Source organism: Podarcis tiliguerta (assembly GCF_965153285.1).
Source record: "Podarcis tiliguerta genome assembly, chromosome: 10".
NCBI classification, from domain to species: Eukaryota; Metazoa; Chordata; class Lepidosauria; order Squamata; family Lacertidae; genus Podarcis; species Podarcis tiliguerta.
Window position 1 is genome coordinate 49,352,020 of NC_139543.1, and position 122,019 is coordinate 49,474,038.

The 122,019-nt window shown below is 42.4% G+C and overlaps 4 protein-coding genes across 8 annotated transcripts in view; 1 reads left to right on the forward strand and 3 right to left on the reverse strand.

The window, feature by feature from the left end:
- ABTB3 (ankyrin repeat and BTB domain containing 3) overlaps nucleotides 1–28,852 on the reverse strand; it is a 221,929-nt gene extending 193,077 nt beyond the window's left edge. Inside the window, exon 1 of the mRNA XM_083401216.1 lies at nucleotides 25,044–28,852. Within this exon, the coding sequence (XP_083257342.1) occupies nucleotides 25,044–26,280 (1,237 nt within the window). The 5' untranslated portion in view covers nucleotides 26,281–28,852. The remainder of the gene's footprint in view (nucleotides 1–25,043) is intronic.
- Nucleotides 28,853–61,579: 32,727 nt separating this feature from the next.
- CRY1 (cryptochrome circadian regulator 1) lies at nucleotides 61,580–93,606 on the reverse strand. Of its 4 annotated transcripts, none has more exons than XM_083400209.1 (14): nucleotides 92,390–93,606; nucleotides 76,458–76,566; nucleotides 75,121–75,263; nucleotides 73,971–74,155; nucleotides 71,869–71,957; nucleotides 71,042–71,182; nucleotides 70,631–70,942; nucleotides 69,315–69,466; nucleotides 69,009–69,211; nucleotides 68,128–68,229; nucleotides 66,866–66,961; nucleotides 65,599–65,670; nucleotides 65,410–65,517; nucleotides 61,580–62,252 (listed from the first exon to the last, which is right to left on the reverse strand). In XM_083400209.1, exons 1-13 carry the CDS (start codon nucleotides 92,545–92,547, stop codon nucleotides 65,414–65,416), a joined length of 1,866 nt encoding a protein of 621 aa, XP_083256335.1. In that variant the 5' UTR covers nucleotides 92,548–93,606; the 3' UTR covers nucleotides 61,580–62,252; nucleotides 65,410–65,413. The 4 variants fall into 4 exon arrangements, with proteins under 4 accessions (XP_083256335.1, XP_083256334.1, XP_083256337.1 ...); XM_083400208.1 differs by having other exon boundaries at nucleotides 65,599–65,673; nucleotides 92,390–93,442; XM_083400211.1 differs by lacking the exon at nucleotides 65,410–65,517 and having other exon boundaries at nucleotides 92,390–93,390.
- A 6,125-nt stretch (nucleotides 93,607–99,731) lies between these two features.
- MTERF2 (mitochondrial transcription termination factor 2) lies at nucleotides 99,732–103,829 on the forward strand. Its single transcript, XM_083400237.1, has 2 exons — nucleotides 99,732–100,014; nucleotides 102,277–103,829. The coding sequence occupies exon 2, from the start codon at nucleotides 102,312–102,314 to the stop codon at nucleotides 103,476–103,478; it is 1,167 nt and encodes a 388-aa protein (XP_083256363.1). The 5' UTR covers nucleotides 99,732–100,014; nucleotides 102,277–102,311; the 3' UTR covers nucleotides 103,479–103,829.
- Nucleotides 103,830–104,920: 1,091 nt separating this feature from the next.
- On the reverse strand, nucleotides 104,921–117,517 carry TMEM263 (transmembrane protein 263). 2 transcript variants are annotated; one of them, XM_083400239.1, is made up of 5 exons: nucleotides 117,020–117,517; nucleotides 114,752–114,800; nucleotides 112,945–113,039; nucleotides 109,560–109,629; nucleotides 104,921–106,946 (listed from the first exon to the last, which is right to left on the reverse strand). In XM_083400239.1, the coding sequence occupies exons 4-5, from the start codon at nucleotides 109,621–109,623 to the stop codon at nucleotides 106,660–106,662; spliced, it is 351 nt and encodes a 116-aa protein (XP_083256365.1). In that variant the 5' UTR covers nucleotides 109,624–109,629; nucleotides 112,945–113,039; nucleotides 114,752–114,800; nucleotides 117,020–117,517; the 3' UTR covers nucleotides 104,921–106,659. The 2 variants fall into 2 exon arrangements, with proteins under 2 accessions (XP_083256365.1, XP_083256364.1); XM_083400238.1 differs by having other exon boundaries at nucleotides 112,945–113,024; nucleotides 117,020–117,516.
- Between the last annotated feature and the right edge of the window lie 4,502 nt (nucleotides 117,518–122,019).

The window sequence follows — 122,019 nt, forward strand, 5'->3', positions numbered from 1 at the left end:
TATCTTGATTGCCCTCCTCTGCACACATCCCAGCTTGTCAACATCCTTCTTAAATTGTGGCACCCAGAACTGGACACAATATTCCAGGTGAAGTCTGACCAAAGAATAGAGTGGTACTATGACTTCCCTTGATCTGGACACTATACGTCTATTGATGGATCTAGAATAGCATTAGCTTTTTTGCTGCTGCTGCTGCTGCTGCTGCTGAATCATGCTGAACTTGTGGTCCACTAAGATCCCTAGATCCTTTTCACATGTACTACTAGTAGGCCAGGTATCCCCCATCTTATATGTGTGCAGACCTGGTCTAAATAGTACCATGTTCAGAAGGCATTTGAAAGAAGGCAGGGCTGGTTCCTGCTGAACCTCTAGCAGTGAGTTCTACAGGGCAGGACCTGCCACCCTAAAAGTTTGGTCCCTTGTTTAGGACAACTGAACCTCATGGCCATGGTGGAACCACCAGAGGTGCCCCATCAGAGAATCTCAGTAATCAAGATGGAGTATAAGCTACATTGAACCCAAGGTGCTTAAGTCTTTGTGAATTAACTAAAGAACCTTGAACCTGGCCTGGTAGAAGAAACAGGTACAGAGAAACCCAGAATCTAGAGGCAGCAGGTATTCTAATTAATGGCAAGCAGAAAGCAGAATGTGTGCAGTAGGAATGTTTGTTGTTTATGTGGAATAATTCATAATGCTGCATACGTTATTCTATGAAGGCTGCATAATGCAAAGCAGCAGCTTTCAGTCCACAGCAGTCAGGTTAGTCTGCATATCTTTGAATATGCTTTAGGAAATCTCAGTGACAACAAGATTGATAGAAATAGAGGCTAAGGGTGCAAAATGATTTTAATGAAGCAGTAATATAGCCAAAATTGCAAAGCATGATGGGGATCAACCTTAAAACTGGGTCATGGTTCCCACTTACAATGGAAGCGTTGCCAACTCTGCTTCTTGTTCACTGTAGAAGCCATCACGAAATATAAGCTCTCATTTGAGGGTCAGGGAAATTTCTGGATTGTGGTTGCCCAAAGCCTGGATCATTGTTTAACTGCTAGGATTTAAGAACATAAAAAAAGCCCTCCTGTGTCAGAGCAAAGGCCGATCTAGTCCAACATTCTGTTCTTGTAGTGGGCAGCCTGATGCTTATGGGAAGCCCATGAGCAGGATATAAGTTCAACTGCACCATTTCTATTTGTGATTCCCAGCAAATGGTATTCAAAGACATTCTGCCTCTAGCCATCATGCCTAGTAGTGAGCGATGCCTTTTTATCCTCCATGAATTTGCCTAAAGCCACCCAAGTGCTAACGAGCTCCATAGTTTAACTAACAAGTTTCCATAGCATTGAATCACAGCAAAGTTAATACTGATTAAAACTGGAATAATATACCTGTTTAGAACGTACAAACACCCAATAAGAGACACCTGTTTCAGCATGCCAGAAAAGTTGCTTGCATAACTGCATCAAGATAAATCTTTCTTCGCTAGGGAGACTGGCCCTACAGTATGTTGAAAAAAATTGTAGTCCCCACCCCCATACATCATATGTTCAGGATTTTCTGGATGTGGCCAATTGTCTTGGCAAGATTCTGATAAAGTCCCTGAAGGTATTATGGGATTTTATTTTTCCCTGGTCTGGCTTCCTGTGTTACCTTTCTGACTATGCTAGAAACATATCTTCAGAAGGAGAAGAAACATATTTAAAAAGGAGCCTCTGCCTGACCTCCAATTCCCAAACAGGCCAGCTGGACAGGGTATTGTCCAGCAATTTCATAGGACTGGAAAGAACATGTTCTTTCCTCCTACAGTTTCTGCATGCATAAAGCAGCTAGAGCAAGCACAGTTTAATTTCCATTTGGTTTCCATTATCTGCTCTGCTCCAAGGCACAGAAATCTGGCTTCTCTCGAGCAGTAAAACAATACAGTAAATTGCTACTATTAAGTAAACTGGCCCAAGGTTGCCCAGTACCAAGGGAGATGGGATACATGACAACACCATCCATTTGCTGTGGATGTAACCCAAATTTACATTTAAATAAAATTATTCAGCAGGAGCATCTCTAGAGCCTAAACTGCACTGGAGGCTGTAGACACAACCTGAGCCAGCTACTCCTCATTTCAGCAACCTGCTGTTGTGTTAGGTCTGTCTATGCTAAGATGAAGGCAAAGACTGCACCAACTCCACAGTCAGTTCCCAAAAGCAGATTCAGGAACCATTCCCTTTTACATACAAAAGGTAGGGCGGGGAGCTCCTTAAAGGGATGTAAAAGAAAAAGCAGCACAATGAAATACAACCTTATCTGAGCAGGGTAGGCCAAAAACAAGGAAAGGAGAACTAAGTTGTTATTAAAGGGCTTGACAATGCACTTTTTAGAGCAGGATGTAGACATCAGCCCTGCCTATCAAATGTGTTGCTAGATGGCTGAAACCATACATGCATTTTCAAACCCTTTCATAGCCACTTGGTAATATTTATCAGCGCCAGGTTTAATGCACACTACCTCCACTCAGGTTTTCTCACTTTAAAGGTCACCACATTCCCTCCAGCTAGTTGGGGGGAGAGGCCAGTCCCCTTTCCTCTTCTGCTTCCATGGCTGCAGCTAGCCTCCAATGCATGCCCATCATGATGTGGTAGGCTACAGTTGATGGTCTGTGCCCTCTTTCTGCACAGTCTGCCTCCCAGTTCCACTGTTGCTTCCCTCACCACTGCAGACTCCAGTGAAACTGACATGCCCGGGGAAAAGGTTTCTCAGTCCGTTCAATGCCAATTTCCTCCCTCCCTAACCCACTCCAGAGTCTAGTGAACCTGACACGTTTGAGGGAAAGCTTTGTCCGTCTGTTAACAGGGTGACCTGTCAGAAACTGCTGGATCTGTATGCAGCGGCCTTGTGTCACTGAACCGCAGCTGGCAGCCTTCACAGTGAAGAACCTTCTGGCCCTGGGCTGCCTGCTGAAGGTGGCCCTTGGATCCTTCTGAGCAGAAAGGAATATCAAAGACTTTCAGTTTCAGCTGAGCCATGCTTAAGCAAGAAGGCCATAGGGGGACATAGGAAGCCACCATATACGGAGTCAGACTGTTGGCCCAATTTAGGTCAGCATTGTATACACTCTGGGGAAGCCTTTTAACAAAAATGTCTTCAGTAGGTACCTAAACACTGGGTGCCTGTCTAATTCCTGCTGGTAATCTATTCCAGAGGGCTGGCACTGTGAAAGTAAAAAGCCAGTTTCTAGTACAAAGTAATTGCACCTTTGAGGCATGTGATACTCTGAGCAGTGCCCCATCTGAGTTCACTTGCTAGACAGGGATATACTGTATGTGACAAGGTAGATCCATTAATTCACCTTGCCCCAAGTTGTTGAGACTTGCATACTGCCTGAAAGTCCGAAATGTAAAATCATTGCACAGCTACAAAGTTCATGGAGGATGACCTCAACATTCACCCATGTTCAGTGTTGTGCTTCTCCATCCAACTAAGTCACCTCTGGACAAAACTGATGCCTAACTAGCTGGAGCTCTGGACATTGCCCTAAGGCAGCAAGCCCTTAAAAAAAAAGAGTACCTGGAGAGGAATTTTGCCAGCTATTTCTGACAGCAAGTACCAGGCAATCTGATAGCAACAGGTCATTGTGCCACTTGATGGGAATGGCAAATTTGCCAGGTGAGGGGAGCATCCGTCTCAGCATTGCTTGCTACAGATGAGTGAAACACTAAAGCTTTTGATATAATATGTATTTATATCTGGTGTCAGTTGTTCACTTTGTGGATGATTAAGTGCATAACACTCCAGAGCTCTCCTCCCTCAATAGTGGCATTCAGAATACAACAAAGAAGAAAGTAACTGAAGATCAACTAGGGGGGGGGGGGGGGAAACGATTTTCAAGCATCATTTTTTATGTCTGAAAGCATCACATTTGCAGAGTACACAACAGATTCAGGAACAATAAGTGATCATTCCAACTGTCAAAAGGAAACATGTGTTCCTTTACTAAGACAGGCACTTCCATGTGATTCAGCCATTTTTTCCTGGATTCTGCTCCTGATTCAACTATTTGTTGAGGGCAAGGATGGGAGAACCTGTCAATTTCAGTTTTTCTCAATTTGTTGTTTTTCTACTCAATTTGTTGTTTTTCTCCATATTTCCATACCAGTTTGCATTAAAAAAAAAAGGTTCTCATGAACATTCGTAGACATTTTAGTGTGAATTTTTTATCATACACACATTTTTGTATGCAACCTTGCCTAATATAGTCATTTTGCAAAGCATTTTCTAAAATAATCAATTATTGTCTATTATTTTCACTAAGACATGCATTTTTATGCACCTTCGTATATGTATTTTTGTATACATTTTAAGAGAACTGAATTGCGAAATTCAGAGAAGTACAAATTTCAAAAGATAGCTGGCTGCCTTTCAGTTTGTACATTGTTTCGGAAAGGGAAGATTAGGTAGGTTCATATTAAACATAAATTGAGTAGAATTTCTTCCCCATCCCTAGTTATGGTATAGAACTTTTCCCTTCAATTCCAATGGAGAAAGCAGTTTTACACAAATATTTATCTTAGCTTTGTGATAATCTCTGCAGTCTCTAGCGTCACCATTGATCTTTGAGAGTCAGTGTGGTATAGTAGTTACAAGTGTCAATCTAGGATCAGTGAGACCCACAGTCACAAACTTCATTGAGTGACCCTGGGCCAGTCACTAACTCTCAGATAAACTATCTTGCATGGTGCTTACGAGAATACATGGGGTGCTATGTATGCCATGCTACCTTAAGTTGCATTGCAAAAAGGGAGATATAAACGAAAGGAATGAAAATAAAATTATGCAATGTTAATATAATGTGTGGCCTCAGAATGATTACTTCTCTTCCAGTAACCAAGTTGAAACCATGGAAATGTAATAACAAGTTGGTCTGTCCACACTTGGGATAGTCTCATACTTTATGTTTTATGATACACCTTAGAAATGCAACATGTGATTCTTAAAGGTACATGTCTGATAACAAGCATTCACTGGCAATAGGCACCTATTCCTTATTCTCATGGCTCCTTTACTTATTGCTGAGACTTTTCTCTCTGCCAAACTACACACGATGTTAAATATGTGTACATATTTATCTATTGCTCTATCTATGTCATTTATATACCTTAGATAAGCGTTTCTAGGCAATGTACATAAAAACAGACCATAAATAGTAAAACAATAATCATTCACCATAAAGCCAAATATAAAACTGATCACTACTTTAAAAAGCCTGCTGGAATAAGAAAGTCGTTGCCATGCACCCGAAGTTCAACAAGGATGCCAGTCTGATCTCATTTTGGAAGGACCACAGCTACGGAAGCATGTTTTCTAATTGTTATGAGCTGTGTATCATAGCCCCAGGAGGAAAATTTCCACTGGCATCAATGGAAATTTTCCCTTCTGGCACTAATAGTAGGGGAAATAGCCATGTGTCACAATCTCTACCCCTCTCCCATGGCTGCTATTTAAAGATTAAAAAGTGTGCACATTAAATGCCTATAGGCCTTTGACTACTATGGCATCGTTTTCAGGTGCCTTCCCACTTGCCACGGTTCATGGCACACTTTTGTTTGCATGGGCTGTATGTCAAGCTACCTGTATCTGGAAATTTTGAGAGACATTTGTTCCATGAACCCACAGCTCAGGATAGAGTCTCTTCCATTGTGACATTTGCTTGTCCCTCTCTGTGATCATCTTGGCGTCTGGTGCCTTAAAGGGAGTGGGGACAACATCAGCTGCACCAGTGCAAAAGTTTTTCCTCACTCCTCTCATACATCAAGCAAAGCCAAACACCGTTTGCATTTATTGAACAGGTCAGTCCAGTACTTACTTGCACAGCAGTCTTGGCTGCTTTTCAGCACTGAACTCTTTTGCCCAGTTCCTTGAAAGTTTTGCTCGTTTATCGGTTTAAATGGGCTGCTTCCTTTGCTTTAATCCCTGGCACAAACTTTGTTTGAGCAGGTCTCAAACCCAGCCTTGTAGAAGGTCTTCATCTAGTTAAAGGGAGCCACATCTGTCTCACAGATGCATTTGTTAAAGGAGCCCGGGATTCAAGTGCTCACCATTGGTCCATATAGCTCAATATTGTCTACCAGACATTGAACCTGGGACCTTCCATAAGCAAATCAGATGCTCTACTACAGAGCTATGGCCCTTCCTGCAGGACGCCATGAGTGAAAAAGCTGGCAGAAGACAGATGAGGTGTTCTGGCCCTCCATTCCTCCACACCAATGCAAATAGCCATCAGGCTGTTGGAGAAGAGGCCAAGTTTTTATCCCACCTCTGTCAACCCCCAACAGGCTAATTTTAAAAAATGCAGGCTAGTAACTTTAGTAGACTTATTTACAAGGTTGTTTTAAAGAGCCCCAGACTTTGTAAACATTCCCTTGGAGGACTCTTTAGATATTATCTGCTTGATAGTCTCTGCTTGACAGTCCCAGATGCCTTCCAGATTTTCACATTGCGAGTGTTGAAGCAGAGCTGCTGTGAGCATTGACTAGGGTGCAGTTAAATTAATAGACTAAAAACCTTTTTAAAAAGACACAATTGTAAACACACTTTCTAGGCTAGAGACTAAATTTCACTGAACTCAATAGGATTGTCTCCTGAGTAAACATGTTTAGGGCTGCATTATAAAAAGGAATTCCTAATTAATCAGGAAGCAAGTTTTCAATTAAAATTTTGAATATTTTTGTGTTTATTTATTACCAAAAAAATCTATAATCTGAGCCTCAGAGACTCAGAAGGACTTCTCTCTAGACCACATTTCACAAGGGTAGGTTATTGCATTCTGGGTAAATTAAGATGGAAAGCATCCACTGCAGATGGGAGCCAGTATTAGATCCAATTCAAAAGCAGCACCTCCACCCAGCCATCAAAGAGAGATGCCCAGGGGTCTCTGGGGGTGGGTGGACAGTGATGATGACGCTTCAACCTGCACAGCAGCAGGAATGACAGAGGGGGGGAAATATTGCACAGCCACATGGAGGGGGTGTTGGGGGACTGGGAGCCAGTAGCAGCGCAGTGTTGAGGAGCCTCTCAAGTCTGGTACTAGCCCAGTAAATAACCAGTCCTGTTATACAGGACAGTTTTGCCCTGCCTGACAGATTGCTCACCATGTATTGAGAACACATCATCAAGCTAGTTTTATTTGGTTAGCTCAGAAACAGTAAAGTATTTGAGCTGTTCTGAGCATTCCCTTGCTTTCAGCAGATGGCAATCCTGGAAGTTATAGGAATATATATTAGAGCTACTGTTCGCCAATTTTGAAAAAAATAATAATCTTGGGTGAGATTATCTGCATACACTTGCATACGTCTAAAACAATGGTTTGGAAGGGGAAAGGCATAATTTTAAGATGATGTGCATATTTATTTAAAAAAAGTTAATTCTGTTAAATTTAGAACATTTCAAAGTGGTATAACAAGAATTTAACACATCTGTATATAATAAAAAAGCAGTTCTTACCATTCACATAAAATAACAGTATGCACAGCTGGGATCAATCCGCTAAGAAGGCTTGTCTAAATTTTTTAAAAGTCTTCAGTGGGCATCAAAAACCTAGTACAGCTGGTGCCTGCCAAATGTCCACCAGGTCAGATTTTCCACAGGTCTGGTTTTGCAGCGCCAAAGGCCCTGCTCTGAGATACTATGGGAGGGTTCCTAGAAAAGTTGCTCAATATGACAGCTTTTAAAATAGCTGAAGCAGCAAAATTCATGCAAAAACACCAAAACTATATTATAGTTACATAGTTGTAACTATGTACAAGTAAGCAGAGCAAAGGCTTTTTATCTTATTTTTCTTTATTGTATTAAAACATATATACCCCGCCTTATTTCCAAGGAAGTCAAGGGGGCATACAGCATTCTCTCTTCCCTATTTAATCCTCACAACAACCTGGTGATGTTGCTTAGGCTAAGATTCTGCCACTGGCTCAGGGTCACTCCAGGTGAGCTTCATGACAAAGTGGAAATTTAAACCCTGGTCTCCTAGGCCGTAGCCCAGTGTTTCTCAAATTTGGGTCTTCAGATGGTGTTGGGACTACAAAACTCCCACCAGCCCTAGCAAGCAGGACCAGTGGTCAGGGATAATGGGTGTTGTAGTCCAACAACAGCTAGAGTTCCAAGTTAGAGAAACACAGCTAGCCCAACACTCTAACCACTATACCACACTGGCTCTCCAGTGCTGGGCATACAAAAGGTTCAATCCCTGGCATCTCCAGTTAAAAGGACCTGGTAATTGAGGTAGGGAAGACATAATGCTGGTCAGGGTAGACAATACTGAGCTGGATAGATAGTCTGACCCTGGTACAAACCAATTTCCTATGCACAAATAAGAACAGTCCTGTTCCACTGATGTGAAGATGCATTCCACATCACTTGCATAACCCCATAAGCTGCCAAATGCAAAACACAGGTACTTTTTGTAACCTGTGCCCAAGCTGTTTTTCAGAACATTCTAGGTGTTTTATCTCATTCAGTCCCTTTTGAGTTTTGAGGAAAGAAGTAGCTTAAGCCAGAAAATTAACATCTGATTCTCAGAAAGTATCCAGGTTTTGTACTAGGTTGCCATCACCTACAAACAGAGTCAGAAGAATATTATGCCTTAGAAATATCTGTCCGCGATGCAGCTAAATGTGTCACAGTTGCTTTTAAACTTAAATTAAAAGCTAAAACTCAGCTATTATTTCAACATTAAAGGAAGAAAAAAGTTACCCTCCAGCAGATCTGTGCCACTTGGAATCCTTTCGAAAAGTGACTGATCAATTTTCAAAGTGCATTATGAAAGGACACTACAAAATACTGTTATAAATGTCTTCCTGTTATTTCTCTATTAAAGATAGGAAGGAGACAGACAAAGCCTACTGATGTGAAATCAGCAGGAGCTTTGCCCACTTAAAGTTGAAATCTGCTTCTTGATTCCATCCTGAGGTATAATGTCACATTAGAGTGGAAGGAGGGAACTTTTTGGCCCAGTGGGGTAAGATTCTTATCTCTTCCCATCCCGCAGGCCAACTTTGGCAGGTGGGCAGACCAAGCTACCTGTTAATTACCTGATAGCATATTGACATCAGGTTACTGACAGCTGTCAAAGTCCCTTGCACAGCGTCTCCCAAATGCCCTACAACCAGCTTGAAACTGCTGTGCAGGGCTTTTGCCAGCCCTACGCTTGGCATTTGGGAAGTGCCAAGCATAGGGCTTGCAAAACGCTTTCTTTCCCAAGCACCCAACAGCCTGCTGGTTGATTAGAGCTTTCTGATTCATGGTTAGAGGTTTCATAGTTAACCTTGTGCAAAACAGTTAAGTAAATTAACAACTTGGAAAACAGGCACCATGTGGCTCTGTAATGATAAACAGAACATAACTCTCAGTGGTGACCATCCTTATTTTTGGCAAGTGTGCTGCATCAAATCCAAAGCATGAAGGAGTGCACTTGATAATCATCACTGCTCATCCATTTCCTCCACTTCCTAAGGATAATTTTGCCCTAGTGCTGGAGAAGCTGCAGGTAAGTACCGTATATAAGCTTAATGGGGTGCCATCCCTCTGAGGGGCAACCTTGCTCCTGTCCAAATTGCCATAAACACCTGCTTTCTGTTTCATATGTGGTACCCATGCTTCATACTGAAGTCCGGACTGTTTTGTGGGACACTTCCTCTTCATCTCCCCACCAACGCTGAGGTTCCCTTTCACTCATGCTCTTTCTGCTCCCATCAAGATTGTCAGGATGTATACTTCCTGTTCTGAAGGGGAGGCTTACTTCACATAGCTCTGTAGTGATGCTTTGAGGACCAGTTCCCATTGCCCATTCTGTGTCTTTTACTAAGAAGGTAAGAACCCTGCTGGGTTAGGCTGGTGGCTCATCTAGTCCAGGATTCTGCTCTCATGGTGGCCAACCAGATGTCTATGCAAAAGCCTACAAGCAGAACCTGGATGCAACAGCACTTTCCCACATGTGAATATTTTCAGCCACTGATACTGAGAGCCATACTACTTCCAGTACCGAAGATTGCACACAGCCACCATGACTTGTGGCCATTGATAGCTTTGTGTGACACTGCTGGATGCTGTCCATTGAAAGTGCAAGGAAGGTTCCTCCCCAAAACAAATACGCAAAAAAACCCCGAATCTTAAAAACATACTCATTTTAAGATAATCTTTTGTCATCAGCATTTCCCATCAGTTTTAACAGCTACACTAGGAACTAGTCCAAACCCTCCTTTTAGAAGTTCAGAATGAGCTACCTGCCTTTTCTGCTAAGTTAAGAACAGTTGCATGTGGTCTGCTCCAAAGGCTGGGGCCTAGGATATGCCCACATATGTGCCACAACCATATACCATCTGCCAAGTTCATGGTTGCTCTGAGGGGACCAGAGACCTTCAATGCAGTCTAACAATTTCCGGTTCCTCCCCCCCTTCCCCCCAGAGAAGCTTGTGAGGTGAGTGCTACAGGTTCCCCAAATATAGAAAGGTCTAAGCTAGAAATAAAGAAAAGAGATAGTTGACAACGGAAAAGCAATTTGTAAGTGCAATCTTGTTTCTGCCCCATCTTTGTCATTCCAGCACAGGACCAAAACACACACAAGAGAGAAAGAAAAAGAATTTCAAATTAACACGGAAATGGCTTCTAAAAGGGAGGGCACACAAATCAAATCAAACAGGCTCTGTGATGACTGTCTTATAAGCATCCGGTCAGTCATAACTGGAACCCTGGGTGGGTCAGCCCTAAGCAGAAGTGAGTCCACCTGTGTTCAGTGGCTCTTACTCACAGGAAAACATGTGCAAGGTTTCATCTGCTCACTCTCTCTTCAGGCCATGTGCCAATTAGTCCATAAACATTCACCAGTTCTAGTAATTTATTCCCCCACCCACCAGGTATTGTGGCATTTGATGACATAAAATAGGTTCTAGAATAAGTTTTGAAAAATAAACCTTCTCCAGTTGTTTTCTGTATTTTATTTTATTTCAGATTCACATGCAGGCCTATCTTTCTTCTTTTTAGCTTTCTGATGCTGCTGAAAAACTTGGCATCCTCTCAGCAAAGGAAACATTGCTCAACTCTTCAAGGATTTGCCAATCGCCTCTGCAGTGCATTGCAAGTGGCTCAGCAGGTTTTTAATATATATTTTTGCTAATCATCCACCTTGTGTTTCTAGCTCTGTTAATAAAAAAAGATGGCACATGTGGCTGAGTGGGGATTTGAATTCAGCTTTAATAGATATCACTGCAATTCACAAACTTACTGCCATCATAGCTTACTGGAACATTTGCCAACCTGATACAAAAAAAATCAGGAGGTCACCAGATTATTTATTTACATACACACCCCACACACAGTTTAACATGAAACATTTCTATGCAGTTTACATAAAACACAGTAAAATGCTTAAAGAAGAAAATGAAATGTATGTACCACATTAGAACACAAAAAAGAAAAGAAATAACATCAACAAAAGCAGAGTATCCATCAGTAAAAAAAAAAATATCACTAAAACAGAGCAGTGCACTGAATTTTGTGAACCAGAGAAATCCTGCACAATTAGATGGATCTTCAGAAAACATTTGAAACTTGCCACTGTTTCCTCCTCATAAACACCATGTAGGAGAGCGTCCCAGAGAGGAGGTGTCACTACTGAAAAGGCCCACTTTCAAGTTATCATATGATGACATTCTGCCAATTACAGATATTATGAGCAAGGCCTCATTGGAATATCTGAGAGACTGGCCAGGGAGATAATGAGGAAGGTGAGGAAGGTGGTCTCTTAGGTTTCCAGATCCCAAGCTATTTAGAGCTTTACACATCAGTAATGAAAACTTGAACATGGCTTGATACCTAACAGGCAGCCAGCGCAGTTATTTCAGCACAGCTGTGGTGTGTATATAACTATGGGTCTCACTGAGCACCCTAGCTGCTGCATTCTGTACTAGCTACAGCTTCCAAACCAAGAACAACAGTAGCCCACATACAGTGCCTTACAGTAGTCTAACTGTGATATTGTCTGGACCACAGTAGCACTAACACAGTCACTGTCTGGAGAGCAACTGAGTGACAGTACAGGATTTGGGCGAAGAAGGTACAAAGACAAGAATCTAAAGAAATGGAGGAACAGAGGAAGTTGGACCAAAGGGGAAAGGTGGGCGAACTTAATTGGGAAGGGCAACTGGAGCTGGTACTCAACAACCCATTCAGACACTGCCCATCTTCACGCACAAATTTCTGGGAATGTAAATTTGAGATATTGAGCAATTAAAGGAACCTGCCTTATACCAGGCCAGATTATTTGTCCATCTAGACTAGAAGTTGCCAATGAGGTTCACTCCACATAATGTCAAGTTTCAGCTCCCATCAGCCCCAGACACCATGGCCAATGGCCAGATATGATGGCAGCCATAGTCAAACTGCCTATGCTGATCCAGTTACTACTGGATGCTTTTAAGTGGAGATGCCACAAACTGAATGGGGCACCTTGTCAATGTGACACATATTCTCTACCACTGAGCTACAGTCCTCACCAGCCATCAGACCTGTATTCAGTGCTTTTTTTCTGGGGGGACGTAGGGGTACGCATCCCTCTAAACATTTTGTGAATCTTTGTACTTTTGTCTATTTACTGTATTTATTTTTCCCGATTTGAACTATAAAATGGTGGTTTTCTTGAGTCAAAATGAGAGTACCCATTTTTTTAGAGGGGGGGGATATTCATGCTTTGTATTCATGCTTTGAACTTCTTTAGTATCAGACATGTATTCATGCTTTGAACTTCTTTAGTATCAGACATGCCACTTGTGGGGGTCACCAAGAAGACACTTCTGAGTTGTTTTACTACACCGGCTTGCTTGCACTTTTATTATGTTTTGTCTTCAGAGGGTTTCCTAGGTTTCTGCCCAGTAGCACTGAAACAGCTACACAGTCTGAGTGCCCAGGGCAAAATTAAATTACTTTTTTCTTCTTCCGCCATGGTGATTGTTTTTTTACGTCCCACCGCTCTCAATTTGCAGTAAGTGACTCCAGTTTCCCCCTTCTTAAATGCCCTACCAATGCAGGGCCACTGCTTGAAACATATTGGTGGTACCAGGACTAAAAGAGACAACACAAAATGGCACCCCCTTCCCAAAGTCACGATGCAAAGTTTCAAGGCACAGGAAAGGTTGCTTTGGCACCTCAGGCAAAAAAAATCCCACAGGCACATCTCCACCTCCCTGGCAGTAAAAATGCAAGAACAATACATTAAACAAGTCTCAGTTTGCTGCCCCTTCCTGTCACCCTATTTAGCTGCCTCTCTTTGCCTAACAAGGTCCTTATATAACATGTCATTTTTCGGAACTCCAAGCGCAACTGGACCAGGTCGCTTTAGGAAAGCAATGGAGGGCTATTTGGGGCCTCAGACCCTCTGGACAATGCGGATTATGTGTTATGAACAAAGCAGAGGATTTCTTTAAATGAGCTGTCTGCGCTGATATTTGTCTGAACAGCTTAGGAATTCCTTACCTCTGTGAAAATCAGTTTGGCTCGACCAAGCTGAAAAGACATGCAATCTATTACGTTTTTCATAGCAGACTGGCTCAATAGACAGGAAATCATTTGACAAGTAAAGCAGTAGGTACAATTTTTCAGATTTTGTGTTTGTACACACGAGTTCACATGCTTTGCTTGCATAATTCACTCTCTTACAAAGGACACTGGAAGGATATGAAAGATTTTCAGACCCTCTCATTTTGCAACTGCCAAATCCAACAATATACTGTTAAGTTTGCACTGCTATTAATCTCTCTGCTTGAACTTCTATCAAGCAGTGCTTTAAATATTAATTGATTTTTTAAACGTTAACTTAATTTTTGAACAAAGGTTTAAATAATACAATGGCTTGGATCCAGAGTTGCTGAAGAAGAATAAAGGCTGTAGAAGGGAACTTTCCCATCCTCTCTACTCCATTGCTGCCACCTGCGCGCACGCACACACACACACACCCTTAAAAAAGAAGAGCATCTCTGGAAGATTGCTGGGCTCTGTTGGACAGTGTGAGAGGCATGGCACGCCCCAATACATTTTGCTAGCTAAAGCAAAGAGCAAATTCCACATCCAGGAGCCAAACAGACTGGCCACTGCATCTTGCTTCAACACTGGCAATGAGAAAGCATCCTCCACCACACCTGAGGGCCGAAGGCTAGAAGGGGAGAGGAGGAGGCCATGGCAGGCCATGTGTCACATGTGCCTCTGTCCTCCAAATTCTTGCACCCACTCACTCGCAACTCCACCTGGCACCTGATCCCAGGCTGCTCAAACAAATGTTGTAACAGGCTGGCAACAGCATAAGAACACGTCACCAGAGAATGTGTACGCATTTGCAATGCCATTTTAAGTACCAGGCAGACACAATGCCTGCTCACTCGGGTCAAGGGGCCTTCTCCCCCCCCCCCCAGTGATGTCTCTGTCAGGAGCTCGTCCTACTCTTGAGTAGGACCCTGGCAGAGACACATGCCCAACTGGCATGTTCTCTCACTCCTGATAGTTGATTCGGGAGCTTCAAAAGCTTTCTTCTGCACGAACATCACAGCAAACGATGCCAAGAGACACCGGCACACTTAGGGATCTGCAGAGTCTTCGCAGTTCACGTGATAGACCTCAGCAACTCAGCATTTTGGCTAATCTACTTTATTTACATATAAACACACACGAAGCACTGCAGCATGGCTCCCTATATCTCTAGCATCAGACAGCAAAGAGAAAGAACAAAGGATAATAGTCCCACTTCACGGAACACAGTAACACAAACATCCTGTCTCTTCCCACTTTGTGGAGTCAAAACATACACCGTCATGTGATAGACAAAAATCCCATGACTGCAATCATGGAGCAGGAATTCTAACAGTCTGTGAGACATTAGGAGAAAATGAATAGGCAAGACAGGCAACCTAGCCCAAGTCAGCAATGAACAACCACCGCCAACTCCAGGGTGACGGCTCTGGAGGCAAGGAATAGCAGGGTGGTTAGGGAGACCAAGAACAGGGGCTCCAATCACCACCCAGCATCTGCAACCACATGCAGCCACCTCACTCTGCCTGGTGGTTCAGCCAGCCCTAGTGGGATTGGGTGCAGGAGGAGTGGAAGCAACAGGAGCTTCTCAAAATCAGGAACCACCAGGAGCTTCCTTTCCAAGTCAAATAAAAGCTTCTGTAGGGAATGGTTTTCATCAGAACCACAGTGCTGGAGGAAAGGCATAACAGCTTGTCCACTAGCACTAAATCAGAGCAAACATCAATCCCATTGACGTTTGTTCCAATTCAGTGGTAAACACTGGGTTTTTCCTGGAGAAAGTAGCAGGGCAAGTGGAAGAGTTCTATGTACCTCTCCCCATGTGCTACAGTCCCAATCGGAATTAGGCCACTTGGGACTTTTCAGGGACATGTGCAGTTCTCATCAATGATACAACAAGGTAGCTACTATGCATAATTTTACAGCTTTTAAAGTGTTTCTCAGACACACATCCGAAGATGTTCATCCTACCACCCAAATGTTACAAAAGCTACCCATCTTCAGGCAGCTTACCAGGCGGACCTTCTTAAGAATGTGCGAAGGGAAAATTGATTGCAAGTTGTATTCCCAGGATACACAAACATTCATACACAAACATTCTGAAAAGAATCCACCCTGTGTGCAAGCCCCACTGAAATTAATAAGGACTAAGTTTTTTATTTTAAAAAAAACCATTTTTGCACAAAACCAATTCACTTCAGCGGGAAACTGTGCAAAGGAACTTCCCCATGGATTCCACACACCCATGCATCCCAGTGTTTGTAGGTCTAATATTCTTGCTAAGGGCTTGATAGAAAAAACACCAATCTTACTTTCACAAATGAATATTGTGCAGTGGTAGCTTTTGACTATGCACAAGTCATAGATGTGCTTTAACCAGAGTCATATTTTCCATCAAGCCAAGCTATTAACCACAGTATTGTGAGCATGCTACTGCTTCACCATATGGCAGCTCAGCCCACATGATGTCATGCTAGCTCAGTGATATCAGACCCCACACTATGCTTGTTTCTCTCACTCGTATTGCACATAGCTAGTCCTCAGAGTCGGGCAAACCTGACAGTTTCAGTTTCTCTCTGTTTCACATTTCCTCACTCTTTAGTTCTCTGTATTCCCTTTGTGATATTTTTTACAGCATTATTTCATTAGCATTTTAGCGTGAACATCTCCTAATTTACACATTTCTTTTGCAAAGGACTCCCTGCTAATATAATGCATATATAATATATTTGTAGTAGTACTATATGCACACTTATGGCTAGTAGATGCATATTTGCTTGCTCTATTTGCTAGAATTGCTGCTTTTGAATTATGGTGCTGGAGGAGACTCTTGAGAGTCCCATGGACTGCAAGAAGATCAAACCTATCCATTCTGAAGGAAATCAGCCCTGAGTGCTCACTGAAAGGACAGATCGTGAAGCTGAGGCTCCAATACTTTGGCCACCTCATGAGAAGAGAAGGCACCTTAGAAAAGACCTTGATGTTGGGAAAGATTGAGGGTACAAGGAGAAGGGGACGACAGAGGACGAGATGGTTGGATAGTGTTCTCAAAGCTACCAGCATGAGTTTGACCACACTGCGGGAGGCAGTGAAGACAGAAGTGCCTGGCGTGCTCTGGTCCATGCGGTCACGAAGAGTCGGACACTACTAAACGACTAAACAACAACAACAACATATTGCAAAATTCAGCTAAGTGCCAATTTTGAAGGAGGGCTTGTGTTCCGGTTCGCATGTTGTTTTGGAAAGTGTGAAATAGGTATGTTTACCTTTAAAGAATCCCAGCTATACCTTAGGGGACTAGCAGCAGCCCAATAAAATTGTAAGCTATTATGACTTCATTACTCCTGGAGGACCAAGGAAAGAAAAACATGATAAGAGAACAAAGCAGTGGAGATTTTCCACAGCTGGGGTATGTAATGTAATGACAGACCCATCCACCTGCCTTCCATACCTAGTTCTTAAAAGCAAGAGAACACAAGCTCCAAATCCTCACCTGGAAGCATTACCTATAAATGCACATCTTGAATTTGATGCACATACAGTACTGGTCTCATCCTCCAGATGCCATCATTAGTATAATATCTGGTATAGTATGAGACACAGGATGTAACATCTCTTGGAGCACCCTTCAGTGATCTAGCAGGTTTCATACTGGATAACACCTTTATAGACCCAAGTTCCAGCAACAATAGTTGGCAAAGAACACAAGTTACTATATGCTTTCCAGGTTCGTAGCCATGTTGGTTTGAAGTAGCTGGTTAAACATGAAGAGACTTGGTCTTCGTAGCACCCTAAAGATTAATGCACTTTATTTTTTAGAGCACAAGCATTTCGAGACTACAGTCCACTTCATCAGCTGTTTAAGTATTATGAGACTGTTAACCTGCTTTTCCAGTTTGAAGCACAGAGCACTCAATAGCAATTGACTAACCTCAATTAAAAATACATCAAGGTGGCTATTGACTAACCTCAATTAAAAATGCATCAGCCTTCAACTCGGTATCCTCCAAATGTTTTGGACTACATCTCCCATCAGCCCTGATCAACATGCAGATTTGGAGGGCACCAGCCTGGTGAAGGCAGTCAACATGCCAGACTAAGGCTGATAGGTGCTTTAGTCCAAAACCTCAGTAGGGCAACAGGTTAGCAAGGGTTGCCATACTCTGTTATAAAAACAACAGCAGCAACAACAACAACCATCACAAAAACAGCAAAGCAGCTGCCTTAAAAAAAGAAAAGTATCAGACGGTGCAAACAAAGGAAATCAAGGTAAGCGGAGAACAAGTTACCCAAAACAAAAATGGATAAATGGATCTCCAAAAACCAAGAACTCTACAGTCTGCTACTAAGTATGCCTATTTTGTATTTCTACCAGAAAGGTCTGCCCTGTTGCTTTCATTTATCAGCAATAAGTCATTTAAATATACTGGTCCCAAGTCATAATCAGCACTTTGAATGGTGCCCAAAAATTGTTAGGCAGCTCATGAAATCAATTCGTGTTTTGTTTTATTCATTACTGTTTATATCCTGGCTTTCTACCAATTGCACCCAATGCTGTAAACAATACAGTAAAGCACACATCTACAATAAACTAACAACAGTAGTACACAAAAGAGCAGCACAGAAGTGGAGAGACAGGAACCAAAAAGACTGAAATGGGTTAAACAGAAGCAACCAAGTGAGGGCAGCTGTTTTTAATTTTATAAAGAACTGCCTTGGCAGAATCTTCATTATGATGCAATACACCTTTATTCCTTCATCAGATATTTGAATGGAAAAGATACATACCGGTACTTGTTTGGGGTGAAACCTTGATTAATGCAATTCCAATTTTGTGCCAATTCCTTGATTTACTACCTTATGTTCCATACCTGTACCTGAACTGAAGAGTTTCTGGTGTATGAATTCAGCCATGAATCAGGGTGATATATGGGGCAGAAACCTCCCTTTTGGTATTCTAAAAATTCAGAGTATGTCTGAGCTTTCAACAAAGGGAAATAATCTTATCTACCTCCTTTGCTTTTAGGTTTTGTTCTTATCTTCTGAAAAGATGTTTACACTTCATGCAAGCCTTCTAAACACTATTATTCTTTTAACATAAGATAGCATTGTGCTGTTTGGCAATAAACTAAGCCAAATGCAGGAGTATCCAATAAGACAAGATTCATTATTATAACCGCTAACTAGCTCTACTATGAACATGCTGTCAATCCTATACACACTTATATTGGCGCAAAACTCATTGAACCAGTTCAGTATCTGAGTAAACACACATAGGATTGTACTGTAAGACTCAGTTGCCTCCAAAATCCAGGGTTAATGCACCAGTGTTGTGATGTTAAGTAACGCTATAGCACAGAAAGCTTTGCAAATGCTAAGCCTGACAGATCAAGGCAACCTCCACTGCAAGAACATGCCACTGCAATACAGATAGTGTGCCTAGATACCAAAGGGTAGAAGAGCTCTTGTAACTTTATGCAAGGGAGCTTCAGTGAGTGCAACTCATCATGCAGGGATCAGGAAAGCTGTGACTGCTGAATTTTCCTCTACTTCTGCACAATGATTAAGAGGTACAGAATCTCTGGTCTCATTGCATCTGGTGATTCTAACAATAAGCTTGGCATGAGCTGAGCTGCTAGATTGAAGGAGAACTCTTTGTATGATGAAATCATCAAATCTTGCAAGAGGTAAGTATGTTAAAATTAGAATGTACATATAATGGCATGGCCAATGGAAATTGTAGTCCAACAACATCTGGAGGGTTCTGCCTTACAAATAAGGGAAGATTGACAATGACCAGGTACGTGCATTGAGTAGCAGCGAGCATTACTCTTGACCATTCGTAAATATTAGAGTAAGCTGCAACAGAGATGGAGTGATCATGGTCCATTTTAATCAGTGGAAGTCATGCCATTGATTCTAGTGACAGATGGACTCTTACTGTTAATTGCATGCACTATTATTTCACACTAGCTAAATTTGATTAGAAGGGATGGGAAGATTCTACTCCTTACCTGAATCCTTCTGCTCTACCCCTCACCCTCCCATCCATCAATGAAGTCATGCCCTAGAATTGCCATGCAGGGTTGGGACGGTGAGCTAGCAAGCATAATCTTGTCACATGCTGCTTTTTCATTTCCCCCATAGGAATGAATGTTAACCATTCACTTATACGGCATGAGCTAAGGGATACAGTTTTTTATTATTATTAAAGATTTTCTTGTTTTACAGAAGTGTAACATCTCTCGTATTTTTTCCATGTAACATTTTTACAAATCCATTTCATTTGTTGAGACATTAGGGGGAGGGGGGAAAGGGGGGGGAGGGAGGGAAGATGGGTGGGGGCGGGTGGCGATGTTTCTATTATGCTTAATGTGGTGATCTTTGCTTTCGTGTGAGTGGGGTGGATGGGTGTTTTGGATCAGGTTAGCCATATTGATTTGTATGCTGTTGGTGGATTCTTGTCATTGTCTTGTTGGGCTGTGTATGTGACAAAGGGGGGGCATACCAGAGTAAAGGCGTCTTCTTCTGTTTGACCCCGTGTCAGTTTCAGTTTATTGGTTAATTTTTCTAGTAGGGCTGTTTTCCATACTATTTGGTACCATTGGTCCATGCTTACTCCTGACAGGTCTCTCCAGTGTCTGGTTAAGCTAAGGGATACAGTTAAACCTTGCCCTGGTAATCCATGAATGTAAAATGAGAAGGTTGTCCTTTCAGCTGTGTCTCATAATGCTACCTGTTTATCTCTTGCACCACCAGAGCCATTATGAACTAAGCTAAACTGTATATGGATGGTCTTGTTTTTAGCCGTCTGGACAAAGCTAAGCCACAAGCCCTGGCTTAGGTGACACACTAAGCCAAATCATGGTCTAAGATCAGCACAGGAGCAGAATGACTGGAGGGGAGCAAAGCAGCGGCAATCTCCTCACCGGAAGCCTGAACATTGACTCATTCATGCTAGGTTTGGCTTTGTGTTATGTGCAAACTGGGCCATAATACCAAAAGGAAAGCTAACACTGTACAGTGTTCAACATGAGTCGGTCATTATGAAATATCCTTTTGTGCCCTTTAGAAGAATCTTAAAATACAACAGAGTATCAGAACAAGAGATTCCAATCAGTTGCTTCAATTTGGTTCCCTTGATTTCAGCATTCTGCACCTTGGCTTGTTCAGATTCTGGTTTTGCCTCCCAAGGTTTATATCAGAAGGGTACATCTCTTGGTGGAGGTGAGACACACATAATAATGCAAACACAGCTTAGATCCCATTGAACGTGAAAGCTCATACCGCAGCCCTGCACCTACAGTATGCGTGCATCTGAATAACATACGGTAATGCCTTTCCCATTATGAAGCTGTCTGGATTTGTTGGCAGGGAGGAGAAGCATTACAGTTTGGTTGGACACCTTTTTTAAAAGATGAAAAACTATCCCAGGGAGGCTGATGCATCAGCTTTGTTGCATCTTCTGTGCCTGAAGCTTTCAGTAAACAAGCAGCGACATGAATGAAATCTCCCCAGCAAAAGACTGCGTTGAGCAGCTCCCACGTAACAAAATTTTATTTCTTCTCTCTCTCTGTCTCTCAGCTTCAGTTACAGTTCTACCATTTCCTGTGGAAAAACGAAGGCTTTTGAAGTGTGTGTGTGTGTGTGTGTGTGTGTGTACACAATATGCAGCCCAAACATATGAGAAGCCTCTACAAAAATATACACAGCAGCGAAGAGGGAGACAAAACAGAGGTACTCAGCCAAACACTCGGTCCTGGAGTTCACTGCAGATGTTATAGTAAATAATGCTCAGAGACGTCCCCCTCCCCAAATATCTCTTTCCTCCCTTCCCACCATGCCATCCACTGTAGCTGCAGTTTCTGGGGGAGGGGAGGGAGTACCACATGTGTTTTTTATCCTTATCCACACACATACCTACTGAAAAGGAAAAGCCAGGAATGTCAGGAAGTCTCCACCACCAGTCCTTAACAGAACTGTGCACATTTCTGGAAATGCACAAGTGAAGATAATAATAACAATCCTGGTCCCTGTCTCTTCCCCCCACCAGACATCCCTAGATCTGTATGATTCAAACCTTATGGGTAGCCACCAACAGTTCAGTGCTTTGCTCACAAATGGGAGTGGGGAGAGAGATGAGTGGGAAAGAGGCTGGTAAAGTGAAAAGAGGGTCAAAATTCAATGAAGAAGCTGGTATCCATCCCAGGTTCTCAGCTTTTCCATATTCCATTAAAATTGTTAGAGGTTAAGGGGTGGAAAGGACTTGGGGACTGTAAAAAGGTAGGTTTCTTAAAATAATTATATTGCTACCTCACATTAAAAATAAAATAAAAACCTACTTAGCAGTCTCAGAATGAAGAGGACATAGGAAGGAACTGGAATGAGGAAGTAGCAGGGTGGGGCTTATTCATGATTGCCTCAAGCCCAAACCTGAAGGCAACCACCAAGCTCTGCCCTTGGTGAGCCACTAAGGAGAAGGAAAAATGGGACGGGATTCAAAGGCCTTGACCTGCAAATTGGAGGACACGTTGAGCTTTCCTTGAGCTGTGTGCACACGTGCATGAGGACAACAGCAATGGCTTTTTGAATGCACATGCACCCAGCTTTTAGAATCAGTTAAGGGCCACATTCATATTTCAGTGTCCTCGTGTGCTTTCTGTGCCACGTGTGCAAAAGGTTTGATGTGAAGCACACTGTCAGCCCTCCATTGTTCAGTGTAAAACCTACAGCCACAAACCTCCCCAGACTAGGCAAGCAGGAAAACTCTTCCAAACTAGCTGGCAGGAAATATGGTGACCGTCACAGCTGTGAACAGAGGGAGCATAAAGTACCTCTCAGTGGTGGCTGGTGCCCACTGGGACTAGTAAAACAGAAGGCAGAGCAGCCTACAGTAGCCGATGCCAAAGCCAATGGCAGGCATGGCCAGCTAATTTTGTCTCCTCCCTCCTCCCGACTGAGATGAAGAGGAAACCTGCAGCCAGAGCCACTCCCTGGATTGGATGTAAGTGAGGAAGTAGACAGATGGGAGCTAACCAAGGGCAGACTGAGCTCAGTGGGGCAGTGCCCCGTTCCACCCAACGCACTCACTGCAGCTGGTACCTCTGCGGTTACATTTGTTGAAGAAAGATCACAAATTTGCACATACCCTGTGCTTTCCAGAGTATCCTTGGTATGAGAAAATCCAGACTGAGGGAGAGGAACATGTGTGGAGGTAGCAATTTGGAGGAGGTCATATGGACAATGGCAAATTAATGGAGGTGCAGGAAGCTTATAATCCACTTCAGACAACAGTATGGATGAGCCTCGTGTGGCTGAACTAGAGTAGTGGCAACGAAGATTAATCAGTGATCTATCCAAAGCCATTTTGAAGTCGTTAATCTGAAGTCTCTGGGAAGCTGGGAGCTGGCACTTTTCCCATCACCCGGGCTGAGGATTCCTTCCCCTTTTGTAGCATGCCAAACCAGCTGCTTCTTAACTGGCTGTGGCACATCTGGAAAGTGTGCAAAGTCCAGTGGGATTTGGTGAAACCAAGGAGCCCAGCTCCCCAACAGTTGCTAATGCAACTATTTGCTTACTGTTTTATCCAACTGTGTCGTACTGCAATTGCTTTCTGTATGCTCGGCCTTTTAAAAATATTTTGCTGGTTTTATTTGTGTTTTACTGATAATTTTAGAGTGTACACCACTTAAGACACTTTTATGATTCAGATGTCTATACAAAATAAGAATAAATAAATGTAACATACTGAAGGTTTGAGGGAGGCTGAGGAGAACAACGTAGAAAGCTGCCTTATAGCGAGTCAGACCATTGCTCAAACCTGTCTACACTGACTGGCAGGGGCTCCAGGATTTCAGAGTATCCCTGCCTGGAGACACCAGGGATTGAACCTGGGCCCTTCTGTATGCAAGGCAGATGCTCTGCCCCTGAGCTATAGCCCTTCCCCTAAGAAGTAGGTTATTATTCTAGAAGCAAGCCAGGTTTACAGATGGGTAGATTTTAAAGCAGATCCCTGAAGCATTGTGAATAAAAGGATGCAAGCAATCTAAGATGGTGATGAAGCCAACCTAGGTGGAATAATTCCCCCAGAATGCCCAACGATGCATCATACAGGGTACAGGAGAAAGACAGCCCTCTTGAGCACCCCTACCACCCCCCAAAAAAACCACTTCCCTATTACCCACCTCTATGCACTACAGGTAGGCATGAAGTGCGGCCAGTCTCACCATTTCTACACCATTATCAGAGCAAGAGGCAATATTTCAGGAACACTTCTGTTCAGATTTCTTACCAGAACTACATTTTAGCTAGTGACTACACAAGTGGGTGCAAAGCACAACCACATTCAGCATGGCCATGAGCATCCCTGCACAAGAAATGTCTGGGCACAGCACACAACCCTTAGCTCCAAGCAGTTTAGATGAGCATAGTTCACAAGCTTTCTCCTCAGCACTAGAACTGCAGTGTACATCTCTCCACTGAAAACAATTACAGGTATGCAGCCCACAGCCCGCTTCAACACAGATACTATCAGAGGAAACAGAATACCACCTTCTCTAGAACCACCTGACACCTTGTCTTTACAGTGTACAGCCCTTCTCCAAAGACAACCACAGAATACAGCTCTCCATCAAAATTGGGCACAAAGTATAGCCTTATGCAAGAACACTATTAACAGTAGACTGAAGCTGCCACATTCCAGAGCAGGGAAGAGATCTTCTTATTCAACAGCTGCACAGCAGGCAGAAACTGAAGCTTTTCCCTGTGTGGAGATTCGGTGATGAGCAGCAACTCATTTCTCTCTGGCATGCTACACAGGAGCCCTGTCAGAGGGGTGAATTGGCAACCTTGGGAGAGCAGCTTATTCCATTGTTACAGGTAAGTGGAAATCAAGTTCGGCCACTTAGCGTTAGCATCAAGAGCATGGATGTAAAACCAACAACAGTGGGTGAGAAATAACATCCCAACTCCAAGGTACCTCTCAGGAAATACCATTAATTTTCACAAGCAAATAATGAGTTCAATGGGAGCTGACTCCCAAGTAAGCACAACAAAAGTGCCTGGAGATGCCTCCGAGTTCATGTACAGATTTATAGCACAACTCTAGACACAAGTCTCATCTCTTCACTGAGGCTTCTCTCCCATAAGGAACAAGAAGACCACCAGCTCCGCATAGAGATTGCAGTCTAATAATGGCAAGCAAACTTTGCAGGTGCAACTCCCATACAAGTCATCCTTTGGCCATTCCCCGCCCACAATATGTTTGGTCTTCTTCTGTAAGGGCCAAACACCGTGTGATGTCCCTCCTACTGGGTGGCCCTCGGAGGTGCGCAGACATCTCCCCCATCCACCCCTAGTGGGCAGGCTGCGCGCACGCACGCCATGCGCGCGCCCCGCCTGCAGCCCTCTTCCCCCCCCCCCGCCCGTCCCTGGCACTCCAACAACAACAGGTGGGCAGGGCCCTGCGCATCGCCCGCCTGACTCACCGCTGGCGTTTTTCCCGCAGATGAGGTGCTGGTAAGGCTGCAGCAGCCCCCACAGCTCCGAGTCGTTGTTGACCGTCTGCTCCAGGGACTCCAGCGTAAACTTTGGCGCTTCGTTGCTGTGGTGGTGGTGGTTGTTGGCGGCGGCGGCGGCGGCGGCGGCGCTGCTGCTGCCGCTGCTCTCTCGGTCCTTGTTGTCCGAAGCGGCGGCAGGAGCGGCTCCAGGAGCCGGAGGAGGCAGAGCGGCGGCGGCGGCGGCGCCCGAGCACTGGCCCCGGTGGTGGTGCGGTGGCGGCGGCGGCAGCTGCGGGGGGTTGTTTGGGTGCTGTTGCGCCTGGAGGTGGTGCAGGTGGGGGTGCTGCTGGGGGTGGGTCGCGGCGGCCCCGGCGCCCAGCTGCAGGACCCTGGCGTAGATCTCTCGGAAGAGGTTCTCCATGCAGGCGGTCAGGTAGATGGCGGCGTGCTCGTGGATGCGCACGGCCACCCGGCTGTCCACCATCCAGCGGTAGAACTTGCCCACCGAGAAGGTGAGGCCGCAGCGGGTCGACTTGCCTCGGCTGAAGCGGTCGCCGCCGCTGCTGCTCATGTTGTAGAGCGACAGCGCGCCCAGGGCGGCCGCCGTGCAGCTGGAAGCCAGGCTCCAGCCCAGGACGATCTCCATGGCGCTCTGCACCTCGTACCTGGTGCACTTGGCGAAGCGCAGGCTCAGGCGCTGAGCCTCCCGGGCCAGCCGGACCAGCGCGCGGCTGACCAAGGTGGAGAGTCTGGCCAGGGCATCTTTGGAAGGGGGGGCTCCGCCGCCGCCGCTGCTGCTGCTGATGGTGGTGGTGGAGCTGGCGACGCTGCTGGAGCTGGCGGCGGCGGCGGCGGCGCCCACCCCCACCGGCCCCCTGGCCTCTTTGCGCTGCAGGAGGAGGAGAACCGCCTCCACCTCGTCGAGGCTCCAGGGGACCTCCTCAAGGTCAGGCAGCAGCCTGGAGCAGTGCTGCTCGGCGCAGTCCAGCACTTCGGAGTCTTCCACCAGGACAGTGTTGACGGTGTCAAAGCTGTTGTGTCTACTGTGCATCGAGTCAGTTAGATGCTGCCAGCCGTTTCCTCCATAGGGGTGAGCCGCGTGGGGGGAATCGGAGCAGCACAGAGACAAGTTGGAGGACCGGACGGAGTCTGCCGCACCACCATAACCCGAGTCGAGGGTCAGATCTTCCAGCGTCCTCACCACCGTCTTACCTCTCCTTGCCATCGCTGCACTTCATACTGCACCAGCAGGAAACTTTGAGAAGAGAAAGTAACAGACCTGCGCCCTCCTCCTCCTCCTCCTCCTCCTCCTCCTCCTCTCTCACGTACTTATTTCGCAGCTTCCTCGCTTTGGCACGCGCGCAGAGCAGCTCCTTCGCGATCAAAATAAAGAAATGCCGCCGCCACCCGCAAACGCGATGCGCACAGGCATGGGAGAGAGCGCGCGAGCGAGCGCGGCCAAAGGATCGCGGCGTCGAAGGTCCCTCGGTCTCTTCCCCAACTCCCGGCGGCAGCAGCAGGGCAGCAGCAGCAGCAGCGCTGGCCGCCTCGGGTGCTTGTCTCCTCCTCGGTTCCCTGACTCCTGCACTGCACTAGCCCGCAAAACCCAAGCCAACCAAAGAACGGCAGAGGCGGGAGGGGCGGCTGGGAGAAGAGGCGAGGCTAATGCAAATCGCACGCAGAGAGATCCAATGGGAGCGCCGATGCTAATTTCATTGCTACCTTTCTCCCACCCAACCCTCCCTCCTCTCCCCTCGCGTCACTTTCCCCTCCCCTTCTCCCCCTCTCTTCTTTTTGGAATTCGTAGTGGGATCCACAGGCTCTCCAAGCCTTCTCGCTCTCGCTCTCGCTCTCTCCCACGTTCGCTTGGGTGTGCTGAGCTGGAAGTGGGTGGTGGGTTTCCTTCGTCGCTGTCTCGAGCCCGCTCCAGTGTGATTTTATTTGTCTTTCTCCGTTACTCTGCAGTTGAGAAGTGAGGGGAGAGAGAGAGAGAGAGAGATGAGGGGAAGGAAAAATAGGGCCAAAAGTGAGAGAGAGGAACCCGCAGGATATATTTAGCTGATCCAAAATAGACGATGGGAATGAGCAGCAGTGATTTATGTTTGCTGGACCAGCCCTACAAATTCCAGACTTGGCATCTATTTATTTCTCTGAAGCAGGTAGTAGAAATTAGAAACCAAGATACGAAGGCTGCAGCAGCGGCAGCTGCAGATTCTTGCCGGAGTGCCTGTCGTCTCCCCCCTTCAAGTTGCTTTGCACACTACAGCCCTGAAATATTAGCATTCCAGCTCAGAGCCAGGAAACCTTTTTGGGATGTGTGGCATCTCCTCTGCAGGTGAGGACCTGTAGTCTCATGCGTTTTCCTTAATGTGTGCTGTGGGGTGTGTGTGAAGGGATCCGAGCACCGTTGGCACTGGCTACAGAATGCATCGTTACAGGGGAGCCCAGATGGCGCAGCAACACGTACTTCAAAACAAGGAGGGTGGTGAAGAAAAAGAGCCTCTGCGTGGTGCAGAGTAATGGATTAGCTCGAGCCTTTCCCAACCAGCCCAAGATTATCTAACGCCAACTCAAAACACGAGCCCTCGAGGTGCCTGGTTGTAATACACATACATCCCAATCATGATTATGATGCTTTGTATTGATAGTTTAATGTTTAATCCTGAGCTGCCTTGGAGGACGCAGTTCACTGTGGGGAAACTGTGTGCAGGTTACATTAAACTGAAAACGAAGCACTTCCCAGAAATATCTTGGCACTGGGATGCAGAAGCTGTAGCCTTCCAGATGCTGGCTCCAGATTCCCCCCCCCCGTCCCTGACTGTTGCCCCTGCTAGCTGGGGCAGATGGGAGTTGGAGTCGAAACCTCTAGAGGGCTGCAGGCTTTCTCCAGCCTTCTGTCATCTATCCTTTAAGCCAGGATGTCAAACCTGCTGGGTTATCAGATTTGATACAGAGCATCTCAGTGCATTCTACACAATGGAACCGTTTCAGAGCCAAGAAGCCCCAAATGGGGAATGGCATTAAAAACAATGGCATCTAGTACTCCTGATGCTTCCGCATGGCTGGGAAGAAACTCAGCAATCTCAGTGTATTTCAGTGACCATTTGGAAAGGAAGGACACTTGCATGTCCACTTGGGGGTTTGCCTATAAAGCCCACTATTTAAACAGCAAAAGATCTTGCAGTGTCACCAAGATCCACTGTAACCCTACATTTTCTCAAGATTTTAGATTGTAAGCACCTTGGGGCAGGGACCTGCCACCCTGTACTGTGTAAAGCACCAGCCACACTAGTGTTTGTGTCAGAAACAGCTGGTGCAGCAGCTACCTGCTTATGCTGTCAGCTCAACAGTCAGCTGCAGAGGTGAGCCAAACAGCCTAGAAGAGGCTGGGCAGGGAAGTCCCACAAGAGAGTGAGATACACTCAAACAGCCAGGGGCTAAAAGCACAGCAAGCAACACATTTAGAGGCAGTTCCAAGAAGGGAGAGAAATCAGTACAGATAACCATTTACAGCAGCCTTCCACTGCCACAGGTAAGCTCGCCCACATAGGAGGAGGGGCACTGACATAAAAAGGGCACCAGAAGATGGCGCTTTGCCAAGGGCCTTCTCAAACCTGGAGGCAGCCCTGGCAGGCGACATGCTTCACCCACAAACTTTTCACCTGAACCTGGCACACTGGCTGCCCAGGAATTCTTCTGCTCTCGACACACTGGATTAGCTAATTCGCCAGTGGGAGTGGTTGCAGCACCTTCAGGAGACCAGGTCCAGAACTAAGAAGAGGTTGCAGAAAGTAAAGGCATGAGCTCAGGAGACCAGGTCCAGAACTAAGAAGAGGTTGCAGAAAGTAAAGGCATGACCAGTGGCAGGACAAGAGGGTAGAGCTCAGAGGCAAACAGTGTAGACCAGGACAGATACCCTGCATTTTCGGGGGCAATATTTTTGAAGGGTGAAATAGAAATGTATTTGTAATCTATTTGTCATCAGAGACAGTGAGTCAGCAGATCCCTTTAAAATATAGTTTTATTTGGAACTGCTTATGATTTGAGACAGTTCAGGTTCCTACTCTGTATTTTATGTTACTGATTTATGTGCTACTCTCTCAATGCTTACCATCAGCATTCATTTCCTTGTCCATCTTTTCTCAAGTTTGCTCCTTTTTCTGTTACTGCTTATTTTTTAAAAGAATGTCTTAAATAAAGAAAACAAGTAGCAGATTTTGTCTCCCTCTATGGGACAGCAATTAGTCATGCCTGTCCCAAGCATACTGATCTGCCAGGGGGAAATGTCTGAGCAAATATTAATTATAACATGCAATAATTTCCCTGCAGAAATTCAGATTAGAGTTCACCTGAAGCGACATAGATTAGATTTCACACAGCACACGTAAATAAAGAAGAAACTGACAGGAAGTTCACACAAATAGGAAATGCCACTGAGCTTTTCAAAGGCCCTTCCTAATGGGTTGGATTCCAAAATGGGAGTCCAAGAACCATTTTTTAGAATTACAATTAATAGTTGAATAATGAACACACTAGATATTACAGTCAACATACTGGAACAACTAGAACTGATGGAAAGGCTTTTGTTGACTCTCACAGCAAGAGTCCAGTGTGGATACTGTAGCTTTTGTTGCGAAACAGGAACAAATAAGGTCAAAATAACAAATCAGAAAGTAGGAATGTCTGAGGGCCTCTGTTTCCTGGGGTGGAAAAACACTTTGGGTTTCTAGTCTGATGTTGTTGCTATTTTATTGATGATGATGGATTCCATCTATATTAGACACTCCCAAACTGCCTGAGCAGAATTAGGATGTAGCTGACCTCAACATTTATTTCCTAAAGTTTATTTTGCTCGGTGTCAGAAAGAAGTGAGCCAGGCATTTCAAAGTCAATCCATCCATCTGGACAGCAAACAGAGGCAGCTTCCACAAACCATACCAGGAGGAACATAACACTGACACTGTTTCCCCCCCTTATGTATCATTATTTGGTCAGGGTAATGAGAAACGGATTGTGGGTGGAGGCCCACCCTTAAAAGGGGAGTAAAAATGAACTCAGCCAAAGGTTAGCTCCCTTCTCCACCCAAGAATAACTAAATCACTGTAAACAAAACAGTAAGAGGTCAGCATAGTTTATACTATGGAACAAACCCAACATATATCTCTTTTGATGCAAGAGTTATCCCCCCCCCGCCCCCGTTTCTTTAGCCTCTGATTGGTATCTGTTTTTATTAACCAAAGGTGTTATATTTTCATTACTCTTGTGGAAACACTTTTTAGTCATTTATAAACATTCGCCTTATACTCATAACCATCAGTATAAACTGCAGTGATTAACTAAAGTAAGATCACATGACTTAACTTTTAATTGCATCTGCCCAGGCAAGTCTGGTCCAACCATTAGGCAGAGTGAGGCAATCACCTCAGATCTCATGTGCTGGGATGCAGCATACCAACAACAACAACTATTATTATTTATTTATTCCTTACACCCCACCTATCTGACTGGGTTGCCCCAGCCAATCTGGGAAGATTCCAATAAAAATATGGGAAAAACAACAACCACAACAATAACATCAAGCACTAAAGGCTTCTTGAAACAGAAGTCTACAAAAAATTATGCAGTTTTTAAAACTCTTTTACATCTGCCAGGAGGGCATTCCACACGGTGCGTATGACTACCAAAACAACCTTCTGTCTGGTTCTCTGTAACCTCACTTCTTGCAATGCAGGAACCACCAGAAGACCCTCAGAGTTGGACCTCAGTGTCCAGGCTGAACAACAGGGGTGGAGACGTTCCTTCAGGTATACAGGGCCGAAGCCACGCAGGGCTTTAAAGGTCAACACCCCACCAACTCCTCTTGAACCCTAGCCATCTACAACCCTGTCATACACCTCCTAAACTAGCCTGCTGCCCACAGGTGCCCTTGAAGATGTCATTCCATTGTCAGGGCTGACACAAGATTTACCTACAAGTCTAGTCAGCTTCTGTACACGGAACGAGCACGGGGCGCCATCTTGTCTTTTGCATCATGTAATAAACGGTGTTGGTCTGGCTCTCTGCCCAGGAAAGCGTGTGAAAGGACTGGTGGCCTTGGCATTGGGACTTGCTAGTAGTCCCCTGGGTGACAAATGGCCCTCTTGTGAAACTAGGGGCATAAAACCTAGGTCCACAGACTCATTCTGCTTTGTGTAAGAGACTAAGACCACATTCACACCATGCATTTAAAGCACTATGATACCTCTTTAAACACTCATGGCTTACCCCCAAATGATTCTGGGAGCTGTCATTTGTTAAGAGTGCTGAGAGTTGTTAGGAGAACCCTACTCCTCTCACAAAACCACAATTCCCAGAGTGGTTTAACAATCAATCATTCTTCACAGGGAAGTCTGTGTAGTGCGAATCTGGCCTTGGAGTAACCTGCTGTACTCCTTGTGGCCTCTCCACTTGCTATGGCAAAGTAGAAAGGGCCTAAGCTTGGGAGAAGAATGATTCCATATTTCAATACATCTTTCCTTGGCCGCTAGGATGCCATGCATCTCAATTGACAGAGAAGAGTCCTCTTTGAAGAACTGTTAGAGGCTGTCGTCCATTTGAATGTGTTCTTGGTCCAAAGGGTTTCCTGGTCCATGTGTGGTTTCAAGATAAAGAACCATAAGAAGGGAGAGCAGCAGGAGCCTTGAAGCTGCCCCTCTACAACTTGCACATTGACAGCAGACTGAGAAGGTGCAGGTCACCTGGTCCCAGCCTTCCCTCTAGGTGAGATTTATTGCATTTCTATTTAAATCAGAGTGAGGGAACCTTTTCGGCTCCATGGACCAGATTCTTATTGGATCCCAGCCTCGTGGGCCAAATTTGACAGGTAAGCAAAGAAGCCAACTTGTCAGTCACCTGATGTCACCCTTAGGAAACTTGCTGGTGCTATTACTCCAGCACTGGTTGGTAAAATCAAAACCTGCTTTGCTTTACCAGTGCACAATCAGGAGCACACTTGAAGGCTCCAACTGAGCATTTGCAGCCATCTCTCTAACTGCCCTGCACCTGACATCACATTTGATGTCAAGTGTTGGGGAGGACAGGATATTTTGGGGGAAACAACTTTACAGGTTAAATTTGAACCCCTGGTGGGCCAGAAGTTCCTCACTCCTGTTTTACAGGATAGCAAGTATTTCTAAATTTGCATATATACATATAAATCAGCAAATTCAATTTTTCTGCAACTACATGCCCTCTTAATGTCCTCTTTCTTTAGTGATGCATTTTCTCTCTTTTGGCAATGTATAGGTGCACATATAGCCTGCACTGAGCAACCCCAAACCTCCTTTCTAATTTCCTCCTTCCTTCTCAGGGTTAAATGAAAAAGAGCGGCCTCCCTAGTGGTGCAAATAGAATGCATTTCTTCACTGGTCCCTGCACTGGGCCGCATTGCTGGAGGTACCTAGTCTACTATGGGAGAGAAGTGGGGGAATGCTCCCTTCCTTTTAACCTGGAGCTAGTTCAATAAAATATATTTATTCCAGGCTTCTCAGTGCAGCAGAATTCATTAAACATAAATCAATGTAATTTATGAATAATCCCAAATGCCACATATCTCTGTGTCCAATTCTGCATCATACAACTGCTTTGTGCAAGGCCATTACTTTATTTCCAGCAACAGGGGCTGCTGCATATTGTTGTAGCACGCTGCCCTGTGCTGCTGTGACTACATGACATTCTGCACCAGTGCATTGACACTGCTGACACAGAACCTATCCTAACCCTCCTAAACATGCATAAGGTGGCACAATAGCTCATAAGTCAGGCTACACATCTGTCATATGTGCTACAAGGACTAAGTGGAAGCTAATTTGAGTTGGTAGCCGCAGTATCATGGCCAGTGTGTAGGAGCTGGTGGTAGATAAAATTAGAGCTGCAACATTTAATAGAGTAATAATTGGCTAGATTAATTTTAAAACATTGCAACAACTAACTGCAATTGAAGCAGCAGATTTTATCTATCTATCACATAGCCCCCTGCCTGAGACTCTGGAAAGCCATTGTCAGTAAGTGTGAACAATTCTGAACTAGATCGACCAGTGCACCTAATCCACATAAGGCAACTACTTATGTCCCTGATACAAGTGCTGATAAAAATAAGCTTGACAAGAAGCACCATCTTAAAAGAAGAGCACTCATTTCTCTCTTACACAAGAGGCAATACCTCTTGCTTTAGGATTGTTTTTATGAATTGAATAATAGGGTGGTGTGTTGTTGTTTTTTACTCTCTCTCTCTCTCTCTATATATATATTCTTTATTTTATTTTACTGTCTTTAATATTTTTTCTCTTCGCCCATCCTTTTCTTCGTTAAGTTTTCAAAGCAAAAGAATATTGCTTTTACCCAGATGGGCACATTTACTCAACAGAATGGTCAAATCCACACAATTAAGTTAAAATTAAGTTAAAATCCACACAATTAAGCAATTAATTGTTGTTATTATTAAGTTCCAGCCCTAGTTGAAACGAGGTATGTGTGTGTAGTTCATGAGCACAGAATGTAATCTCACACATTAGCCAGCTGATCAGAGTTATTATAGTTGCTCAGTCAGCTTCTTGCATTCTGTCACAATCCTTAATAAGTCTGGATCAGGATCCTAGAGGAATGTGCATGCAGTACATTCCATGAACACACCCATATATATATTTTTCCAACAGAGTTTTCTTTTGAGAAGGCGCCAGCCCCCTCACCCCACCCCAAATTGCCCTTGAATGTCCTGATCTCAGATAATAGCTTGAAGGTTAATTATGAAATTGAGGGGTGTGTGGAATAGGCTATACACAGTGGTAGATTCTGTCCCTTTGAAAAACCCCTCAGGCAATCCCAAACACCACACCACCCTCACATACCAGTAGCAGACAAACTATTTAGAGTATGGGAATGGACTGTGGTTTATTCACTTTGCACAGCTGGTGACTTAAACAGAGATTCATGTACTTAAGAGAAATGTGATCCACCAAGCTGCCACTTCCAGTTCTTGTAACTTAAATATCCTTCAAGTCAGCAGATGCCTAAAGGCTTAGCAGTACAGAGGACTAGTAAAGTGGCAGAGTGTGTCCTAGTGGGAAAGGGGATATACTTTCTCCTTTGCAGCCCTACGGCTCCCCAATGAGCTGTATTTGAAATAAAAGCCTGCAAACCATGCTTCAGTGATAGTGTTTTAATAAAGGCTTTTCAGCAGGAGCTCACCGCTGTTCAATGTAGCAAGACTGAAATTTGCAGGAATGGCTTTCACCACCAGAATAGGTTCTATTGTTTACATGCCACCCAGGGTCCCAGGGGAATTCACTTCCGCATCCTCATCAGAAGCATCTATTAGGTTCAGCGGGGCTGGAGCAGCAACACAATGCACACCCACCACATCAGCCACACCGATGCTCAGGGTCTCTCTCTTGCTGGATTGGAATGACAGTCTTGTGAAAAGGCTATTTTTACCCAGCCATTCACAGGATTTAAGGTGGCTGTCAAAATGGAAATAAGCACAATGAAACAAGCATAAGATCACAGTAAACAATAATTAAGAGGGAAACTGTCATTAGTAACAACAGGAAAGGAGTCATAAAGGTGGAGATTTAAGCATTTTTTAAAAAAAAATAATGCTTGTTTATATCTAACACTTGTTACCTGCTGACCAAAATTACATAAAGACTGGTGCAAACCTCCAAAGATCCTGTTCTACGAGTGTGACCTGCAACAATATGTTACAGGATAAACTCATAATAAGATTGCTCCTCTTCATGGTTCCAGCCATGCCTTCCTCCAGCAGGCCATTCTATTCCCCTATCTTCAGTTTCCATTTTTCTTTTCCAATTGACATTCAACATCTGTCATGCTCTGGTCTGATTTCACAAAGGACAAGGAGAGGCAGGGTCAAAGCTTGCCAGACCATGGTTAGCTGTAAGTGAGAAACTTGCTCTAGCAAAGGTTGGAGGTAGAATGAGGCCTTTTAAGCCTCTGTCTCCAGATGCCTTCCTTCAGTCTCCACCTCTTTGTAGAGGCCTTCAGAGCCCTAAAGGGCTCTAGCCTGAAGATGGGGTCCACCTCCTCTATTCCATAGGCTTCCTCCCAGTGAACTCCTTGAACCACTGGACTGTTGACATGTGGTGGAAGGCACCCAGTCTCTGTCCCTATAGGCCTGGGAGTTTCCTTTAGGAGCTTCTGCCTAACAGCTTCAGGTACAATGCTCTCTCTATCATTAGCAATCACCTCTGTGCCCTGAAATGACTCCCCATCTGGTGCCTCTGCAGCTTCTGACTCGGTGTCTGATTACTGACAATATGCTCATTGGTCTGTGCCTGTCCCCATTTTTTTCAGCTTCTCGGTGTTTCAACAAAATTTTTCTACTTCTGCAAACCTTGGAGTTCCCTCAAGAATTCTGATACCTCCCTGCTTTGGCTCCATGTCTCTTGGCACCCACCACCTGTGTGACAGTGGCAATTCCCTTTGCCAAAAAGCTCTTGTTCCAAACTGTGTTACACCCACCCCACCCCAAAAAAGATTGGTGGAGAAGGTGTTCTCTGAGCACTGAACCTAATTGTGATTTAAAACTTCTTGCTTCATTTACTCCTGAAAATTCTATCATTTTCAAGTTGATCAGCCCTTTGTTATTTGCTGCAACAAGGGATGAACTCTTCAGTGTCTCATTTTTCCAGTCTTAAGTTCAGTTCACCCTTCCCCCAATTTCTACCAACACTTGCAGGGTTTTTTTAAAATAATAATAATAATAATAATAATAATAATAATAATAATTTTAAAAGTCTGCATGAGAATTTATACAAATATTTATGTGCTTTTCTCCTAATATATACATTACGGGCAAAGCAATAGTCCCAGAGCTACATTCACTGACACAATTCCCAAGGATTTTTAGTCATGCTGCTGAGGTTTACCATGAACCTAGGGATCTTAGAGGTGGGGGAAGAGGGACTTAGAGGCTATTCTAGTGACTGATGGCATCTTTTAAGGATGGGACATTGACTTGCACCTTCCATCTTTGAGTTTGAGGTGCACCAGGAAAGCCCTGCCATTAGGCAGAATGAGGCTGCCAAGGCATGGGGCAGATGCAAAAGAATAGCAAATTGCAGAAAGGTACTGGAGCTTTATGTGTGTGTCACATAGCCTGCCCTGAACCCTGTAAAGTAGCCCTCAAGTGGGGTGGGAGAAGATGCCCCATCATCAGAATTAAAGTAAGAATCAACTGTCAAAAAATCTGAAAGGGGGGGGGTGCCACCTTGCCCTTTGTCTCAGGCAGCTAAGGAGGTTTACAAAGCACCTTGCCCTGTGCCCTGCAAGCTGATTGTCAGGGTTGCATGGCACTGCAGACGTAAGCTCCAGTGATCAGCTGATAATCAGAGCTTGCAAATATATGTCATCATGCGTAGAACAGGTAGGCGTGGCTTGACCAAAACAGCCTGGTGGGCCTAATTAGGTTTATGTGCTGGAAATTCCACACCACTATTCTAAAGGAGCTGGGGGGAAACAAAGGTATTTGTGCAGTTCAACTATGATTTATGCCCACTAGCAAGAGCAAGACCTGCTTTGAAAGTGACAGAGCCTGAAGCTACTTTTGCTCCACAGTCCTATTCAGAATATTCACAGCAGCTGAGAGCAGATGACATACACATGGCACCTTCACAACTGAAATGAACCGTTTTTGCTCACAAGAAAAAAATCTGGTTCCATCTTGCACAATGCTGCAAGCAATTAGGAACATACATATTGCAACAGGAAGAGTCTCCCATTGCATACATCCAGTTCCCCAGTGGGGAGTACTTGAATCTATTGAACAAACTAGACCTTCACTTCAAAGGAATGGAGATCAGAGAGAATCACAATACTAATCTTTCCCACAAGCTTTCCTCATAGATGTTTCTTCATTAGCATGTGCAACTTCTTTTTTCAGTACAGTATACTATACTGAGCAAATTGCTTAAGTGACGATCACACAGTTGGAGTGCTGTGGCCCACTGTACAGGTATGACGACTCGCCATGTTAGGCTTCCATGGCATTTGCTGCACACACCCATGTATCGCACAGCCACAAAGCTTGGGGGATAAAAATCTGGGCACTGCCTTGCATTAAGTTCTCCCCCTGCAGCATAACATATTTCCACCATTCCTACATCTGGTTGCTTTAATGTACTAAAGAAAACACCTGCTTTTCACCTATAGGTGTTGAACTGGACACAAGTATACAATATTCAGATGTTCCACCTCCATTTATACATGCGTGAATGGCAGAGCTAGGAAAAAGGTTTTGGGTGGGCTTAGAGGAGCTGGGTACACTAATTTGTATTGTCTAATCTGGCCCTTTTTCACTGATAATTCTGGGGGGCGGGAATTCTGAATTACTCAGGAGACAAGATCAAGAGAAAAGTAGCTGCACTCACATATGTTTAGCACTGGAAATATCCACTATGATAGTTAGGTAAAGATGCTTTTTACAGTCTTACAACAGTGAGCAATTATGTATTGGACTGGATCAGGGGAGACATTCAGTCTAACCTAAGGGAAACCAGGATCCCTGTGTAACAGTTACATAGAAGAGGGGAACTGGGGCAGGTGTAAGATGACGACGACGATGACAATGATGATAATTTATTTATACCCCGCCCATCTGGCTGGGTTTCCCATAATATACCTACATTCCCCTCTTCTCTACATTTGGCCTGATCTGCCTTTACTTATGGTTAGCCTACTTCCACCTTCTGCTACCACAACCCTCCTTCCTTTTCCTCCCCACCCAACTCTAATCCCCAAGGGTAATTGGGGAGGAGAGGAGAGGTATGTGGAAGCCCTCTGTACCAGGATATTGCAGGAGGGGGGGAGAGACTGCCTAGAACAAACTCAAACAGGGCAGAAGAGCATTGTAGATGAGGTGTAAGATGAGGGGCAGTTATAGTTACAATATGTCCCCAATTCTACATCAGGGAGAGAACCCTTCTCATTCTGTGGATTCCATTCCTTTCTGAAGAGTTTGGATTTGATATCCCGCTTTATCACTACCCGAAGGAGTCTCAAAGCGGCTAACATTCTCCTTTCCCTTCCTCTCCCACAACAAACACTCTGTGAGGTGAGTGGGGCTGAGAGACTTCAAAGAAGTGTGACTAGTCCAAGGTCACCCAGCAGCTGCATGTGGAGGAGCGGAGATGCGAACCTGGTTCACCAGATTATGAGTCTACCGTTCTTAACTACTACACCACACTGGGCAACCTTCCAAGGGCAAGAGGCAAAAGTGGGCAGAGCAATGAGAACAAATGTTAGCACTGCACAGTACACAGTACACTCATTTCTACACATCATCATGCACACCCTCCTCCATTCAGGCAAGCAGGAGACATCAGAGGACACATTCCAGCCTGGCACAAACACTCTAGGATGGTGTAAAGCAAAGGCAGTGAGGGATGTGACCTGGAGAGAGTCCCAAGGGCCAGAAGGAGATGTCTGAAGGGGAGAGCCCTGGAAGTTCAAATCCTATCAGCCTTTCAAAGGCTTCAGATGACTCTAAACTGAGACAACTTCTTCCCAAATTCAGCTTGCAGGACTGCCCAGGAGCTGCTCAGGATCCTTAATGGCCTGGCTTGGAAGCAGCTCTGGTATTCATTACGACACCCACTCACAGCCCGAGGGCCTCAAGCCCCAGCAGAACAGGATACAAGCTTTCACCTAATGCTTAGGGCCAGGATGTTACCCTATCACCACTGTTGAAGTCAGATTCAACTGCCACTCCAGAATTGGGGGGAGAATTTGACACCATTTTGTCATTTGCTTCAAGCAGTAAAATATATTGGGCCGGCCCTGTAAATGCTGCACATTTCGCAATAGTAATCACCTTCCTTAAACATAACTGATCTTTACTGAACCCATCCAGTCTGGAGACATACCTGTGGAAAACCACAAATTCACAGTCTCTTTGCCATTCCTAATCAGATATACCAATGCAACATTTCAGCTGGGAGGAAGGGAGGCAGTTACTGCTAACAATGAGCTCTCTCATCCATCCTATTAGGCTACTCTCTGACTGATCCCTGTTGGTGGTTATTATTAGTTTCCTGCACTTCTTGCGGTATTATAAAGCCCCAAATCAAGTTACTGCAGGATCTCCATCTAAGAAGATAATGGGCAATAAGCTTGCAACCTTTGCAAAGAAATAAAATCATTTAGCAAAGTTAACACTCAATTCAGCTTATGTTTGGAACCCAAGGGCACAGCTTGAGCAAAAGCAGTAATGGAGCCAGCCACTGTGACACCAGCAGCCACTCTCTCTCATTCATTAATCAGCTGCCACACCAGCTTGTGAAAGTTAACCAAAGCGTCAATTTTAATGTAGGGAGCAGAGTGAAGTTTCCACTTAACAGTTTTGTTGCTTGATTCTCTCTAATATCCCAGAGTTTTCATAGCATTCCCAAATAAGAACCATAACAACAACAACAAGCAGATGGATGGCTACATTGTCTGGGAAATGTTCTGGCAAGCTTCCTTAGAACATCACTGCTCAGTCACTTTTCACATACTTTTGCAGTTTAAAGTTTCCCCAAAAAAATTCCATAAAGGAACCAGACGCAATTTTAATTTGTGTAGGTCATGCACATAGAGGCTTACAGTGCCAACGATCCATCCACATATGGATGGGCACATATCAAACACGAGTTCTGCTTTATGGTTGTGATGAGCAAGTGGTAGTGCTCAGTTTTTTAAAAAGGGGACAACTTGCCATCCATGCAAAGGAACCCACCTTTCAGTACAGCAGCCCCTACTCTTGGGAACTCCATGCCTATCTATATTAGACAGACGACTTCACTGTATTGTTTTTAGCACCTGCCATTTTATTTTATTTTTGTTTCACCAAGCCTACCCAGACATGTAATTATACTTTAAAATGGCAGATTTAATTTATATACTTAAAAAAAAAATGTTGATTTTATTGTTTGCTTTTATCAGAATTTTTAAGAAACGGTTTTTACATTTTTATTTGTAAACTGCATAGAGATCATCTACTGAGTTAGATATAAGTTAAATTTAAAAATCCAACCTGTTAGTCATAGTCATTAATTTCAATAAGTTTCCTCGGAGTAGAACTAGTATTGGATGCAACCCAATATGAATTTATTATGTATTTATTTACTGAATTTATATAGCTGCCCCATAGCATAAGTTATCTGAAACAGAATTCCACCAAAAGTAATATTTTGTAACAATTTCAAAATTCTGCAAGAATCAAAATGGAATCCATCACTGTCAACTTACCAATGGATAGACTGCCTAATAAAATTCAAATATGTAAGATTTACATATTAAGGGTTTGCATTATGAATGAATAATGAATATTTTAAGAGTAAGCTACAGGTCATCCTACCAGATGCAACAGTAATCCACTAAAATTGCAGTTAAAAGATTAACTCTGGTATTGACAGTGTCAATTATATCAAGGGGGGGGGAATATTAAAGGGACTTGGTACTTCTGAAAAGAGCTATCCTGAAATGAATCAGCATGACCAACACCAAAAATCTTGCAGGTATAAATAGTGCTGAAGGTGGGGTTGCATATGACCACTCCAATAGCATAACGAGCACCATCAATATGAACACACAATAAAAAGGACATTTGGAGGGGCTCCCAGAGACTTTTGATGTCCCCAGGTGTACCGTCTCCCTCATTTGTTTTTATGCTTTCCTTTGTGCTGCCTTCTGTGGTCTTGTGTCTGCATTCAGGCTTGGCTCTGTAAACCCAGTCTTAAGCTTAAGGCCTTGATCATCTCCCTTTGGTACTGATGCTTGTTTGGAAAAGCTGGACAGCAGCAGCTTGGATCTGGCTAGCAGTGAGCTGGTTTGCTTGGCAGAATGCTTGACTGCTGCTACTTTGGGAATAACACAGACTGCCTGTGTGCTTCAACCTTGCCATTCCTGCTCCACCTGTTCCCTTATTAAGAAAATATAGTGTTACAAAGTCACCATAAATCTCCAGTGTGCTCATCTATATTTTCCTAAGGTGTCTCAATGCATAGCATTGAGCTTTTTAGCTACAGGGCTTTACCGCTCCTGGAAGCTTTCATAATAATAATAATTATTATTTTCATTCTGAGCTGTCCCTTCAGCTGCTTTAGTTCATAAAGCTTAGTCAAGTGTTGGTTAGTCTTAGGCTCTCTTCCAATTGGCTAGTAGACTTTAGCTCAGGGCCAAATTATCAGTCTTGCAGAATGCAGGTAGTCCATGATCCTATTCTGTGTTTGGCACTTTGCAAGATCTTCTTTTATGCCAATCTCCAGGATGACATTTTGGGGTAGAGAGGAAGGAGGGTTTGCACTAGGAAGACTAGAAGGCTCTGTCAATTTTGGTTCTCCCATTTTCTCATTTTTCCTATCTTAAATTCATTTCTCCATATTTCTGAAGCAGTCTGCAGATTATTTTGAACAAAATCCTCATGAAAATTAGCATTTAGTGCAAATTTCTCCTAATGAACAGATTTTTGCGAACTAAATTTTAAATCTATAAATCAAACTAATTTTTGCAAGCAATTGATTTTTGTGTGCTTATTTTCTCTTAATATGTTGATTTTTATGTGCATTTTTCCCTAATACATGAATTTTTGGTAAACATTATTTGGTTGAAGAACTGCATTGCAAAATTCAGAAAAGTGTGGATTTCAAAGGATGGTTGTTTCAATTCTCATGTTGCTTTGGAAAGTGTGGATTTGATAAAGTCACCTTTAAATGTGAACTCAAATAAATTTCTTCCCATCCCTTAAAGGTAAAGGTAAAGCGACCCCTGACCATTAGGTCCAGTTGTGACTGACTCTGGGGTTGCGGCACTCATCTCGCTTTATTGGCCAAGGGAGCCGGCATACAGCTTCTGGGTCATGTGGCCAGCATGACTAAGCCGCTTCTGGCAAACCAGAGCAGCGCACGGAAACGCCATTTACCTTCCCGCTGGAGTGGTACCTATTTATCTACTTGCACTTTTACGTGCTTTCGAACTGCTAGGTTGGCAGGAATCCCATCCCTTAGTTTGCACTAATCCACCTTCATGTGACAAAGGAACAGTAAGTAAATCATGTTGTAGATACTGAAGCTGTCAAATAAGATAACGGTTAGCAACTGCCAAACTTCAAACCAAATCTGGTTCATGAAGAGCAGCTGCTAAGCTTCCCTTTACTCATGCTACAGCAACTCCCTGAAAGCCACATGGGGTCGATGGCATTGGCTGGCAATCAATAAAGCCCAGGCATTGTTGTTGGGTTTTTAAACTCCTTTTTGGGGGAGGCAACATAAAAAGCAGTGTTGTATCAGATCCTTGCCAGTCTCTCTCCCTGTAGTCTCTGCTCTGACTAGCAACTGCTCTCCAGGGTCTCAAACACTGGGTTTGCCACCTTATCTGCTACCTGATCTTTTCAATTGGAAATGTCAGGGATTGAACCTGGGATATTCTGCACTCTCAGGTCCATCCAGGCAGTTTTAAACTAGGGGACTAGATAGCCCAACTCAACTTTTTGCAGAACAGCAGCATATACCCCAAATGGCACTGGATTCACACGTTGTTAATAATAATAATAATAATAATAATAATGATGATAATAATAATAATAATAATAATAATAATAATAATAATAATAATTTGTTTATACCCCGCCCATCTGGCTGAGTTTCCCCAGCCACTCTGGGCGGCTCCCAATCGAGTGTTAGAAACAATACAGCATTAAATATTAAAAACTTCCCTAAACAGGGCTGCCTTCAGATATCTTCTAAATGTCAGATAGTTGCTTATTTCTTTGACATCCGATGGGAGGGCGTTCCACAGGGTGGGCGCCACTACCGAGAAGGCCCTCTGTCTGGTTCCCTGTAACCTCACTTCGCGCAAAGAGGGAACCGCCAGAAGGCCCTCGGCGCTGGATCTCAGTGTCCAGGCTGAACAATGGGGATGGAGACGCTCCTTCAGGTATACAGGACCAAGGCTGTTTGGGCTTTAAAGGTCAGCACCAGCACTTTAATGCAAGTAAGGAGGACAAGTGTGGGCTTTACTGCCCTTCAAGCCATCCATTCAGATGTTGGAACTCAGCATAGATTAGCCCCAAATCAGATATGCAGGTCCCCAAAATCTGAAGTGGGGAAGCTGCCTAGCTATTCTGAAGCAACTGGGATATCAGACCTTAGCTGTGGGCACAGGTGGGGATATCGGGGTTCACATCTCATTTTCCTTTTTCTGTGCAGTTTATCCTGCAATAGATCCAAAGTGTCCAAACTTTCTTCTTTCAGGGATTCTCTTAGTTTGTGTTCCAAAGAACACTTGCATATGTGTCAGAGTATTGGGGGGGCATATTCTAGGGTACACACAATTAACATGGCGCTCTGGCCAGGCTTATTAGGCTTCCCTGTTGCCTTGAATGAGTGAGGATCACACCCAGAGATGATAAGCCCCTTGGGCTATGCACTGCAGGGGGAGACAGGTAGTGCCGAACAAGCTGTCCCTCCAGAAAGGATGTCCGCCATGATTGAGGAATGCCTGGGCTTTAGAAACCAATGAAGTAGGAGGAGAGCTGGTTTTACTGCCTCCCCATGCATTTCCCTGACATACCAAGGATAGTATTAACAAAGGCTTCCTGCCCTGAGGAAAGGCACAGCTCCATTTTGTTAAGATTACAAAATGGAGGTGTGCCCTTCCTAAGGGTAAGAACTTCTCTGAGGGGAGCTGGGAGGCAAAGTCAGACTATTTATATTCACAGCTGGCTCAGGTGTTCCTGGGGGCCATGGACAACCAACACGAGCAGGTGAAGACAGGAAAAACCTTTAATTTACACTACAGACTGATTACACTACACTAAATAACCAGTGAATTCCAGGACTACAGTGACAAGAGTTCTTTCATTTTGCTTGCCCTCCAACAGCACCAGAATGACAAACCCTGAAACTGTAGCTTTTTTTTCAGTAGTTTGTTGCAGCAAAGTGCCAGGCTGGATCTAGACACATCAAAGAAGCGTTTCAGTTAAATGCATTTTAAATTTTGTATGAGAAATCAGGTTGGCAAAAACAGAACTCCACAGCGCCATCTGGCGTCATAGTGTTAGAAAATGCATAAACAGTGCATATAAAGCACTTTTATTTTGCCAATGTAGCTGAGTCCCCTGTTGCTCATATCCTGGCTAGTTTTCTCATAGTAAGAGGGAGAGAATAACAGGTTCTATGGGTAGAGTCCTGTCCCAGTGCTGCATCACGTTATGATTTTTGTACATCTGAAAATGTGACTACAGCCAGGTGCATTGCTAGGTAGGCAACTCAACTAGTTGGGAACAGTTCCATGAAAAAAAAATTGCACATGCTAATTTGTATGCATAGATGCCTCTAGTCTAGACAGATTAAGCCATAGTTAATCCCAGTTTGTCAGATGCAGACAAAATGTCAATGTATAATGCATCAAAAATTGAAGTGAAAGCATCAAAAATTAGGAAGAACTTTCTGACCATAACAGTGGATCAGACTACCTTGGAAGGTGGTGGACTCTCCTTTATTGGATGTTTTCAAGCAGAGGTTGGATGGCCATATGTCGGGGATTCTTTAGTTGGGATTCCTGCATTGCAGGGGGTTGGTCTAGATGACCCTTGGGATCCCTTCCAATTCTACAGTTCTATGATTCCATTATGCAGACTCTCTTTGTGGCTACGCTGAAGGGAAAGAGGGGAAGGTGGCGCTAATGAACCCAGGGATAGGCTAATCTTAGTTACATAAAAAAATAAACCATTATATCTGAATGCAGGCACTATTTGGAGTAAACCTAAAATGAGAATTTTACTGGGCTCAATTTTCCATCTTTAGTATGCCTATCTTTCTCTGAAAGATGCCTGTGACCAGTTTCATGCAATTATCTCACATGTGTGCTTATAAATGATTTATTAAGATCTGCATCGGCTAGATATTTTAATCTGTCCTAATTAAAACTGGCAGAGGGGGAAGAGCCAGTGTGCTTTCCATAATTATGCCCTCAGCCATTGCTCAGCCACCATTTGCAATCGTGGCCTTGTGTTGAGACATCAAAAATGTTCTAAAGAAATAGATGATTATGGTTTTAATTGTTACTAATTACAGATATTGTTCTAGGGTTTTAGGCGAACCATGCTTTGTGGTTTCTCTCGCAGAAGGGTGTTTTACAAGCATAATTTGTTACAGACATTTCAATTTTAATGGAAAAATCCAACCCTAAAACTACGGAACATATAGCCAAGTTCCTCACTGTAACCATCAAAACTAGGCCACTCATGTTAAAGGGGAGATAAGTTCTGAGTCAAAGCCTTTTAAAACTATTTTTGATTGTGCTTTTCAAAATAAGAGTATAACAAAATCCACCATCTGTGGGCATGTATATTGTGTTCTTCTCTGCTGTGATTGTCATGATAACCTTATATTGTATCTCAGGGGTTGCAAACCTGAGGCCTGCAAAAGCTTTCACTGGTGCCTCTGGAAAGGTGCCCCAAACTCTAAGCTTCATTTTAAACCAAGTAAGTTTCTAGGCCTCATGGAAAGAAAGTTATGGGGCACAATGTGCAGGTAATTTCTAAGCAATTCCTGTGACATGAGAGTGAGTGTGGGGCTGCCACTTTGAATATTTTTCTTGGTACTGAGTAATGCTCCTTGTTGCTATTAAAGAGCAACAGCATCAATGTAGACAAAACCAATATTGTATGATGTCCAAAATCAGAACCAGCAGGACATAGCTGACTTCCTATGGTAAGGATGAGGTTCTGAGGGAAGGTTCTCTAATTTTGTGTTATGACATGCTGCCCTTCCCCAGCATAGCAGCTTTTTGTTTTTGTTTTTTGGTAACTGGTGCCCACAGCACCCTCCCAAAATTCAAAGTGTGCCCACTGGTCCAAAAAGGTTGTATATGACTTATATTGTCTGTAGACCAGGTACATTATTACATGCACATTTGTTGTTGTTTAGTCGTGACCCCATGGACCAGAGCATGCCAGGAACTCCTGTCTTCCACTGCCTCCCGCAGTTTGGTCAGACTCATGCTGGTAGCTTCGAGGACACTATCCAACCATCTCGTCCTCTGTCGTCCCCTTCTCCTTGTACCCTCCATCTTTCCCAACATCAGAGTCTTTTCCAGGGAGTCTTCTCTTCTCATGAGGTGGCCAGAGTATTGGATCCTCAGCTTCAGGATCTGTCCTTCCAGTGAGCACTCAGGCTTGATTTCCTTAAGAATGGATAGGTTTGATCTTCTTGCAGTCCATGGGACTCTCAAGAGTCTCCTCCAGCACCATAATTCAAAAGCATAAATTCTTCAGCGATCAGCCTTCTTTATGGTCCAGCTCTCACTTCCATACATCACTACTGGGAAAATCATAGCTTTTACTATACAGACCTTACATGCACATATGAACTGCTTCTGTGGCCCTGGTCCTCATTTGGCTTATGAACATCCTGTGAGAAAGATTATGACCTATGTGTAAGGGTGGATCACTTAGTGTTCAGCTGAGCCCAGTTGACATTATGAGCTCAATGGAGGGCCAGCCCAATACATTTGGCTGTCTGAGGTGGAGTAGGAAATGACACACACATACCAAGTGCACACATCCAACACATACCAATTCTCTTCCATGATGGAAGAGAAATTCACTTCAGTTTGCATTTAAGTACAAACTTACCTAATTCACACTTTTCCAAACAATACAAGAACCGAAACCCAGTTATGCTTTCAAATTCACACATCTCAGAATTTTGCAATGCAGTTCTCCAGCCTAATGATGAGTACAGAAATGCATATGAAGCAAATATTAAGGGAAATTGCCCTGCAAAAATGTATATATTAGGCAAAATTGCATGCAAAGGTGTATGTTAGAAGAAATTCAGATGAAAATGCTGGTGAATTTTCACAGGAAGTTAATTTTTCAAACTTTGCAGACTGATGTGGAAACATGAAAAGGTAAATTTAATACTGGAAAAATTAGAAATGGAAATGGACAGAATTGCTCATCCCTTGTGCACTGAACCAGTCTCGAGGTAGAAAACCCCACATGTGCTTCCCCTTCCTGCCAATACTAATGGATATTTATATTCGAATTATTTCCAAATATTTATATTTAGGGAAACACCAAGCCATGTACAAAATTTGCAAAGCACACAATATAAATCTTAGTAAGGCAACATAAAGCACAATATAAAAAACCTGCTTAGCCCCATACACACACAGAGAGAGAGAGAGAGAGAGAGAGAGAGAGAGAGAGAGATTGAGAAATGGCTCTGGGAAGTCTGTGTAAACAAGTGAGCTTTCAACATTTGCCAAAGACTAAAAATCATTGGTGCATGTCGAATATTCCACCTAGAGGGGTGCCACCACACTAAATGTCCTGCTTTGAACAACCACAGAGTGGAACTCAGTTGCATATGGCATAGTTTCAGATAATTTCCAGAACTGGGCAAATCTAGTGATTGGGGAATGTGCCAGCTGGAAATGTTGGAAGCTATAGCTAAATGGGGGAGGCACCAGGTAAAGGATGCTCAAGGGCTATTTGTTGTTTTATGTAACTGGGAGTGGACTGGGGCCTCATGGACTTGAGCCATTTCCCATTCTCACTAAAGAACCTCTAGGAAAAATAGTTGCATTTACAGCGAGGATCATTTCCCATTCCACCATCCCTTCCATCAACATTGACGTTACCCCATGTTGGAAAAAATACAGAATTTTAATGTTTGTCTGATGACGCTGGAATTGTTTTTTCCCCCCAGGTATGTATCTTCCTGTAGACATGTGAAGGGGCCTAACACATTGTCAATATTCACATTAATTACATAGAATTTAGTGCATCAGCGAAAATGTAGTTGGAATTTAAGAACAGTCCATCTGTCAATCTAGTCTAATGAACTTTATTATTACTAATATCATTTATTGGATTTCTTACCCGCCCTTTACCATAAGGTCCAAGGGACAACTTACACCAATATAAAGATTCAATATAAATATCTGTTGTTGTTTTTACAGTAAATGATAGAATGGATCCTATATTTCAGGTATCAAAGGCCAAGGTGAAAAGGCTCCCTTTTGTCTATTGGGCAGTCTTGCACATCTCCCATTAATTTCTGTGTGACTGGATTGGAAGAACTTAAGAACAAGGGAAGCTGTCTTATTCCAGGTCAGAGCATTGGTCTATCTAGTCCACTAGATAGCGTCTACCATGAATGGCAGCAGCTTTCCAGGGTCTTAGACAGCCAGAGGTCCTTCCTGTCATCTGTTCCTGCAGTGGTAATCCATCTTTTTCAGCTCAAGGGCCAGATTCCTTTTAAGACAACCTTCCAAGGACAAGGGCTGGGCCAAAGGCTAAAGAGGGAGAGCAATTAATGTACATTTTACCTGTGGGGCAACATAACTTACCTAGACTGGAATGTCTTTGGCATTAATCCAGTGCCTGCAGAGAACCTGGTTTTGCTTATCTATTTCCTCTCCCTCCTAGTACATGCTAAGGATAGGCAGATCTCTAGGCTTCTTGTAAGAGGGAGCCCAAGTTTAAAATTAAGGGATTTCCTCTTAAGCTCACCACAAAGATACGTTTTAGTACAGTGGTACCTCGGGTTACACACACTTCAGGTTACAGACGCTTCAGGTTACAGACTCCGCTAACCCAGAAATAGTACCTCTGGTTAAGAACTTTGCTTCAGGATGAGAACAGAAATCGTGCTCCAGCGGCGTGGCAGCAGTGGGAGGCCCCATTAGCTAAAGTGGTACCTCAAGTTAAGAATAGTTTCAGGTTAAGAACGGACCTCCAGAACGAATTAAGTTCTTAACCTGAGGTAGCACTGTACTAGGAACCAGCTCGCACTCCTTTCACACATAAAAATCCAGTCCTGGTTTCCCCTCCCCACAGCTAAGCTTTCATTTCAGCAGTTTAATTTAGTGGGGGAGATTTAGTTTTTGCTGTTGCTACAACTGCTATCCTGTTGGGAATCAGCATGTCTTGCTAATCTTCTGCAAATAACCCCGAGAATATACCTTCTGCCCTTCCTGTGTTAAGGCACCAAAAACGAGCACAGGAAGCTTTCAGCTAGACATACCCTAAAGGCAGTCAAAATGGAATGAATGGGTTTTTGGTGCTGTTGGTTTTCTTTTGTTTTTTGCACAACGGGGCAGAGAAGAGGCAACTGCATACAATAGCTTGGCTTCTTCCTCCTCATCCCCATCCTTCTTATTCAGCAAGCTTAAGGTCCAGAGTCTCAGCTGGCAGTATAAGTTGAAATCAGGTTTTTTAGGGCCCTTGCCAAGTCATCCTCTATGACCCCCACCCATCGAGGCTCAGGGAGCCTACAGCCTCACTGCAGCCAGTCCAGGGGACTTGTTAGTGGCCCCTGCTGGGTTGAAGGCAGTTGCCCAGCCATGCTGACCCTTGAGACCAGCTGTTCATCATAGAATTGTAGAGTTGGAAAGAATCCTGAGGGTCATCTAGTCCAACTCCCTGCAATGTAGGAATATCAACTAAATTAAAGCATCCATAATAAGAAGCTTTTCTTGACATGTCAAACTCAGCATTGGTTCAGAGAGGAAGCTCACTGGAATTCTGTCCTCATTGGGGCTGTCTGGGTTCTTGCCGACTGGGGTGGCGATATATGTGACCTGTTGGGTCTTGTAAAAAACCACAGAGAGTTGCCTCATCTCACAGATAGAATTCCACAGGAACAGAGCAGAACACTTAACCTTTCTGATCTTGATTAGCTTCCACTGAAGCTTAACCATGGGCGACAAGCAAAAGCTACATCAGATAAGCTTGCCTGATAATAAGAACTTTTCCAGGCACTTTAAAGGGACATGCCAAAGGAGGAACAGTGAAAACATAAAGGTAAAGGTAAAGGTCTGACCATTAGGTCCAGTCGTGTCCAACTCTGGGGTTGCGACGCTCATCTCGCTTTATTGGCTGAGGGAGCCGGCGTACAGCTTCCAGGTCATGTGGCCAGCATGACTAAGCCGCTTCTGGCAACCAGAGCAGCGCACAGAAACGCCGTTTACCTTCCCACCGGAGTGGTACCTATTTATATACTTGCACTTTGATGTGCTTTCGAACTGCTAGGTTGGTAGTAGCAGGAACCGAGCAACGGGAGCTCACCCCGTTGCGGGGATTCGAACTGCCAACCTTCTGATCAGCAAGTCCTAGGCTCTGTGGTTTAACCAACAAACCTTGACTCATTTAATCTGCCTCTTCCTACCAATGTCACTCTAAGAGTATATTCACATTAGCAGCTTAAAACATTTTCCCGGCTGCATTTCAAGCCACATTTGCATGTTATTCACATCAGAGAGGGGTAGTTAGCCAGTGGTGACTAGTAGGGTATAAGACATGGAGACTAACAGCAGATGGAGCTAGAGCCCATGACAGGCAGACACAACTAGTTCTCATTTTGCAGCCATCCTCCTTTCTGCTGAGTTCTAAAAGAGTAATACTAAGTAGGAGGAAGCTAGGAGCCAATGCCACTCCCTGAACTGGTTGTAAGCAAGAAGGCAGGTGGGTTTGAAAGAATCAAGACCGAGGTGGAAGGGGCACCCCATTTACTCTAATGAAGCAGCCTCTACTGGCATTGGCATGGATGGGGAACCTGTGGTCCTCCTGGTGCAGTTGGACTGCAACTCCTACCAGCCCCAGAGAGCCACAAGCTCATGACTCGTCTATAAAAGAATAGCTTGAAAACATGCATTCTCACTAAGAAGAATGGATTACTTCAGTGACGCAAACACTTAATGCAGGGATGGAGAAACAGCAGCCCTCCATACGTGATTCATTTTCAGCTCCCATCATCCCCAGCCTTGCTGACTGGGTCTGATGGGATGTGGAGTACAACAGTATCTGCAGGGCCCTATTTTAACACTATAAAACAGAAAATGGATCTATTTGGCTGATTCCTGGTGAGGTTCTTTTTTATCTTGGAATATTTGCTTTGCATATACATACATTTCACACACACACACACACACACACACACACCGGTTAAACATTACATTTAGAAGAGGATTAAGATTAAACAGAATTAAGTTGCCACCGCTTTTAAATGGCTTAGAATTTAAGAGCTTTAAAATAAGGTTTTATATTAATACCTAAGCCCTTTATGGAACTTATTATGTTTAGGAAGTTGGTATTGCAAAGACATTATCTTTTCTCTGTATTTTCACTATAACCTGGTTGGGAAGGGGGAGAGCAGTTTGCAAAATAATCAGGCAATTTTGTGCCATGAAAATCTGCTTTGGAAGAGTCTGAAGTACAGTATTTGAAGATGTGAAAGGATACAATTCATGAAAGATGTAAGCTCCCTATTTCATAGAATCATAGAGTTGGAAGGGACCCTGATTATCATCTAGTCCAACCCCCTGCAATGCAGGAATACACAGGGATCGAACCTGCAACCTTGGCATTATCAGCGCTGCTCTCTAACCAACTGAGCATATATACCAAGTACAGTCTGTACTCGTCCAGCTTAGGTTTTTGCAGGTGGTTTGCAGTGTGTGGGCCACTAGAAGCAGGCAGATGGATATAGTACAAGTAGGAGAGAAATTCAGTTCCGCTTGAATTCTAATGTGAATCTACCTAATTCATGCTTTCCAAAACAATCTGCAAACTAAAACACAGGTATTCTTTGAAACTCACACTTCTGCAAATAATGCGATTCAGTTCTTCAAACAAATAATGTATAAAATGTTTTAATGCATAAAAATACTTTAGTGAAAATAATATAAAAATGCATTATATTAGGGGAAACTGCACACATAAATGTGTACATTTGGAGAAATCTGCACTAAAAATGCTGGTGAATTTTCATGAGAACTTTTTTTTAATGTACACTGTTGCAGAAATGTGCAGAACTGAACTTAAAACTGGAAAAAATAGAAACTGGATGAAACAAAAATTGACAGGTTCACCCATATCTAAGTACAAGTCTTAGGTATTTGGACAGGTCCCCTAACTACTGCTTATTCATCAGAGCTTCTACTTTTGATGAAGTGTTCCTGTTTAGCAGAGATAGTGCTGTATGTGGGAATGTACTCATAGACCAGGGCAGCAGCATGGGGGGGGGGGGGGAAATAGGTTAGTGCAGCCAGCATGAGACGCTCAGGTGCAGGATATCAAACCTTTCACTGAAGGAATAGTTTTTAATGATATTTTTTATCATTTTATCTCCCCATTTTCTGTGGATTGGTTTTATGGACACACCACTTAGAAATGCAAATAACTAACCAGTATATCAAAGTATTTAATTAAGTATGTAATTTATTATTATTAAGCAGTAAGATTCTATTTATTAGAAGAAATCCCTTAGCATATAACACAAATATAACAAGTGCCACAAGCATGCCACCCTAACCATTCAAAACCCCATAGGTTGAGGTTATTGGTCCACCACTTTTCACAGACAAACTGTGCAGAAAACATATGGCAAAAGCTGACACAAAAAGTGTATTTCAGTAGAGAAAGACAAAAGCTAGTACAGTGGTACCTCGGGTTACAGACGCTTCAGGTTACAGACTCCGCTAACCCAGAAATAGTACCTTGGGTTAAGAACTTTGCTTCAGGATGAGAACAGAAATCATGCGGCGGCGACACAGCGGCAGTAGGAGGCCCCATTAGCTAAAGTGGTACCTCAAGTTAAGAACAGTTTCAGGTTAAGAACTGACCTCGAGAACGAATTAAGTTCTTAACCCGAGGTACCACTGTAGTTTGGTAAACTGCTTTTACAAACTAGCGAAGTAAAAGGATTACAGTTCCTCAATTTGTTTAAGAGCCCATCCGGTGTCAAAAAAACCCTCACATGCTTTTCCCCAAGCGTACAACCCAGTTACAGTACCACCACACTCCTGTTCAAGGATTTGCCTCAGAGCAAACAGTGTTCATGCCAATTAGGAGCTTTTTAACAGGAAACTCAGCTAACCTTTTCTCAGCCTCTGCTCTCAGTCACTCTTCTCAGAATTTCCCGCCCTGGTCTGTTTTCTTTTGTAAAAAGTCCCCTCATTTAATTGGATATGCTCCAGATGCTATACACCTGTACAAGCTGACACTAATTAGACTGGACAAATAGGACATTTGTGTAGACCAAGAAGGAGTCAAGAGAGATAACTACTTATCCTTGTAAGATGATTTATACAGCTTTAAATCTTCCCAGAACATTTATAGGGAGGAATGGGGAGCCTGTGGCCCTCCATACGTTGCTGGACTCCAACTCCCATCATTCCTGGCCCATGAGCAAAGCTGGCTGAAACTGATGGGAGATGGAATCCAACAACATCAGGAAGGCCACTGGTCCCCCATCCCTGACGTATAGGGCAAAATACACACGCATACAGCTGTAGCTTTATTTATTTATTGTACTCACCAATCTGTGTCACAAAATCAAACTTTTGTGGGTGACTTCAAGTGCTAGGGTCCCAATCTCAGGAGGTGGAAGGAAGCCTCTTAGCAAAACGCTCCCAGAGATAGGTAGGGGTGCTGGTACAGTCCAGGCCAAACAAACCAAGGTTAAGCACAGAAATACCATCTTGGTTCAGAACATAATCCAGAGGCAAAGTCATGTAACGAGGAGTTCAGGCAACGTACAGCACAGCAAGGAGAGGTGAGCGGAAATAAGCAGAGAGGTTCCAGAAGACTATCATTTTCAACAGTTGGAAGACTCAAGAGGGAAACCTCTGGCCTCCTAGAGCAAACCCCAAACCCAGCTGCTTGTAGCGAAGGTGTTTCAGGGATTGCTTACTCACGAGCCGCACAATGGCTGTAGGCACATGCTAGGCCATTGTTCTGCAGCCTGGTCCTTTTGCCACTCCTGTTCTGGAGGGCTGGGGGGTGAGCCCACCTCTTCCCCAGACAACCCCAAGCCTTCTTCAGCAGGGATCTCCCTTAAGGGGATCCTCAGCTCTGGTTCCAGGGGGTCTTGCCTGCTCCTCAAGAGCCTTGGCCTGTGGTCTGTGGTGTGGTTCATCCTCTGAGGACTCCGAGTCCAGTCAGGGCCTGCCGTGGCGACTACTGACCTGAAGGGCAAGTCAGCCCACAAACCTTGGAGGAAGTTGCTTTGTTAGTCAACCATCAGTTCAGTTTGCTCAGAGCCATGTTCTCCCTCACAGGAAACAGCAGCCCCACTCGCAAAGCAGCCCTCCCAGTTGTAGGCCAGGCAAAAGCCTTTTGCTGTCTGAGGTGAAGAACAAGTTGGTTCTCCCACTTAGCAGGGTGACTGGAATAAAGTTGGCAGCCCAGAGAAAAAAAAGAAACTAATAATACTTCATAATCTGAATAGAAACTTGAGGAAAAGTAAACTAGAGGTCAAGCCTACATCAATGAGGAAAACTGCTTCAGAACTCTCTTTCCCTCCAGTTCCAACGATCAAATAACAGTCTTCCTCCCAGCTAACTCCCAGCTGACTACAATCTCCAGCCAATTAGAATCAGCTGTGATCCAGAACAATAACAGAATTGACTCCTTAAGTAACTTTCTTAATGGTCCCTGCTATTGTGCTTCCAAGACAATGGTCTCCACTGCAAATGAGGCTGCATTTATGGTTGCATTAACTCTTGTCAACTTTCTGTCCCATAGTATTTCCTGCCCAAGGCCTCATTCTGCCTCATGGTAGGGCCAACTCTCCACACGATACATGCCTGAGGTGGACTGAGAAGGAGGTGAACAGGTCACTTATAGGTTTGTGCATGCGCTTATATTGAGCTATGTTGTCTCATCTGAATTAACACAAAGGACAAAGGCCAGGTGGACCTCAGTGATGGTCCTCTCCTCTTAACCCGCGGGAGAAAGTGCATTACAGACTATGTGACCTAAATGGGTATTTTTCTAAGGAATAAAGGGAGTAAAAAAGGAAAGGAAATATTTGCCGCATATACTAACTCTGAAAACATCTCTTTCATTTTTTGTCTCCTGTTAGTGCTACCAATTTTCTTTCCCTTGTGTTTCTGGAACACTGTATGACTTTGCATCAGTTTCCTTTTTAATATTTTTAAAATAGATGTTCTTTATAATATACCTCTTTCACTCGCCTTAGTCATTTCTGTGAGCAGCGCTTCCTTTTCACTTTCATCTTTTGTATTTCTCATTCCTGACCCCAATTTCTCTTCTTCTTTTTCTTTTTTTTCCCAGCATCATCACTATACAGTATCTCTTGCCTTTCCAAAGTGCTGCCTGCGGTTAGTGCTATAGAGCTGCTAGTGTTTATCAAGTCCCGCAAACAGCTAGGTCCCATCTTCACTAAATGAAAAGGGGTGGAGTCACCCATTTTCCTGACTGGCAATTGCCGATCAGTGAAATTTCACCTTCTCCTGCCACAGCATCATTCTAGCACTATGAGACAGGAAACCCATTAAGCTTCCTGACATTAAAAAGGAGTGATTGGAAAAGCTTCACCTGTTCTATTTCTGCCTGTTAGACTTCTTAAAGGCACAGGACCTCTGGGTGGGAGGAGGTAGAAATTAAGCCGCAATTAGCCACTGTGCTTCTGTTTGCCATCTATTATCAAGTAAGTAATAAAGAGTAAATGGAATACCAACCCAAATACGGAGGTCACCTATGCACCTTTCACTGATCTATGTAGCTGGGCATGCATTAGAATTCATACCTCTAGCCCCAAGGCATCAGAGGGACCTCCTGAGCAGTAAAGGGTGGGGTGGGGTGGCTGCTAGAGGGAGGAGGGAGGAAATTCTCCTTCCACAACTTCCATATTCATGTATCTGATCACTGCATGCAGTTCTCCAATATGTGTGTGAAAGCCTAATTTCCCTGGATCAGGGCGACTGTATCTTGCTGCATAAAGTTGTGTGTCTTCAGTGAAATCTAGACTGCTTTGATTAATAATTGATCATAAAAAGAGAGAACTCTCTCACTGATCTGAGAGCCTCAAGTAAATGAAACAAATGATATGGCTGCAAGTCTGAGCACTGCTCTTAAAAGAAGAACCCACAGGGCGCTGCCTTATATCAAGTTAGACTACAGTGGAACCTCGGGTTGCGGACGTAATCCGTGATGGGGGCACGTCCACAACCCGCAGCATTCGCACCCTGAAGCACCGCGCCTGTGCAGGTGCCAGCGTGATTTGGCGCTTCTGCGCATGCGCAAGTGACAAAACCCGGAAGTAACCCCTCCTGGTACTTTCGGGTTTCCCGCAGTCCGCAACCTGAAAACATGTAACCTGAAGCGTCCGCAACATGAGGTATGACTGTATTGGTCCATCTAGCTCAGTATGATCAGCATTGATTGGCAGCAGCTGCCCAGGGTTTCAGAAAAAGGGACATTCCTCACTCCACAAGGAGATGCTAGGGACTGAATCAGGGACCTCCTGCATGCAAGGAAGATGTTGCACCACTGAACTATGGCTTCATCTAGAGAAACCATACTGCCTACACTGGGACAGCAGTGCCAACTTGGAGGGTTCCCTCTTGGAAGTGAGGAAGTGGAGAGTAGACAGCAGCAGAGAAAGGACTAGGATGTGCCACTGCTGCTCTCCCTCAAATTGTTAGGGCAACTTTGATTTCTGCCCCCTTTGCTTGCTGCAAACACAGATGGGGAACCTGTGACCCTCCACCAACCCTGCTGGCCATTTTCATTCACTCCCCTTCCTACATTTAACACAGCAAATTCTCTGAGTCTCTCTGTTGTCTACTGTTCACTTTCATTGGCCTGGACACTGCCAAATAAGTATGTCATAGAACGACCTTCCTTGATCTAGGGCAACCAAAATTTGTTGGACTACAACTTCCATTATCCTCATCTAGTATAGCCAATGATCAAGGATGCTGGACTCTGTATTCAAAGCAAACATTGGAAATAGATAATTTAAATAAAATAAAATCTACTGCCATGGCCCCTGTTTCAACCTGAAGTCCATATGAGCTGAACCTTGGCTGCTGCGAGTTGATGTAAAACATCTCTCGAATACCATTCGCAGTTAAGACTTTGAACAATAAGTGAGATTGTGGTCCTAATTAGAGGGGACTGGTGAGAGTGAAACAGCACACCGTTATCTTATGCTCAACTTTGATACCACATGACTGCAACTGCTTTTATGTTTTTGTTTGGTTTTTTCTTTTTTAGCCTTTTGAGTGAAGGGGTTAATTACAGGGGAAGTATTCATTTTCTTCAATTAATGAAATCTGTATGGATTTTAATTATGAAAATCTTAAGAGTTTTACTTGGCCAGAGGGGCCTATCAGAATTACTCAGTCTCCTCTATCTAGCTATAGAGTCATTAGCACATATTAGAGATAATGATGGAAGGAGGGATGCTTACTGTGTGTAGCTGCCGATATTCTTGCATCCTCTGTCCTGCATTAATGAATTGGGTTGTCAACAGCTGCCGGACAGTGCAACCCAAGACATGTCTGATCAAAAAGAAGTCCCACTGAGTTTGATAGGGCTCACACTCCCAGGTATGTCAATTATTCCAGCCTTTAATTTTGCAAATGCAAATATTACAGTCTTCTGCTTTTTGGTACATTAAACTACTGTATTTTTTGCTCTATAAGACTCACTTTTTCCCTCCTAAAAAGTAAGGGGAAATGTGTGTGCGTCTTATGGAGCGAATGCAGGCTGCGCAGCTATCCCAGAAGCCAGAACAGCAAGAGGGATCGCTGCTTTCACTGCGCAGCAAACCCTCTTGCTGTTCTGGCTCCTGAGATTCAGAATATTTTTTTTCTTGTTTTCCTCCTCCAAAAACTAGGTGCGTCTTGTGGTCTGGTGCGTCTTATAGAGCAAAAAATACGGTAAATCCAATGGAAGTTAGCTGAATATTTCAATTACTATCTTTAACCACCACTACTTACTGCACCAGATGCACAGAAGGAAGACCAGACTAATGCTTCCATCATTGTGTACTTCCCAAACCTAAATTATTTTGTATTGATTATGGCATTGCCCATGGTTCACCTTCTAAGCATCGCTTCAATAAGGAATCTGCAGGCATGCTGTAGCAAATCAGTATCAAAGCTAAATGCTGAACCAATCACTGTACTATTTTAAGGCTCTGCTAGTGTAATTGGGAACACTTGGAAATTTCACAAACTCCCCACTGTGTGTTGCCATCATCCCAGGCCTTCACCTGTTTTAAGCGGCCATTGCAAAACGTTACTCATCTCTTCTTACCTTCCATAATCAGTATGATGAAGCACCTTCTCCCAGCACCAAAGAAAAGCATCTGTGTATTCTTGATCCAGCCCTTTGCTTTTCTTCTCCTTGTGCACAGTGAGCAACGAATAATGCAATGGGGGAATACAGGACCTGGTAGCACAATAGGAACCAAATCAGCATACTGGTAGCACACCTGGAGGGGCATACAAAAGGCAGGACACTGGTTTTTGCTTTAGGTTGGGAGCTGCTACTGCTTTAAGGGTATTCAGATTCATGCATGCAGTGGGGGGGTTTTAGTGTCCATGTGTTGCCTTCATCAAAAGGCCATTCCATGTTATCCCTCCACCATTTAATCAGTATTTGCTGTTTTTGTTTGACTTCAGATATTTTGTGCCAACGGTAAATCTCAATTAAATGGGAAATATGGGTCTGTATTTTCAAGAGAACAGTGGGTGGATGTTGTACAAAACCTGCATGCATGAACACCAGAGTCCCCTGTAATCCAGCTTCTATTCCTCTTCTGAAGTCTGAAACCTGAAATGGGACTACAGCACGCATGTTATGAAACTGCTTGCTAAATTGGTCACTTGTAAGGTCTTGTCAAAAGGTGAAAACTTCACTACTTCCCTTGATTTCTGCTTTAGGATTAGCATTTAGCAGGATGCTACAGACTTTCAAAGAGATGCATCTTGACTGTTCATTCAAATGTGTAGGTAGCAGGGAGGGGCATAGAATGCTGGGTACAAATGAGACCTGAGGGAGGAGAGGAAGTGTCTAGACCAGGGGTCTGCAACCCGCGGCTCCGGAGCCGCATGCGGCTCTTTTACATCATTGCCGCGGCTCCGGGGCGGATACTAGTGAGGGGAGGAGGCGCATTGTGCGCCCCGACACTCCTCACTGTGGCGGGCGCTGTACTGGCTGTGACGTCGCATGGGGGCGGTGCGTGCGTTAGTCACGCACTGTCCCGACGTCACCTTCCCGCCCGCTGTCAGATTGCGGCTCCGGAGATATATTTGTTTTAAATGTCGCAATGGTTTTGCGGCTCCCAGTTGTTGTTTTTTCTTCGGAAACGGGTCCAAGTGGCTCTTTTTGTCTTAAAGGTTGCAGACCCCTGGTCTAGACACTAGAAAAAACAAACGTGAGGGGGGGGGGGAGCTGTCAAAAGCTGCTATTTGAAGAGCAACAGTTAACTGACACTTGCCACACAATCAACAATGGATCCGTTTTATTTACTGTCCCATCCCAACCGAACATTCTAAGAACAGTAATTTTTAAGACCTGGTGCCAAAGATTACTTTTTTCCTCCTCCCTCCTCATCTTTCCCCCTTTTGTGTTGTGTCTGTTAATTTAACGGTAAGGCTGAGGGCAGGGAGGGCCAAAGGCAGCTTGCTTATTTTTTTGTAAGTCACTTGAGATCCCTTTCTGGCTGAAGAACAGGACAAAAATGTATTAAAACAAATTATAAGGAACTGTTCTCATTACAATAAGGGATTTCTCTCCAGGTGGTAACAAAAAGCGTCAACTCTCTATCCAATTAGCAGGTCTGGGATGTAAGTGTTGATCCAATTGCATGTACGGTGTGCAATTACTTATAGGGATGCATAAGTGCCCTTTTAGTAGAATAAACTACTACCGTGCAGAACAGAAAACACTTTCTGGCTTACAATTTAAGAATGGTTTAAAAAACACTTCCCCACACTGCAAGACAGATGGGGGGGGGGAGAGACCTGCGGTTCTCAGAAATAAAGTGTTTCCTTCTGTGGCACTCATTCTTGTTTATATTAAAGATGAAAGCATGCTTTCACATTCCCTTCAGAAAGGTAGCTATTGACCATCAGATGCACTCTTTCGCTCTTCACTAGAGATGAACTGAAGTTACTCTCTGAATCTAGATTATGGAGCACTGGCTGGGCATATTGTTTGTATACTGTTTACAAAAGTGCTGGCTATCCCAGAGATGTATGAGGTGAAGAAGAAATCATACTTTAGCTCTTGGAGCACCCTCTATAGGTCAATTTGACAAGAACAGAGGTTTAATTTTATTTTATTTTAAAAAAAAGAACTCCGCAAAAGCTTGATTACTTTCACCATTCAGATTAACAAATAAATTCATTGGATTTTTATTATTCCTAAAGATTTATATGGATAGTAATAAACCATAAAGAATGCTTTCATATGAACCATTTCTCTAGAACTGGTGTTTAAGTAGTTTATTCTGGTTTTCTGGAGAATCCAGACAAAATGGTTGCAAAAACTACTGCATTCAAGGGTTTTCCTGGGAGTCCTCCATGTTTCAAGACCTGGGCTGCAGTGTTTTTTCTAACTTTAAGTGCAACTGCAGTGCTAACCTCTAATGTGGGAACTGGGAAAGTGGTATTAACTCAGCTTGCATGGAGGAGTGGAACTGTGAAGCAGTTGGTGACAGAGAAAAGCTCCACCTTTCTATGATGCTTGCTCTATATTTTATGGTTGCACTTTGCTGCACTGCTGTCACAGTTAAATTCAAAAAATCAGCTACTTGGGAATTGCATACCAGATTTAGGCCTAGTTCCCTGTTCCTTACTATAGAACTAACCAGGAGCATTTCAACCTGCATTGCTACTATTTTATTTCTTGTAATATGTTACCTGTTCCCAGGAATTAAACAGGCAATGTTTGTCCTTTTCTTTTTATATCCTGTTTAAATTCTTTGTGTACTAAAGCAAATATTTACTACTAAAAACCAGAGCAAGTACAGTGGTACCTTGGGTTAAGAACTTAATTCGTTCCGGAGGTCCGTTCTTAACCTGAAACTGTTCTTAACCTGAAGCACCACTTTAGCTAATGGGGCCTCCTGCTGCTGCCGTGCTGCCAGAGCACGACTTCTGTTCTCATCCTGAAGCAAAGTTCTTAACCTGAAGCACTATTTCTGGGTTAGCGGAGTCTGTAACCTGAAGCGTCTGTAACCTGAAGTGTATGTAACCCGAGGTACCACTGGCAGGATAGTAATGTAGAAGATAGCATTGCCGCAAATGCCATATGAAACCAGGGATAAACCTGCTTCCAGCTGAATGCAGAAAAGAAATGCAGAGGGACTCATTGTGAAAGGAATAACAGGAACTACTACCCTGATAAGAGGCAAAATATCAGAAGTAAACATGTTCCATACTTAAGTTCAGTAACTGGACTTCTGGAGCACTGTGAGAGTTGCTTTAAGTACGCACTTTTGTCAGTAAAGGATTAGCTATCAGATATGTGCCTTCCTTGGCTGTAGATGCTTAGGACAACAGCTAGGGAGGGTGATTAAACTGTTCAAATGCTATTTGAAGCTATAAAATTCTATAAACACAAGGTATAAGCAATTCAAAACTTGTATGCTAGCACTTCTTAAAGACTGTATTGACTAGACCAATACAAAATCTGCTCAAAAACAAGACTTAAATGAAACAACCTGTATATACATTTTTATTAACAAGGGCATCCTCACTGTGATTGAACAAGGCAGTGGGAAATACAAGGACAAAACATCAGACATGACAACTTCATAGTTTAACAAAATATTGGCATATGAGACTTATATACAGCTGTATTTTCATAGAGTAACATCTCTATTGTATTTTATACATAGACATATAAGAGCTGACCATTTTGAAAAGACAGTTTGGTTCATAAAGGGGTCAAAAATCCTGCCCCGAATCTAAAAATATTAAATGATCAAGGTCATCATTGTCTGGACAGTTTCCGTTTTATATCCATCCAATTAAAGCCTTTTCTGAAAGCCATACATGAAATATCAAAAATATATTGATGAGTCTATCACTAATCATGAATGCTTATATTTACAGTAAGTTACCAAATTCATCACCAAATGCTTTATTTACAATTCTCTATTTCCCCTTTGTGAGTCATTAAAAGTTTAAAAACCATAGAAATACCAGTTAGAAACAATGCATTAAAAAACATACTTGTTTACAACCATTCAGACTGTGTGAAAATAAATGCATGAAAATGCACATTTTAATACAAGTACTCTCACAAAAACTTTTAATTCCAATATGAAGTGAAATAATTTTGCCCTGAAATTTTAGGGTGTGGATCCTTCTCTTTCAGCAAAGCTGCAAGACAAAAATGAATCAGTCCATTAGGAATTAATTCTCAATAAATATTATATGTTTTCTCTTTCTGAAACTTGTTACCATACCTTGCATACATTTTAATATTTGTTAATATGTTTTTATATGTAATGAATCACATTTTCTGCATACATTGTCTGTTCATAATTTAATTTAATGACTGGTTCATCACTTGCATAAGTTGTGCTGCATGTAAGGTGCCATAAGACTACAATGTGTAGCTTCTTGCTAGCAGTGGAAGTACAAACAAAAAAGAATGGTGATTTGCGAATTTCAGAACACAAGTAAGTGATGTCCAGAGCACTGTCTAATCCTGTTATGTTCAATGAATTGTGGGCAAGGTGCTTGGATCAGTCAGGGTGACCACTTGTGTTCTGGACCCTTGCCCCTCTTGGCTGATAAAAACTAGCAGGGATGGGACAGCTTGCTGGGCTAGGGAGGTGATTAATGCCTCCTTGCGAGAGGGAGTGGTCCCTGATGACTTGAAGGAGGCAGTAGTAAAACCACTCAAGTAATCTAAGTCATTACTGCTCAGTTACCAACCTCCCCTTCTTGGGCAAGGTTATTCAACGAGTGGTCGCAGACCAGATCTAGGCACTCTTGGAGGAAACAAATTTTCTACATCCATTTCAATCGCAGTTTAGGCCCAGTTTTGGTGCAGAATTCAGCAGCCAGGTTGTTCACGAGGACAAGATGGTCTGAGCCTATAACACCAGCCTTGGCCCGACTGCAGTGGCTGTCAAATAGTTTCTGGGCCCAAGTCAAAGTGCTGGTTCTGACCTATAGTTATAAACAGCTCAAGACCACAGTACCTCAAGGACTGCCTCTCCCCGTATGACCTGACCCAGACCCTGCAGTAATCACCTGAGGCTCTTCTTCATCTGCCTCCTACACAAGAGGTCTGGAGGTGGCAGCACAAGAATGAGCCCTTTATGAGGTGGCTCCCCACTTGTCGAATGCTCTCCCCAAGGAGGCTTCCCTGGCACTTTTTTTGTTATGTATCTTTAGGCTCCAAGCAAAAACATTCCTCTTCTCCCAGGCCTTTGGCTAATTAAATGATCTGTGGCTTATTAAATGGGTGGGTGTAATTATGTGTATTATTATTATTTATGTTTATCATTATTATGCTATACATTTTTGTGTTTTATATTGTAAACAGCCCTGTCAAAAAATAACAGGTAAGAAAAAGAGGCAAAAGACAACTGTCCATAGACATACATGCACTGCAAACTAACAATGAAATTGCATGCATGTCTTCTCAGAAATAAGCTCCCCTGAGTTGAACTGGGCGTACTCCCAGGGAAGTGTGTGATGGACTGCAGCCAAATATTTGCTGTGAAAGCTGAGTAGGTAAAAAATATTTCCAAATATAATGGGCAGCTACAGAATGCATTTTTTGTGTTTTTAAGAAGAGCAGACTGGTCTTTTTTTCCAATCTTCAGTACTTGTGTAAGCTACCAAATTTTACATGATCCACACAATGCTATGTTAAACTTTCAGTAACTCACAAAAGTAAAGTTTTTCTAGAGGCCTATTGGAGAGAGAATATGACAAAATTAGCCATAAGAGCCTGACCTATAAGTCTAGATCTTAGGAACACAGAAAGCTGCCTTATACTTGGAGCACCTGGTCATCTTCCTCAGTATTGCTTACAGACTGGCAGCCACTTTTCACAGTTTCTCTCCTAGCTCTACCTGGAGATGCCAGATTGAACTTGGGACCTGCTGTATACAAAGCAGATGCTCTCCCACTGAGGTATAGCCCTACAACCTTTGGTGTGCCTCAAAGTGTAAAATAAAGGAGGGAGTCAATAAAACTTGAACAGAATATAAATAGTGCAGGGCAAATAGATGGCTGTTTTTATATCTTGTAAATTAGTCAAGAAGCTGCCGATTGAGGCAAAGGAGTGTGTAGAGTGGTAAAATGGATTGAATTTGATGGAAGCACAATGTTAAGTGAAGTCTGACAATATGTTTATCCATAATACCGATATGGCATATTTCAGATCACAATGCCACAATATTTTAAACAAAACTCAGAACTAAGGTGACACATCAAAACATAATTGCTGGAGCAATTCTTCATACTTACAATAAATATTTCAGGCATACAGAGAAAAATACAGCAAAATAAACTGTTCAACCCTTCTATGTCAGCTGATAATACTCAGCAGTTATATGAATATTTAGGGTTCTTGGTATGGTCGTCATAGAAAGATAGGTGAGATTTCCCAACTATGCGGACGTTTAAGTAATTTGTTGTACAGAATAATTTTCTGTTAACTGCTCCAAACCCTGCTCTACAGCTGCAGAAGAAAACACATGGCCCCAGCTATTCTAAACAGGCTAGAACAGAGTAACTGCTTCAGTACAAAATATGCTTCAGAGCAGGCATGGCTACTTATTCTAAATGCACACTTCATAGGCCTACTGATGCACATTTGCAGCAACATAAAGACGTGCAAGAACTACAGAAAAATACTGCAACCAACCTAGATAAATCTATGTGCAGTGTTTACACTGGGTATGCATTTGGATATTATCTCTAAAGGGGGAGAGCAGAACATGAATATTTATGGGGGTGCAGATTCGAAGCTGCCAACAGGACAGTATCTTAGACCTGCTGCAGCTTAGGGAGGAAAAAAACAAGTTGCAGGACTGACAACTGTATAATGTAATGGTAATAAATGAAAGGAAACTTCCACTTTCTCAGTACAAAAACTATGCATAAGAGCATAAGAATGAGTGGAGTCAAATTAAACAAAATCGTACCCTTTCCCTGCTCAAAGAAAGTTACACAAATACCTGATGACTGAAGTGGATGGTTATCATCACTCAGCAAGCTCAAAAAATAGACAAAGCTAATGCACAGTTTTAAGGGGTGGGGGCAAGTTAAGCTAAATGGAGCAGAACTGGCAATACAAGTCATATGGTAGTCCCATGCAACTGCTAAAAGCATAAACTGAATGTCAGGACTCTTGGCCACTGCCATGCAGGATGTTATGTTCAATGATATTTGGTCCACTCCTCTAATGGAAGCTATGTTCTTAACCATTCAGGAGGCATGCTTAGTTTTTCCTTCTGACATCAGCATGTGGTTTTCTATCATTAATATCTTCCTTCAGAGTTCTTATTTTTACCCAATTAATTACTGCTTTGTCGCTGGACTTTGGGACCAATGCTCTGAGTTTCCTCTTCTGGATTTGGACGTTTCCCAGTGCACATTCCAGCAACAAGAGATGCTCTTCCTGCAAATTGAAACCAAAGACCTACTTTAAGAATCTATTTGAGTTTCAGATAATGCCATCACACATGTTTATAGAACTTACCTTGCTGAATTAAGTGTGTTTTCTGGCCTTCCCCATGAGCGTAATGCAAAATACCACTCCCTTGAGGGTAACCTGCTAAAAACACATTAAAATATTTTTGAAATGTGTAATATTTCTGATCAAAGTTCTAGAAATGTGTAATATTTCTGATCAAAGTTCTAGAAATTCTTCATACAATTATAATACATTTTAATGTAAGTGCCTCCAACTGGGCTGTCAATTGTGTAAGCTACATAAATCTTAAAAGGTAGTTGTCTAGGCTTGGTGAATACATAGTGCAGGGGTCAGCAAACTTTTTCAGCAGGGGGCCAGTCCGCTATCCCTCAGACCTTGTTGGGGGGGGCGGACTATATTGGGGGGGGGGGAATGAAGACATTCCTGTGCCCCCACAAATAACCCAGAGATGCATTTTAAATAAAAGGGCACATTCTACTCATATAAAAACACACTGATTCCAGGACTGTCCGTGGGCCGGATTTAGAAGGCAATTGGGCCGGATCCATCCCCCAGGCCTTAGTTTGCCTACCCATGACATAGGGAAATCTAAAAATTAGTCTTGTTGCAGCCCGTGCCCGTGGCCCCACGGAATAGCTTTTGGCTGTGTGCATACCTAAGAGGCTAAAATTTTGAAGTCCCCTGTGTTCCTGCTTTACTTCCTTCTCCACCGTTCCAGCTGGGATCTGTGGTTAACTTGCATAGCTGAAAATTGTAGAACTCCAGCATATGGGTGGATAAATACTGACAGAACTATCTCACTTTCTCTAAAGCCAGTGAGATTTCAGTGCTTAATTATTCAGGCATACTTAGCTCTCTCTAAATGACAACCTGTATGATTGCTGGCAATGCAATGCAAATCCCACTTGAGCAAGTCCCATTTATTTTCTAAAATTCTTCCTCTTGCACCTTGGTCCTCAACAACACACTTACACTGAGGGTAGCCGGGGAACTTGTACTAAAAGCATCTGAAACTTTGTAGGGGCGAGTGGGAGAAAAACCTTTCTTTGATTTACAAACTCTGATGCTTCAGCATGAAGTTCTCTTGACTTTATTTTGGTTCCTCTTGGAGAGGGCCAGATATTTTTGCTCAGATACATTCACTTAAAGGAGGTTTAAAAGGAACCTGTCCTATAGAGACAAGGTGCACATAATTACAGGCGGCATGGCAGGAAACCCTTCATTCCTCCTGTTCAATTGGTATAATCCAAAGTATTGGAATAAGTAAGACTTCTGAGTAATTTAATGCAAAACTGAAGCAATGTTGTCTTACCTTGCTGCTGAATTCCACTAGTTCCTGTATGAGATTCTCCTAACGTGCATGCTTGAACACTTCCTGTATGGGCTTCATTTGTTCCCATTTGAGATCCTGGAAGAACACAAATCTGCATGGTTAGCTCTACTCATTTCTGGGAAGGTATAGGCTTCCTATCAATAGTTAATTTGTTTTAATGGTATCTCTGTCCCAGTGCAATGCAGACACTTCCACAGTCACAATAAAATTAATTTCTGGTTAGACTGTCAATTTGTTTATGATCCTGCCTGAAAGAAGCATTTATTCCTTTGCCATTCAAGAAATTAGACTTTCTGGTCAGTCCCCCAAACTATTTTTGTTTGGTTTTAAAGATTATAATCTGAAAGCTATGAGAACTTATTCAGCATGTAAAATACTAAACTGCCTGAGCTGCTTATGTGTATTTGTGTGCTAGTTACATAGCCCATTTTCTTAACCAAATCCATGTGCAATCTCTACTTTCGCATGCTAACTGGACAGGAATCTTAATACATGCAAACAATGACTTGTAAGTACTTTCATCTTGGTTCAAAGTAACCAAGATAGAAAAGGCCTTAATCCTGATTTCTAAATACCGTATTGTAGAACTACATCTGCATATTATTTTGAAAAGAACTATTAAATATTTAGTCATCACAACTGCATTTTATGATATTATTAATACATATGCTATCAATATTTATATATACATATTACATACTTAGATGTAAACACTAAGAAAGTTGAAGAGTTCCCCTTTTGTAGTGGAAAGGACCTCTACCTGCAACTGGGTATCAGTATAATGGATGCTGTACAACTAAAATGTAAACACTGCATTTCGCAATCTGGTTTTTTTAGACTGTTAGTGTTGTGTTGGAGTTCTTTTAACCTTTTATGGTTATGTACTTTCTTGGAAACTACTTATTTAAACTGCCTTCAGTACGCATTTATTTGTGGAAAATGCAGTAATTGACTACTGGCTAATTGTGTTCCAGTCCAGGTGCTGAGATAAGAGGCATGATGCTCCCTCAAAAGCTGTGGAGTGAATTAAACCCTATCCCATCTGTAGTCTGTGTGTAGATGTCCACTTTACCTATTAACTGAGTGATTATGAATAATAATGACCATATGCTGTTGAAGTTCTAATTTTGGAAAGTTGGTAAGATAGATTTGCTAAACAATACAATGTCATTGGAGTCGTAGGTAGATTTTACTGCTTTCTATTTCCCAGACTACTTTTATTAAGAATAGGTAGAACTTACCACTGGCATTGGTACAACTAGGAAGGGTTTCCCCTGGTGAATATCCCATTAGGCCGCTATTTCCATTCCCATTCCCATTAGAAGGCACTGATGCAAGCAGTCCTAATAAAAACAAAATACATTAGCATCAGAATGAAGAACATGCATTTTTGTTTAGTCACTATCTTTTCCAATTCTGCTGGTGGCCTTTCTGTATTTCATCCAAAACAAAAATTAGGTGCTCCAAAAAACAGATCATAGAAGAAAATTACAAGGTTTGGCAGTATTGTTAAATTTATGAATGTACATCCAGGCATGAGAACATAGTCTGAATTTGAATACAAAGATTTTTTAAATGCAGGAACTGGGGGGGGGGGGGGCAAAGGCAGCACCAAGATCAGTATCTGGAAAGTATGTAAAAGCAGCAAATTCTCCTTTCATATGGATGTTCATTTTCTCTTTTGTAGACAGAAGAATGCAATGGGCTGTATCCAACTAAGTTAGACACTTACTACGACTAACAAATGGATCCAACTCCATGTTTTCAAAAAATCTAATCCAATGGATCATTGAAAAATTCCGATTTGCATCCGATCAAGTCATCCTCAGAGTACTCTCACCAAATCAATTGATTTGAATTATGTAATTCCATTAATTTCAATGGGTCTACTCAGAGTATAGCTTAGCTGGATAAACCCTTTATAGAGTGGTTCACAAAATTTAACACAACAGTTCAATATGAAACAGTTGACATGAATGAAATGCACAAGAGAAACAGTCTTTCATTTGCCAATCCTTTCAATCACCTAGTTACACTCATTATGCCTGGGCCCTGTGGCTATAGAGAAGCAGTCAAGTACAGAAAGAAGTGAACTTCTCCAAATCAAAACATTTTACCATACCTAATCCTCTGTATCGTGATAGTTGCTGGTAGATTTGTTTCATCCTTTCAATATTCAAGCGACTTGCCTCAGCATGATTTACCATTGGTTTAGGGTAATTCACTCCTATTACACATTTTGCAACCTTCTGGACACCCTCAGGGGCATTCCAAGGATCGTAGATGTACTTTGCAGGAAACCCTCTGAGTACAGGCAGATAGCGCCTTATAATGAAAAGAAGAAAAAGTTTAAGTCAGTTAAACAGTTAAAAGTTAAACAGCTTGTTTAACCCTTTAATTTTTCTAATAATTGGAAATGGTACTTAACCTGATATAGTCCCCATTAGGGTCAGTTCTTCTGCCAAAGCCCACAGGGCAATAGCAATGGAAAAACTGCTGGAAGAAGGAGCTACAGGACAGCCACATCCAACTGCCTGCATTCACACTCCAGTCAGCATCCAGGAGCAATTCTTCAAATACCTTTAAAACAAACACTATGTTAGCCCAAACAGTTTCTCAGAAATACTTTTTCAATGCTGTACAGTTTTGAAGCATTAAAACAAAGCCATCAGAGTTATGACTGCTAAAATGACTATGACGAGTTACATAAAACTCCTACTCTTTACATAATGCAGAGGGAGGTATACTGTAAATTCTTGTTCCAAATTCCTGTTGAGGCAAGGCATATGAGGATACACACAGCAGAGCCCAACAGAATTCCAAACTGTGCTTAATCAGGAGTCATAATTTTATCTAGGTGAGTTCATCTGCACCAGAAGCACAAAGTGGCTCATATACATAAACTTATCGACTAAAAATGAGAAACAAAACTAAGGAGATTTTAAGGTGGGCATCACTGCAAAAGGAGATCTAAGGGATCCTAGGCTGTTCTGCTGGTCTGGGCACTGTTGCCTCCTCACCTGGCTTAAATATAAGATACGTACTGTACTGAACAAATGTGAACATAATAGGTTTGTTCAGTTCTTTGAAAGCAAGGCAGTAGTGGGAGATGCTGCCCCTTCGCTAGTGTCTTAACTTGATTTAGAAGCACTGGGCCAAGCAACTGCTCATATTGTTGCAGCTATGAAGACAGTCCACAGGATCAAATGTTCATGGTATTATTCTCAACAGCTTTAGAGCTGTGCATTTGTGTTTGAGGGAGGTGGGCAGTGTAAAGAAAAGGAAAATTCACATAGGAAGCTTTGAGCGTGGCATGTAATAATGCCTGTTCTCCACTAGATGATGCTATTTAGCTAGCCTTGCTTAAGTTATATAACAAGTAGCACATAGCCTTCACTATTTTTTAAGGGGCTATAAATTCCACTCTAAAGCCATAGCAATATCTACTGTTACTGTATAATCCTAAGCATGTTTACTCAGAAGTAAATTCCATCATCAGTGGGATTTATTTCCTAGTACGTGTGTTTAGGACTGACAAATACCATGGCCTAATACCATTATATATAATTTGATGAACAGAAAAACCAACGATGCAGCACTAGATACAACTTATTCTGTATAAATAGGCTGTGTAGCAAAAGCTGCCTGAAATTTAGAAATATCTGCATAACTAAAATATCAAACTGAAATCTTAAAATGCCAATACAAAAGAAAAATAATCAATTAAGGAACAAAGAAGTGTACCTTCATCCCTTCTTCCCAACTAATCCACAGATCGCCTCGAGTCAAGAAGCATGCTACAGCATGCCTGGCCAAGTGGTGGATCCAGCCTTCCTGACGTAGCTGGGTCATAATAGCATCAATCCAAGGGAATCCTGTCCTGCCCTCTGCCCATTTTGCCAAAGCCTCAGGATTCCTGTCCCATGGAATCTGCACACATATGGGATTGCCTTCCATTTTATCAAAGCGTGGATTATTAGTGGCTGCTGTGTAGAAGAATTCACGCCACAACAACTGGCCATAGAGAGAAAGAGGAGGAGAGCTGTTCTTTTTTACCTGAAATGATAGCACAATAAATTATTCATTTTTTAAAAAACGAAAGTTTTATTTTATTATTAAATGAGTATTTGACAGTTCAAGTTGGCTGGTTCATACCTTTTTGTATAAGTCTGTTAACTTGAAGTAAAACAGGCGGCAGGACAAACAGCCAAATCGTAGGTAAGGACTAAGTCCCGTGGGACTTGCAAGAAGAGAATTTGCATTCATTCGTGGTCGTTCAAAATTCGCTACCCAAGCCTTAAGAAAAATGAAAAGGTTATGTACATTTTTCATTCAGGTTTTCCCCCCCTTATAATCACTTTTTTAAAAAAGGAAACTTGGCAACAGCTAATGGCAAACCTAGATTTCAGAATTTGGAACCACTGACGTTTACCAGCTTCAGTTTATTTACCTGTAAATTCTAGAAGCAACAATTGGTCTTCAATCAAAAGGTACTGAGAAAAGGTGAACTCTATGTGAAAATACAGCGACAATACAATACTGACACCTCCCTCAAGGACCATATGCTTGAGCCAGTTAATAAAGGCATAAACAAGTAGCTGAATTATATTTCTTTAGAAGAGTTAACAAGAATATTTGGAAAATCACCTCTACAAGGGAGATACATTTCACTCCTTCCCATCTGCTTTTTAGGTAGGTGTGAAAGAGCTTTTTATTTCAGTTCATCTTTCTGGGAAACGGTGGGTACAATTTAAATTGTTTGTCTGTTGGCCTACTTTGTTCTATGCTGCTCTTTGTGTTTTAGTATTTAATGTTTTGATGTTATTTTAGTTAGTTTTTGTACCGAACTTTAGCCTTCATGGGATGATGTTGTGTTTTGAAAGGTAGCATAGAAATCCTCAGATGCTAGTCAGTACCTTTTTACCTCTATACAAGGTATTAAACCACGATTAACTGTTGTCTGTTAAGGCTAGTGAATGTACCTTTCTTTCCAAATGTCTTTCCAATCTTGTAAGAGCTTCTGTTTCTCCACCTGGCCAAACAGCAGAAGGCAATCCATCCGTATCAAAACCTACAAGATAAAATAATTATAAATATAGCAGCCAAACAATTTTGTCAAGAATCTCGTTTTCCCAAGTGAGAAATTGTTCGCTAGCATATCAATGCTAAAAATCAAGGATAACAGAGGGGGAAATATCCAAATACTACAAGCTTCTAGGTTCCAAAAAGATTCCAAAGATGTGCATGGCTTCAAAAATGCTACATATTTACCCACCAAATTAATAAAGATCTTTTATTTCCTTTTCTAATTAACAGACAAGTGGCTACATCCATAAGTACCCTTCGACATATGGAATGATTCCTTCCATTTGCAGATATAGTGGTACCTCGGAAGTCAAATGGAATCTGTTACGGAAGTCCATTTGACTTCCAAAATGTTTGGAAACCAAGGCACAGCTTCTGATTGGCTGCAGGATGGCTTCGGGCTCCAAAGAACGTTCGCAAACCAGAATACTCACTTCCGGGTTTGCGGCGTTTGGAAGCCAAAATGTTCGAGTTGCAAGGCGTTCGTCAACCAAGGTAGGACTGTACTCTCTGAATACCACAAGTCTCTGCTGATGTGGGGAAAGAAGGTGATTCCCCATTTCCCTTCAGCTGTTTCTCAACACACTACCCAAGGGTCTCTTAACTCTCCAAAGCTGGTTTACAGGGTGCAGAAATCTACAAAAATCACTCCCCCCCAACCACTATTAGAGGTCTCTGTTGAATGAAATGGGCTTCTGAAAATAGAAGGGCACCACTGAACATAGCCCAAATTTTGTTATTGCTGTGTCTGAAACGTTTGCTGTAACGCAATAATGTCTAGCAAGTGAACAACAGAGAGCTGTTTTCATTTCGTAATAAAACAGCTTCCCTCAGAATTTTTAAGGATAAACGACAGCAATCAACTTCACGTATTCTGACTAGGTTTCTTTTTAAACACATTTTTTTGTTATTTTTAATTGTTTTAGCTGTTTATTATATTTTGTACATCTCCTTAAGAGGGATGTGGAAGGTGATTAATAACAATAATTTTACATTCGTCATCTCAGAAGTAACCCTGCTATGGGGAAAAATGCTTATATGCATATGGATATAGCATTAATAAAAGTAGTAGTAGTACTAAGAGCTGTTCAACAGTGGAATAGACTCCCTTGGAAGGTGTTGGACTCTCTTTCACTGGAGGTTTTTAAGCAGAGGTTGGATGGCAATCTGTTATGGATGCACTGCACAGCAGTAGGTTGGCCTAGATCAGGCATCCCCAACCTGCGGCCCTCCAGATGTTTTGGCCTACAACTCCCATGATCCCTAGCTAACAGGACCAGTGGTCAGGAATGATGGGAATTATAGTCCAAAACATCTGGAGGGCCGAAGGTTGGGGATGCCTGGCCTAGATGACCCTCAGGATCCCTTTCACCTCAATTCTATGATTCCAAGAATTGCTGAATACAGAATTTATAATTGGTCTCTAATGCCCATGCATCTAGATTGATATCCTTTGACCAAATGTTTGTATTTAACTGAAATAAAAGATATGTGATCCCCTACAAAGTCTTACAGTCTTACTCATATTTCTTGTCAAATAAGCAAACCAGGTCTATTTTCTGTTATAATAAAAGTTTTTTTAAGTCAATGGTTGTAAGTGTCCTCTGAAGAGAGATTATTCATTCTTCTTGTAAAAGTTACTAGCTTTAGACACTCCACCTTGAATACAGTACCGGGAGATTAAATTAAGTGTATTAGGAAAAATGCTTCTCTTGACATTCAAACTGTGAATTAATTTAAGGATATTACTATCAACATGATACTAACTAACCAACAGCATTTGCTCATTATTCTTCTTCACGTCAGCTATTGTATCCTACAGTGTCAGGGATTTATAATCCCTTTGGTCACAGGTTGAGGGAAAACCAGAGACAGACTTTTTGTGTGCAGCCCTGATTGTCAATTTTCTACGAATAAACACAGACAGTACAACAGAAGGGCCATTAAAAATACTGGCATTTATTTTTGGGAAGAATATTAATGAAGTTTCTTGGATTACCTAGTTCTTCCAAAGATGGAACACCATATTTTTCATCATGGTCATCAGAAACTGGAGTGGTACACTTTGACATTACTTCCGCAGTAATAGTTTCTACAGGCATCTCCAATGGCTCCATTCTACTTATTAAAGTCTGGAATCTCTTATAGGTAAGGGGTGGCTGTCCTCCATTTAATTCTATAATCCTAAAAACATGGAAGAAAATTTTAACTTAAGGTAATGTTGTTACAAAACACTGTAGGAAACTGCCTATTTTTCTTACCCTTGACATGAATTCTCTTATATCTACAAATAACAGTCCCATTATATTGCAATTACAGAGCTTACATTCCTTTATCAAATGTCCACAGAAAAGCTTAAAGAGTCAACCACTGTAGTTGTATTAGACTGCAAGTGTAAGCATTACCACCCAGGCAAATAACCAACCTATGAATTAATGATAGAAATAAGTTAGACAAGAAATATTTATAAAAAGGTGACAAGAAAACTAGTGAAAGCCATACACTGCAGTTTTCATCTGGAATGAAGAGCCAATTTTGGCCTGCAATGCCATTTTCCCCAGACTATGCCCACCTATTCATCGGCTGATCCCTCTCATGAGGTCAGCTGATGGGTGAAAGTGCAGAGTCCAAGGGTTTTCTCCCCCCCAGCCGCTGAAATTTCCCAAAATGTTCCTTCTTTGCTCCTCTCCCTATCAGATGATTGAGAGGGGAGGAAAACCTATCTTTTGGTAGCATCGCAAGACTTAGGGCTCAAACAGGAGGCAGGAGCGCTGCCTGGAAGTGCTTCGCAAAAGAAAGAAGCTTGGTGTCCATGCACTGCTTTCAAAGGACAGCTTTTGGGGCAGCTTTTTTTCCTCCCCAGCTGGAAATTATTATTATTCTGAATATTCCAAGGTGCGATAAATAAATAGAACACACTTTCCACACTTTGAAAACACTGGTAAGTAAGCTGCCAAATTTGACTGGTATGGAACCAAATCATTATGTGACAATATTTATGAAGCAATACATTCATAAATAGGAACATATTCATGGAAAATATGGTAATGATTTTTTTCCACATCATTGCTAAAACTTATATATATTGCATATTATGTTACCAGGAAGCTTATCTTTCTCATTTTAAATTCACAAAACTATTAACTTACTTATCTAGGTCATATAAAGTATGTGAAATTCGTACAATGACTTCCACTCCTGCTTCACTAGCCAACTTCTTAATTGCTGCATCTCTCTCCTTCCCAAATGGCTCAGAGTCATACTCAATAGAAAGTTTTGCAATGTTCCATTCCTGCAGTTTTGAAAAAGGGTTAAAAGGATAGTTGTTTCAGATCATGGAGAAATAGGGATAACATAGATGAACATTAATACAGTCAAACCAAAAACACAAGTGGCCAAATGTATACAGTAGCATATGAACAGCCAAAAAAATTCAGAATTTCTGCAACTGTAGTTGGCAGCACAGAATATGTGAGCCAAGAGTTCTGCCATGAAAGATTTAAGCAAACTGAAGTAGTATCTATAGCTCCCTCCTCTCAGGAAGCTATAGGTGTAACAGTACAGGCTTGCAGAAAAATGGACATCTATCCCAAATGCAGTCTCAAAGGCCTTAAGAGTATAGTGGTACCTTGGGTTAAGAACTTAATTTGTTCTGGAAGTCCGTTCTTAAACTGTTCTTAACCTGAGGTACCACTTTAGCTAATGGGGCCTCCTGCCGCCGCCAGATTTCTGTTCTCATCCTGAAGCAAAGTTCTTAACCCGAGGTACTATTTCTGGGTTAGCGGAGTCCGTAACTTGAAGTGTCTGTAACCTGAAGCGTCTGTAACCCAAGGTACCACTGTAAATTGACAAGTATATCCCTAATATTCACTTTTTTCAGCCACTGCCTGAAAAGACTAACTGATCAGATGCATAATCCAGAATAACAGGATCATTAATATATGGAAGTAGCCCTTTCCTCTTTCATAAGTCTTTTTGAACACACTTTACCTTTGTTTCACTTGAAAAATATCTACCAATTTTTGATAGCTTTGTAGGAAGGAAGAACAAAGGAGAAAGGAATGAGCAGATACAACTGTTACCAAAACATACCCTAAGCAGCTTTTTGTTTGTCACTACAAACATCTTAATGTTTGTGTACATGTACAGTGTAGTGTGACAGTATTGCATCACAATGAAAATAAAACAATTTTTGAAGTGAGTTTTAATTTTGAACATTTTTATATATATCTGAGAAAAGTTACACACCTGAACTTGTTGTGTGTGTACTGCTTTTCAAATTTTGCCATAGCAGTAAAAAAAAAAAAAAAAAAAAAAAAAAAAAAAAAAAAGAACATTGATCCAGAGTAGCTGGATCTGTTCATGTTCCTGTGAGTTTCAAGAGCTCTCCAAATCAAATGTGAATACATTATGTTACGTTGAAACAACTTGATAAATGTATAGAAGTTGCACAGAAACAGCACTGGAGAAAAGCATCAAATTTTACCTTAAAAAGCCTTGGAAACACATCTGCAGGCTGCCCTCGAATCACAAATAAACGAGAATTTAACTTTCGTAAATTGGCATCCAAATCTTCAAGACACTGAAGCAAAAACCTGTAAGGAAGATATAAGGGGGGGGGGGGCACAAAAGCCTCTCTGAAGTTAACAAGATTTTCTGCATGAAGGAACAGTTGTGACCCAACTGTCACAATTATGCACACATTCAAGGGTTCATGTAAATGTTCTAATAGTGTAAAAACTGGTGTTATAATAAAACCTCACATTTTAGCAGCCTTCCCCAACCTTGTACCCCCTAGATACTGCTGCACTACATCAGTCTTGGCTAGCATATCTTATGGTCAAGGATTATTATTTCCAAACCAACAGCATGTAGATAGGCATTAGGATGGGGAACACGAAACTGCTCACATCTTCTCAGTGCATAGTCTCACTGTGTAGATGATTTGCCAAAAAAAAAAAAAAAAATAGTCAAGATTATTATTATTAAATAAATTTAAATATTGCCCATCTGAGGATCACAGAGCAGTTTACAGTGCTGCCAAAGATGTCAGCAAATTCAGAGAAGATGTATTACTCTGTGATATCTGTAATGGAATAATAGCAGGACCAATATGCACTTTTGGAACTCTTAAGACGATTAAGCTCAGACAGGATTTAAATGTTTTGCACAGAATGTTTTCCACAGAATCTATTAGCTGTCAAACACCTTTGCTTTCTTCATCAAAGCAAATTCAGGTACTTTGTTACATTAATTATAATTTCATATTATATTATATTTCAGGTACAACAATTCATGGGAAACTACTGAATTTTATGTGCTGCTAAATGTGCCTAATACATGCGGGTGGCACTGTGGTCTAAACTACTGAGCCTAGGGCTTGCCGACTGGAAGGTCGGTGGTTCAATTCCCCGCAATGGGGTGAACTCCCCTTGCTCGGTCCCAGCTCCTGCCAACCTAGCAGTTTGAAAGCACGTCAAAGTGCAAGTAGATAAATATGTACCGCTCTGGCGGGAAGGTAAACTATGTTTCCGTGCGCTGCCCTGGTTTCACCAGAAGCGGCTTAGTCATGCTGGTTACATGACCCGGAAATACTGTCGGCCAGTAAAGCGAGATGAGCGCCGCAACCCCAGAGTCGTTCACGACTGGACTTAACTGTCAGGGGTCCTTTACCTTTAAATGTGCCTAATACTTTCTTCCTGAATGGCAGAAGAGTGATCTTACATTGTAAGAAATTCCAGAATGGTAGCCAGGTTAGTCTTTTGCAGCAAAAACAAGGAATCCTATGGCACCTTAATGATAACAGATTTATCACACTATTAATTTTTATGGACCAGAGTCTGGTTCAACACAGACTGCTTAAGTAGAGATATAATAGCAGGGTCAACTGGAATGAATTTAGATATACACTTTAAAATGCATTTTTCTCCTGAAACAATTTTAATTTAAGCATTAAAAAGTTGCTAACCTATTTTTTGTTTTCAATTAAGCATGAGATAGCCAAACCCCAGGGGAAGGGGGCTGAGATCAGCAGTTTTGTTAAGAAATGTATGTCTTTACCTTTAAGCTTTTTCTAATTCATCTCATATATTTATGGTAGCATTCCTAGAAATGTTTAATAGTTCATTGTTGCATAATTAAATTCCTTTATTAAATTGAATTATCAGACTTAGAACAATTGTAATTATAGAATAGCAATACTAAGTCAACTGCCTGCCTTGCTTAATCCTACAGGTCTTCTGCAATATTCCTATAGTTTGATGGGTATGTTTCTCATTTTTCAGAAACACAGATGTGAACTGATATTTAAGACAGACTTATATTTAAACTACTGTTTTAAAGGATTGCATTAAAACCTACTCACTGTGACAAAAAAAAAAACGCAGCTGAGTGGCAAAGAGAGAAAAAACTGCAAACTGGAATGCTTTCTTTCTAGCAATCAGTATTTATTGTTTGTTTGTTTGTTTGTTTGTTTGTTTCATAAAAGTGATAAACAGCTTGATTGTAAAACAAAAACAAAAAACACCTCACCATGGTTTACAAAAAGATAAATAAAATTCTTTAAAACAACAAAATATTAAAATACTAAAACAGATTAAAATTCACACCAGCATTTCTAAGCATCTCAGTAGCCTTGCCTAAATAAGAATGTTTTTAGTAGGCGCCAAAAAGAATACAAAGAAAATGCCTGCTAAATATCAATAAGCAGGGAGTTCCAAGGTGCAGGTGCTGCCACACTAAACAACTGAGTTCTCACAAATGTGGAATGGGTATTTTGTGGCACCTATACTAGTGCCAATTCCGCTGATTGAAGCAGTCAAGTGGGCACATGTGGGGTAAGGCAATCTCATAGGTAAACTGGTCCCAAGTTATTAAGGGTTTTGTATAATAATAGCAACACCTTTGGGCCCAGTAGCAAACTGGCAACCAGTTGAACAGCCACAATTCAACAACAATTCATTCTTAGAGGACTTCTATTATGTACACTACAAGTCTGATATTATGACCTGAGTGCTCTTAGCCCATATAATCAGAGATGAAGCTATAAGAGATATTTACCGTATTTTTCGCCCTATAGGACGCACTTTTTCCTCTCCAAAAATGAAGGGGAAATGTGTGTGTGTCCTATGGGGCGAATGCAGGCTTTCGCTGAAGCCTGGAGAGCGAGAGGGGTCGGTGCGCACCGACCCCTCTCGCTCTCCAGGCTTCAGGAAGCTCTGCACAACCCTTGGGAGTCGCGCTGGTCTCCCGAGGGTTGCGCAGAGCTGCCTGCAGTTCAGGGCTTCGCGCAGCTCTGTGAAACCCTAGGGACTTCCTGCCGGGCTCCCTAGGCTTGCGGATAGCAGGCTGTTCTGGGGGCTGGGGTCGGGGGAAGCTCGGGCTTCCCCCGCACCAGGGGGTGAAATAAAAAAAAAATTCTTTATTTCCCCTCCAAAAAACCTAGGTGCACCCTGTGGGGCGGTGTGCCCTATGGGGCGAAAAATACGGTATGTAAACACCTATCTTATTTGCAAACATAGTACTTCAGTCAAGTGGAAGAGGAAGTTGTTCTTATTCAACAGTAGTGATGGTCTGTATGCAGTCTTAAGTGTCAAAAGTGACCTATAATCTGTATAACCATACAACTTTATGAATTTATTAAAATGTAAATTTACAATTTTAAAGAACGGTTCTAAAATTATCACCCAAGTCTGATCAAAATTACCTCATTTCAAATAAACAGTGCCAACCTCAAAAAGTGGTTCTTTTCTAGAGCAGAGGCAGAGATGCCCATAGCTGGATCCGACTCTCATTCCCAGCCCCATTTACCCCCCCAAACTTCCATTATAAGCTCTAATTTTTGAATGATGAAAGCTACTATTCATAACCTATAGTTCTTAGATATCTTGTACTATGAAAAATATTATTTGCACAAGCTCAACTGATATTCTTTATGCACTTATTATTCATTTGCAATTTTTATATCCTGCCTCTTCTTCCAAGAAGCACATGCTTCAAGATGCAGCACACAGACAGCTGTATCTAATGCTGTACCAGTAAAGATCTGTTTATGCAACAGGACTCTCTTCTCCTCCTCCCCACCCCCCACCCCAAATCTGCTCCAGAAGGTCCCCAATACACAGGAGCAGATTTTGAAGATGTGCAGGGTACTGGTTCCTCCCTCCATATTATCCTCACTACATCATGTGAGACAGGTTAGGCTGCGAGACAGTGATTGGCCCAGGGTCCACAAGTGAACTTATTGGCTTTAAGAATTTGTCCCCCCACTCCATCTTGATCTGATTCTCAACTTCAGATCACACTGGTTCTTTGTGAATCCAGAGGGCAAAAATAAGGAAAGAAAAAATATACAACTAATTATTAGCTTTTCTGTTCACCTAATGCAGATGAAAGGAAGACGCTGCCACTACTGACAATCCCTTCTGAGATTATAGAAGTATTTTCTACCCTGCTCTCACGTCTACCTTTTCAACTTTTACAGAGTAGACAAATGCTACATTGAAAGCTGATCAAAGTATTCCTCTGCTGATCAACCAAAGATTTTCAAATACATATGTATCCGTTTTTGTTACTCTGTGTGTACATCCATGCATACGCTTACAGTGTAGTGCAATGACTAGAGTCTGGATGTGTGAAATCCAGAATCAAATCTCCTCACTAACTACAGAAACAAACATAAAATCTCTCAGCCTCAGCTACTTCTTTCAGCACTGTTTTAAGGTTAAAATGTCATTTTCACTTTCCCAGAGGAAAAGGCAAGCTATTAACGTAACATATCCAACTGTTTCCTTGCACATAATCAGAATTACATTGTTCTATTTAAAATGTCTAAGTACTTTGTATGAAAACTCAATATACAGACACACTGAATAATTTGTAATACCAGTTTATCAAGTTAAGAATTAAATGAAACAATAGAATGCATGCTTTAAGAAAAATTATAATTAATCTAAGTGTGCAAAGGAGACCTAAATGGAAAGAGAACCTCTTGAGAACAGAACATATACGATTTAATCTTCAAAGTCCCCAACAGATTGGGGAAAGGGAGTGGGGAAGAGAAAGACACCCAGTATAACAAACCCTTAATATTTCTCTCCATCTGTGTTAGCTTTTAATTCATTTCCTCATATGATTTCTAAAGGATTGTTTCAATATGAATCAACAGAAAGGGCTTCTTAAATAGGTCGTTGCTCTAGCAACCAGCAGCCTGTTTGGACTACTCCCGTCACAATGACCTACTTTAAGGATCATGCTACAACACAGTTTCATAACTAGAATTTCAAGTTAATCACTGCAATGTTTTGAAGAGATCACACTGCATTACCAGCCAGAAATAAATCAGACATTTGCTGAAACAGAAAAAGGGTACCACAGCTGAACTATTTGCCATAATTTGCAGAAAAAATTACATCTTTGAACACACAATATTCAAATTTCAAAAAGACTTATTTTAAAATTGCAACTGTGCTATGAAAGGTGTAAGAAATAGTATAAGAAAGCCTTCCACAATATGAAAGAATATAATACAGTGTAAGGAAGCCAACCAATCTAGTATTCTTCCATTCTCCCAAATGCATTTGATCAAAACTAGTATCACAAATAGTAATTTTTACCGTTTATAGGCAGCAGTCAGAACAATATCTATATAGGGCTCCTGACCAAAGTGCTACAGTATAGACTAAAGAAGTTCTTCCTTTCTTATGGCATAATGGATCAAAGTGCCCAACAAAACTATAGTTCAGATTTTCTATCATGAAAGTTCTAGGACTCAAAAAATTTGCTCAGAAGTCTGGATGCACAGAAGTTAAACCTGAATATTGAAAGTCAACATATATAAAGCAGTGGTGTCCAAACTTTTTTCAAAGAGAGCCAGACTTGATGAAGTGAAGGGCTGGATTGGGCACCTGAAATGAACTTTGGATGTGCCTGATATAAAGAGTAGGCAATACCCACTTAAGACATACTAATGCTCACCTACTGAAATGTATGACTAACATGGAATTTCACCCTTTTTTTCAATTTTGAAAAAAATGGGGGGGGGGAGGCTCACCTTGCTAATTAAGATATTTTTATTGCTTGTCATTAGAGTTTTTCCATTTTCAAAAAATGTTAATTTTATTACCTATTAATCACCTCTTTTTGGATCTGATACAATTGGGGTGCGGGAGTCTATCAACTGAGCTAGGAAATCCACTTTCACCAAAATTCCCTCAACTTCTCTAAGGCAGTGCCACAAAATCACTTTTGTGTGTGTAAGAAACACTCATTTTTGTACACTATCTACATAAATTTCTGTAGTTAGCATCTAGTTAAATATTACATATTTCAGTTCTGACAAAACACTATTTTTTGAACCTGGGAAAATATGAATCACCACTAGATAGAATGTAATTATAACATAGAATTTAGGTGAGTAAGCATAATGCGCATTTATAGCACAGATGGTGGGACAAGGAGTGCCTTTTACCAAGTTCAGCTGGTGTACTAGCAACAGCCCTACTTAGATTAAACAGATCTTGAATCAGTTAGTGATGTCCTGGTTAAACAGAGACTGCCTACTGCAAAGCACTCCATGTGGGGCTGCCTCTGGAGATACTTCAGAAACTTCACCTAGGGTAAAATGCCGTTGCCCAAATGTTGGTTGGATGAGGTGCTCAGAGCATATAACTACAATAGTTTAACAGCTGCAATGGTTGCCAGTTCATTTTTAGGTCCAATTCAAAGTGATGGTTATGACCTTTGAAACCCTTAATGGTTTGGGACTGGGATACTTGAAGGATCACCTACAAATAGGAAGCTTCCTAGATCTTGAGATCAGCCTTGGAGGTTGTGGGTACAATTAGCCTGGCAGACATATAAGATAGGATTTCTGGTGGCGGTCCCATCTATAGAACTTCCTTCTCTGACAGCTGTTCAGATTTGTTTTAGACAGATCCTACAAACTACATTTCCAATTGGTTAAGCTGGTATCCTATACAGTGGTATTTCGGGTTACAGATGCTTCAGGTTACAGACTCCGCTAACCCAGAAATAGTACCTCGGGTTAAGAACTTTGCTTCAGGACGCAACAGAAATCGTGCTCCGGCGGCATGGTGGCAGCAAGAGGCCCCATTACCTAAAGTGGTGCTTCAGGTTAAGAACAGTTTCAGGTTAAGAACGGACCTCCAGAACGAATTAAATACTTAACCTGAGGTACCACTGTACTAAGAGTGAGGGGGTGGCTGTAATACATATGGTTATATCATCTGCTGTTTTTATTTAGTAATATCAACATTGTATTGATTTCAATTCTGTAGTTAACAATGTTGCATTATTGCTGTCACCTTTTATTTTAAGTACCGTATTTTTCGCTCTATAGGACGCACTTTTTCCCCTCCAAAAATGAAGGGGAAATATGTGTGCGAACGCAGGCTTTCGCTGAAGCCTGGAGAGGGAGAGGGGTCGGTGCGCACTGACCCCTCTCGTTCTCCAGGCTTCAGGCAGCTATCCGCAAGCCTTCTGAGCGTGGCGAGAGTTCCCGCGAGCTCCGAAGGCTTGTGGATAGCAGCCTGCAGTCCGGGGAGCGCAGCACCAACTCCTACTGCGCTCCCCAGGCTTCAGGCAGCTATCCGCAAGCCTTCGGAGCCCAGAGGGAGTTCCTGCCGCACTCAGAAGGCTTGCGGATAGCAGCCTGTTCCGGGGGCTGGGGTTGGGGGAAGCTCGGGCTTCCCCAGCCCCACAAGCTCTGGGAGTGGCGGCGAGGTTGCGCGCAATCTTGCCGCCGCTCCTGTTTTGGGGGCTGGGGTCGGGGGAAGCCCCAGCCCTGCGGCTAAAAACGAAGCCAAGACAGCGAGCAGGATCCATCCCGCTTGCTGTCTTGGCTTCTGCCAAAGCCACGCGCAGCCTCTCACGGCTGGAGGAAGCCAAAAGAGGCAGCGGGATGGATCCCGCTCGCTGTTTTGGCTTCTTTGCTCTTTGGGGCTGGGGGGGGGGGTAATTTTTTTTCTTTATTTCCTCCCCCCCAAAAAAAAAAAACAACTAGGTGCGCCCTATGGTCCAGTGCGCCCTATGGAGCGAAAAATGTGGTATAAATTGCCTTGGAAGGATCCATGATCCTGAAAAGCAGAACTGATATTGCTTCAATGAATGAGAATTAAACTAGTGAGAACATTTACTCTAGTCATGCAATTAAAAGCAAACACAAAAACTAAAGTTAAAATCTTCCATATTTGGATTCCCATTAATGAAAATTAAAATGCTATTTAAGAATGTCCATTGCAATGAGAACTAACAGTAGAAAGAACTCATGGAATAAAAAGTGTTGTGAAGTCTATTTACTGTACATGTGCTTATCATAAATAGAATTTATGCCAGATAAACAGGTAAAGGTTTCTAGGACAGACTCTTCCTTCATCTATATATCACATTGAATATAGCAGGTAAACACATTTGCTCATTGCAAGGAAAGTCCATTGTGTCACTATCATTGTACAAACTGTGCTGTATTTATACATAACTGAACAAACTGGTCTTCTCCGATATAACCAAATCTTTATATACTGCTTGACATTATTTAGTTCTCAAAACACTTGCTTCTTTAACAGATGACTCATTCAGTTAGTTATACAACTGTACTGGTCTATGATGTCTTAGCTGAAGTATTCAGGCAAATAAAGATCTAATGATGCTACTGTTTTGTTCATTTTATCATCTTACACAGAAGCCATTTTTCTTTTTTTAAAAGTGATATCCCAGACAGCAGTATCAAACTGTCCTATGAAGAGCTTTAAGATGCTTCAGAATGTCAGTCTTGTAGTTTCACAAGCTCTCGTCAGCATTCACCATGTATAAGCTTGATAAAGTATGATGTTCTAAAATAATTCCTTTTTATTTCAACAGGCTTGTTTCACTCTTTTGTTGATCAACTAAACATTTGTTTACATTTTTGGTCCAGAAATAAAGTCAGTAAAATTAAATCTCAACTTAAGAGACAAAATAATTTCTAAAAGGCAGCACCTTAGTTAGTTTATTACCAAGAGAAAGAGAAAACTACCTACCTACATTCTACCTGCCAGAATCTGTTTCTTGAAGTGACAGTTATGTAGCTTGAGTACCAGAAGAACAGAGTTTACAAGTGCAACAGCGCCATGACTGTCTGTCCCCTCTTGCCCAAGCTGGAAGTAGTGCTTGTATGAACTGTTCGTCTGACCTCCATGGCCTGTACTTATATAGTGGTTATGATTACAATCACCCACCACTCCCTCACCAACAACAGGAGAGGAGCAGTGACCCGGTCAACTGCAAAGCAGGTTAAACTCTCATTACCATCTTCCTGCTTTGCTTTCTACCTTTCTCCCCATGAAGGGAGAGGAGAGATGCCAGATCACCCCTGAAAGACACTGGACCCACCCACTGACACCATACTTCTGAGTGGAGTACAGCGGTTAAAATGGGGAGGAGGGTGTTGTTTTTATGTGAATGATTTTTGGACTGGGGAAGCTTGAGGTTTTGTTTATTTGCTAATTAATGGGTCTGAGTATGGCTTTGTTATTTGAGTATTGTTAATGCTGTTTGCTACCCCTCCCAGATGTTATGTTATATGAAATATTGATGTATTATATGATTTCCCTCTTATGGTATTGTGTATTGTATATCTTTTTTGGCTGTAAGTAGCTTAGAGACCTTTGGGTAAAGGTAAAGGGACCCTTGACCATTAGGTTTAGTTGTGACAGACTCTGAGGTTGCAGCACTCATCTCGCTTTATTGGCCGGGTCATGTGGCCAGCATGACTAAGCCGCTTCTGGCAAACCAGAGCAGCACACGGAAACACCGTTTACCTTCCTGCCGGAGCAGTACCTATTTATCTGCTTGCACTTTGACGTGCTTTCGAAATGCTAGGTTGGCAGGAGCAGGGACTGAGCAACGGGAACTCACCCCGTTGCGGGGATTCAACCTGTCGACCTTCTGATCGGCAAGTCCTAGGCTCTGTGGTTTAACCCACAGTACCACCCGCGTCCCTCGACCTTTGGGTAGCAAGTGACTAATAAATGGGGGGGGGGGAGAGAGATGGAAATTTGCCCGAAGCCTAGAGAGTGAATCACAATGAGAATTTCTTAGAATTTTAGGGATTCCTTCAGTTACTATAATCTGAAGCACATAATGACCTTTTGCTGATGCCTAGTCAATATGAAAGTAAAGTAAACCAGTGCCACCAGACAGAAACAGCGTAACTCAATATGGTTATGATTTTTTCTCAAATTTGTTTTATATTTTTCTAAACCACTTTAATATTTTTTCCCAATCAAGTGGTATATGTATGTATGCATGCATGTATAAATAAATAAATGCAGAGAAGGCCTAACCACAGGCTATTCCACAGGCGACCACACATTCTTGTAAGTAAAAAGCTTATACCTATTAAATCTGTGGTTACTGAATACTGTTCCACATTTAAACAGTTATGTGTTTTACTTGTAGACTATTTTAAGAGTGCTGAAAGCAATTTAAGATAAGGGTTAAAACACTAGAGATAAAAATGTAGGAAGCAAATAACACAAGACAGACTTCAATCCTGGTTTGGTATTCTGGCTTGTTAGCAATCTGCAGTGTGAACAAACAACTCCTTGCCAGTTTGGGTGCAGCAACAAACAATATGTTTTATATATTATTATGTTTTATGTTTTATAAAGCTTTATATCATTTCTCATGGAGTAAAAAGGGAAAGAGGTTGGCAAGTGGGCCTGCAGTTCATGTCAGCTCATTCATATTCAGACTATAGCATGTTGTTACACTGGGCCAGTACGCAAATTTAGAGCCATATTGAACAATTCTTCCCTCCCAAAACAGCCGTGTCCACATGCAATACAGGAATAACCCTAGGCTACAATTCATGGTTAGCGAGGCGAGTGCTTAACCACAAGCACTGGATTAAAACTGCTAGCTAAGTCAAACTTTTGCTTAGCTCACCATGGGACTATTCAAGACTGGGGAGGAGCAATGCAGTTTAGAGCTTCTCTCCAGGAACCCATACAACTCCAGGAAGTCAGTCTGGTTTACCATGTCATGGAAACCAGGCCAGTGTGACATTTCCTTGTGGGGACTATGCTCCAGCCTCCTGATCATTTTGATCTTCCCTATCCTTTCAGTTATTGATTCTCTCAAAAAATGTTAGCAGGGCAGAAGCTTGTTTGATAATTTGATAGTGCTTTCTACCAATTTATACAGAACAGTTATAATTAGCTGGTAACTTCCTGGATGTTCAATTAGCTACTTTCCAGCCCTCTAGTATAGAAGCTAATGTTAGGAACAAGTTATACATTATTGTAAGAAGATCAGCAATTTTACATTTGGGTTCCTTAAGAACTCAAGTGGATTTATTGCCCCAGTGATCTGTCAGTTAGTACTAGAGCTCTCTCTCCAAGCTCTCCATCTTTCCCTAGCACACCTTTCCATCTCTTATCAGGATCCAAACATGTCTTGGACAGTTTCTGTTTCCAACATATTCAAACATATCAGTTTTTATTGTTTTAGGCTTCAACCCTATAGCCAGTTTCAATGGGACTCACTTTTGAGCAGACACATGTAGGATTGTGCTGCTAATGTATCTAACAATATACTCAATTCCTTCCCTCTGCTTCCCTCTTTTGCATAATTTTTTGCTTCTTTTTGCTTTCATGTTATCTTATTCAATTTGAGGGGGGGATGCCTTCTTGCCCCTGAATCTGTAGCATATGTTCTAGTTTACCTTCTATTGCCATGGCTTCAAATAAACTCCAAGCTTTTAAAAGAGTTGTGATTCTCTTGACTCTCCCTGTCATACTCATTTTTAAAATAGGTTTACTTTTCAAAGTCAAATGTGACTGTTTTGAACTATGTACACACTATAGTTTTAAAGAATGTTCAAAACACATTCTTTCTCTCAAAGAATTCTGGGCGCTGTAGCTCAGCCCTCACAGTTACAACTCCCATCAACTCCTCATTACAGTGCCCAGAATTCTTTGAGGGAAAGAATGTGCTTTAAAGATATAGCGTATACAGAACCTTGGATTTCTACTGGCAATTTCCCAGTTACATGTATACTGAATTTCATATTACTGTGGTCACTGTTCCCCTTAGTTTAGCAACACTTACATCTTGCTCTAGGTCCTGGTCAACACAATTAATTCCAGCTCCATGCCCCATTCATTCCCTAGCCAACTGTTTTAAGAAACAGTCATTTAGGGTATCTAGAAACATTATCTCTTTGTCATTATATCACTCAATGCAATGTCACCCACTATTAACACTTTGGATCCCTCTGATTTATTTCTCCATTTCAAGTTCAACTTGATGGGGGGGGCGGTATGATACTATGTCTCCAGTAATGACATTATTTTTCAAATCCTGCTTCTATGGAGGAGTCTGCACCTTTTCTAGATTGGTTTCTATGCCCTCTTTGACATGCAGTGCTATACCACCCTTAAGACACATTTCTTCGCTCTATGTATTCAGGAGAGCCCTGAAAGGACACTGATTATTCCCATTCCACCAGATTCCTCTTATAGCCACTATATTTACACAAGAACGTAAGAATAGCCCTGCTGGATCAGGCCAGTGATCCACGTAGTCCAGCATCCTGTTCTCACAGTGGCCATCCTAATGCATAGGGAAGCCTGCAAGTAGGACCTGAGCACAACAGCACTCTTTCCTCCTCAGGATTCTAGGAACTGGGTCCTATTTGTCTTACAAGGGAATTTTCAGGGCGAGTAGGGAAGCCATTCATTTAATGTATTGTCATCAAAATATAGTGAATATACTCCCTGCTCTACACCAGAATTATGCACCCATTTCAGAAAACATGGGTTAAAACACAACATGACTCTTGCAGAGGTAAGTCAATTAAAAACATGTTTGAAAGATTCTTGTTCCAAATGCAAAAAATAAAATTACCTATCTGATCAATGTTAACATTTATTTGTTTGCAGTGGTCCGTTCTTAAGCCGAAACCGTTCTTAACCTGAGGTGTACTTTCTCTAATGGGCATCCTGCTGCAGCCATGCCACAACTTCCGCTTGCATCCTGGGGCAAAGTTCGCTACCAGGAGCATCTAATTCCGGATTAGCGGAGATTGTTACCCGATGCGTTCATAAGGAGGACGGTACGTAACCCGAGGTTCCACTGTAATTTTAAAACAAGTCTACAAATGATTATATTGCCCAGAGCAAGGCATACACACACTTCCAAGACTAATTTAAGTAATACAGCAGTAACAGTTATGTTTGTTTGCTACTACACAAAGTTACAATATATTGTATTTATGTAGTGGGACGTTTCAGTTCTCAACTCATTCTTAATTCATATTTAGCACCCGCTGCAAATGTCCCCCCCCCCTTCATTTTACAAATGGGCAAGTCACTGAATCTGTGGCTAGCTGAGACAGAAGTCCAGTGTTCTATTTAACCTTTCCCAACCTGGTGCCCTCCAAATGATTCAAATTCCAACTCCAATCAGCCTCAATCAGCATGATACATTGTCTGGGATGATGAAACCTGAATCCAAAACATTTGGAGGGCAGCATGTTGAAGAAAGGCTGTTCTATCTACTTGCTCCAGTTACTCTGTCACAATGAATTTCCTTAACTCAAATTAGGAATGCCACTACCAGTTAACTTTTATTTATTTATACTCCAACTTTCCTCAACTGCAGGACCTAAGACAACATTCACAAGGCACTCAGTTTTGATAACGATAATGCTTACCTCAGGTATACAGTGACAAATCAAAGAGACAATAAAAGCATGTGAAGTTTTGTTGGTTAAAGAAAAAAAATCCACTATCAGGCAATACCTTTATTAGAACCTCAAAAAATCTTAAGTCTTGTAAGCTAGCTAACTAAAGAAGGCCACTGGGACTAATGATAGAAATGGCACCATGATATATGTCTAACCAGCCCCCTAAGCATTTTAACAAGTGACTACAATATTACTTTCTTTTAAGATTTAAGTACACTTCTGGCCTAGATCTAATCTTTTAAAAAATAACTGATAATCCCCAACCTATGAAGTCCTTTTGTTGTGGCTAATTGTTTAACCAATAACTGCTATTACATTTTACCAGAGTTCAAGAACAAAAAAGAGAATGCTTCATGTTGCCTTAATCTACTACCCCTGGCAATTAATTAAACAAATATGTATGTAAAAATTTTTACATATGAAGTATTGCTGAACATGTAATAAATTTACAAAAGGAAGTTTGCCATACATTAACCAAGAAAATCTAAGAACAACTCAAGGAGTGACAGCAAATAATCAAAACTGACACATATTCAACACGCCATTTTACACCAAACCAACTCCCAGGACCAAAAAAAAGTTTTGAAATTATGAATATTGGTTTATTTTTTGAAATATTTATTGCCATGTATCACTTCACTTAATATGTCTCAAAGTAGAGTTTTAAATTAATATACTATCTCAATATTAATTTAATGCAAAACTTGAGAAATTCTAAAACTGTTCTGACTCTCACAACAGCATCCAAATGAAAAGCTAGCCACTTAATTCAAAGCAAAATTCACAGAAGTCTTACTACAACAACACATTACAGGATCTGTCATAAATATTCTGAACCACTTTCGTCTTGAACAACTTGTTAGCTAAGAAATAAGGTGCATTAAAAACATTACACAAAGAAACTCAGACTCAACTTTAAAGCTTTTACATTATGAGAACTATAATAAATGCACCAGGAATGGGGACAAGAGAAAGGAGGTCAGTAACACCACATAAGGCATCTGGCATGTCAGTATGACAGCAATCAATAAAATACATTCACAAGCGTACTATGCATTTTCCTTACATCTTACAGCATCTGTATAGTTTTAAGCATCTCCACTAGTATTTCCTTGTGCCTACTATACATACAGTGTTGATATATTTTACCAAGTATTCATTCAATACCCTATTTTTGACTAAAATCACAATTTTTAAAATGGTGAACAGATGACAACATACCTTTAGCAGCTTAAATCCAGACCCAAAAGAGGCCCTGGCAGAAATATTTACTATCTGCCATGACCAAGAAATTGCTACCAACCATACTGCATAGTAAGTAGCATAATATAAACTAGAAGACTAGACTAGACTCCTGTCCCTGCCCCCACACCAGTTCTACTTCAAGTAAAAGTTGCCCAGCAGCATTATGTACCAAGTTTTCTAGTTATCTGTGAATTAGCCATGGAACACATGTGGATATCTAGCAGTTCTGGTTCACAATAAACTGGTTTAATTAGTTCAGAATGCAACTGACTAAGAAGCTTCCTTTGAAAGACCTGCACACTCCTTACAGCGATTGATAATCCTCTTCATCTTTATTGTGTTCCACGAATGTCAAAGTAGTCCATATCATTTGTCTACCTTTGCTACTGACCAGACACCAGTTTTGAACAGTTTTTATGTGACAAGAACTAACCTATTAAGTTTGAACTCACCAAAAAAAAAGTCAGATACAGCTCTCATTGCCTAACTTTTCAGCACCATTTGGAACAGCTACATACAAATATACACAAGTGTCTCCAATATTTTATTGATTTGAAGCAACTTTTAGTAGGCCTCTTAGCCTCACAATGTCTGTGGTTGGAAAATGAGCATAACACTTCTTGCGAAATATCCAAGTGAGGTTATGTCTTGCTTTGCACAGCAACAGAAGGAACTGCAAGTACAATTACCTCAGTGCTGCCAGCATAAGGAAGAGGCTGGAAAGGGCATAATTAGGAGTAGGTCATAGCTAGCAAGAGGAAGGTGAGCATCATGGCCACACATATATAACCTAGGATGGCAAAGCCTCTGTTGCACAGCAAGGGCATTAAAGTGAAAGATCACATCTTTAAAGCGGACAGTGACAAACATGTAATGGGTATAACTTTTGGAGCCTTTCACAAATATTTGTTACCCTGTTCGGCTGGAGAACAGGAAACAGAGGGAAGATTTAGTGGGTTTTGCTTTGTTTGTATAAGTATTGAACTATACAATTTTTCTGAGTACCCAAAAATCCTTTTGACAACAACAACATGGGCTAGAATTTATTCATCGCTTTAAATCAGCACTCTTTTGCATGCAGTGAGAGAAGCGCAGTTGCTTAAGAAGTTAACGACGCAATCCGTTCCCATGGGAAATGGCAAGCCTTAAAAATCAAGTCATGCTGAGAACATAAGCGGGTGGCCGAAGTGCGCCGTCCTTTCATTAGCTCCGAGTGCCAGGACGTCAAGATTGATTTCACCGGCATTACATAGTACCTGAAACGGCGTTGTATAACCAGCAGCCAACGCGCGTGCGCAGACGACGCCCAAACCTCTCCCATTCCCCCCCCCTTTCCTCCCCGCAACATTCTGAATGGGGATTTATAAAAACCGACCGGCTAAATAAAAAATGAGCCGCATCCTCGCGCCCACTCATTCACTGACCTCCACCGGTTGATCCCCACGTTGGAGGAGCCCGCGAACCAGGGGTCCAGGATGTAGACGCAGCGCACCGTGTCGGCGCCTTGGATGACTTCCCTCAGCGCCGGGTTGTCGTGGAGCCGGAGCCCCTTGCGGAACCAATGCACCGCGTTCACCCCCATCTTCCGAGGGGCGCCCGGTTACTCCCCTCACAGGATCTCCTGGCGGCGGAGGCCGGTGGATGTTGAGGCGGCGGGCGGGGGAAGATAAGTCGGAGGGAAGACCGGCTGTTCAGGAATAAATGAAGTCGGCGTCGCGGCTCATGCCGAGCCGGGGTCCCACCACTGAGGGAAAACACCCTCAGGGGGGGTTATACAGAAGAAGGAACAGGGGAGCCAAGGGGAGCGGGGGGCCGTAGGCAGCGGCGGCTTTAGGACCCGGTGGAGGCGGCAGCTGCGGCTGTGGAGGCGGCAGCAGCTCCGGTGGCAGTGGCGATGGCCTCCAGCGAGAAACGCATTACCCCTTCTTTCCTCAGCCCCGCGTCCGCTCCACGCAGTTGGCGGTTAGAAGATGGAGGGGGGGGTCGAAGAGCTCCGCGGAGTTCGACGCAGACCCGGCTCGAGCTGAACGGACGGCGGTTAGTTCCCCTCCTGGATGTTTTTTTCCCCTCACACGCAACCACAAACCGGCCGCCGCTCTCCTCGCCGCCCGCCCTGTGACTCTACGCAGCAACCCTGCACTACAGGAGCCGCCCGGCGCCGCCCTCTCCTCCCCATTGGCTGCCCGCGCGACACGTGACCTCCGGCTGCCTCACGTTTCTGAAATGTGTTTACGGGTTTCTGGCGGAGGGAGGGAGGGAAGGAGCGGGTATCTCCGCGCGCGCGCGTAGCGCAGAGCTCTGGAGCCACGCGGGCCTGAGAGAACCAAAGCCACAAAACTTAACGGCTTCCTTTAAAGCACTATCAACACACACACAGAGGGACGAGCTCGTCTGAAACGGCGAAACTCCAGCCGCGAGCCGCCCTCAGTCGACGGACAAACAAATACAAAATGAGGTCAGGGGGCGTGGCTAACCGGCCTCCTGACCACGCCCTCAGGGCGGGCGCGAATGTCCCGGATGAGCACGGGGCTTCGGTGGAGGTTTCTGCTAAGCGCGTGGCGAGCCGCGTAAATGCGCGCGGGCGCCGGAACCGCTGGGTTACATGTGCGCGCGTGCACGTACGTGCGGGGTGCGCGCACTGGTGTCTCTACTCCCCCCCCCCGGCCCCGCTTTTATTGCAGCCGCCTGGGCCAGCCCGTGCGCGGCTCGTGTTTGCAACACATGGGTGAGGCGTGGGCGAGCGCGCCGTTCGGGTCCTTCCGCTCGCACGGATGGCGACGCGGGCGGCAAGAGGCAGCGCTGCGAACCTTTGAGGAGTCGTCGTTATGTAACTGAAGTGCGTGAGGCGGCTGCGGCCTCGCTGTCACCTCGCAGAGGTGCTTCCGCCCTGCTACTGTTACGGTCCGCGTCATGCGCTGTATTTTAATTTACTTAGTTCGCCACGCTCTGTAGCCAAATAAAAACCCAGAACCTCTTCCGTAGGGCAAATAAAACCCCACCTCTGCTCGTGTTTTATTTACCAGTGCCAGTTCACTTAAAGGTTCGCCCGCCAATATGAGGATGCAGCTGAGTGTTGGTAATTGTGGATTGGAAATGGACTTTTGCAGACCTTTCTCAGAAGATAGTTTCAAGACCTTCGATATACAGTTTTTGCTGGCATATTTTTAACATTACTCGATAACCCAGATTATGTCATCTGAGATTCCCTCTAAACCAGGACCTGCAGCACTGACGGAGATGCTGAGGCAAATGAGGAGACACAGATGGGAAGGCGGGTTTTGGTACTTATTTCTACCATGCAGATTACTTTCGTGGGGGAACATTTGATGGCTCCTGTTTGGAAGCTGTACTGTTTACACTGCCTCGGTAATCTGGAGCATCTAATGGCTCTCCCTCTTTCTCACACTCCACAGAGAAAGGGAGACAAGGAGTACAACAAAAACAATTACAACATAATAAAATAACAGTAATGTGGTTGCAAGAGTGGAACCATTGTCCTACTTTCTCCCCTCACAGCTTCCATAATGGGACAGGAGAAAGCCAGTTTGATGGGATAAATTGCTCATTCCCTGTCCAAAGCCTAACTTCATAAATGAAAAAGTCTATATTTGATAAAGTGGATACCCTAATCTTGCTCTAAACAAGCTAGACAGAAATAGGAAGTATCTGCTATGCCAACAACATTAGATTAGACAGACTTTAGATTAGTCAAGGCTATCCTGCATTTTCATCCACTTTGCACCAAAATAAGCCCATACCCTGTCATTTCTTACCACACAGAAGCCCTAAAAAAAACAAAAAAAAAACTTGCTCTACACCATTTGGAAAGTAGCTGCAAGCAAAACTATTAATTCACATACTTTTCCCAGAGTGCATTTTTTTCTCAGAATAACTGAATCATGGAGTCTGTAGCTTTGCCCCTCACAAAACTACAATTTCCAGTACCTTTACTACACAACAGTTGCCTGGATTCTTTGGGGGAACCTTTAAATGTATGTCATGGATGTGACCCTAGTAAATTGAGGTGCTGATTTAGTGGGAATTTGAAGACTAGGGTTGTATACGCACAAAGCATTTGAAACCCATCTTTTCTGCGAAGAATTTTGGGCACTGTTAGTTTACCCTTCACAGAGTTACAATTCCCAGCAGCTCCTAACAAACTACAGTGCTCAGAATTCTTTGCGGGAAAGAATACCCTTCAAATGTGTTTTCTAGGTTTAGTGTGTACACAGCCTATGGCACATCCAGATGATTGTGCAACAGAATAATATCTTTAACATTATGTGAAGAGAGTTTGCCTTAGGGACTTTGGTTTCATGATAATGAGGTATATAGGTGTTCACATCCAAGCCACCTTGGGTCACACCCACTTTGGAAGCATGCCTGGTCTAACAGTACCTAAGAGGCTTGGGAGAGGGAAGGGGTTGCAGACAGCTTCTGTTTAATACACTATAAGGTGGTGTAGGTTTTATGGGGCCAAAATAATGTCGCTGGGAATCTAGTATTAACTGTGTGCTTGACCTGCTCAGCATATTCACTTGCAATTAAGTGGATTACTACAAAGACACCACAAATCTCCAGTGCTCCCTCTTTCATAGGAAACTAATCCTATAAAAAGACTGACCTGTATTTTTAACAATTCAGGGCTTCTTCAACCACAGCTTCCTACACTTTCACTTTTATGCTAAATTTGAAGCTGGGGCATATGAAGATTGTGTATTTTAAGAATGTAGGTACTGCATTATTTATTTAAAAAAATATTAGCTGATCTTCAGTTTTGTCTCTCGGGGCGAGGTACAGCATAAAATACAGTAAATACAATCAAATAACAAATTGCATCAGCAGTTTAAAAAATGTTTTGCAGTTTTCCACATGTTCGGAGACTTAGCTGCTGGTATCATGGACTGCAAAGCCTATGGTTGCTCATTCTGCAGTTGGCATGGATTAATAGTGACACATGTGTCACTACAGTAGGATGAAGTTGCAGGCACAGGCTGACCACTGCAGTTAGATGTGTGCTAGATGTAATCTACCTCCATCACCTTCAAAAGTACCATGCAGATACAGAAAAGGAACTGAGGAATTCAAGAGAGAGAGCATGGCCCACTGTCTTTAAGGGTAGACCTCTACTTGAAAGACATTCCTTTAATAGCCAAGGGAAGGGTTTCTCCATAAGCCTAACGCAGTGGAGGAATGTGAATGAAGCACTGTGTGTCTACCTCAAAATGTTTGCAGGTGCAAACAGTATGCAAGGCAAGATCAGGTATAACCACCCAGATACCATCACAAGCACAAATAATCATGAATGCACAATAAAAAAGATGTCCAGAGGGATGCTTAAGTAGATGGGAGGATAACACGTGTTCTAGAATGCTACCATACCTTTCCTTTCCTTATGCAAAAGAAGTTACTTCTTCAATATAGGCCAGGGATTCCAAAATGAAGGCTGAATACTCACCAGTGTGTTGCAGAATTTAAACCACGTATGTGTGTGAAAGTCTTTAAGATGCCAACAGTTAGTACTGAAGCAAACGTCTGGCAGCCAGCCTTGCAGAACTTCACTGAGCATTAAGTAAGTGTGATTTATTTTTTCAAAATTTATTTTTTCATAATGTCTTTTGCCATAACACACTTCAAAAAAGTCCAAACTGTGGTATAATGAATCACTGTTACAAATGGAATCGGAGCACTTCTCAGACACAATACACTTCTTCAAAACAATTCAGATCCCTTTTATTGTTATCTTTGCCACAATAAACCCCTCCCAAATAATGCTAGATCTTTGAGAGGTCTAATTGCAACTATGCCTTCATTCACACAGATTAATAATAAAAATAAATAATAATAAAATTTTATATCCCGCCCTTCCCAGCCGAAGCCAAGCTCAGAGCTGCTAACAACAATAAAAGAAACACAATTTACATAAAATCCCAATCAATTAATTGAAATGCAATCTAAAATCAACTCATTCTAAAATCAAATCAAAATCAAATTAATGGCAACCATTGGGCTAGAGTTCTGTGAGGGTTAACAAAGGAGGGGATCAGGCTGTGCCCTGGCCAAAGGCCTGGTGGAACAGCTCTGTCTTTGCAGGCCCTGCAGAAAGATGTCAAGTCCCGCAGAGCCCTAGTCTCTTGTGACAGAGTGTTCCACCAGATCGGGGCTACGGCCAAAAAAGCCCTGGCTCTGGTTGAGGTCAGCCTAACCTCCCTGTGGCCCGGGATCTCCAATATGTTTTTTTTTTGAAGACCGTAAGGTCCTCCGTGGACCATAGCAGGAGAGGCTGTCTTGTAGGTAGGAGGGTCCTAGGCTGTATTAATGTGTGATTTGTTCAAACAACCCAACATTTGGGGAACCCACCATTTGGGGAAAGGCCTTCCCTTTCCTAAGAAACAACAGTTGGTGGGACACCCCATGCAGCCCATAATAACAATAGAATACTTGCTAATAAGACACACCACTAGTTAAACTGAGGAACAGAGGGAATTGCTGAGCAAAAAGAACAACAAAGTTCTGATTGTATGCATGGTTCTTTCCTCAGTGCAAAATTATTTCAGAGCTGCGCAGTGGAATAGCACCCAACATAGCAGTGTTTGATAATGAAATTTACATGTTAAAACAACAATGCGATTTCCATATTTCTGCTACAATCCACGACCACTAGCTCTTGGCAGTTCTGCCCCTTTTGATGTCTGTCATAGCCACACCCCTATGGAGAGTCTAAAAATGTAGGCAGCTGTGTTAAGCCATATATATGCAAATACACGCACCTTCCCACCCCTGGAAGAAAAGCAGCAGTACAGTGGTACCTCGGGTTACAGCCGCTTCAGGTTACAGAAGCTTCAGGTTACAGACTCTGCTAACCCGGAAGTAGTACCTCGGGTTAAGAACTTTACCTCAGGATAAGAACACAAATCTCACCACCGCCGCGGCAACAAGAGGCCCTATTAGCTAAAGTCATACCTCAGATTAAGAACAGTTTCAGGTTAGGAACGGACCTCCAGAACAAATTAAGTTCTTAACCCGAGGTACCACTGTACATAGAAAAACACCCAATTCATTGAGGTCTGCTGACAGTCATTGAACAGACACTAATAGGATAAATTCAACTCGCAAAACTCACTGAAATTTAACAAAAGATCTTCAGCCAGCTGAAATGCAGCCCTTAGTAGGAACCCCATGAAAGAAAGGGGGGAAAATATATCCAACCTTTCCTTATTTCCCTGACTTCCTGTATGCTAATCTATTGGAAATAATAGGAAAATGTGAAAGAACTCCTGAAGAAGCATAGTTGTACCACACTCAGTGCCAGATTTACGTATATAAGCTAAACAAGCTATAGTTTAGGGGCCCACTCTCTTGGGGGCCCCAAAAAAAATTAAAGGGAAAAAAACCCTGGGTGTACATTTCCAAAATACTGTATAAGATAAAAACAAATAAAATAAAACCTACATATATTTAGAGCTTAATAATTATTTGACTATTAATATCCTTCTTCTTAATTGTATTTCACTATTAATATCCTTCTTCTTAATTGTATTTCACTATTAATATCCTTCTTCTTAATTGTATTTCACGATTAATATCCTTCTTCTTAATTGTATTTCACTATTAATATCCTTCTTCTTAATTGCATTTCAAAAACAGTGACAAATTGTTGTTCCCAAAGGACAGCTGGACAGCTGGACATATAAAGGGCCCCATTACCTTCAGTAGCTTAGGGCCTCATCAAACCTAAATCCAGCCCTGACCACACTAGTTCTCTTTGCGCTAAGTACTGTACTAAGGCTTGGCAGAACATTGTGTACCATGAAGCAAGAAAGAAATCCAAAGCATCTAATGTCTTTGAAAGCTAGGAGTATAACAAACCCTGTAATTTGCTAATCATATGGTGCTTGTTATGACGTTAAGGTGTTAGTGTTGCCTGAGTGTGCTTTTAATGACATGTTTCCACACCTGAAAAGTTTTGTTTCTTTTTAAGATTTCCACGTGATGCAGTTTCCTGCAAGTTGCTTTTATAATAATTAGAATCTATACCTGTAGTATTTTGACTACTGCGTTACTGATCTAGCCTAAAATTATGTAAAAAGAACCTCTCCTACTTCTTAAAAATTAGGCAGTTATATTAACATTTACTTTTATGTTTAGTTTGCATACTAAACTGCGTGCTTCATGGCATCAGGAAGGAATGTATTCTGTTTGTGCTGGTGTCAGTCAAGATTGACAATCAGATGAAGGGAGTTTCATCAATTAACTGGTCCAAGTGAAGCCACTGTCCACTTTGCACCATTTCAAATTTCAAAACTTGCTGCTGAATAAATGTCAGTCCATGCCAATGCTCACTTAAACAGCTCTCCCAGAAGAGTCCTGGGAACGATAGCTTTTTGAGGGTGCTGGGCATTACGCACACTACAGTTCCCAACACTCTTTGGGGGAAAGCCATGAGTGTTAAAAGTGGTAGAAATGTGCTTTAAAAATGTATGCTGTGAATAAGTATCTCAGTTTCTCCCACTCTTTTGCAAATAAGTGTTTCTGTCCTTTGCGGTTATTATGGAAAAGTGGTGGTTGCAGGGAACAGTGTGTTCGTCTTGTGCTTATTTTTCCTTTTTTTAAAAATCACAACATCAACAAATCCGTTTCAAATCACTCCTCTGGCTTGTCACCAACCCGAGTTGCAAAAGTGGAAATGGTTCGCTCCGCCAGCATTACACCCTTCCCTCTGCCTCGCACAATGAATGGTATGGCCAAGAAGCGTGCCCGGGTGGCTGTTACTGCCGCCTCTCCATTGGTGGAAATGCAGACGCCCCTTTGCTGCGCTTCCGGATCTCCCCTCGCGCTTTAGGCCCGGAGGAGCTACCGCGCGCGCGGGGTCTGCACTGAGGATGGGGATCCCGGACGGGGCAGTGCAATGTCAAGCGCCCAAGGGATCGCCGAGGCCTGGTCTGGAGGGAATGGCGGAGGCAGCAGCAAAGCCCGGCCGCAGCAGCTTTACGGAAGGGAAACAGACGGTCACCCAGCAAGGGCGGTGTGTGGGTTGAGCTCCGACCTAGTAAGTATCTCTCGCTGCAAGGGACAGTCCGTTGTTTGGCAGACACCTGGCCACCAGTTCGGTGCCGGATTTACGTATCAGCTAAACATGCTATAGCTTAGGGCCCCACTCTCTTGGGGGGCCCCCAAAATGGAAAAAACAACCAGGATGTACATTTCCAAAATATAAGACAAAAAACAAATAAAATAAAACCTACATACAGCAACCGTGTTTTGTGTTGTGTAGGCTCCTGTGATGTAAGTAATGGGCCCCCAATCATTTTAAGTTAGGGCTTAATAATTATTTCACTATTAATATGCTTCTTCTTAATTGCATTTCAGTTCAACAATTACTTTTATAAAATACGTATTCTGTTATGTGCAAATGGATACCTGTTAGGTCCATAAATTACCATATAGCATATATTCAACACAAAAAACAGCGACAATTTGTTGTTGACAAATGACAGCTGGACATATAAAGGGCACCATTACCTTCAGTAGCTTAGGGCCTCATCAAACCTAAATCCAGTCCTGCTTATGCCAGCGTTAAAATAATAAAATAAATAAGAAGTGGACTTTACAGTCCGATTCTAGCATTCCTCCCATAGTAGTCACAACTGGAATGCGTCCTAAATATATTGATACATGCCACCCCAATTTCCAAGCATGGTAACTTATTTGGTTGTCCTGATTGTGGTGCTTAAATGGCTAGCCAAAATCTTTACCTTGTTACCAGAAAAATCCGAGGGCTCCCTTGGACAAAAAGTAAAGACACCAACCAGAGTAAATTGGAGCAAATCAGCAGCCTGTAGGCTTGGCCTTTATTGAACTGTTGCAACAGGGTGCTCCCCTCACTTGCAGGAGAGAGGAAAGACACAGAAAAATGGTGTGCAAGGCCTTATAAAAACTTTTGAAATTCCCACCCTGTAGATCAAGACCACCCCCAGAAACATCATACATACATTACAGAAAGGAGGGGTTGAGGGAGGAGTTGTGATGGTAACCTGAGTGCCCTGTCACCTGGCTGGTTTCCCTCTTTCCCCCTCCCCAGGAGTCATTTTCTGAAGACAAAAGGTAGTCGCAGTTTCCTGCCCCCTGAGGGGAAATCCAATCACTGTTCTTTTGTTATAGTTCGTGTTGAATCCACTCGTGTATGCAGTGTTGATGGTCTTCTGTCTGAGACCATCAGGGCTGGCATAGCAACTGGGCAGGGCTCCTGTGTATGTACTGGTATGATCAAGGATTATGGCTGCCCTGTATCAAACCTTCCCCATTTTGTAGTCCTTCCTTCATGGAGTAAAATAAAAGTGGAACAGTGGAAATCCGATGTATGGTTGATTTTCTATGAATTTATAAAGAAGCGTAGCGTATGTAGTGTGTGTGAAGTTTGTACAAACTGAATGATAGGGGGGGGGGCGTTTCCTGCTACAACCTTAAAGATAAAGGAACTGGTTTGGCAAGCTTGCACAGATCCAGGATCTTAAGGATTAGAAGGGACTCGGGCATCATCCAGACTGACCCCCCCAAAAAAACTCCTATCAATATAAAAAAGAGATGCATCTTCAGCATATAACAAAAGTTGTACAATGGGGGATCCTCTGTGGGGAGGGTTTTTCAGTAACATGGCTACCTCCATGGTACTTCAAGGGACCGAAGCTCTTTTCAAGTTTTGCCAAAAACATAGTGCATGTCTCCTGAAGTTCCACCTGCTTCTGTGATGGTGAAAGAATAGAGGCCTTGCAAAATAGGCGAGAGTAAGGTTGTGAAATGGGACCTTTAAAAAAATGAAAACAAATAGATTTAACTATCATGGGTGTGTGAAGGTGACTGGTGCACTTACCTTAACAATACAGATGTAGCAGATGGTTGTGCTTTCCCATCCATTCCTTTGTCCTCTTGATCAATTCCTCCGGCAGTTAAAGCGTGCGGTTTTATTTTACCCCCTGTTAGGTCTCAGGAGGTGTAGCAACAGGAACCCAGCCTCTTGCATTGCAAGTTTCTGTTGACCTACTAACATAAATTCTGCTACAGATTAACAGTCATTTATCATTTATATCTGGCTGAGACAGAAGGTGCATGCCCATTATTTAAATATGAATATTTGAATGCAGCTGCCACAGAGTGGAGCGTAATTACAGCCTGGAAAGATTGTTGTTAAACAGGAGCAGAAATCCCCTAATTGGGGAAAAGATTGTTTTCTTGATCTCCCCCCCCCCCCAAAAAAAAAAAAAGTTGAACAGGCACAGCATTAATATTATCTCAAATGCTTTTATTCTTTCAGGCCTTCTCAGACGTAGTGCTAAATCACAAACTGAAATGACCCACGTTGCTCCAAATCTATTTATGCGATCTCAGCCTCGCCTGCTGTTGCCAGCTCTTTCAGCCTTATGGAATCAAAGACAAAACAGAAACTTTTTACTGCATTTTAGATATACATCTGATGTTGCTGCTGGAGAGAACAAGGCCACTGTACAAAGCCTCTATGAGCTATCAGTGGATATCAAGAAGATCCGTAGGCTAAAGCCATGGGTGCTCTCAAAAGAGGTGACGCACGTCAAGGAAACAGCTAAGATTTTGCAAGAAATGGGAGCTGACAAGAGTTCTGTGGCATATATTTTTGAACGTTGTCCTGAGGCAATTCTTTGTAGCCCTACAGATATCCATTATCAGAGAGAGTTGTGGTTATCAGTCTGCCAAAATGAAAAGCAACTAGTTGAATTAATAAAACGGTTCCCAGACTCCTTTTTTACAGTTAAAAACTATGAAAACCAGAAAGCTAATGTTAGGTTCTTCAAAGATCTGGGACTGAAAAATGCGGTTATCAGCCGGCTCCTAACAAGTGCATCAAATATTTTTTATAATCCTGTTGCAAAGAACAAGCATATGATAGAAACCCTACAAAGTAACTATATAAGGCTAGGAGGTTCACAGGAGAATATGAAGAACTGGATGATGAAATTACTGAGTCAAAACCCATTTATTTTGTTAAATTCTTCGGCTGCTGTTGAAGAAAATTTGGGGTTTTTTCAGAAGAACAAATTCACTGACTTTGAAGTTTTGAGTCTGCTATCCAAGCTGAAGGGCTTTGTTTTTCAACTTAACCCTAGTAGCATGCAGAATAGCCTGCTGTTCTCCAAGAACATCTTCAAATGCAGTGATCAAGAGTTAAAAGAGCTAATAATAAAATGCCCTGCCCTTCTCTACTACTCAGTTCCAGTTCTGGAAGAAAGACTGGAGGGGCTATTGAAGGTGGGAATTTCTGTGGACCAAATTAAACAAACACCTGCAGTGTTAGAACTGTCAGCAGAAATAGTGCAATATAGGATTAAAAAACTAGATGCCATAGGATACAGTCTAAAAGGCAGAACTCTAGAATACCTGAATGGGACAAAAAAGGATTTTGAAGTTACTTACGGAAAGATACAAGAAAAAAAGGAGAGGCCAATATTTAATCCAGTTGCTCCTTTAAACATTGAAGATTAATTTCTGGAATGTATTTAAGAATGCCACATGGGAGTTTGAGATGAGAGAGGTTGGGTGACTTTTTATACTTGGAGAACACTGAATGTAATTGATACTCAAAATGGATTTTTATTCACACCCTACTTCTTTCAGTTTAAATGAATTTTTTAAAACATGGAACTCAATGAGTAATGGGATTGCAAGTTTCTCCACCAAATTGGACACCATCTTATCAGAAACTTAACTTGAAGATGCTGCTGTTAACAGTGTTGCTGATACTGAGTGCAGTACACTAACCAAAAGAAAGATAAACCCACCAGGTCATTCTGTATCAGTTTTCAGTAAGTTGACAAATAAAAGCTTTCAAAACAATGTCTTAAGGAAATAGCCCTGTAGTGTCACAGTTGCATAATTTTAACATCTTATTATTAGGATTGCCACACTCCTTAAGAGTGATGGGAGTCTTGGATTCTAAGCACCCCTCTTCCTATCCATCAACCAGCCTGGGTTTTCACTTTTTTGAAAGCTTTATACCTAAGCACACAAAATAAGCAGGCACTCAGTACCAGAGAGAACTAAGTAAGCTTGGATCAGTGAGGATGCTTTTAAAATCAGCCACATCAATTCTGAACGTTACATTTCTTTTATCCCCAGTAGGACTAAGCATATGTAACCAGACAATACTGTGATCACAATACCTCATTTACAGTTTAAGACCCTCAGTGGAGGGTTGCCACCTTGAATGGCAATTAATTTCTACAGCATTTTAAGTCTAAATATTTCTCTGTTCTATCTCTTTGTTTCAGTCTGGCTACTCTTTCTAAAAATAATATCCACATACAAACCAATTAAAAGTCAAACATCTGGAAGACACCCAGAATTTTTTTTACAAAGATCCTTAACAAAAAGGAACTGGATGTTTCTGCTTTAATAAATGCTTTTAGGAGTCTTTGTTAGAGAGTGGTTGAACAGCATGGAGCAGTAAACTGAAATTTTTCAATATCTGCAATCATGCTAGTCAAGGTATCCCAGATGAAGATCTCCTTTTAAGCTCTCCTATAGCCATGGCCTTCTTACAGTCTTTTGCTGTCTTAATTCAGCTCCCCGAAAAACACTTATTCAGAGAGTAGCGGTGATAAAATCATTATGTTGGGATGGTTTGGTGTATCACATTCTGGGTTTGAAGAATTCTGTTCTCTCACTCTTTACAAAAGTTTGATGTATAGAAATATTTTAAGTAAAATATTATGAAGCTGGCTTGCCATTGTTCCAGCATTGTCTTCTCTGACTGGCAACAGCTCCCCCCATGGTCTTGAGTACAGATGTTTCCCAGCCTTGCTACATAATATATTTTTTTAACGAGAGAAATCAGGGTTAAACCTGCAGGCAGAGCATGAGTTCTACCACTTAAGCTACTGTCCTTTCCCTTGGCAGCTGAAATACAGATGGCAACAGCCGGATCATTTATATCAGACTGTTTAATGCACAAAATTCTAGAAACTAGAATAAGTGATTTTTGACAAACAATGGCTTTTGGCTGTCAGCAAAACAAAACAAAAATGTAAAACATGAATCCACTGTTTAGAATTAGAATCAGTGAAGCTCAGGTGCTTAGCTTTTTCTTGATTTTAACACATACATTTTAGGAAATGCAGCATACAGAATATTCATGTGTACTTCAGCCATCTTTATACTACCAAAAACAATACAAAGTCAACAAGAACATGCTGAAGAGTTTCCAAATGAAATTTGCAAGGCATGAACCCCATTAACCCGCATTACAGTCCACTAATTTGAGGGCTACTTTGGAGTTAATGGATTATGAATTAGGAGCAAGAGAGCAAATGATAAATCTACATGTTGCTCAGGAAACCTTGAAAATGTATGTGTTAAATTAATTTCTATGCAAGTCACCTAGTTATTTTTAATCACTTGGATTTTATCATTGCCAGTCCTCGGTACTATTTTGTCGTCGTCCAGCCCCCCCCCCCCCCCAATTTTCAGCAAAACTACCTACGGAGCTGCCAATTCTAGGAAGGTCTATGTTTTCATAGTGAAAATGGTATTGTCTAAGCCATCAGCCTGCACAGACTCTACTCATTTTCATCTGCAACACTGAAACAAATGATGCATAGCAGCAGCTGTTGTTGAATTCATGGCAGTGTTCAAGAAGCGGGTTTTAGAATCATTTGTATTGTTGGACTAGAAGCCACAAAAAGTGTTTTTATTCTAAGCTAGAAGTTATCCAGTAATGTATGGACTGTAAACTTGGACATACACTTCAGTTTAAACAAACTAACAGCACAAAGGAGTTTTCATTTTGAGGTGGGGGTTTGGAAACCAGCAAGTTACACCTGAGATTTAGCAGTCATCTCTTCAGTCAGTATGAACAGTGTTAAAAAAGTAAAGCTTCTTTCACAGACTGCATTGAAATGAGGGAAATTACAAAATCCTTCCAGTCACTAAGAAAAAATAGATTGTTTTTCACCGTAAGGCATGAATGATTAGATTGGTATACCACACAACTACATATATAAAGAGGCGCACGCACACACATGCACACACAGAGTGAATGCAGTGACCATTCAGAGTTTATAGTGTGTATAAAAATAGTTTCAAAAAGCAAAGATATATGAAGACCCTTTAAGCAGTTCAATGATTCTTTATAAAAAAAATACAGACGCCATAGGCTTGCAGCTAGAACATCAATATATTTATGGTACTGTAGAAGTTACCAACTGAGGACATGATCTAGCCAATATTTAAAGCACTTTAATGTTCAACTGATACTAAAGGGGCAGGTAAGCACAGGCTTTAGCCCCTCCCACTGGACCAACAGGACTTCAAAGTGCTTCACCTTTTGCTAGGTCATTCCCTCCATTTTTATTTTCACATTTTTAGTTCAAGACTGCAAAAAAGATCTACAGTGAATTAATATTCATATGTGAGCTACCCTTTCAGATCCATGTACTTGATTCCATGTTCATCAAGTGTAACATTTCACAGATGAGTGCTTGAAGAAATCTATCGTTTTAAATGAAATTCCAGACACTGGGGTATCACACGGCTCTTGTCCCTTTCAGGTGAAAGTCATTCACACAGCTCTTTATAGGAGTCTTAAGACCTGTGGCTTTGTAGCAGTCCATTTCTGCAGATTCCACAACCACAGAAGCAACTTCCTTGGCCTCCGTTTCTCTCTCTTTTAGTCAGACTTATCCTTCTTCTTCCCTGTTAAAGGCACTTTGCTTGTGATAGCAGATCCTACAGCTGTAACACCTCCTGTCACAGCAGAAACACTTCCTTTTACCAATCCTACTCCCATGGAAGGCACGGCTGTTACTGCTGTTTTGGTCATTTCTAGGCTTTTCCCTCCTATCCATGCTACACCACCAATTGTGGCACCAACAGCCCCCTTTGTGATGCTGAAGAGGCCACCAGTCACACGAGAAAGCATGCCGGGCTGCTGCTGTGGATGATCTTTTAATGAATCTGAGAAGGAGAGAGATAGTAACATGTTCAAATCATATTTTAATGTTTTTAAGACAAACAATTGCAGATCCTTCTAACATGACACATACCACATGGACTATAAGCATTCTATGGGATGGCTGTTAGAAGAAGCCATTCCAAGTTTTTTTTTAAAGGATAACATTTTCAAAAAAGATATTAAAATATTTTGCGTAATTGTTAAACTTACACCACTTTTTCCTTTATCAAGCTGTTGTCTCTTTAGTTCAGTCTTGTAAATAAACTGGAGCAGTGCTTATTGGGGGGGGGGGGAATAACACAAATTTCCAGAGTCTCAGAACCTTTCAGAAACACACGGAAGATTCTGTCTAACCCAAATCTAGTTTTACAAATGACCTCCTTGATTTCCTCTCTAAGAATCCTGCAAACTTTGGTTATGATTTGCTTGCATATTGTATATGCTCTGGGATGAACTAGGGTTTAACCATTTTCATAATTCTCTTTGGAAAAGAAAGGTTTTAACCTGCCTTTCAAAATATAGTAAGGAAGGAACATTCCCTCAGATAATCAGGAGCCAGGATGTTTCCTTATTTTTAATGCCTCAATGTCATTTCCAGGCTTCTTCCAGATGTGCATGCCAGTTCCCCACTGGGAAGTAGCTCATATACCCAACCCTTAAAACAGGGATGGCCAAACTTGGCCCTCCAGCTGTTTTGGGACTACAACTCCCATCATCCCTAGCTAACAGGACCAGTGGTCAGGGATGATGGGAATTGTAGTCCCCAAACAGCTGGAGGGCCACATTTGACCATGCCTGCCTTAAAAGATCTGCTGTGTGTATGGTTAATGTTGGATACACCTCCTAAGTGCCAAACTCTGCATGCCATGTTAGAAAAGAATAGGCTAGAATCCTGTACACACTTACTTGGGAATAAATTCCACTGAACTCAATGGGACTTGCTTCTGAATAGCTCTGAATTAACACCATTTTTTTCTTGTTTTACCAGACAAACAGGTTCAGAGCAGTAGAATAATCAGGTGCTTCCAGACATAACATTTTGTAGTTTACTGGCTCTCCAGAGCACCCACACGTCTCACTTCTACTGTCAACTCCCATGCTGATGGCTGCTTGTCCATGTAGTACAGAGAACACAGCTACCATCATGCCAACACAATGACTGTAAGCTCTAAAATAATCACTAAGAAATGAGACATACTTCTTTCCACACCCTTGTTATATGATAATGATGATGAAGATGATGATGGTGATGATAGGCATTACTCAACTGTTGCTACTGAGAGTGACTAAAGTCAAAGTATGTTCAAAAACTGCACAGTCCAGTATTAACAACCACTTAAACCTGATTGTGTATCTAAGTACTGCAGAGGAGGCAGGAGAAAGCCTAACAGTGGTTGACAGATCAGTGAGGTGGTCACTCATTTCAGAAGCCTGTGAATTTCAGTTTTTATAAGATTAGCTCTCTATGTGAAAAGTGTCGTAAGTTATCTGAATTTCTGAACCACATGCTATGAAGCACACAAGTCCATGAAATAAAATGGAATTGACCACTGTGAAACTCATGCCTATTGGATAAGACAAACTATGCAAGAAATAAGTTCCTAAATTTCATTTAAACCAATAAGCTGGTAATAGCAAGACACACGCAGCCTAAAATAGAAATTCAGGAACATAAGCGAAACCAATAGGCCAAGGTATGCAAGAAATAAAACAGGATTTATTGGCATATAAGCATGTACAGCTTCTGTGCTGTCCTATACGCTAACAGCAACTCATTCTCTGAATGTGGATCCTTATGCAGCCAAAACAACACCATCCATACATAGCAGGGAGGAATCAGCAGTGTTTTGGGAAACAAAGGTTTGCAGAATTTACCAAAAAGCATATGCCGGGGAAGATAAGATGCTAAGAGTTGGACCTGGTTGTTAAAAACCCAATGCCTCCTCAGCTGTGAAGCACACTGTGGAGGCATGGGCAAACACAATTTTAAACTAATCAAAAAAAAATTGGGGGGTGATTTTCTATGCAGAGTCAGCTATAGTCTTGAAACTGAAATACAGTGGTACCTCGGGTTACATACACTTCAGGTTACATACGCTTCAGATTACAGACTCCGCTAACCCAGAAATAGTACCTCGGGTTAAGAACTTTGCTTCAGGATGAGAACAGAAATCGTGCTCCGGTGGCACGGCAGCAGCAGGAGGCCCCATTAGCTAAAGTGGTGCTTCAGGTTAAGAACAGTTTCAGGTTAAGTACGGACCTCCGGAACGAATTAAGTACTTAACCCGAGGTACCACTGTAAGTTCATAAGAGGGAAACTTATTCACAATTTAGTAAATAACTGATTAATAATGAATAGATGGACTACATTTCAGCCCCCACATTGCATCGCTCGGCTCCTCAGCACTAAGAGCAATCATTTTCTAAAGTAGGCTTGATGAAATCCTTCAAGCACTGTAACGTACGAATATTTCTTCTTCCTTTTTACAAATTTACTCAGAAGTAAGTCTCACTGGATTCAATGGCACTTACACCCAGGAACACAGGGACAAACAGGTTTGTAGCCGAAACCTTAAAGCTGACAGAACCATGGTAAACTTGTTATTGAAATTTACCTTCTGGTGGCTCCTCATTAAGATATGCAGGAACATCTTGTTCATTTCTGTCTGTTTGGTTCATTATTGCCTGTGGGAGAAAAACAACAACCGAGTTCTCATTTGCAATATAGGCACAAGTCAAACTTTCACTCATCTCCCTTTAAAATAAGAAAGATCATGTACAGCCTAATCCTAATACTTGCTACAACAGCCAGTTGGGTTGTACCAACTGCCATGCCAATCCAATATAATGACATCATATGAGTGCTACAATGCGATGTTCCAAGAGCCAGCAATGGCAGTTTTCACAATGTGCTAAGTTAAGCACAAACCTGCCAATCCAGCTTGCATTGGTTTAAAAAACAAACAAAAACATCACTGAATGGAATAAAGAATAATACATGATATACTGAATCAGTATAAAAAAAAAGCTACCACGGGCAGCCATTCAAAGAGCACAAAACTGCAAGAATAGCTCCATACTTGAGGAAGAGGCAACTTTGTCTCACTTTCTAACAACAGTACTTTACTGTCAAGAATGATACTGCACAAATTATACTTCACAAAATGAAGAGTCAGCCTTCCTTACTACAGATTTAGGCAATACAGTGGTACCTCAGGTTACAGATGCTTCAGGTTACAGACCCCACTAACCCAGAAATAGTACCTCGGGTTAAGAACTTTGCTTCAGGATGAGAACAGAAATCCCACGGCGGCAGCAGCGGGAGGCCCCATTAGCTAAAGTGGTGCCTCAGGTTAAGAACAGTTTCAGGTTAAGAACGGACCTCCAGAACGAATTAATATCTTAACCCGAGGTACCACTGTATTCATTCAGACAAGTCTATCTCAAACCCAGATACTGGCACCCTATTCAAGATCTCCTGTTCAGCAAGCTGGTTTTTTTAGTTCACGGAGAAAGGTTCTACCATACATGATCCCATCAGTTGCTTCAGGCATCTTGTAATGATAAAACTTTTTTGCTTAGTCTTTCCCTGACCAATAATATTGTGTCTTAACTAGAGTTTTGCATTTATGATACTATTTTACTGGGGGTTTTTTGTGTATTTTTGTTCACTTGGCGATTAAAAATTTTAAACGGTTTGGAAATGCTTTTAAATAAATAAATAAATGTTTCCCTACGACTTAACAAAAATGATGTAAGAATTATGCTGAGAACAGGTTTCTCCTCAGCAAGAAAATGCAGTGGGTAGCCACATTGGCAGGGATCCTCAAATATGGTTATCGGGGCAACAATCAATTTGGTTGGAACGGTAAAGAATTGAAAACATCTGGTAAACTCCGCCCTAGAAATGGCAAGCTTTCAAAACAAAACAAAAAACACCCCAGAACAAAACACATTGGCAGCCACTGGAGGCAAAGTGCATGTTTTCCAAATAGGTAATAGGCTGCCCTGTGCTTGAACATATCTTCAGGGTCATGGGTTTGAGGGAAAGGGTTTCCTATACACACAGCTCCTGCTACTCTTCCCCTGTAAAGTCCACTCAGAAGGCAGTGGGTACAAAAGGGACACAGGAGACAGTCTTGCTGGCAACCAAACACAATGAATGTTACCAAGCCCAGCAAAAGTTAAGGACTCCTGGACGCTAGCAGAACCTCACAGTTCTTAATTCCAACCATTTATATAGTTTTTCAATAAACAGGGAAGAGTTGAGGTTGCATGGATATTGAACAATTAGAAAATGCAAAAACAAAAGAAGTTTATTTAGTGGCATGCCATTGTAGTAGATTACATTGCAACCCTTTAAAAAATGCTGAACTAATGAATGAACTGACTTTTGGACTTTGATGCGCTTTTAATATTAAAATCACCAGGACAAGCTCATCCTCAAGTGCAAATATTTATCAACTGCTGATGAAATGAGATCCTGTGAATATATAACATTCCTGCTCAGATGTCTGCGCCAGATGCAGATTTGTTACTGGACCAAGTTCAAGGTGTTAACAGCTTAGTAGAAGTTTACTCAAAGGATGACCTTACCCCATACATGCCCATTCAACCACTCTGATCGGTGGAATAATATACATTCTGCACTTGTAAGGAAAAAATATTTTGGCATGGCAACTCCCATACTCTGAAATTTCCTTCCCACTGACATTAGGCAGATGCTGTATTCCTTTCAGAACCTGCTAAAAACCTTTTTGTTAGTTGAGCCTACCCAGACATGTATCTGTAATTTTAACTTATAATGTATATTTTTAACTGAGGGTTTTAGTCATATTTTGATTTGTTAACTTTGGTTTTTATTGACAATTTTAACAAATAAATATTATTAGAGGTTTTATTTACAATTACCGGTAAGTGGTATATAAATTTTGTTGACTTAAATTAATTAAAAGGGACACATTTTAAGTTATCTAGTTTTTAAATGGCTACTTGTTATTTTAATGTGAAACATACAGTTAAATGTGTGAGAGAGAGATCAGAACTATACCATGGTGCTAAATATATCTGCTAAGACAAGTTCTGCGGAAGTCAGTAGGTCTTAATTCCAATTAAGTAAGTTTAAAATAAAGGTGTCAGACGCCTCCCCCTCATACCATACAAGGTTACCAGTCGGAAGCATTTAAAAGGAAGGCAGCCAAGTAATACCATCTAACAGAGTTAGTTCAATAATGCCATGCAGGACATGTTGCCTTATTAATTTCCCAGTCCTTAATTAGGGTCAATGAGATCAGATACAGTTTTGCCAAGCGATGTGGTATTAACACTACTGTATTGGCCACATTCCAGCCACATATCTCTTACAGTTTTAATTGGATAAAGCATTAATCTCTATTTCCTGTCTTTAGAATACAGTACAGTGGTACCTCGGGTTAAGTACTTAATTCGTTCTGGAGGTCCGTTCTTAACCTGAAACTTCTTAACCTGAAGCACCACTTTAGCTAATGGGGCCTCCCGCTGCCGCCGCGCCGCCAAAGCACGATTTCTGTTCTCATCCTGAAGCAAAGTTCTTAACCCGAGGTACTATTTCTGGGTTAGCGGAGTCTGTAATCTGAAGGATATGTAACCTGAAGCATATGTAAACCCGAGGTACCACTGTAGTATTAAAAAGCTTCTTTGAAAGCTGCTATTTTGGAAGTAGCACACATTTTAGAAGTGTACATATTCAGTGCTGAATAACAGGGTTTATTATTCTCAACGTATCTGTAATTCACTTCCCAAAATCAATGACGAATTTTTATCATTTAAGCAGAACTGAACATTCCGTTTTAGGCTTTTAGAAGAAATGCAGGACAAATATAATTAAATTACCAAAATTAAGCAGCTAACACGTAGATAAGTGTCAAGTACACTACGTTTGTTTAAGAAGCATTATGCAGCACTAGAATTAAACAAGTAGTATTAAATATAAATATTTTACACCACATATAATGTACATACCTATTTAACGCCTTGCTGTGTAGCTTCAAGATGACCAGCACAGGTTCTCTCCTTGTTTCCCCTTATTATTAAACAGCAGTCTACGATTATAAACACTGGTCAAATCAACAGAAACAAAAACAGCACGTATCCAGTGAGATTAACAATGTAAGAAATTTCCAGAAGTAAAAGAAGGGTTGGTGTGTCCTTATAAAAAAAATGTCCAAGACATTCTGAAGTGCTTTTTCAAGTGAGGCAACACTTCACTGGCTAATCTTTAAATCGTATATGTTTGACAAACAGGTATCCACATCTTTGAGAACCACCCAAAGGAGGAAGACAAGAATTTTAATGGATGATACACATAAATATGTGTGCCCTTGTTGTTATTGTGCAACTTCAGATTTCAACTGAAATGACAGGTGCTAAATTGGAAAAAAACACACACACAGTTTTTTTTGTAGATTCATACTTATTCTGGAGGTGCCAAATGAACCATATACTAAAAGAGTCAAGGCTCCTGCAATCATCCAAGTTTCTATCAGTGTATAGGCACACGGTGGAAGGTTGCACCAAAAGCTTAAAATATAAACATTTTGGAGCTGCTGCACATGTGTCCTTCATGGCCCTTCCTGTGTGGAAAGCTGCATGTTGCCTATCTACACATCACCATATGCAACAAATGTGCATAAGCCCATTTTGTCAGGGAACTCTGCCATCTACTGGGATTTTCACCATAAGTAGATGTGTGTCCATCCATCATGTTTGATAGTATAAAAGCAGATTTAATGGCATTTCTGACATGAAGTGGTATCCCATACAAAATCTGTCTCTCAGTTATTTTACTGAAAACGATTTCCACAATATCGATATAGTAAAAATGCGTAAATAGGTCCTCCGTTTGTATAGTGTATAGGCTAAGAGCCCAAGCTGTGAGCCAGAGAGTTCCTGGTTCAAATCTTGCCTCTGCCATGACAAAAGGTCTGGGGTGGGGAATCTGCAGCCGTCCAGATGTTAGAATCCACTCTCCCGTGAGCCCTGCCAGTGTAGCCAATGATGGGAGTTGGGAGTTGTAGTCCAGCAACATCTGGAGAGCCTCATCCCTACACCAGATGCAACTGAGGCAAGCCACCCTCAGTTCCTTCCCCCATCCACAGTATATGGTTTATACAACAACCATGTAAAACAAGTGAGCAAACTGGCCAAATTATTGTTTTATGAGCGATTTTTCAGTATCTTAAATGTTTGCAGTAGGGTACTTTTCTTCATATTTACAGGTAAGGTGAACACAACAACATGCATAACAAACTATTTTGACCGGGTTAATTAGCAGAGTATTCCGAAATAAATTAAGAAATCAGGATTGATGTATTATCACTACACTGCAAACTGCCTCCCTGCAAATATTCAGCTAAATACAAGACCATATTCTACACGAAAATGCATAACATTAATTCTATGTCAAAGTTTGGAATGGACTTGCACCTTTATGAACATTCCCTGCCTTTGCCTTCCTCCCTGGATTTCCCACACAGCTTTACTCTTCTGCCTTTGCAGTTTCCTATCCTGATGGGATATTATCCAACAGCTGAGAGAAGTGCACATTTGCAACCTTGCAGCAGGCCATGTTTTGGGGGCTGGTGGTGGCAAATGCAGAAGCGAGGTCAGAATCACCCCTGTCTCCAATGCTTTTCTGCAAAGTTAGGTGGCATCTGTCATTGGCAAATACTCTCTTAATCCCCTCTGCCCCCATTTAGGTTTCTCAGTGTCTACTTACGGTAGACCTACAATTACTTAAATCTAAATATATATAAAAACCAAGACTTACCAACTGTTTCTGTATTCAAAAGTCCTACTGTGGTTTCCTATATGAAAACCTAGGAAAGTAACATGCTTATTAACATTTATATACTGTACAATAGACTTCTCAGAATGTCAATTAAATCTCAGCTGCAACACACAATGGCCTGAAGAAATGCAAGTTATTTATGTGGTTTTTAAAGAACTATAATTAATGCAAAGCTTTGAACATCTAAGAAAGGCGACTCAGGATGCCTCAGAGCAAGTTTTCCATTTAGCCATAATTTAAAATGTACTGTTTTAATAAACGAGTTCCTACACTCTATCTCTGTGGGCATCTATCAAGCTGCTTAACTATGAGGAAGCACAGGCAGTTCAGTTAGTAGTACTCAGCCTCCCCACATGCCTGGAAAATCAAGAGAAAAGGGAGGTTGTATAACCATTGAAGTGTATGATGTACTTTAGTGTCCCAGAAAAGAAGGAATGGAAGAAAAGCAAATGGGGGGGGGGGGAGAGAGAACTGTGGTTTTCCCGTCACTTCCGTTGTCACAAAAAGTTGAATAAGTGGGATTGTTAGGCAAGAAAGTCAAATCAACTATAATTGTGCAACCTGAATGTTATGTGACTGAATCGCACCTGAAAATAGCAACCATCTAGAAGAATGTGGTTTAGCAATTATTGCTAACTGGAGAATCTGCTGGCCAAATCACCACCACCTCAATTCTCCACTGAATTCTACCCAAACAAATTACGTGTATTATTAAAAATTTCCATAGTTCTACTCACTTCCCCCCAAAGAAACACTTTGGCTAATAGTTACTCAGACTTTATAATAAAGCACTGTGTGGGGTGTTGAGCAACAGAATGTACTTCCAGCCGCTCTATATCTGACACCCTTCTGGAGAATAAAGCTTGTCTATTCTGGGTTTAGAACAGCAAAAGCTGAAGTAAGCATCTCCTAGTGGTGCAGACATATAATTGCTAGCACACTTGCAAACTAAGCAGGGTCCAGTATGGTTTCAAACTGGATGAAGGATTGTGTGTTGAGATTCTTGCATTGCAGGGGTTGGGTTAGCTGACCCTCAGGGTGCAATCCGACTCTACAATTCTATGATTCTAAGGGCGTTATCTAGATAGTGAGATAATCATAGAGTAAGATGTGGTATTGTAGGCTATCTAGTCCAAATACCTGCTTCATGCAGGAAATCCACCATCAGAGAATCCTTAGCAAATGGCTGTCTAGAGGGCTTGAATAGTTCCAAAGAAAGGGAGTCCATCATGTTTCTGAGTAATTTGTTTCATTGTGAAACCACTCTTAACACCATTAAGTTTCCTCTAATTTTCCACCAAAATCTGCCTTCCAGTAACTTAAGCCAATTAGAGCTTGTGCTACGCTGTCCCTGAAGGCAGGTCAAATCTTTGTTTTCCAGTCTATGGGACAGCCCTTCAGATATTTGAAGATCATGTCCCCTCTCAATCTTCTCTAGGTCTGGGACTTGCACAAACGGAGCCTTGCATGAATGGTCAGACAGTTTAATAAGCCTGGCCAGGCATCTAGCACTAAAGGTTTATGGAGCAGAAACTTTCAGGAATAGCATTAGGTACATCAAGTCAAAGGAGTCTTGGGAGAGAAAGAAGCAGAAAAACAAGCTGAGAACAGGCCTGTAAATGGCAGATTGGGAGCATTACTACTTTCTGCTGCAGAAAGCTTTAAATGGGAACCCTGAAGACACAAGGAAAAAATCACGGATCTATATCACAGCAGTGACGTGGCAGGAGAGAGAGATGTAACCTGGAACCATGCAGCTGTTGACGTGCTGCTGCCTGGATTCTTTTGCCCGCCCTCTAAAGGGCTCTTCCACGTTGAACACGGTGCTCCTTTCTAATAGAGAAGGTGCTCAAAGTCTCCTGCCAGAACAGCAGCGGCAGGAAACCCCCGCCTTCTCTCCCCCTGCCACAACCAACGCACCACCACCCCCTCCTCCATTTACAGATTCTCATGCCATCTGCACTCAGCAGCAAATTCTACTGTGAATTAATGCCTTTCCTCAAATCCCCCTCCCCCCCCCGCGCTCCATTCAAGCTGTAAACAGAACTGCACAAACAGGCTCTCTAGGGAAGGCTGGTGGACATCATATATGGCAATAAGCAAAGACAAGCTTGGGAGCTTCTGATACTTGCACAGATTCCCCTCTCACACAAAACGCATCACAAGTTCTCCTGCTCCACGACGACCTACATCTGGCCATTTTAGGAGGTCAGCTTTTAAGGCTGCTGCTATTCCCTGCACGCTTACCTGGGGAGTCAGCTCCACTGAACACAGCGGGACTTAATTCGGAGAAAACACGGTTTTGGAGGGTGGGGGGCTGCCCTGCAAACCGTTTATCCAGAGCAGGAAAGAAGAGCAACCGTTCCAAGGCAAAAACTCAACTGCATTTGTTTATTTTGGAACGAAACGGACATTCTTTTATTTTCCAGACTGCCCCCCGCGCGGCCCCCGCCCCACCGTTTTCCTCGCGTACCCCGAAAAACTGTAGTTTGGGGAGCAGAGGAAAAGAGGCGGCGTCTGTGGGCGTCCTTATTCAAAGCTGGTTCCCTCTGGCCATTTGTCTACACCCTGCCATTCAGTTACGAGCTCCCCTTCCTAAGCCACCCTCGGGGGGTGTCATCCAGTGCCCCCCATTTCCCTCCTGCCTTGTCCCCCGCTTCCCCAGAGTCCACGGGTGGAGGGCGACAGGAGACCCCTTAAGGGTAGGGCGAGGTGGAGGGGGGTCGCGCCCCTCTTTTCTCCCATAGAGGAGGGGGGGAGATGCTTTTGCCCAGCCCTCCTCGCCTCCCTCTTTCCGTGGCTGACTAGGCCGCGTCTCGGGCTCACCTCCGCCGCTCGCGGCTCCGCCAGGCCGAGGGATCTTCCGCTCGCCCCTCTCCTCTCCGGCGGCGGCGGCGGCAACAGCAGCTTCTTCCCCCACCGCGGAGCGAACTCGGGCTCCCCTCGCGTTGCTGTGGAAGCTGCTCCTTCGGCGCCTGCCGACGTGGCGACCTACGCACCTCGCCCTGTCTCCGCCCGGAGAACCCGCCCCGGGCCGGCCCCCAGCGCCCCCCGCCGCTCGGAGGGGCGCGCAGGCGCTTCAGCCTAGGCCCAGGCCCGTCCACACGGGCGCTTCGCTCCCCCACCGGCGCCTCCTCGGCGACCGCTGATGCTGAGGAACCAAATATGAGGAGGGATGAAAGGGACAGCAGCCATATATAGATATAGATATGCCGTATACGTTTTATGTTCACACACACCTTTCCCCCATCTCCCAATTTTCCCGTCACTAAGGACGGGTTTATGTGTCCAAAAGTCAGCATTTGCCTCGCTAATTATTACATTTCTTTCCTCAAGATGGCGACCCTGTGCCTTTGCAAGAGAGGCAAAGCCTTTTCTGCCAGAAGGGGCTACCACAGGGAAAGCAACACCTGTCACTGAAAAAAGCAAAACAAGAGAAAGAGGTGGCATTGCTGCTAGCCGCTCACATGCATGGGGTTCTTGCCAGCAGTTGTCAGCTGGGTTTGGAAATAAGGAGACTATGCCCTAGGCATAGTCAGAGATCAGATCCCAAAAGGTTGGCTCGACCCAATGGCTTCTGTGCAGGTACAACCTATCTGAGTCATGAGCGCAGGAATTCCAGTGGCCATGCCAAAATCCACAACAATATGTGCACAAAGTCCCAATAAGGGAAGCGGAGTTGGCAGCCTGTCCCAGGCTTCTAATGGCTAATTATTGTGGTGCCTTGTTTGTGCTCAGCAGCCGCTGATTTCTTTCTCCCAGGATGCATGAGCAATTACTCATTTCAGGGTCTGATGAAATGGCAATTGTATATTTTGCATCATGTACACGGCAGCGTAGACAGGTGTACACTTTGCCATATTCAGATACCACAAAAGAAAAATGTTGCTGGCCCTGGAGAAAAAAAAATCCATAATCTTTAAGCTATAATTTTCATTCACAAGCCTCTCTAGAAAGCCAGAGACATGTCAATTGATAATGTGTCCTCAGATATCAGAATAACATATATGAGCTAGGTAACAGGGGAAAGCTATGTTTGAAGGTTGTCCAGTTACATGGTTGCAGGGGACCATAGCTCAGCGGCACACTTTGCATACAGAAGGTCCCGAGTTCAATTCCTGACATCTGTTAAAAGGATAAGAGGGCAGGTGATGGGAAAGCCTGTTCTCTGCCAGTGATCCTGAAAAGCCACTGCTAGTCAGAGTAGGTGTATGGGGTGTTAGTATCTCTGGTGTGGGACATGTCATGCTCCTTCTGGGGTAGCTTGTCCACCTGGGGTTCCTAGAAGTTGTCAGCATGTAACAGCAGCCACACCTTGGGAACAGCTTTTACTGGCAGGCTAAACTGGGTGAGGTTAGCCGATGGCATGGGCATGGGCAGGGGGGCAGCTGCCACCCTAGATCAAGTAAAACAATAGAAATACTTAACTAACTGACCAATCACATCGGTCCTGCCCCCCAACAAAAATGCTGGCTATGCCCATGGTCGATGGGTCTCAAACCCTCAGTGAGTTAGGGATTTCCCCTGCATGCGAAGATAGGCTCTGGTAGATTGAGTGGACATGACCAAATATTGTCAAGAAGGTGGTTTCTGCATGTGCTGTAGCATAAAGTAAGGGGCAAATGAGACTTGTCAACCTGAGAAGGTAGCCCATCTAGGAGAATGCAAACTGTGATCCTAAACCCCTGCTGTCTTGTGGGATATCTTTGGGAGAAGAAAAGGCTAAGGGAGTAAACCCTACATAAATCTGGAGGGCATTCCTAAGATGGCTCGATGGTAGAAGAGTTTGGATTTGATATCCCGCCTTTCACTCCCCTTCAGGAGTCTCAAAGCGGCTAACAATCTCCTTTCCCTTCCTCCCCCACAACAAACACTCTGTGAGGTGAGTGGGGCTGAGAGACTTCAAAGAAGTGTGACTGGCCCAAGGTCACCCAGCAGCTGCATGTGGAGGAGCGGAGACGCGAACCCGGTTCACAAGATTACGAGTCCACCGCTTTTAACCACTACACCACACTGGCTCTCACCACAAGATGGTGTCTTGTACACATCCTTCTGGCAATTCCTGCAGCCAAGCTGGTGCCAAACATAATTGCTCAGCTTTCCTTGTTGTCTGGGCAGCCCAGGACCTCCATACACACTATTGAGGCTTGTGCCCTGGGGAGGTCACTTTGGTTCTGCTAATAGTTAAAGTGGTTTGACTTCACTCCTGGAAGTGAGACAGGTGGATGCCAACAACAACAACAACACTCCATTAAAGTGAAAGTGCATGACAGATATATTTTTGTTGTGACACCCAGATTTTAGTACTTTTCCTTGAGAAGCTCATATGGCCCCTTGTTTGGCATTTTGACGCATAATTAAACATATTTTTCCTTTGGGCCTTTGGTCTGAGTAACTGAACACTTCAGACCCTGTCTCTTAATAGTCATAACTTTTTATGCTGTTCCCTTTTTTATTTCATTATTTCTTGTTTGACTCAGTGCATTGTTTTTATCATAATCCATTTGTTTCTTTCCAAATTGCTGCTAGTCACTTTTGCCTAAAAAAAACTTGATGCAGCAGAAAAAAAGATTGTATCCCGCACTTCCGTTTGAACTCCCCTCGCCCCCTACAGCCGGCTGTGCACCTTCAAAATCTGCCTCAGAGGGCTGGAGGAACATCTAGTGCTGATTTTAGGAATGCTTGGGGACGGGGAGGAAGTGGAAGTCCCATTACACAAATGGAACTTTGCTCCTTTAGTGTTTGTTTATATTATTTAAGGCACTTATATACTGCTTCATCATAAGTATTTCTAAGCAGTGTATATAAAGTGGTTTACAGTGTTGGACACAGCCCAAAGTAAGGAACAAAACAAAAACAGCCCTAAAGATTGGCAGATTACTTTAAAAAAAAATCTGAGCAGGAAAAAAATAGTACTGTAAAAGTACAAAAATGCAGCAAAACAGCATACATTACTCTGAGTGAAAAGCAGTAAATCTCTCTTAGGCAATAGCTGGTGAAGCATACAGTGGGGGGGGAGGTAAACAATGGAGGCCTTGCCTTCATTCATGGCCTGCTTGTGGACTTCATGGAGGCGTCTGGTGGGCCACTGTGGGAAAGAGGATTCTGAACGCATCATCATAGAGTTTTATTCATATGTGCATTTAATAGATCCATCTTCAGTTAACTAAAAGCCAAATCTTGGCTAACAGATTTTTCAGTGCCAAATTTTAGATGGGTTCTCGGCGAGTTGCTGCTCTCAGTGCAGCAAGTTTAGATGCTAGCAGAATCAACACATCTATTCTAGTAAAATTAAAGGATACAGTGATTCTATTTTTGGTCCCTTGAATGACAGGCCGGAACCACAATCCCCTCTCTGTACTGCAAAAATTATAAGTATGCAATGGATTTTATTTTAGAAGGGCAAGATGATCCCAACCTCAAATTGTCCCATTCGAAAGGCAAGCACATAGAAATCAAAACTGTTTACTTACCAGATGCAAGATATTTCAGACAGACTTCTTCTTCTTCTCTGGTGATCACTTGTAGCCGAGTAAGATTGTCTTCCATGAACACAGTTTAACAGTGAGTCCGTAAGTGACTGTGGAGGCCAATTCTGGATCTACACGCCCTTCCATAGTGGGGACATAAGTTTCTGGGCGGGAATTGATCACGGTGAGGGTTTGCCAAGCGTGCCTTCCTCTTAGCACGTTTCTCTGTGTCATCCTGAGTTCGAGCATCTTCAAAGCCCATGACACTTTTCAGATTCCTTCAGATTGAAGCATCACACTCCCAAACGTATCTCTGCACTTTAGCAACTATTGGTTCTGACAACCAGAACAGTTGCTCTGCTCTGAAGACCCTCTTCCGAGCCTCATAGCTAGCCTCATAGAAGACAGCGTATGTCTCATTATGCCCTGCTATCCCAGCAAGGAGAGCATTGCCAATGCCTAGGCACCCGTCCACATGCCTCATTTTTTGCTCAACAGTCAGCCAGGGGGAAATAAGTGAATTGGTGCCTTGGCCTGGACTATTTTATTTTCTTGTTCTTTCTGGCTCATCTGCGTTTTCTTCCAATTGACAAGAACCTTGAGTTATCAGAACACTACAAAAACTATACAACACCTGTTTGAAGAATGAAAAGTGAGTGCATAAACCATAATGCCTTTATCATATCACCCTTCAACTCCCTGAAAACATGTTATTGGTCTGTCTCCAGCCCAAATTAGAAAGAATCTGCCAGCATCACTTTTGTTAATGTGTTTGCT

Excerpts from the sequence above, each read along its gene's own strand:
- MTERF2 (XM_083400237.1), top strand. The coding sequence starts at position 102,312 with ATGACCCACGTTGCTCCAAATCTATTTATGCGATCTCAGCCTCGCCTG.
- CRY1 (XM_083400208.1), bottom strand. The coding sequence starts at position 92,547 with ATGGGGGTGAACGCGGTGCATTGGTTCCGCAAGGGGCTCCGGCTCCAC. Across the intron at positions 75,264-76,457 it reads TGTTTCCAAGGCTTTTTAAG|GAATGGAACATTGCAAAACT; the intron begins GTAAAATTTGAT and ends TCAAAACTGCAG. Across the intron at positions 71,958-73,970 it reads TCCATCTTTGGAAGAACTAG|GTTTTGATACGGATGGATTG; the intron begins GTAATCCAAGAA and ends TTTATCTTGTAG.
- TMEM263 (XM_083400239.1), bottom strand. The coding sequence starts at position 109,623 with ATGAACCAAACAGACAGAAATGAACAAGATGTTCCTGCATATCTTAAT. Across the intron at positions 106,947-109,559 it reads TAATGAGGAGCCACCAGAAG|ATTCATTAAAAGATCATCCA; the intron begins GTAAATTTCAAT and ends TCTCCTTCTCAG.